Source organism: Triticum urartu, chromosome 2 (genome assembly GCF_003073215.2).
Source record: "Triticum urartu cultivar G1812 chromosome 2, Tu2.1, whole genome shotgun sequence".
NCBI lineage: Eukaryota > Viridiplantae > Streptophyta > Magnoliopsida > Poales > Poaceae > Triticum > Triticum urartu.
The window spans coordinates 665,037,430-665,181,608 of NC_053023.1; the positions used below are offsets into that span (position 1 = coordinate 665,037,430).

General features: G+C 45.4%; 4 protein-coding genes across 4 annotated transcripts; 3 read left to right on the forward strand and 1 right to left on the reverse strand.

Annotated features, from left to right (window-relative positions):
- The first annotated feature begins 43,703 nt into the window (after positions 1-43,703).
- Positions 43,704-44,860, forward strand: LOC125533960. Its single transcript, XM_048697279.1, has 4 exons — positions 43,704-43,918; positions 43,991-44,114; positions 44,234-44,306; positions 44,397-44,860. The coding sequence occupies exons 1-4, from the start codon at positions 43,879-43,881 to the stop codon at positions 44,658-44,660; spliced, it is 501 nt and encodes a 166-aa protein (XP_048553236.1). The 5' UTR covers positions 43,704-43,878; the 3' UTR covers positions 44,661-44,860.
- Positions 44,861-47,283: 2,423 nt separating this feature from the next.
- On the forward strand, positions 47,284-48,872 carry LOC125533961. The gene is made up of 4 exons (XM_048697280.1): positions 47,284-47,443; positions 47,529-47,664; positions 47,775-47,847; positions 48,331-48,872. The coding sequence occupies exons 1-4, from the start codon at positions 47,404-47,406 to the stop codon at positions 48,598-48,600; spliced, it is 519 nt and encodes a 172-aa protein (XP_048553237.1). The 5' UTR covers positions 47,284-47,403; the 3' UTR covers positions 48,601-48,872.
- Positions 48,873-50,257: 1,385 nt separating this feature from the next.
- LOC125533962 (replication factor C subunit 3-like) lies at positions 50,258-60,069 on the reverse strand. Its single transcript, XM_048697281.1, has 9 exons — positions 59,902-60,069; positions 52,833-53,049; positions 52,252-52,331; positions 52,011-52,170; positions 51,751-51,832; positions 51,497-51,626; positions 51,348-51,411; positions 51,184-51,252; positions 50,258-50,375 (listed from the first exon to the last, which is right to left on the reverse strand). Exons 2-9 carry the CDS (start codon positions 52,925-52,927, stop codon positions 50,276-50,278), a joined length of 780 nt encoding a protein of 259 aa, XP_048553238.1. The 5' UTR covers positions 52,928-53,049; positions 59,902-60,069; the 3' UTR covers positions 50,258-50,275.
- A 20,419-nt stretch (positions 60,070-80,488) lies between these two features.
- On the forward strand, positions 80,489-84,285 carry LOC125539569 (growth-regulating factor 3-like). The gene is made up of 4 exons (XM_048703059.1): positions 80,489-80,803; positions 80,920-81,152; positions 82,005-82,368; positions 83,427-84,285. The coding sequence occupies exons 1-4, from the start codon at positions 80,712-80,714 to the stop codon at positions 83,890-83,892; spliced, it is 1,155 nt and encodes a 384-aa protein (XP_048559016.1). The 5' UTR covers positions 80,489-80,711; the 3' UTR covers positions 83,893-84,285.
- Positions 84,286-144,179: the final 59,894 nt, after the last annotated feature.

Consider the following 144,179-nt stretch of genomic DNA (forward strand, 5'->3'; position numbering starts at 1 on the left):
TTCAATAGTATTCGAGGGGCACAAAACCGTCTTGTGCCTAGTGATGAAACGTCTGAGAAACTCAAGGCACACGATTAGTCCGCCAAAGCATTGTCATCAATCACCAAAACACCTTAGGGATAAATATGCCCTTACAGGGTTTGGCAGTGGCTATGTCAACAGAACTCGGTGGCGCCGGATAGAAAGTTTCGGTAGGGCCGAGTTTGACTTTTGGTTTGGAACATATGTGGATGTGAGAAAGTGGTTGAGGGTTTTGGAGCATATCACTAAGCACTTTGAGCAAGCAAGACATTAAGCAACACCTCATCCCTTTTTAATAGTATTGGCTTTTCCTATGGACTCAATGTGATCTTGGATCACTAAAAGTAAAATGTAGAGTCTTGAGCTTTGAGCTTGAGCCAATCCTTCGTCCTTAACATCTTGAAGGGGTTCCACATCCTCTTGTACATGCCACTCCATCTGTTGAACTTGTCTGAAATATACTAGATGAAAACATTAGTCCAACAAGAGATATGTTGACATTAATTACCAAAACCACCCAGGGAGCACTTGTGCTTTCAATCTCCCCCTTTTTGGTAATTGATGACAACATATATCAAAGCTTTAGATAAAGATATGAAGAATAATAAGTAAAGATTTGGAAGGACATGTAACATGCATAGGCTCCCCCTACATGTATGCAATCATGTCAATATGGAATGTAAGAGCATGTGAATGCATAATCATGACAGAGCAGTCAATGTGTTACATGTATCTTGGCTATATGCACCAGAGCAAATGGTGTGAGTATAGGAAATGTACCTTCATGCTCATGAGTCCTTCTTGCAAACAGTATGTACATCAGCAGGAAACCCTCGTGCACATGAGTGTGATGCATATACTTACCTTGTGGTCTTGAGCTGGCTTTGAAAGAGATGAACCTGAGTAAACAAGGTTAGATAACACAGAAACATCTACTAAGCAGAGCAAGAACAGTAAACCACAAGAGTACCAAGACTGGGATGACATGTAGAATATGAGTACTGAATACTCTATTGGATATAGACATGTCCCAAAAAGGTAAAAAATATACAATAAATTCAAAGATTTCCTTCCCTTAGATGTCTTGCTCCCCCTGAATCTTTTATGGGATGCTGGGAGAAGATAGGGAAACAACATCAGAGCAAAACAGATCAAAACATAATCATGTCTTTCCCCTCTTAAAGACATGTGACTTCTCTCCTCTTGAACACCAAGCATCTGGGGCATTTGATGAGATTGCCTCTCCCCCCCCCCCTGTTTGAAGTATTCTCTCCCCTTTTTAAGGATTTAAGCTTTGATGTGATCTCTCTCCCCCCCCCCCTTTGATATCAATTTCCAAGAAGAGATCTTCTGGAGTGTGAGTCAAACTAGGTGTGGTCCTTGAGTCACAGAGCAAAGTAGCATGTAAAATGTGATGCTGGTAGAGGACAAGAATCATAGAGTGGAGCTGGAACAAAAGTGCAGGAACAAGTGGCAAATTGTCTTCTATGCAGTGAAATCGGTGACACCGAGTTGTGTTCTTCGGTTGCACCGAAATGGGTCGGTTGGACCGAAGGTAGCAAACCGGTGTGACCGAGTTCAATACAAAAAAGGAACAATTGTCACCTCAGCTCACTAGACAAATAAGATCTCACAAAGATTTGCAAGGAATTAACTTGAAGCTTTGCAATGAATTGGATGCAGAAAATGCAGAACAAAACAGATAAAAGAAAATCTAGATGAAGTTTTTTTTGATAGAAGAAAGGGAATAAATATGCAAAGGACAAACGCAAAAACTCAGAGAAACACTAGAGAACTTCATCTAGAATTGGGCAGTGACAAAGTCACCTATGTTAGAGTATATTGACTAAGGAGTCAAGTGAGAACACTTGCATCATAAGTCATACTCATTGTTTAAGCTCAAAATGAGGTTACCATTTTTTTCGTTCAAGCATTTGATGTATTCACATCTTGTTGAGCTGCTTTGACCCATATCTTGGGGTAAAGCTTCTGTAAGATGGAATATCATACCTTTGGTGGTGGTGTCGAACTTGATCATGTAGTTGAACTTGTGTGAAGTGCTCGAGGTTGATGTAGCACATCAATGATTAGGAGGACCACTTGGAGTTGAGTTCATCTACCTACATGGGTTAGTTTTGCAAGGAAGAGCACTTGTGTATCCAAAATGACAATCATGAAACTTGGTATAGAATTTTTCAAAGGATATGTGCGAATTTCGTGCTTCCTTGTCTTTAACCACCATGTTGTAGAGACTTGGTGATGTAGAGATTGCTCAAGATGTGAGTGAGTTGCAATCTCATAGATTTAGATTCATCCAAGTACCTACAAGGGTGCAAGTATATCCAAGACATATGATAGCATCATGAAAGAAATATCAAGGATTAGTCAAAGGCTCATGCCTTGCATGTATCCAAATGGAGCTCCTACTGCAAGTTTGAAGCATCAATGATGTTCAATTCACCTCTCAAACGGCAAATGACTTTCCCATCAAGCGGTTTGGTTAATATATCCGCCAATTGCTTATCGGTACGAACATGCTTAAGATCATTGTCCCCTTTAGCAACATGATCTCGAATGAAATGATGACGAACTTCAATATGCTTAGTTCGATAATGTTGCATGGGATTGTGAGCAATCTTAATAGCACTCTCATTGTCACAAAGCAATGGAACATTTTTCACATTGAACCCATAATCTTTAAGAGTTTGGGGCATCCAAAGTAATTAAGCACAACATGAACCGGCGGCAATGTATTCCGCTTCGGCGGTGGATAAGGATACCGAGTTTTATTTCTTGGAGGACCAAGACACAAGAGATCTACCAAGAAATTGACAAGTACTCGAAGTGGACTTTCTATCAACTTTGTCTCCGGCATAGTCTGAATCGGAGTAGCCAACAAGATCAAAAGAAGACCTCTTAGGATACCAAATGCCAAAATTTGGTGTATGTATTAAGTATCTCACTATCCTTTTCACAACCTTAAGATGACATTCTTTGGGGGCCGCTTGGTATTGTGGACACATGCACACACTTAGCATAATATCGGGACGGGAAGCACATAGATATAACAATGAACCAATCATAGAACGGTAAACCTTTTGGTCAACCGATTTGCCATCCTTGGTCAAGTCAAGATGTCCACTAGTAGGCATGGGTGTTTTCATACCTTTGTTGTCTTGCATGTTGAACTTCTTCAATAAGTCATTGGTGTATTTTGTTTGAGAAACAAAGGTGTCTTCCTTAGTTTGCTTGATTTTCAAACCAAGAAAGAACTTGAGTTCACTCATCATAGACATCTCAAACTTCTTTGACATTCTCTTTCCAAACTTTTCACTAAAATGAGGGTTAGTCGAACCAAATATGATATCATCAACATAAATTTGGCACACAAATAATTCACCATTAACCCTTTTAGTAAAAAGAGTAGAATCTATTTTTCCAATCTCAAAGCCTTTCTCAATAAGGAACTTGGTCAAGCATTTATACCATGCTCTAGGAGCTTGTTTAAGACCATAAAGAGCTTTGTGAAGTTTGTAAACATAATTGGGTTTCTTAGGATTGACAAAGCCGGGAGGTTGTTTAACATAAACTTCCTCCTCAATTTCACTATTTAGAAAGGCACTTTTAATGTCCATTTGGTACAAGGTAATATCATGGTGATTAGCATAGGCAAGTAAGATGCGGATGGACTCAAGTCTAGCAACGGGGGAATATGTCTCACCGTAGTCCATACCTTCGACTTGAGTGCAGCCTTGGGCGACGAGACATGCTTTTTTGCGAACGACTTGACCATCTTCGTCTTGCTTGTTGTGAAACACTCATTTGGTACCAATGATGTTGTGGTTGTTGTTGGGCTTCTCGACCAATGTCCACACTTGATTTCTCTCAAAGTTGTGTAGCTCTTCGTGCATGGCATTTATCCAATCTGGATCTTCCAATGCTTCTTCAACCTTCATATTTTCAATGCTAGAGATGAATGAATAATGTTCACAAAAGTTAGCCAAACGAGTTTTAGAGCGAGTGATTCTCTCGGTTTGGATATCATTGTAGATTTGTTCGACGGGATGGTCTCTGGCGACTCTTGCTCGAACTCGTGAGAGCTTTTGCTTGGTTCGGGGTGGAACATCTTCTTCATCCTCTTGTCCTTCTTCTTGGCCTTCTTCATTATTGGCGTTGTAGTTTGATACGTCCATTTTGCATCATGCTTTTATATCAATATTTATTGCATTATGGGCTGTTATTTCATGTTATGTCACAATAATTATGGCTATTCTCTCTTATTTTACAAGTTTTACATAAGGAGGGAGAATGCCGGCAGCTGGAATTCTGGGCTAGAAAAGGAGCAAATATTAGAGACCTATTCTGTGCAACTCCAAAAGTCCTGAAACTCCACGGAACATCTTAAAATAAATAAAGAAAAATCCTCGCCAAAGATGAAGGCTAGGGGGCCCACACCCTGTTCACGAGGGTGGGGGTGCCCCCCCCCCCCGTAGGGCGCGCCCCTACCTCGTGGGCCCCCTGGTGGCTCTCTGACGCCCATCTTCTCCTATATGAAGTCTTTCGATGAGAAAAAAATAGGAAGGAACCTTTCGGGACGAGACTCCGCCGCCACGAGGCGGAACCTTGGGGGAACCAATCTAGAGCTCCGGCAGAGATGTTCTGCCGGGGACACTTCCCTCCGGGAGGGGGAAATCATCACCAACGCTCCTCTCATCGGGAGAGGGCAATCTCCATCAACATCTTCACCAACACCATCTCATCTCCAAACCCTAGTTCATCTCTTATATCCAATTCTTGTCTCCAAGTCCGGGATTGGTGCTAGTAGGTTGCTAGTAGTGTTGATTACTCCTTGTAGTTGATGCTAGTTGGTTTATTTGGTGGAAGATCATATGTTCAGATCCTATATGCATATTATTACCCCTCTGATTATGAACATGAATATGCTTTGTGAGTAGTTACGTTTGTTCCTGAGGACAAGGGAGAAGTCTTGCTATTAGTAGTCATGTGAATTTGGTATTCGTTTGATATTTTGATGAGATGTATGTTGTCTAGCCTCTAGTGGTGTTATGTGAACGTCGACTACATAACACTTCACCATTATTTGGGCCTAGAGGAAGGCATTGGGAAGTAATAAGTAGATGATGGGTTGCTAGAGTGACAGAAGCTTAAACCCTAGTTTATGCGTTGCTTCGTAAGGGGCTGATTTGGATCCACGTGTTTCATGCTATGGTTAGGTTTACCTTAATACTTTTGTTGTAGTTGCGGATCCTTGCAATAGAGGTTAATCATAAGTGGGATGCTTGTTCAAGTAAGAACAGCACCCAAGCACCGGTCCACCCACATATCAAATTATCAAAGTACCGAACGCGAATCATATGAACGTGATGAAAACTAGTTTGACGATATTCCCATGTGTCCTCAGGAGCGCTTTTCCTTATATAAGAGTTTGTTCCGGCTTGTCCTTTGGTACAAAAAGGATTCGGCCACCTTGCTGCACTTTATTTACTTTTGTTACTTGTTGCTCGTTACAATTTACCTTATCACAAAACTATCTGTTACCACTTATTTCAGTACTTGTAGAGAATACCTTGCTGAAAACTGTTGGGGAACGTAGCATAAATTCAAAATTTTCCTACATGTCACCAAGATCTATCTATGGAGTCATCTAGCAACGAGGGAGGAGTGGATCTACATACCCTTGTAGATCGCGCGCGGAAGCGTTCAAGAGAACGGGGTTGATGGAGTTGTACTCGTCGTGATCCAAATCATCGATGATCCTAGCGCCAAACGGACGGCACCTCCGCGTTCAACACACGTACGGAGCAGCGACGTCTCCTCCTTCTTGATCCAGCAAGGGGGAAGGAGAGGTTGATGGAGATCCAGCAGCACGACGGCGTGGTGGTGGAAGTAGCGGGATTCCAACAGGGCTTCGCCAAGCGCTGCGGGAGGAGGGAGATGTGTCATGGGAGGGAGAGGGAGGCGCCAGGGCTTAGGTTGGGCTGCCCTCCCTTCCCCCCACTATATATAGGGCCAAGGGAGAGGGGGGACGCAGCCTTGGCCCTTCCTCCAAGGAAGGGTGCGGCCAGGGAGGAGTCCCACCTCCCCAAGGCACCTCGGAGGTGCCTTCCCCCTTTAGGACTCTTCCTCTCCCTTGATTCTTGGCGCATGGGCCTCTTGGGGCTGGTGCCCTTGGCCCATATAGGCCAAGGCGCACCCCCTACAGCCCATGTGGCCCCCCGGGGCAGGTGGCCCCACCCGGTGGACCCCCGGGACCCTTCCGGTGGTCCGGTACAATACCAGTGACCCCGAAACTTGTCCCGATGGCCAAAATAGCACTTCCTATATATAACTCTTTACCTCTGGACCATTTCGGAACTCCTCGTGACGTCCGGGATCTCATCCGGGACTTCGAACAACTTTCGGGTTACCGCATACTAATATCTCTATAACCCTAGCGTCACCGAACCTTAAGTGTGTAGACCCTACGGGTTCGGGAGACATGCAGACATGACCGAGAAGACTCTCCGGTCAATAACCAACAGCGGGATCTGGATACCCATGTTGGGCTCCCACATGTTCCACGATGATCTCATCGGATGAACCACGATGTCAAGGACTTAATCAATCCCGTATACAATTCCCTTTGTCTAGCGGTACGATACTTGCCCGAGATTCGATCGTCGGTATCCCGATACCTTGTTCAATCTCGTTACCGGCAAGTCTCTTTACTCATTCCGTAACACATCATCCCGTGATAAACTCCTTGATCACATTGTGCACATTATGATGATGTCCTACCGAGTGGGCCCAGAGATACCTCTCCGTTTACACGGAGTGACAAATCCCAGTCTCGATTCATGCCAACCCAACAGACACTTTCGGAGATACCTGTAGTGTACCTTTATAGCCACCCAGTTATGTTGTGACGTTTGGCACACCCAAAGCACTCCTACGGTATCCGGGAGTTGCACAATCTCATGGTCTAAGGAAATGATACTTGACATTAGAAAAGCTTTAGCATACGAACTACATGATCTTGTGCTAGGCTTAGGATTGGGTCTTTGTCCATCACATCATTCTCCTAATGATGTGATCCCGTTATCAATGACATCCAATGTCCATGGTTAGGAAACCGTAACCATCTATTGATTAACGAGCTAGTCAACTAGAGGCTTACTAGGGACATGGTGTTGTCTATGTATCCACACATGTATCTGAGTTTCCTATCAATACAATTCTAGCATGGATAATAAATGATTATCATGAACAAGGAAATATAATAATAATCAATTTATTATTACCTCTAGGGCATATTTCCAACAGTCTCCCACTTGCACTAGAGTCAATAATCCAGTTCACATCGATATGTGATTAACACTCAAGGTCACATCCCCATGTGACTAACACCCAAAGAGTTTACTAGAGTCAATAATCTAGTTCACATTACCATGTGATTAACACTCGATGAGTTCTGGGTTTGATCATGTTATGCTTGTGAGAGATGTTATAGTCAACGGGTCTGAATCTTTCAGATCCGTATGTACTTCGCAAATTTCTATGTCATCTTGTAGATGCAACTACTACGATACATTTGGAGCTATTCCAAATAACTGTTCTACTATACGAATCCAGTTTACTACTCAGAATAATCTGGATTAGTGTCAAAGTTTGCATCGGTGTAACCCTTTACGATGAACTCTTTTACCACCTCCATAATCGAGAAAATTCCTTAGTCCACTAGTTACTAAGGATAACTTTGACCGCTGTCTTGTGATCCATTCTTGGATCACTCTTGTACCCCTTGACTGACTCATGGCAAGGCACATTTCAGGTGCGGTACATAGCATGGCATACCGTATAGAGCCTATGACAAAAGCATAGGGGGCGACCTTCGTCCTTCCTCTTTCTTCTGTCGTGGTCGAGCTTTAAGTCTTAACTTCATACCTTACAACTCAGGCAAGAACTCCTTCTTTGACTGGTCCATCTTGAACACCTTCAAGATCATGTCAAGGTATGTGCTCATTTGAATGTACCATTAAGAATTTTGATCTATCCTTATAGATCTTGATACTCAATGTTCAAGTAGCTTAATCCAGGCTTTCCATTGAAAAATACTTTCCAAATAACCCTATATGCTTTCCAGAAATTCTACGTCATTTCTGATCAACAATATGTCAACAACATATATTCATCAGAAATTCTATAGTGCTCCCACTCACTTCTTTGGAAATACAAGTTTCTCATAAACTTTGTATAAACCCAAAATCTTTGATCATCATCAAAGCATACATTCCAACTCCGAGATGCTTACTCCAGTCCCTAGAAGGATTGCTGGAGCTTTGCATACTTATTAGCATCTTTCAGGATTGACAAAACCTTCCGGTTTGTATCACATACAACCTTTCCTCAAAAACGTCGAGGAAACAATGTTTTGACATCCTATCTGCAAGATTTCATAAATAATGCAGTAATCGCTAATATAATTCCAACAGACTCTTAGCATCGCTACGAGTGAGAAAGTCTCATCGCAGTCAACTCCTTGAACTTGTCGGAAAACATCTTAACGACAAGTCGAGCTTTCTTAATGGTGATACCTACCATCATTGTCCGTCTTCCTTTTAAAATCCATCTGCACCTAACAGCCTTACGACCATCAAGTAGTTCTCCCAAAGTCTACACTTTGTTTTCATATATGGATCCTCTCTCGGATTATATGACCTCGAGCCATTTTGGAATCCAGGCCCACCATCGCTTCTCCATAGCTCGCAGGTTCATTGTTGTCTAGCAACATGACTTCCAAGACAGGATTACGTACCACTCTGAAGTAGTATGCATCCTTGTCATCCCACGAGGTTTGGTAGTGACTTGATCTGAAGTTTCATGATCACTATCATAAGCTTCCACTTCAATTGGTGTAGGTGCCACAAGAACAACTCCCTGTGCTCTGCCACACACTAGTTGAAGAGACGGTTCAATAACCTCATCAAGTCTCCACCATCCTCCCACTCAATTCTTTCGAGAGAAACTTTTCCTCGAGAAAGGACCCGATTCTAGAAACAATCCCTTATTGCTTTCGGATCTGAGACAGGAGGTATACCCAACTATTTTGGGTGTCCTATGAAGATGCATTTATCCTCTTTGGGTTCGAGCTTATCAGCCTGAAACTTTTTCACATAAGCGTCGCAGCCCCAAACTTCTAAGAAATGACAGCTTAGGTTTCTCTAAACCATAGTTCATATGGTGTCATCTCATCGGAATTACGTGGTGCCCTATTTAAAGTGAATGTGGTTGTCTTTAATGCCTAACCCATAAACTATCGTGGTAATTCGATAAGAGACATCATGGTATGCATCATATCCAATAGGGTGCAGTTATGATGTTCGGACACACCATCACACTATGGTGTTCCAGGCTGTATTAGTTGTGAAACAATTTCCACAATGTCTTAATTCTGTGCCAAACTCGTAATTCAGATATTCATCTCTATGATCATATCATAGATATTTTATCCTCTTGTCACGACGATCTTTCAACTTCACCCTGAAATTACTTGAACCTTTCAATAATTCAGACTCGTGATTCATCAAGTAAATATACTCAACATCTACTCAAATCATCTGTGAAGTAAGAACATAACGATATCCACTACATGCCTCAGCACTCATTGGATTGCACACATCAAAATGTATTACTCCCAACAAGTTGCTTCCTAGTTCCATTTTACTGAAAACGAGGCTTTCAGTCATCTTGCCCATGTGGTATGATTTGCATGTCTCAAGTGATTCAAAATCAAGTGAGTCCAAACGGTCCATTTGCATGGAGTTTCTTCATGCATATACACCAATAGACATGGTTCACATGTCTCAAACCTTTCAAAACAAGTGAGTCCAAAGATCCATCAACATGGAGCTTCTTCATGCGCTTTATACCGATATGACTTAAGTGGCAGTGCCACAAGTAGGTGGTACTATCATTACTATCTTATATCTTTTGGCATGAACATGTGTATCACTACGATCGAGATTCAATAAACCATTCATTTTGGGTGCAAGACCATTGCAGGAATTATTCAAATAAACAGAGTAACTATTATTCTCCTTAAATGAATAACTGTATTGCGATAGACATAATCCAATCATGTCTATGTTCAACGCAAACACCAATCTCAATGGTAGAGGGAGCGTGCGATGCTTGATCATATCAACATTGGAAACACTTCCAACACATATCGTCAGCTCACCTTTAGCTAATATCCATTTATTTCATAGCCTTTTGTTTCGAGTTACTAACACTTAGCAACCGAACCGGTATCTAATACCCTGGTACTACCAGGAGTACTAGTAAAGTACACATCAACACAATGTATATCCAATATACTTCTATCGACCTTGCCAGCCTTCTCATCTACCAAGTATCTAGGGTAATTCTGCTCCAGTGGCTGTTCCCCTTATTACAGAAGCACTTAGTCTCGGGTTTGGGTTCAACCTTGGGTTTCTTCACTAGAGCAGCAGCTGAATTGCCGTTTCATGAAGTATCCCTTCTTGCCCTTGCCCTTCTTGAAACTAGTGGTTTCACCAACCATCAACAATTGATGCTCCTTTTTGATTTCTACTTTTGTGGTGTCAAACATCGCGAATATCTCAAGGATCATCATATATGTCCCTGATATATTATAGTTCATCATGAAGCTCTAGCAGCTTGGTGGTAATGACTTCGGAGAACCATCACTATCTCATCTGGAAGATCAACTCCCACTCGATTCAAATGATTGTTGTACTCAGAAAATCTGAGCACAAGCTCAACGATTGAGCTTTTCTCCCTTAGTTTGCAGGCTAAGAAAATCGTCGGAGGTCTTATACCTCTTGACGTGGGCACGAGCCTGAAATCCCGATTTCAGCCCTCGAAACATCTCATATGTTTCGCGACGTTTCAAAACGTCTTCGGTGCCTCAACTCTAAGCCGTTTAACTGAACTGTCACGTAGTTATCAAAATGTGTATGTCAGATGTTCACAACATCCATAGACAACGTTCGAGGTTCAGCACACTGAGCGGTGCATTAAGGACATAAGCCTTCTATGAAGCAATAAGGAAAAACCTCAGTTTAAGGACCTAGTCCGCATAATTACTACTATCAACTTTCAACTAAAATTTCTCTAGGAACATATCTAAATAGTAGAACTGAAGCGCGAGCTACGACATAATTTGCGAAGACCTTTTGACTATGTTCAGGATAATTAAGTTCATCTTATGAACTCCCACTCAGATAGATATCCCTCTAGTCATCTAAGTGATTACATGATCCGAGTCAACTAGGCCGTGTCTGATCATCACGTGAGACGGACTAGTCAACATCGGTGAACATCTTCATGTTGATCGTATCTGCCATACGACTCATGCTCGACCTTTCGGTCTCTTGTGTTCCGAGGCCATGTCTGTACATGCTAGGCTCGTCAAGTCAACCTAAGTGTTTTGGGTGTGTAAATCTGGCTTACACCCGTTGTATGTGAACGTAAGAATCAATCACACCCGATCATCACGTGGTGCTTCGAAACGACGAACTTTCGCAACGGTGCACAGTTAGGGGGAACACTTTCTTGAAATTTTAATGAGGGATCATCTTATTTACTACCGTCGTTCTAAGCAAACAAGATGCATAAACATGATAAACATCACATGCAATCAAATAGTGACATGATATGGCCATCATCACTTTGCTCCTCTTGATCTCCATCTTCGGGGCTCCATGATCATCATCGTCACCGGCATGACACCATGATCTCCATCATCATGATCTCTATCATCGTGTCTTCATGAAGTTGTCCCGTCAACTATTACTTCTACTACTACAGCTAACGGTTAGCAATAAAGTAAAGTAATTACATGACATTTATGTGGACATGCAGGTCATAAATAAATTAAGACAACTCCTATGGCTCCTGCCGGTTGTCATACTCATCGACATGCAAGTCGTGATTCCTATTACAAGAACATGATCAATCTCATACATCACATATATCATTCATCACATCCTTTTGGCCATATCACATCACATAGCATACCCTGCAAAAACAAGTTAGACGTCCTCTAATTGTTGTTTGCATGTTTTACGTGGCTGCTATGGGTTTCTAGCAAGAACGTTTCTTACCTATGCAAAAACCACAACGTGATATGCCAATTGCTATTTACCCTTCATAAGGACCCTTTTCATCGAATCCGATCCGACTAAAGTGGGAGAGATAGACACCCGCTAGCCACCTTATGCAACTAGTGCATGTCAGTCGGTGGAACCAGTCTCACGTAAGAGTACGTGTAAGGTCGGTCCGGGCCGCTTCATCCCACAATACCGCCGAATCAAGATTGGACTAGTAACGGTAAGCATATTGAACAAAATCAACGCCCACAACTACTTTGTGTTCTACTCGTGCATAGAAACTACGCATAGACCTAGCTCATGATGCACTGTTGGGGAACGTATCAATAATTCAAAATTTTCCTACGTGTCACCAAGATCAATCTATGGAGTCATCTAGCAACGAGGGAGGAGTGGATCTACATACCCTTGTAGATCGCGCGCGGAAGCGTTCAAGAGAACGGGGTTGATGGAGTCGTACTCGTCGTGATCCAAATCACCGATGATCCTAGCGCCGAACGGACGGCACCTCCGCGTTCAACACACGTACGGAGCAGCGACGTCTCCTCCTTCTTGATCCAGCAAGGGGGAAGGAGAGGTTGATGGAGATCCAGCAGCACGACGGCGTGGTGGTGGAAGTAGCGGGATTCCAACAGGGCTTCGCCAAGCGCTGCGGGAGGAGGGAGATGTGTCATGGGAGGGAGAGGGAGGCGCCAGGGCTTAGGTTGGGCTGCCCTCCCTTCCCCCCACTATATATAGGGCCAAGGGAGAGGGGGGAGGCGCAGCCTTGGCCCTTCCTCCAAGGAAGGGTGCGGCCAGGGAGGAGTCCCACCTCCCCAAGGCACCTCGGAGGTGCCTTCCCCCTTTAGGACTCTTCCTCTCCCTTGATTCTTGGCGCATGGGCCTCTTGGGGCTGGTGCCCTTGGCCCATATAGGCCAAGGCGCACCCCCTACAGCCCATGTGGCCCCCCGGGGCAGGTGGCCCCACCCGGTGGACCCCCGGGACCCTTCCGGTGGTCCCGGTACAATACCGGTGACCCCGAAACTTGTCCCGATGGCCGAAATAGCACTTCCTATATATAATTCTTTACCTCCGGACCATTCCGGAACTCCTCGTGACGTCTGGGATCTCATCCGGGACTCCGAACAACTTTCGGGTTACCGCATACTAATATCTCTATAACCCTAGCGTCACCGAACCTTAAGTGTGTAGACCCTACGGGTTCGGGAGACATGTAGACATGACCGAGATGACTCTCCGGTCCATAACCAACAGCGGGATCTGGATACCCATGTTGGCTCCCACATGTTCCACGATGATCTCATCGGATGAACCATGATGTCAAGGACTTAATCAATCCCGTATACAATTCCCTTTGTCTAGCGGTACGATACTTGCCCGAGATTCGATCGTCGGTATCCCGATACCTTGTTCAATCTCGTTACCGGCAAGTCTCTTTACTCGTTCCGTAACACATCATCCCGTGATAAACTCCTTGATCACATTGTGCACATTATGATGATGTCCTACCGAGTGGGCCCAGAGATACCTCTCCGTTTACACGGAGTGACAAATCCCAGTCTCGATTCATGCCAACCCAACAGACACTTTCCGAGATACCTGTAGTGTACCTTTATAGCCACCCAGTTACGTTGTGACGTTTGTCACACCCAAAGCACTCCTACGGTATCCGGGAGTTGCACAATCTCATGGTCTAAGGAAATGATACTTGACATTAGAAAAGCTTTAGCATACGAACTACATGATCTTGTGCTAGGCTTAGGATTGGGTCTTTGTCCATCACATCATTCTCCTAATGATGTGATCCTGTTATCAATGACATCCAATGTCCATGGTTAGGAAACCGTAACCATCTATTGATTAACAAGCTAGTCAACTAGAGGCTTACTAGGGACATGGTGTTGTCTATGTATCCACACATGTATCTGAGTTTCCTATCAATACAATTCTAGCATGGATAATAAACGATTATCATGAACAAGGAAATATAATAGTAATCAATTTATTATTGCCTCTAGGGCATATTTCCAACCGCTTATCATTTCCTTCTGCTCCTCGTTGGGTTCGACACTCTTACTTATCGAAAGGACTACGATAGATCCCCTATACTTGTGGGTCATCAAGACTCTTTTCTGGCGCCGTTGCCGGGGAGTGTAGCGCCTTTGGTAGGTGGAATTTGGTAAGGAAAAATTTATATAGTGTGCTGAAATTTACTGTCACTTGTTACTATGGAAAGTAATTCTCTAAGGGGCTTGTTCGGGGTATCTTCACCCCGTCCAGTAGAGCAAAGAGTTGCTCCTCAACCTACTGAACCTATTGAAAATGAAACTCCTTTTGAATTTCCTTCGGGTATGATGGAAAAACTGCTAGCTAATCCTTTTACAAGAGATGGAACAAAACATCCTGATGAGCACCTAATATATGTGGATGAAGTTTGTGGATTGTTTAAGCTTGCAGGTATACCCGATGATGTTGCTAAGAAGAAGGTCTTCCCTTTATCTTTGAAGGGATATGCATTGACATGGTATAGGCTATGTGATGATACGAGATCATGGAACTATAAAAGATTGAAATTGGAATTTCATCAAAAGTATTATCCTATGCATCTTGTTCATCGTGATCGCAATTATATATATAATTTATGGCCTCGTGAAGGAGAAAGCATCGCTCAAGCTTGGGGGAGGCTTAAATCAATGTTATATTCATGCCCCAATCATGGGTTTCCAAGGGAAACAATTATTCAAAATCTTTATGCTCGGCTTTCTGAAAATAATCGCACCATGCTTGATACTTCTTGTGCTGGCTCTTTTATGATGAAGACTATTGAATTCAAATGGAACTTATTGGATAGAATTAAACGCAACTCTGAAGATTGCGACCTCGTCGAAGGTAAGGAGTCAGGTATGACACCTAAGTTTCATTGTGTTAAATCTTTTATGGATACCGATATTTTCCATAAGTTTAGCACTAAATATGGACTTGACTCTGAGATAGTAGCTTCTTTCTGTGAATCTTTTGCTACTTATGTTGATCTCCCTAAAGGGAAGTGGTTTAAATATCATCCTCCCATAGAAGTAAAAGTAGCTGCACCTATTAAAGTTGAAGAAAAGACTATCACTTATAGTGATCCTATTGTTCCTACTTCTTATGTTGAGAAACCACCTTTCCCTGTTAGAATAAAGGATCATGCTAAAGCTTTAACTATTGTTCGTAAAAGCAATATTAGAACTTATACACCTCCTGAGCAAGTTAAAGTAGAACCTAATATTGCTATTGTTAAAGATCTCTTGTCTGAAAATATTGATGGGCATGTTATTCAGTTCAACGGTGAAACTTCTAGAATTGCTAAACCTTGTGCTAAAGATAAACATAGACCTGTGGTAGGCGTGCCTGTTATTTCTGCTAAAATAGGAGATCATTGTTATCATGGCTTATGAGATATGGGTGCTAGTGCTAGTGTTATACCTTATGACTTGTATAAAGAAATCAAGCATGAAATTGCACCTGCTGAGTTAGAAGAAATTGATGTCACAATTAAGCTTGCCAATAGAGATACTATTTCATAGTGGGAATTGTTAGAGATGTTGAAGTCTTGTGTGGGAAAACCAAATATCCCGCTGATTTTCTTGTTCTCAGTTCCCCACAAGATAGCTTTTGTCCCTTCTTGAACACTGTTAATGCTAGGATAGATTGTGAAAAGAATGTTGTTACTATTGGCTTGGATGATATGATTCATGAGTTTAATTTCTCTAAATTTAGTAAACAACATCGTGAGGAAGAATTGCCTAGTAAGGATGAAATTATTGGTCTTGCTTCTATTGCCGTACCTCCTAGTGATCCTTTAGAACTATTTGCTAGACCATGAAAATGATATGTTCATGATTGAAAGAAGGGAAATAGATGAAGTATTCTTTAAACAGGAACCTATTCTGCAACACAATTTGCCTATTGAAATTTTAGGGGATCCTCCTCCACCCAAGGGTGATGCCGTGTTTGAGCTTAAACCGTTGCCTGATAATCTTAAATATGCTTATCTTGATGAAAAGAAGATATATCCTGTTATTATTAGTGCTAACCTTTCAGAGCATGAAGAAGAAAGATTATTGAAAACTCTGAAGAAGCATTGTGCCGCTATTGGATATACTCTTGATGATCTTAAGGGCATTAGTCCCACTCTATGTCAACATAAAATAAATTTGGAAGCAGATGCCAAACCAGTTCGTGATCCTCAACGACATTTGAATCCTAAAATGAAAGAAGTGGTAAGAAAAGAAATATTAAAGCTTCTGGAGGCAGGTATAATTTATCCCGTTGCTGATAGTAACTGGGTAAGTCCTGTCCATTGTGTCCCTAAGAAGGGAGGTATTACTGTTGTTCCTAATGATAAAGATGAATTGATCCCACAAACAATTATCACAGGTTATAGGATGGTAATTGATTTCCGCAAATTAAATAAGGCTACTAAGAAAGATCATTACCCCTTACCTTTTATTGATCAAATGCTAGAAAGATTATGCAAACATACACATTATTGCTTCCTAGATGGTTATTCTGGGTTCTCTCAAATACCTGTGTTGGCTAAAGATCAATCAAAGACTACTTTTACATGCCATTTTGGTACTTTTGCTTATAGACGTATGCCTTTTGGTTTATGTAATGCACTTTCTACCTTTCAAAGATGCATGATGGCTATATTCTCTGACTTTTGTGAAAAGATTTGTGAGGTTTTCATGGATGACTTTTCCGTCTATGGTTCCTCTTTTGATGATTGCTTGAGCAATCTTGATCGAGTTTTGCAGAGATGTGAAGAAACTAATCTTGTCTTGAATTGGGTAAAGTGCCACTTTATGGTTAATGAAGGTATTGTCTTGGGGCACAAAGTTTCTGAAAGAGGTATTGAAGTTGATAAAGCCAAGGTTGATGCTATTGAAAAGATGCCATGTCCCAAGGACATCAAAGGTATAAGAAGTTTCCTTGGTCACGCCGGATTTTATAGGAGGTTCATTAAGGACTTCTCAAAAATTTCTCGGCCTCTGACTAATTTATTGCAAAAAGATATACCATTTGTCTTTGATGATGATTGTGTAGAAGCATTTGAAATACTTAAGAAAGCATTAGTCTCTGCACCTATTGTTCAGCCACCTGATTGGAATTTACCCTTTGAAATTATGTGTGATGCCAGTGATTATGCTGTAGGTGCTGTTCTAGGGCAAAGAGTTGATAAGAAATTAATGTTATTCATTATGCTAGTAAGACTCTAGACAATGCTCAAAGAAATTATGCTACCATTGAAAAAGAACTCTTAGCAGTTGTATTTGCTTGTGATAAGTTCAGACCTTATATTGTTGATTCTAAAGTAACTATTCACACTGATCATGCTGCTATTAAATATCTTATGGAAAAGAAAGATGCTAAACCTAGACTTATTAGATGGGTTCTCTTGCTACAAGAATTTGATTTGCATATCATTGATAGAAAGGGGGTTGAGAACCCCGTTGCAGACAACTTGTCTAGGCTAGAAAATGTTCTTGATGACCCACTACCTATTGATGATACCTTTCCTGATGAACAATTAAATGTTATAAGTACTTCTCGTAGTACTCCTTGGTATGCTGATTATGCTAATTATATTGTTGCTAAAATTATACCACCTAGCTTCACATACCAACAAAAGAAAAAGTTTTTCTATGATTTAAGACATTACTTTTGGGATGACCCACATCTTTATAAAGAAGGATTAGATGGTGTTATTAGACGTTGTGTACCTAAGCATGAACAGGAACAGATCCTACGCAAGTGTCATTCCGAAGCTTATGGAGGACACCATGCGGGAGATAGAACTGCACATAAGGTATTGCAATCCGGTTTTTATTGGCCTACTCTCTTCAAGGATTCCCATAAGTTTGTCTTGTCTTGTGATGAATGTCAAAGAATTGGTAATATTAGTAGACGTCAGGAAATGCCTATGAATTATTCACTTGTTATTGAACCATTTGATGTTTGGGGCTTTGGTTATATGGGACCCTTTCCTGCCTCTAATGGATATACACATATTTTAGTTGCTGTTGATTACGTTACTAAGTGGGTAGAAGCTATTCCAACTAGTAGTGTTGATCATAACACTTCTATTAAGATGCTTAAGGAAGTTATTTTTCCAAGGCTTGGAGTCCCTAGATATTTAATGACTGATGGAGGTTCACATTTTATTCATGGTGCTTTCCGTAAAATGCTTGCTAAATATGATGTTAATCATAGAATTGCATCTCCTTATCACCCACAGTCTAGTGGTCAAGTAGAATTGAGCAATAGAGACCTCAAATTAATTTTGCAAAAGACTTTTAATAGGTCTAGAAAGAATTGGTCCAAGAAACTTGATGATGCATTATGGGCTTATAGAACTGCATACAAAAATCCGATGGGTATATCTCCGTATAAAATGGTATATGGAAAAGCATGTCACTTACCTCTCGAACTAGAACATAAGGCATATTGGGCTATTAAAGAGCTCAACTATGATTTCAAACTTGCCGGTGAGAAGAAGTTATTTGATATTAGCTCACATGACGAATGGAGAACCCAAGCTTATGAAAATGCCAAGTTGTTTAAAGACAAAGTTAAAAGATGGCATGACAAAAGGATACAGAAGCATGCGTTTAACGTAGGTGATTATGTAATGCTATACAACTCTCGTTTAAGATTTTTTGTAGGAAAACTTCTCTCTAAATGGGAAGGCCCCTACGTTATCGAGGAGGTCTATCGTTTCGGTGCCATAAAGATCAACAACTTTAAAGGTACAAATCCAAAGGTGGTAAACGGTCAAAGAATTAAATATTACATCTCAGGTAATCCCATAAATGTTGAAACCAATATTATTGAAACCATAACCCCGGAGGAATACATAAGAGACACTTTCCAGAACGTTTCAGACTCCGAAAAGGAAATAGGTATGTGGCACGGTAAGTAAACTGATACGTCTCCAATGTATCTATAATTTTTGATTGCTCCATGCTATATTATCTACTGTTTTGGACTATATTGGGATTTATTTTCCACTTTTATATTATTTTTGGGACTAACCTATTAACCGGAGGCCCAGCCCAGAATTGCTGTTTTTTGCCTATTTCGGTGTTTCGAAGAAACGGAGTATCAAACGGAGTCCAAACGGAATGAAACCTTCGGGAACGTGATTTTCTCACCGAACGTGATCCAGGAGACTTGGACCCTACTCCAAGGGAGCCAAGAGGCGGTCATGAGGGTGGGGGGCGTGCCCCCCTAGGGCGCGCCCCCTGCCTCGTGGGCCCCTCGGAGCTCCACCGACGTACTCCTTCCTCCTATATATACCTACGTACCCCCAAACGATCAGATACGGAGCCAAAAACCTAATTCCACTGCCGCAACTTTCTGTATCCACGAGATCCCATCTTGGGGCCTGTTCCGGAGCTCCGCCGGAGAGGGCCGTCATCACGGAGGGCTTCTACATCATCATAGCCTCTCCGATGAAGTGTGAGTAGTTTACCTCAGACCTTCGGGTCCATAGTTAGTAGCTAGATGGCTTCTTCTCTCTTTTTGGATCTCAATACAATGTTCTCCCCCTCTCTCGTGGAGATCTATTTGATGTAATCTTCTTTTTGCGGTGTGTTTGTTGAGACCGATGAATTGTGGGTTTATGATCAAGTCTATCTATGAATAATATTTGAATCTTCTCTGAATTCTTTTATGTATGATTGGTTATCTTTGCAAGTCTCTTCGAATTATCCGTTTGGTTTGGCCAACTAGATTGGTAGTTCTTGCCATGGGAGAAGTGCTTAGCTTTGGGTTCGATCTTGCGGTGTCCTTTCCCGATGACAGAAGGGGCAGCAAGGCACGTATTGCATCGTTGCCATCGAGGATAACAAGATGGGGTTTATTTCATATTGCATGAATTTATCTATCTACATCATGTCATCTTGCTTAAGGCATTACTCTGTTTTTAACTTAATACTCTAGATGCATGCTGGATAGCGGTCGATGAGTGGAGTAATAGTAGTAGATGCAGGCAGGAGTTGGTCTACTTGTCTCGGACGTGATGCCTATATACATGATCATACCTAGATATTCTCATAACTATGCTCAGTTCTGTCAATTGCTCAATAGTAATTTGTTCACCCACCGTAGAATACTTATGCTCTTGAGAGAAGCCACTTGTGAAACCTATGGCCCCCGGGTCTATTCTCATCATATCAATATCCATCACTTTAATATTGCTTTGCTTTTTATTTTGCCTTTTACTTTTTACTTTGCATCTCTATATCAAAAATACCAAAAATATTATCTATCATCTCTATCAGATCTCACTCTCGTAAGTGACTGTGAAGGGATTGACAACCCTTAATCGCATTGGTTGCGAGGAGCTATTGCTTTTGTGTAGGTACGAGGGACTTGCGTGTAGCCTCCTACTGAATTGATACCTTGGTTCTCAAAAACTGAGGGAAATACTTACGCTACTCTGCTGTATCATCCTTTCCTCTTCGGGGAAATCCAACGCAAGCTCAAGAGGTAGCAAGAAGAATTTATGGTGCCGTTGCCGGGGATTCTACGCAAAAATTCAACATACCAAGTACCCATCACAATCCCTATCTCCCGCATTACATTAGTTGCCATTTGCCTCTCGTTTTCCTCTCCCCACTTCACCCTTGCCGTTTTATTTGCCCGCTCTCTCCCAATCTCCTTCTCCTTCTCTTTTTCCGTCTGCCTTTTTCTCGCTTGCTTGTGGCTATGTCTGAAATTGGGGAAGTTATCGCCGATATGGGCGATAACAATGTCATAGAAAATTCTGATGCTCCTGCTGAAGAACCCCCTACCTATCATACAAAAAGATTTCGAATCGGTAGTGGTAATATTATTGGAAAAGGAGTTATTCAAGATTTCTTTACTTGTGCCGGTGCTTTGCCCTCTATGGGCGGTTCTATTCTCCATAGAACTAGTAGTCTTGCGGACGCTATTGCCATGCTTATCGTTGAACTTGAAAGGCAATTTATGCATATGCACCCATCTATACAAAGAATTTTCCTAGAATTTTCTAATATCGAACATTCTTCTGTTAAGCGTGCCGCTACTATCTTTTTGGCTCATGAATTCAGATTTATAATAAAAGAAGCCAAAGAAATCTTTGCGCACTATAGGGTGGACGCTGGTCGTCCTCCCATAGAATCTATCCTCTTTGATCAAGAATAAATTATGCGCTTTCAATCTCTTGACTATGTTGCTTTCAGTGAAAACCTTAGAAAAAAGGTGCCTGCCAATATTTCAATTGATAGAATCTCTGAACTTAATGATGACTTGGCTATTCGAAATAACGATCTAGGATGCTCTCTCGAGTTTAGGCTCACAAGGTTTTGTCAAAAGAATGCTTATAATGATGAATTGGTTGTGCAATACGAAGGGCCGAAAGAGGAACCTATACCTTCTAAAATTGATCTTGGGGACTTCTGTCCTATTAAATTTAGCCCTTTTGATTACTTTTCTTGCCTCAAAGGAAACTTGCTGCCGAACGTAGAGAATGTGAAATGATTTTCACCGATCTATCTTATTACTACGACACCACCTAGATCTATCCTCGCTTTTATGCCTAGCTAGGGGCGTTAAACGATAGCGCTTGTTGGGAGGCAACCCAATTTTATTTTTAGTTTTTTGTGTTTTTCTTCTGTTTAGGAATAAATAACCCATCTACCTTCTGTTTGGATGTGGATTTGTGTTTTAATTAGTGATTGTGCCAAGTTAGACCTATTGGATCTTCTTGGATGATAGTTATTTGATCTTGCTGTAATTTCCAGAAGCTTTGTGCTCAGTGCCCGAATTATTAAAAATCACGAAACGTGATAAAATACTGATTCCAATTGATGCTGCTCAATAAACAAATTGTCTAGATCGTCCAATTTTTGTAGATTTGTTGGAGTTCCAGAAGTTTGCGTTAGTTACAGATTACTACAGACTGTTCTGTTTTTGACAGATTCTGTTTTTCGTGTGTTGTTTGCTTATTTTGATGAATCTATGGCTAGTAAAATAGTTTATAATCCATAGAGAAGTTGGAATACAGTAGGTTTAACACCAATATAAATAAATAATGAGTTCATTACAGTACCTTGAAGTGGTCTTTTGTTTTCTTTCTCTAACAGAGCTCACGAGATTTCTATTGAGTTTTGTGTTGTGAAGTTTTCAAGTTTTGGGTGAAATCTTTTGATGGATTATGGAACAAGAAGTGGCAAGAGCCTAAGCTTGGGGATGCCCATGGCACCCCAAGATAATCTAAGGACACCAAAAAGTCAAAGCTTGGGGATGCCCCGGAAGGCATCCCCTCTTTCGTCTACTTCCATCGGTAATTTACTTGGAACTATATTTTTATTCACCACATGATATGTGTTTTGCTTGGAGCGTCTTGTATTATTTGTGTCTTTGTTTGTTAGTGTGCCACAATCATCCTTGCTGTACACACCTTTTGAGAGATCCATACATGAATTTGAATTTGATAGAATACTCTATGTGTTTCACTTATATCTTTTGAGCTATGTATTTTTGCTCTATGTGCTTCACTTATATCTTTTGAGCTTTATAATTTTGCTCTATGTGCTTCACTTAGATCTTTTAGAGCACAGTGGTGGTTTTGTTTTAAAGAAACTATTGATCTCTCATGCTTCACTTAGATTATTTTGAGAGTCTTAATAGCATGGTAATTTGCTTAATAATAATATGCTTGGTATTCAAGATTTGTGAAACTTTCTTTTGAGTGCGTTGAATACTAATAAAAGATCGATGCTTGATAATTGTTTTGAGACATGAAGATGGTGATATTAGAGTCATCCTAGTTGAGTAGTTGTGAATTTGAGAAATTCTTGTGTTAAAGTTTGTGATTCCTGTAGCATGCACGTATGGTGAACCGTTATGTGATGAAGTCGGAGCATGATTTATTTATTGATTGTCTTCCTTATGAGTGGCGGTCGGGGACGAGCGATGGTATTTTCCTACCAATCTATCCCCCTAGGAGCATGCGCGTAATACTTTGCTTTGATAACTTCTAGATTTTTGCAATAAGTATATGAGTTCTTTATGACTAATGTTGAGTCCATGGATTATATGCACTTTTTCCCAACCTTCCACCATTGCTAGCCTCTCTAATACCGCGCACTTTTCGCCGGTATCATACACCCACCATATACCTTCCTCAAAACAGCCACCATACCTACCTATCATGGCATTTCCATAGCCATTCCGAGATATATTGCCATGCAACTTTCCACCATTCCGTTTATTATGACACGCTCCATCATTGTCATATTGCTTAGCATGATCATGTAGTTGACATCGTATGTGTGGCAAAGCCACCGTTCATAATTCTTTCATACATGTCACTCTTGAATCATTGCATATCCCGGTACACCGCCGGAGGCATTCATATAGAGTCATATTTGTTCTAAGTATCGAGTTGTAATTGTTGAGTTGTAAGAAAAATAAAAGTGTGATGATCATCAATTTTTAGAGCATTGTCCCAAGTGAGGAAAGAATGATGGAGACTATGATTCCCCCATAAGTCGGGATGAGACTCCGGACGAAAAAAAAGAGGCCATAAAAAAAGAAAAGGCCCAAATAAAAAAATGAGAGAAAAAGAGAGAAGGGACAATGTTACTATCCTTTTACCACACTTGTGCTTCAAAGTAGCACCATGATCTTCATGATAGAGAGTCTCTCATTTTGTCACTTTCATATACTAGTGGGAATTTTTCATTATAGAACTTGGCTTGTATATTCCAATGATGGGCTTCCTCAAAATTGCCCTAGGTCTTCGTGTGTAACGCCCCGAGACCGATGTGCCAGGTGTCGTCCAGTTATTCGATGTTGTTGCCATGTCATTCACTTGCGTGTTGCATCTTGTCATGTCATCATCCGCATTGCATCATCATGTTTTCAAAACTTGCATCCGTCCGGGTTCCCCCAGTTCCGTCCGTTGTCCATTCTGAGTCCAGACACACTTGCACGCGCCGCGGCATGTCTGCAATATTATTTTATAAGTGGCCGGAAAATGTTCTCGGAGTGGGATGAGAGTTGACGTGTGGTCTTATTATAGTGTAGATAGACCGCCTGTCAAGTTTCTTCGCATTCGGAGGTCGTTTGATGCCCCAACGGATAACTATAGCGGCACTATAGCCGGTCAAACGTCGGACGTTTTCGGTCTCCGGAAACAGATGTCGGGCCCTCTCTCTCTCTTCTCCCCCTCGCAGTCTCGCCACAGCCCACCTAGTCCATCCTCTTTCCCCTCTTCGCTTCCGGAGTTGTCCGATGTGACCGCACGGTCCGAAACCCTCTCTGCACAGTGCATCGAACCCCTCACGTGAGCGTCCGAAAGTTGTCCCGGACCCGACCCGAGGTGTCGCCACCGTTGTGTCCGGATCATCCCCAAACGTCTACAAAACGTCACCATTTTCTTATTTGGACTTCCTAGCTATTTTATTCGCGATCGGAGGGTCCTAATAGCCCCTAACCAAAAATCCAGTGCTTTATATATAGACCTAGGCAGCAACCCTAAAATCTAGGGGGTTTGTCCCATCGCCGCCGCCACTCCACCAAATCCCTCTCGGGATCCATCCCTCCCGATCCAAATCTCCAGCCAACCGAAGCCACTCCTCTTGTCTCCTCCCACCTCGGGTTCTTCCCTGATCCAGATCCACCTCGTTTTCTGCAGCCAACCAACCCGCGCCGCTCGCCGATTTCCTCGTGCCGAGGCCTCCAAGTCACTCCTCGCCGGCAACTAGCAGGAACGTCGCATCCCCCTCCTCTGGATCTTCCCGTGCCTTTTCTTTCCCCTTGTCCCTCGCTCATACCTCTCTCTGTTTCTCTGTAGCAGCAGTCCCCGTCAAGCTCCTGCAGGTCACCGTCGCACCAGCCCATCCCGTCTGACAAGCTTTGGTGCCGCCACCCACCGGACCCGGCCGCCTCGCCTCCAATTCTTCCGTCCTCGGCGAGATCCGACGTGTCCCCGTTGAAGTGGACCTCCAGCGCCTCCTGCCTCCTCATCCTCGCCAGAACCACCCCCGCGCCGCCGCCTCGTCGGAGAGACAACGCCGAGGCCCTCCTCTCCTTCTGATCTAGAGCCGTCCCATGGAGCCGCGCCGCAGCCTCTTCTGTTCGCTGCCTCCTTCAGGTCGCTGCACCCGCACGCCAAGTTCCTGCCGGAGTTCCGTCCGCCACCGTTGCCTGGAACCGAGGTCGGACGACTCGATCCGCCCGTTCGGTCCTCCTCTGCTTCGAACCCCGCCGGCGACCCCGAGCTTCAGAGGACGTGCGCCGCCTCCTTCAGCGCCGCCCATGGCCTCGTCTTCGGCCAGTCCGAGCCGTCCCCAACCTCCACCTCGTCGCTCACGCAGTCGCCTTGCTCCGCCCTCGCTGTCGTCCCGCCGGTGAGCAGCACCAGCAGGTCGTCCTCGCCGCACCTGCTCCCTTCCCTTTTCTCTTCTTTGCTGAAGCTTCCACGCTCTCACACGACCCTCTTTCTCTCGCTGTCCTCTGTTACAGCTCCCGGATCCGCACCTTCCTTCATTCCCTGCACCGCCGCGTCGCCGGAGCAGGAGCTCCATCCGCTGCCGCGCCCTGCATCGACTGAAGCCGCCCCGCGTCTCGCCTCCTCTGTCTGCTTCCTCTGCATCGAGCGAGGCCAGGCAACCGCGCCCTCGTTGACTTCTCGTCGTGAGACTCCAGTTAGCCTCGTCCTGATCTCCAGGCCCACATCTGCCAGCCCGCGTCCAGCCTCCCCACCGAGCCGGCCCATGAGGCCTGGTGAGCTTCAGATGCAGTGCCCTCACCCTGTGCACTCTTGGGCCAGCTAGATTCGGCCCGATGTGGTTTTTTTTCGTCTTTGAATTTGTCTAATTTTCCAGAGATGACAGATTTGCAGAAAAACCCTCATGTTCATGCATTTAATATCTCACAAACCATGCATCGGATTAAAACAACTTATATATGCAAAATGCTTAGAATTCTATCTAGTTTCATTATATGCCACTTTCATGCATGTTTGCAATGTTTAAAATGATGTTTGCATTATTTTGCTCCTATGCCATGTTAAAATGATTTATTTCATAACTAAATAACCGTAACTCCGAATTTAATAAACTTTATATGTAATTGGGGTAGAAAAATGCCTAGTTTAACATGGTGTACTTGCTTTGCATGTTTAATAACTCTAAAATTGTGTTTAGGGCAGAACAGTACCAAACCTAATATATGCATATGAGGAGTTTCTGGACTTGTTGTTTTGTTGTTCCGGCCTCATTTAAACTTGCCTAGATTAGATAGTTTCATCATGTTTCACCTCTTGCCATGCTAACAACATTTAATCTTGTTGGGTACATAAACGAGAGAGAACTAAATAAGTCATGTGGTGTTTTCTTCAATATGCAACTCCGTTGCATAATGAGCTCCACTTAATTTGTAGGTTTGTTTGTGCACTTTGTCATGCCATGCCTCATTAAACTCGACATGCATCATACTTGGTTGTGCATCATGCCATGTCTATGTGGTGGTTGTTCACTATGTTGTGTGCTTCTTTCCGGTGTTTGCTTCTTCGAGTTGGTTCCGGTAACGTCGTGTTGTGAGGATTCATTCGACTACGTCCGTTTGTCTTCTTCATGGACTCGTTCTTCTTCCTTGCGGGATTTCAGGCAAGATGATCATACCCTCGAAATCACTTCTATCTTTGCTTCCTAGATGCTCGCTCTTTTGCTTGCCTATGCTGCGATACCTACCACTTGCTTATCATGCCTCCTATATTGTTGCACCAAGCCTCTAACACACCTTGTCCTAGCAAACCGTTGATTGGCTATGTCACCGCTTTGCTCAGCCCCTCTTACAGCGTTGTTAGTTGCAGGTGAAGATTGAAGTTTTGTTCCTTGTTGGAACATGGAGATCGTTCCTTGTTGGAACATGTTTAATTGTTGGGATATCATAATATATCTTATTTAATTAATGCATCTATATACTTGGTAAAGGGTGGAAGGCTCGGCCTTATGCCTGGTGTTTTGTTCCACTCTTGCCGCCCTAGTTTCCGTCATATCGGTGTTATGTTCCCGGATTTTGCGTTCCTTACGCGGTTGGGCTATTATGGGAACCCCTTGACAGTTCGCCTTAAGTAAAGCTCTTCCAGCAATGCCCAACATTGGTTTTACCATTTGCCACCTAGCCTTTTCCTTTCCCTTGGGAGTCGCGCTCCTGAGGGTCATCATTATTTTACCCCCCCCCCCGGGCCAGTGCTCCTCTGAGTGTTGGTCCAACTTGTCAGCCGCCGGTGGCCACCAGGGGCAACTCTGGGCTGGCCTACCGGAAGTTTAGACAATCCGGTGTGCCCTGAGAAAGAGATATGTGCAGCTCCTATCGGGATTTGTCGGCACATTCGGGCGGTGTTGCTGGTTTAGTTTTACCCTGTCGAAATGTCTTGTAGAACCGGGATACCGAGTCTGATCGGAATGTCTCGGGAGGAGGTCTATTCCTTCGTTGACCGTGAGAGCTTGTGATGGGCTAAGTTGGGACACCCCTGCAGGGATTTGAACTTTCGAAAGCCATGCCCGCGGTTATGGGCAGATGGAATTTGTTAATGTCCGGTTGTAGAAAACCTGAAGTTGACCTTAATTAAAATGCATCAAGAGCGTGTGTAACTATGATGGTCTCTTTCCGGCGGAGTCCGAGAAGTGAACACGGTTGTTGGAGTTATGCTTGACGTAGGTTGCTATAGGATCACTTCTTGATCATACTTTTATCGACTGTGCTTTGCCTTCTCTTCTCGCTCTCATTTGCGTATGTTAGCCACCATATATGCTAGTCGCTTGCTGCAGCTCCACCTCATACTTTTACCTTACCCTTAAGCTTAAATAGTCTTGATCGCGAGGGTGCGAGATTGCTGAGTCCCCGTGGCTCACAGATACTTCCAAACCAGTTTGCAGGTGCCGATGAGTCTGTGCAGATTACGCAACCAAGCTCGGGAGGAGCTCGATGGAGATCTTGTCCTTTGTGTTGTTTCGTTCTAGTTGATCAGTAGTGGAGCTCAGTTGGGGTCGATCGGGGATCTTTGTCGCATTTGGGGTTCTTCTTTTATTTTGTTTCCGTAGTCGGACCTTGTGTGTATCTGGTTGATGTAATGCTTTATTCATGTAATTGTGTGAAGTGGCGATTGTAAGCCAACTATGTATCTTTTCCCCTATTGTATTACATGGGTTGTGTGAAGATTACCTCACTTGCGACATTGCTTTCAATGCGGTTATGCCTCTAAGTCGTGCTTTGACACGTGGGAGATATAGCCGCATCGAGGGCGTTTCAAGTTGGTAATCAGAGCCTTCCCCGGCCTTAGGAGCCCCATTGCTTGATCGTTTTTAGTGGCCGAGTTGTGTCTAGAAAAATGTTTTGAGTCATTTAGGAATTACATATTGGAGAGTTTAGGAATTCTTTTTACTTCCCAGTCTCCTCATCGCTCTGGTAAGGCATCCTGACGTAGAGTTTTGACTATTCTCTTCTCAAATTTCTCTAAAAAAAATTTAGGATCACGCGGGTATCTTGGAATTGTTCCGATGGTTTTGTGACGAGAACATTGTCTTGGTGCCTCCTGTCAGGGTTTTGTGGAGGTGTCCGGGGAGTTGAGCTCCGAGGTGTTGTCGTCATAATTTTATCGTGGCAGTTCTAGAATACCTGAGTTTAGTACGCCGACATCGAAAATCTCTTTTATGCAGTTCGTTGGTGAGATAACCTCGACGCCACCCAGTACTGGGGCGGGAGTTCGGGAGTATCGCCATAACTTGTATAACGGATGCTTTTCGAAGGTTGAGGTAGACGATTTCCGAAGGTTTCTTGGTTATGTGTTGAAGGATGGATACAGCTGGATGTAGGATTTTCTTGATTTGGGTGAGATATTATGCTTCCCCTGTATCCCCAACACCTGATTGCATAACCGAAAAATTTCGGGAGTTCATAAGTGGGAATTCAAGTAGCTCTTAGGATATCTTTCTGACAGATGTATGGTATGAAATTGGGGTTCGACGTCTAGTGGTCCACCTATTCACGGTTGGTTTTACAGTGGTCTCGTTGTGTCTTAAAGAGTCCTTGGCTATGCTGACTCGGGGACGCTTCGTATGTCATGTGCACTGCCTTGTACATGATGGTGCTGTACGGTCGAGCCCGTGTAGGCCCCACCACGAAAACTTCAGACGAAATCTCTATCATATGTTTGTTCCGGCTTATTCTGCAAGCCAATCCTTTGTTTTGTTTTGAGTTGTGGTATTCGAGTTGCTTCAATGTCAAATGTTGATTCCATACCTTCCCGAAGCGGTGTTCTCATACTTCGATGTGAAGACCAATCCTTCTTGATAATCGAGATTGTCATGTCAATCCTTTTCAACCGGTGTGTTTTTTCTCTTCAAACGGATTCGTTCATTTTCAACATCCGCAAGTTTCAATCTCAGCTTTCTCAACGGTGTTCGTTTCATCCATCCCAAGTTGTCTTTATTGTCCCTCCCCCCCCCCCCCCCCTTTTTTTTTTTTAAGGACTCAGATTTCTTAATCGAGTATCCATCTTATTGTTGTGAAGCCTCTCCATTCTTTTCCTTCCTCCGGAGTCCATCATCTCAGGTTTATTCATTCTCAGTTTTCAGCTCTCATTCTCAAAATATTTCCGGTGCATCAGTCAAATATTCTCTAAGCATCTCGTGATCTTTTTGTTCTCTTGTATCAAATTCTCTCTTGTATCTTCGTTCATTTCCTAATTCTTCCCGGTGTTTCGCTATCTTTTCTTCATTCATTTTAAATTCTTACGGTGGTTCGTTCAAGAGTTTCTTCTTCCTTCGTTTATCATATCTATGTATTCGTTGTCCCAAACTCTAACTGTGGTTCGTTGAAGATCTTCCAAGTTTGCGCCATATCTATCTTAATCCTTTTCTACGAGAATAAGTAATATGCCAAATCCGTTGATTGCCATCAATTTAATTGGTGAAGGATAAGCATAACATAATTCTTATTCTTCTTCATTCAAGTGATTAATTCCTTATTCCGGAGGCCCTTCAAATTCTTGATCTCATTTGTTCATCTTTCTTTTCCGGAGTTCCAACCTCTTTCAATTTTATTATCACGGAGATCTCTATCTAAATCATTGCGAGGCTTCAATCTTATTCTTTTCATCAGTCAATTATTTTGGGATCATTCTTTTATTACCGGAGTTCTTCATGAAGGTTCTACATGATGGATCCATCAAGGATTTAATTCCTTCTCGAAGTTTTCATCGAGGTTCATTTCTAGGGAGCTCAAGCATTCTTCATCTTTCTATCCGGAGTGCAATTCTTTCTTCCGTATCTTTGGAGGTGGTATTATGTCATTTTTCATAATTTGAGTTCATGTTTCATGATTTCACATGTTTTCAAGAGTGAGGTATTTAAATCCACCAATCTCTTCATTGGAGTTATCTCGGTTTAGTGTTCACCGAAAGCCTTCCCTAAGGATTGTTGCTATCTATGGTGCTTATAAATGATCCAATTTCTTCATTTATCCTTTCCGGTGCGATATAGTTTCTCGTCTCCTTGTTGATATCAATCCAATTCTTTTTCTGTGAGTGGCAGGTTGTCACCTTATAATTTGAGATGTATTCCATAAGACCATATCAAGCTTATTCTTTTCATTGTTGGTTTTCCAACAACTCCGTTCTAGCATTTGTTGTAAGCGTGCTCCTTCAAGATCTTGTTTCACTTCGTTCATTCCATTCCACTCTTTCTTTTGTTCCGAGGGCATTGTGATGGTGCTATCTTCCACATTTCTTCTTGTTCTTGTCAGGACCTTGTTCTTTCCTTGCTTATACATTTAACCGGAGAGTTGTGCCCTCTGCTCAGTTCTCTTCGCCTTATCAAGCCTTGCATCTCTTTTCAACTAGAGTGCTGTCTAAATTTGTTCTTCCTTATTACTCTTCCCTACCGGAGTGCTTTCAACCTTGTTCTTCCTCGTTCCTCTTTCCCAACGGAGTGCTTTATACTTTGTGTATCTCCGTTGTATTCTTTTCTCGATATGGTTTAACCTTTTCAAGGTTCTTTGGTCTCACTCGTTTGTCAAAGGAGCAACTTATTTTTACCTCCTCTCTTTCTTTTCCGTTGTCCCTCCGGTGCCATTCTAGATCTCGGGACGAGATCCTCTCGTAGTGGTGGAGTGTTGTAACGCCCCAAGACCGATGTGCCAGGTGTCATCCAGTTATTCGATGTTGTTGCCATGTCATTTGCTTGTGTGTTGGATCTTTTCATGTCATCATCTGCATTGCATCATCATGTTTTCAAAGCTTGCATCTGTCCGGGTTCCCCCAGTTCCGTCCGTTGTCCGTTCTGAGTCCAGACACACTTGCACGCGCCGCGGCATGTCCGAAATATTATTTTATAAGTGGCCGGAAAATGTTCTCGGAGTGGGATGAGAGTTGACGTGTGGTCTTATTATAGTGTAGATAGACCGCCTGTCAAGTTTCTTCGCATTCGGAGGTCGTTTGATGCCCCAACGGATAACTATAGCGGCACTATAGCCGGTCAAACGTCGGACGTTTTCGGTCTCCGGAAACAGATGTCGGGCCCTCTCTCTCTCTTCTCCCCCTCGCAGTCTCGCCACAGCCCACCTAGTCCATCCTCTTTCCCCTCTTCGCTTCCGGAGTTGTCCGATGCGACTGCACGGTCCAAAACCCTCTCTGCACAGTGCATCGAACCCCTCACGTGAGCGTCCGAAAGTTGTCCCGGACCCGACCCGAGGTGTCGCCACCGTTGTGTCCGGATCATCCCCAAACATCTACAAAACGTCACCATTTTCTTATTTGGACTTCCTAGCTATTTTATTCGCGATCGTCCGATTGCGATCGGAGGGTCCTAATAGCCCCTAACCAAAAATCTAGTGCTTTATATATAGACCTAGGCAGCAACCCTAAAATCTAGGGGGTTTGTCCCATCGCCGCCGCCACTCCACCAAATCCCTCTCGGGATCCATCCCTCCCGATCCAAATCTAACACACCTTGTCCTAGCAAACCATTGATTGGCTATGTCACCGCTTTGCTCAGCCCCTCTTACAGCGTTGTTAGTTGCAGGTGAAGATTGAAGTTTTGTTCCTTGTTGGAACATGGAGATCGTTCCTTGTTGGAACATGTTTAATTGTTGGGATATCATAATATATCTTATTTAATTAATGCATCTATATACTTGGTAAAGGGTGGAAGGCTCGGCCTTATGCCTGGTGTTTTGTTCCACTCTTGCCGCCCTAGTTTCCGTCATATCGGTGTTATGTTCCTGGATTTTGCGTTCCTTACGCGGTTGGGCTATTATGGGAACCCCTTGACAGTTCGCCTTAAGTAAAGCTCTTCCAGCAATGCCCAACATTGGTTTTACCATTTGCCACCTAGCCTTTTCCTTTCCCTTGGGAGTCGCGCTCCTGAGGGTCATCATTATTTTACCCCCCCCCCCCGGGCCAGTGCTCCTCTGAGTGTTGGTCCAACTTGTCAGCCGCCGGTGGCCACCAGGGGCAACTCTGGGCTGGCCTACCGGAAGTTTAGACAATCTGGTGTGCCCTGAGAAAGAGATATGTGCAGCTCCTATCGGGATTTGTCGGCACATTCCGGCGGTGTTGCTGGTTTAGTTTTACCCTGTCGAAATGTCTTGTAGAACCGGGATACCGAGTCTGATCGGAATGTCTTGGGAGGAGGTCTATTCCTTCGTTGACCGTGAGAGCTTGTGATGGGCTAAGTTGGGACACCCCTGCGGGGATTTGAACTTTTGAAAGCCGTGCCCGCGGTTATGGGCAGATGGAAATTTGTTAATGTCCGGTTGTAGAAAACCTAAAGTTGACCTTAATTAAAATGCATCAAGAGCGTGTGTAACCGTGATGGTCTCTTTCCGGCGGAGTCCGGGAAGTGAACACGGTTGTTGGAGTTATGCTTGACGTAGGTTGCTATAGGATCACTTCTTGATCATACTTTTATCGACCGTGCTTTGCCTTCTCTTCTCGCTCTCATTTGCGTATGTTAGCCACCATATATGCTAGTCGCTTGCTGCAGCTCCACCTCATACTTTTACCTTACCCTTAAGCTTAAATAGTCTTGATCGCGAGGGTGCGAGATTGCTGAGTCCTCGTGGCTCACAGATACTTCCAAACCAGTTTGCAGGTGCCGATGAGTCCGTGCAGATGACGCAACCAAGCTCAGGAGGAGCTCGATGGAGATCTTGTCCTTTGTGTTGTTTCGTTCTAGTTGATCAGTAGTGGAGCTCAGTTGGGGTCGATCGGGGATCTTTGTCGCATTTGGGGTTCTTCTTTTATTTTGGTTCCGTAGTCGGACCTTGTGTGTATCTGGTTGATGTAGTGCTTTATTCATGTAATTGTGTGAAGTGGCGATTGTAAGCCAACTATGTATCTTTTCCCCTATTGTATTACATGGGTTGTGTGAAGATTACCTCACTTGCGACATTGCTTTCAATGCGGTTATGCCTCTAAGTCGTGCTTCGACACGTGGGAGATATAGCCGCATCGAGGGCGTTTCATCGTGAGCAAGCGAGTTGGATGCACACCCACTTAGTTTCTTTTGATTAGCTTTCATATACTTATAGCTCTAGTGCATCCGTTGCATGGCAATCCCTACTCACTCACATTGATATCTATTGATGGGCATCTCCATAGCCCATTGATACGCCTAGTTGATGTGAGACTATCTTCCCCTCCTTTTGTCTTCTCCACAACCACCATTCTCTTCCACATATAAGTGCTATATCCATGGCTCACGCTCATGTATTGCGTTAAGATCGAAAAGGTTTTGAAAATGTTAAAGTATGAAACAATTGCTTGGCTTCTCATCGGGGTTGTGCATGATTTGAATACTTTGTGTGGTGAAGATAGAGCATAGCCAGACTATATGATTTTGTAGGGATAACTTTCTTTGGCCATGTTATTTTGAGAAGACATAATTGCTTTGTTAGTATGCTTGAAGTATTATTATTTTTATGTCAATATGAACTTTTGTCTTGAATCTATCGAATCTGAATATTCGTACAACAATTAAGAAGATTTGCATTGAAATTATGCCAAGTAGAACTCCGCATAAAAAATTCTCTTTTTATCATTTACCTACTCGAGGACGAGCAGGAATTAAGCTTGGGGATGCCTGATACGTCTCCAACGTATCTATAATTTGTGATTGCTCCATACTATATTATCTACTGTTTTGGACTATATTGGGCTTTATTTTCCACTTTTATATTATTTTTGGGACTAACCTATTAACCGGAGGCCCAGCCCAGAATTGCTGTTTTTTGCCTATTTCAGTGTTTCGAAGAAACGGAATATCAAACGGAGTCCAAATGGAATGAAACCTTCGGGAACGTGATTTTCTCACCGAACGTGATCCAGGAGACTTGGACCCTACTCCAAGGGAGCCAAGAGGCGGTCATGAGGGTGGGGGGCGCACCCCCCTAGGGCACGCCCCCTGCCTCGTGGGCCCCTCGGAGCTCCACCGACGTACTCCTTCCTCCTATATATACCTACGTACCCCCAAACGATCAGATACGGAGCCAAAAACCTAATTCCACCGCCGCAACTTTCTGTATCCACGAGATCCCATCTTGGGGCCTGTTCCGGAGCTCCGCCGGAGAGGGCCGTCATCACGGAGGGCTTCTACATCATCATAGCCTCTCCGATGAAGTGTGAGTAGTTTACCTCAGACCTTCGGGTCCATAGTTAGTAGCTAGATGGCTTCTTCTCTCTTTTTGGATCTCAATACAATGTTCTCCCCCTCTCTCGTGGAGATCTATTTGATGTAATCTTCTTTTTATGGTGTGTTTGTTGAGACCGATGAATTGTGGGTTTATGATCAAGTCTATCTATGAATAATATTTGAATCTTCTCTGAATTCTTTTATGTATGATTGGTTATCTTTGCAAGTCTCTTCGAATTATCCGTTTGGTTTGGCCAACTAGATTGGTAGTTCTTGCCATGGGAGAAGTGCTTAGCTCTGGGTTCGATCTTGCGGTGTCCTTTCCCAGTGACAGAAGGGGTAGCAAGGCACGTATTGCATCATTGCCATCGAGGATAACAAGATGGGGTTTATTTCATATTGCATGAATTTATCTCTCTACATCATGTCATCTTGCTTAAGGCGTTACTCTGTTTTTAACTTAATACTCTAGATGCATGCTGGATAACGGTCGATGAGTGGAGTAATAGTAGTAGATGCAGGCAGGAGTCGATCTACTTGTCTCGGACGTGATGCCTATATACATGATCATACCTAGATATTCTCATAACTATGCTCAGTTCTGTCAATTGCTCAATAGTAATTTGTTCACCCACCGCAGAATACTTATGCTCTTGAGAGAAGCCACTAGTGAACCTATGGCCCCCGGGTCTATTCTCATCATATCAATCTCCATCACTTTAATATTGCTTTGCTTTTTATTTTGCCTTTTACTTTTTACTTTGCATCTCTATATCAAAAATACCAAAAATATTATCTATTATCTCTATCAGATCTCACTCTCGTAAGTGACCGTGAAGGGATTGACAACCCCTAATCGCGTTGGTTGCGAGGAGCTATTGCTTTTGTGTAGGTACGAGGGACTTGCGTGTAGCCTCCTACTGGATTGATACTTTGGTTCTCAAAAACTGAGGGAAATACTTACGCTACTCTGCTGCATCATCGTTTCCTCTTCGGGGAAATCCAACGCAAGCTCAAGAGGTAGCATAAACCGACTCCAAAACAATTTTTAAGGCAATATTTCTCCGTCTTGGAATATTTAGAAAAATAGAAAAATAAGTAGCGGTCCGGGAAGGACACGAGGGCCCCACGAGGGTGGTGGGCGCGCCCTACCCCCCTGGGCGCGTCCCCCTACCTCGTGAGCACCTCGTGTGCCCTCCGGACTCCGTTTTCTTGCACGATACTTATTTTGGTCGGTAAAAATTCATTATATATCCTCCCGAAGGTTTTGACTCCCGTATCACACAAATATCCTCTGTTTTTGTTTCGAGCTGTGCTGCTGCAGATTAGATCAACATGTCGTCTCAAGATTCAGAGGAGGATTGCCCAGTTTCTTACCAGCCTTTGGATAAGAACATATTCAAGGACACCTACCCATATATATGGTACCCCGATGAGGAAGATGAATATGAACCAGTTCCCCCTCGTTTCGAGCAAGAAAGCAAAGAGGCATTATGCAAAAGGATAATAAAGCTTGAGATCGAGAATGATGAGTTGAGGATTGATAATTTCTCCCTCAGACGCAAGTTGGAGAAAGAGAAGGGCAAGCCTGCGTCATCGACAACACCTCCACCTTCTTCACCAACAAAGGAGATATAATCACATGGGTATGGGCACCCCCCTTGGCATCCGCCAAGCTTGGGGGAGGTGCCCCGGTATCGTATCACCATCACATCTCCTACCTTTACCGTTTTTCTTAGTTCGATCCTTTTAGTAGTATCTTGATCTAGTAGAATAAAGTTTATGACATGATCTAGTTTTGAGTTTTGCTTTATGATCTCTCTATGTAATCGAGTCTGTGAGCTATATATATATAATAAAGATTAGTGTTGAGTCAAGGGCTTGATTATTTTGCCATGATCCTGGGTGAATAAAAGAAAAGAAGAAAAAGAATAAAAAGAAACAAAGAGTTCATATTGATCTTATTGAAAGTAATGACTTCACATAGAAAGAGTATGATGATTAAAAGTTGTTGGGAGTTGGCAGCCATAGCTTTGGTCATCGTTGCAATTAATAGGAAGTAATAAGGAAAGAGAGGTTTCACATATAGATATATTATCATTGACATCTTTTATGATTGGGAGCACTCATTAAAATATGACATGCTAAAGAGTTGATGTTGGACAAGGAAGACAACATAATGAGTTATGTTTTCTTATATCTGAGATAAAGTATGTTGTCATGGATCCTCTAACGTGTTGAGCTTGCCTTTCCCCCTCATGCTAGCCAAATTCTCAGCACCAAGTAGAGATACTACTTGTGCTTCCAAATACCCTTAAACTAGTTTTGCCATGAGAGTCCACCATATCTACCTATGGATTGAGTAAGATCCTTCAAGTAAGTTGTCATCGGTGCAAAGCAATAAAAATTGCTCTAAATATGTATGATTGATTGGTGTGGGAGAAATAAGCTTTATACGATCTTGTGATGTGGAAGTAATAAAAGCGACGGACTGCATAATAAAGGTTCATATCACAAGGGGCAATATAAAGTGACGTTCTTTCGCATTGAGATTTTATGCATCCAACCATAAAAGCGCATGGCAACCTCTGCTTCCCTCTGCGAAGGGCCTATCTTTTATTATTATCTTCTACCTTGTGCAAGAGTCACGGTGATCTTCACCTTTCCTTTTTTTCATTTTATCCTTTGGCAAGCTCAGCATGTTGGAAAGAACATGATATATATATATCTAATTGGATGTAGGGGAGCATGAATTATTATTGTTGACATTACCCTTGAGGTAAAAGGTTGTGGGAAAAAACTATAAGCTCCTATCTTTCTCTGTGTCCGATTAAAACTCCGTAACCACAAGTATTGCGTGAGTGTTAGCAATTATGAAGGACTAGATGATAGTTGAGTATGCGGACTTGCTTTTTAGCTCTGACATAGACTCTTTCCGATGTTATGATAAATTGCAATTGCTTCAATGACTCAGGTTATAGTTTGTTGGTGCTCAATAAGGTTTCTGATTCATACTTTTGCATTGTGAATAGATCATCACTTGAACATAAGTAATCATATGACAAAATCTATATATGTTGCTGTTATGAGAATAATCATGATGCCTTCATGTCCGTATTTTATTTTTATCGACGCCTCTACCTCTAAACATGAGGACATATTTATTGTTATCGGCTTTTCGCTTCAGGACAATCGAGGTCTAAGCTTGGGGGAGTTGATACGTCCATTTTGCATCATGCTTTTATATCAATATTTATTGCATTATGGGCTGTTATTTCACATTATGTCACAATACTTATGGCTATTCTCTCTTATTTTACAAGGTTTACATAAGGAGGGAGAATGCTGACAGCTGGAATTCTGGGCTGGAAAAGGAGCAAATATTAGAGACCTATTCTGTGCAACTCCAAAACTCCTGAAACTCCACGGAACATCTTAAAATAAATAAAGAAAAATCCTCACCAAAGATGAAGGCCAGGGGGGCCACACCCTGTTCACGAGGGTGGGGGCGCCCCCCCTTAGGGCGCACCCCCTACCTCGTGGGCCCCCTAGTGGCTCTCCGACGCCCATCTTCTCCTATATGAAGTCTTTCCATGAGAAAAAAATAGGAAGGAACCTTTCGGGACGATACTCCGCCTCCACGAGGCGGAACCTTGGCGGAACCAATCTAGAGCTTCGGCAGAGCTGTTCTGCCGGGGACACTTCCCTCCGGGAGGGGGAAATCATCACCAACGCTCCTCTCATCGGGAGAGGGCAATCTCCATCAACATCTTCACCAGCACCATCTCATCTCCAAACCCTAGTTCATCTCTTGTATCCAATTCTTGTCTCCAAGTCCGGGATTGGTGCTAGTAGGTTGCTAGTAGTGTTGATTACTCCTTATAGTTGATGCTAGTTGGTTTATTTGGTGGAAGATCATATGTTCAGATCCTATATGCATATTATTACCCCTCTGATTATGAACATGAATATGCTTTGTGAGTAGTTACGTTTGTTCCTGAGGACAAGGGAGAAGTCTTGCTATTAGTAGTCATGTGAATTTGGTATTCGTTTGATATTTTGATGAGATGTATGTTGTCTAGCCTCTAGTGGTGTTATGTGAACGTCGACTACATAACACTTCACCATTATTTGGGCCTAGAGGAAGGCATTGGGAAGTAATAAGTAGATGATGGGTTGCTACAGTGACAGAAGCTTAAACCCTAGTTTATGCGTTGCTTCGTAAGGGGCTGATTTGGATCCACGTGTTTCATGCTATGGTTAGGTTTACCTTAATACTTTTGTTGTAGTTGCGGATCCTTGCAATAGAGGTTAATCATAAGTGGGATGCTTGTTCAAGTAAGAACAGCACCCAAGCACCGGTCCACCCACATATCAAATTATCAAAGTACCGAACGCGAATCATATGAACGTGATGAAAACTAGTTTGACAATATTCCCATGTGTCCTCGGGAGCGCTTTTCCTTATATAAGAGTTTGTTCCGGCTTGTCCTTTGGTACAAAAAGGATTGGGCCACCTTGCTGCACCTTATTTACTTTTGTTACTTGTTACTCGTTACAATTTACCTTATCACAAAACTATTTGTTACCACTTATTTCAGTACTTGCAGAGAATACCTTGCTGAAAACCGCTTATCATTTCCTTCTGCTCCTCGTTGGGTTTGACACTCTTACTTATCGAAAGGACTACGATAGATCCCCTATACTTGTGGGTCATCATAGTTCTCTTGTCTTGGTGGAGAAGGAGGTTGATGAGGTTCATCTTGGTGTACTTCCTCGTTTTCTTCATCTTGGTGCGTCCCACTTGTGGATGCTTCCGTATTAACTCTTGGTTCACCTTGTCGTGAGGTAGAAGCTTCCACTTGGACGGACGAGGTACTCTCCTTCACCTCCGTTGGATGAATCTTGCCAATAGACAAGTCTTGGATTGCTTCCGAAGGATCTTTATCTCCTACATCAATTGGCAATTGCTCTACTTGCGAGCCGTTAGATTCATCAAACTTCACATCTACCGTCTCTTCAACCTTTCGGGTGAAATTGTTGTAGACACGGTAAGTGTGAGAGTTTGAGCCATAACCAAGTAGGAAACCTTCATGAGATTTAGGAGCAAATTTGGAACGATGATGCTATTCAAGAATGTAACACTTTGAGCCGAGTACTCGAAAGTATCCAACTTGGGGTTTGTTACCGGTGAGAAGCTCGTATGCCGTCTTGCCGAGTAGCTTGTGAAGATACAAGCGATTTGTTGCATGACAAGCTGTCTCAACCGCTTCCGCCCAAAAGTGTTTTGGAGTCTTGTACTCATCAAGCATCGTTCTTGCCATCTCAATAAGAGTCCGGTTCTTCCTCTCAACAACTCCATTTTGTTGAGGTGTGTACGTAGCTGAGAACTCGTGTGAAATACCTTCTTCGTCAAGAAAGGTATCCACATTTGCGTTCTTGAACTCCATTCCATTGTCGCTGCGAACCTTCTTGATCTTCACTTCAAATTGATTTTGGGCCTTCCTAGAGAAGTTCTTGAAGATCTTTTGGACCTGCGATTTATCATCAAGAAAGAGCACCCACGTAAATCTTGAAGAATCATCAACTATAACTAGACCAAATGAGTTACCACCGAGACTCTTGTAGGCATTGGGACCAAAGAGATCCATATGAAGTAGCTCGAGCGGTCTTCTCGTGGTCATAATGTTCTTCACGGGGTGACTTCCTCCAACTTGTTTTCCTGCTTGACAAGCACTACAAAGTCTATCCTTGTCAAATATAACATCTTTTACTCCAAGGATATGATCACCTTTAATAAGCTTATCAAGATTTTGCATGCCCACATGACCTAATCTTCTATGCCACAACCAGCCTTTTGAAGATTTTGCAATTAAGCAAGTTCTAGGTTGAGCCTTTTTAGTGAAGTCAACAATGTAAAGATCACCTCTACAAATACCGGTAAAGACCATTTTATGATTATCTCTACGAAACACTTGGCAATCTACTTCACTGAATAGGACATTGAAACCGAAATCAGCAAGTCTAGATACTGAAAGTAAATTATACCCAAGCGATTCAATGAGCATGACATTTTGTATGGAGCTATCATGTGAGATGGCCACCTTACCAAGGCCAACCACCTTACCCTTTGAGTTATCACCAAAAGTGACGTACTTCCGAGGGCAGTCGTTTTCAGCAAGCTCACGAAACATGTCTTTGTCTCCGGTCATATGATCAGTACATCCACTATCAAGGACCCATTCCTTTCCTCCAGCCATGTAGCCGCGAAGATTAGCCATAAGACCAAAGTGTCTCATCGCATCATCAAGATCATAGTCACTATCATCATCCTCATCATAGTATCCATGTTCAACATCGTCAAGTGATGGATCAATTCCTAGACAGAGTGATTCATTAGATAAATTATCATCACAATAGTCATCTTTATGAAATCTAATGGCTTCGGAGATGATATTACTAATGATTCCAACATCTCCTTTGGCACGCATGAGATCACGAAGCTCAAACAGGCAATCATCAAACTTAGGATCACTAGTAATCAACAGAACTCGGTGGCGCCGGATAGAAAGTTTCGGTAGGGCCGAGTTTGACTTTTGGTTTGGAACATATGTGGATGTGAGAAAGTGGTTGAGGGCTTTGGAGCATATCACTAAGCACTTTGAGCAAGCAAGCCATTAAGCAACACCTCATCCCCTTTTAATAGTATTGGCTTTTCCTATGGACTCAATGTGATCTTGGATCACTAAAAATAAAAATGTAGTCTTGACACTAGTAGAAAAAGGGGCTTTTGTCCCGGTTGGTAAGGCCCTTTAGTCCCGGCTAAAGGGTCGTTACTAATGCCTCTCCCCTTTAGACCGAGATCCTCTAACCACCCCTCATTATTTCAAATCATCTAACTTCCCGAACGGTCACCCATCCTCCCACTCCCCCAGCCTGAGCACGCTTAACTTCCGGGTTCTATTCTCCCTCGTTTCCAAGTCTGCACTTGTTGTTTTCCTGACAATAGTAAGATGTCAATCCTATTAACCTTCGGGAATTTTGCTTGAGCATGAAGTGACACATTTCACTGTTTGAGTTTGAAACTATTGTTTTAAAAAACAATAATTATTTAGTAACACTAATATTTCTTGAATAATTAGTTTGGCCATTGTTTGACCACAGTTTGACCACAATTTGACCACAGTTTGACCATATTTGACCAAAATTCGAAATAACTAAAATAATTATTTAGTAACACTAATATTCTAGAATAATTAGTTTGACCATTGTTTGACCACTGTTTGACCAGATTTGACCACATTTTTTCCAAAAAAATATTGAAAATATTTTTTTTCTGTTACTAGTGGCGCACCTACCAAATGGTGCGCCACTAGTAAGTTTGAAATTTTTTCGATTTTTTCCACTCTAGATCTTAAAAGCCCCGTAACTTTTTTCTGTTAGGTTTTTGAGGATTTTGAAAATGTTTAACCTGTTAAATTTGGATGTAACTTTTCGAGTAGATGATTTTTCATATTAAAAAACTTTTTAATATGAGTTCGTATGCAAAAGTTATGCCCATTTTACAAATTCCAGAGAGATTTTGTAAATAAAGTCGAAATTCATATTTGTAAATTTTCCCAACAACTAGACCACATATCACATGGGAAACTTATTTTATTTTATTTTTTTGACATTTCCATCATTTTCTTTTGTTTTTTCTAAAACTGAAAAGGCGGTCCACGGGGGGAGGGGAGTTTGAAAATGGGACCTTTAGTACCGGTTTGTGCCATGAACCACCACATATCACATGGGAAACTTATTTTATTTTATTTTTTTGACATTTCCATCATTTTCTTTTGTTTTTTCTAAAACTGAAAAGGCGGTCCACGGGGGGAGGGGAGTTTGAAAATGGGACCTTTAGTACCGGTTTGTGCCATGAACCAGTACTAATGCCTCAAAGGCCATTAGTACCGGTTGGTGGCACGAACCGGAACTAAAGGGCCCAGGTGAACCGGGACTAATGCCTTAGCCGCACGAACCGGGATAAATGCACCCATTGGTCCCGGTTCTGGACTGAACCGGGACTAATGGAGTTACTCGGCCTGGACCAAAGCCCCCTTTTCTACTAGTGTGAGCTTTGAGCTTGAGCCAATCCTTCGTCCTTAACATTTTGAAGGGGTTCCACATCCTATTGTCCATGCCACTCCATCTGTTGAATTTGTCTGAAATATACTAGATGAAAAACATTAGTCCAACAAAAGATATGTTGACATTAATTACCAAAACCACCAGGAGCACTTGGCTTTCACACTCGGGAAAAAGACTCTCTAGGGCAGCTGGTCAACACGGCCGGCGGACGAACCCTAGGTACGGGCGGCGCGGCCCCCGGCGGCGGTCATGGAGGCCGACCGCCCCAGGGGCGGCGCGCGGGTGCGGAAGCGGCGGCGGCTAGGGTTTAGAACCCGGAAACTGATACCATGTTAGAAGGGAGAGAGGGATTTGGTGGAATAGTTCGTTGTATTGTTTGAGCCTCGTGGGCACATATATAGGAATACTTTCTACTTGAAGCACGTTACTCAACAGGAGAGAATGGTAACTAACCTACTGTGTGAGCGTGATTCTTCCACGGGAACGGTCCAAAGTTGATTAGGATTATATTACTTTTTGCTCAAAAGAGAAGCTACTAGGTGCACCCTTGGTGCTTGGATTTGGTGTTCACGCGAGGAAAAAGGTAGGAATCGAGAATTCTTTATGTTGCCGGAGGAGCAAGGCAACGCAAGGGAAGGAAGGACTGCCAAATGCTCGGTCGGTGATCACCAATACGCACCCTGGTCTGCTAGCTCTAGGCTGATTCTGACCTTCCCTGCAAGCCACTGCGGCTCGACAGCCCAATCAGCAGCGGCATAAATATGCTTCCTGCCATAGCTTCCTAATTCTCTTCTCTTATCTACTTGTAGTACGTGTTCTTTGCCCTCCACCGCGGCCAGAGAAGGAGGAGCATCGATCCATGGCGCGCTTCTTCGGCCGCCTGTGGGACAGAGCTCAAGGTAACCAATCTTGTAAATTTCTTTCTATTTTCTTGATCCATTCGTGTGGTGTAACGGGTTGGTTGGTCGCAGGCAAGCTGGATGTTGTAAGGATATGTGAGAAGGTGTTCGACGAACTGGCTGTCCTCAACGCCGAGAAGAACGCCAAGCTCCTGGACGTCAAAAATCTCCACGTCGCCACCCTCATGGTTTACAAGTGAGAAGGATACCGCGCTCGTGTTTTAGCATCCATCTCTTTCGCCTCATGCATCCTCTGCTCTCGTTTCCTGATTAACTAACTTTGATCTGATCCATCTCGTTGGGCGTCTCATCCAGCTCCATCAACAAGCAGCTGGTGGGGCCTCACAAGGACCCTCCATGCATGCAGGTCGTCAAGGGAAAAGCGGAGGTCTCTGCTCTCTTCCTACTTCTGAAATTTCTATGTCCATGGCCTTCTGCTCAGCTATGGGAGTGATTTGGTTTTATATATCGACTGCAGGGGTTCCGCGACAAGGGGATAACGCAGCAGGAGTTCCGGGAGCTGATCATGGAGTGGGTGAGGATGGACCTCCGCCTCGTCCTCGCCAACAAGGCCGCGGTGGCCGTCCTGGCGGCGCCGCTGCTCGCCGTCACGGCCAAGAACGCCGGCAGGCAGGTGCCGAGGATGAGGGACGCGGTGGACAAGGTGCCCACGCCGCTGCTCTTCGTCGTCTTCTCCGCCGGGCTCATGCTCCTGCAGGACATCCGGGCAGGCAAGCAGTGAACACCTCAACCGGTCGCCGCGTTGCCTTTTCTGATATATAGATGAGCAATGCGCGATGCGGCGATGTGTTTAAGATGAATGTGCACCTTTATTGGAAAATGTGTATGCATTTCAGGCACCTCGGTGTGAAAATTTGTAGCCAAACAAAGTGGTAAAGGGCTGTACGTATTGGCATTCGATCTTAATATGGTTATTATTTCTCGGCGGCTACACAACTGAATTTGTAGAAGTTCAGTGTCCCTGCGTTTGAAGGGCGGGTGCATAGTACTCCTACTCCTTAATACTTCCTCTGTTTCTTTTCACTCCACATATAAGATTTGTTTGAACTCAAACTTTATAAAGTTTGACCAAATTTATATGAGAATATATCAACATCTACAATATTAAAGTAATACAATATATGAACATTAATTTCACAATGCATCTAATGATATTGATTTCATATTGTGAATGTTAATATTTTTTTCCATAAAATTGATTAAACTTTACGAAGTTAGACAAATGTTACTCCCTCCATCCGGAATTACTTGTCTTGAAAATGGATAAAAATGATGTATCTAGAACTAAAATACGTCTAGATACATCCATTTCTCCGACAAGTATTTCCGGATGGAGGGAGTATATGCAGAGTAAAAAGAAACTAATCTTCATATTGTGAAATGTTAAATACCCTACATCTTGGTGCAGGAATTTATAGTAATAAGTAAAATATATGAGCGTAAAGCTCGTTCACATTCTTGTCATATATGAACGAAAATAGGCTTAGCCGTAAATGGAGGCTGATTGCATGTTATATTGCATCGTGACCTTCTCGCTTTGGAAGAATGATTTGTTTCTAAAAATGTGAATTTTCAATAAAAATCCCTCGATAAAATATATAAAAGAAGTACAAATACTTGATGATGTGGATGCTTAGACGACATTTGAGGTGAGATCGACTATTTATGAGATAAGTATAATTCGTGGGATCAACTATTTATGAGTACATCATAGTATTACATAACAAAGTATGAAGGTTCATAATTGTGATAGCAGCTTAGACAGTGCTTTGCTAACAATTGTAGCATACTTACACTTAGACTATGCCGCAACATAACTCTCATTTGTGCGGTTCCGCATAATCACAAACCACAACCAGAGCCATTCAAGCCATTATACATTGATTACGAGGATCAACAATTAATAAAAAAAGGGTAATGCATTTTGTTTAACCATTTAACAAATTATACAAGGATTCAAAAGAAGATGTGTGCAATGGGCATTACCAACTTCATTTCTTAAGAGCATTCTATTATGTTTTCATGTTATCTTTTTCATAACAATAGGATGAGTTGAAGTGATATACAAATAATGCTGCATAAAATTTGATTGCTTCTCCTATTCTATTAAAAAGGTAAAATAAATTTGCCCCATTGCCAACTTCATTTCTTAATGGCACAACTGATCAGTCGTCTAGGAGCACATTGACTTTTAAAAAGGTAAAATAAGGTTGCCCCATGTGGCTTGTGTTCTAAGGCACAATGGACTTTTTATTCGCTTTACTTCTATGAAGTGTTCTTCACTTGTTTCTATTTATGAGCGAGAAAGTTTCCTCGCGGCTGATCATGTACGTGGTTACTTTTGATCACACACAAGTATCAATATGGCCCGCTTATGTTACCTTGTTTCCGAGTCCTCGTTTTTCATGTGCTCACTTCACCAGCGCTGCAACTTTCGCACACCACCACCTTAGTCTCTCTCGGCTCCTCCATGCCTCCACCTCCACTCACACGACGATGAGGGTGGCAGCCTCGGATCTTAGGTGCCGCGTGAGGCGGAGGCCACCATGGATCTCATGGGCACGAGTTAGATAGTAGCCGTAGTGGATCTCATGGTCACTAGTGACACCACCTCCACTCCCTCTCATGTCTCCACGCCTAGAACGTGTATCTCTTCCAAAAATGGAAAGTGAGATGGAGGGTTGGCCCAACATGGCTTTTTTGGAGTGTCTGATACTAATAGCTAGTCTATCCCCTTCTGTAAGAATCTTTTACATGTTGTGTCAAAGTTAAGTTTGGTTAAAGTATCACTTGTAGTGTGCATAGAGGGGAGGGAGATTTCTTTGCGCCAGAACATATAAGTGTCATCCCTTTTATGTTCAAAATTTAAAATATGAGTCAACAGATGCCAACAATAAGTAGGTACAAGAATAAGGTATTGATATAAACTACAGAGTAGGTATCTCCAAATTCTTATAAGAACCTCTTTTCTTGCGGGTAATACCCACAAGACAACAACAGCGATGAGCTAACCGGTATACAGGGTTCTTTAGTTTTTCACAGGAATGCAACACAGAATTTAAAATATGCACATACTCCCTCCGTTTAGAATTACTTGTCGCAGAAATGGATGTATCTAGACGTATTTTAGTTCTAGATATATCCATTTTCGAGACAAGTAATTCTGAACGGAGGGAGTAGTACTCAGTCGTCTACTACATGTTTTGAATTAAAACTGAAAGAACGGGAAATATATTGGTGAGCCTGGCCCTGGAGGATATGCTGCGTAAAGCTTCTGTGTGCCCGTAGCATAGTCACGAAAAGGTGCGAGGGAGATCTATCGTCCACAATATTAGATTAGCCAAAAGCCAAAACCAGAATCACACACCGCCCGGAGACCTGAGATACTACTTCTGTTCTCTTCTCCCCCCCTTTTCCGAGCCCCCCACCCGTCATCTCTCCAGCCTCCGCCGACGCCCGACGCCATGGGGCAGGCCTGGGCGTCTCTGCAAGAGAAGCTCCAAGGTACTCCCACCCACCCCTACGCCGTCCCTTCGATCCGTCCGCCCCTCTTCCTCTCGGAGCTGAAGCACGAATCGAATTGGCGCAGGGCGGCACTGGAAGGAGAGGCAGGTGCGGAAGATCACCGACAAGGTGTTCGACCGGCTCACCGAGGACACCCAGAAGCCCGAGAAGGACGCCCTCAAGTTCGAGGAGGTCTACATCGCCGTCCTCTGCGTCTACAAGTACGACAGCCGGCCCAATCCCACATGAAATATTTTTTTTTTCAGCGTCTATTTGTTCCTGCGATTCTTCTTAGATGTTCCTGATGCTTCCTGCTGTTTTTGGTCGGCAGTGACATCAACAAGTACTTGCCGGGGCCGCACTACGACCCCCCGTCCAAGGAGAGGCTCAAGGAACTCATGAGAGTAATCACAGTCTCCCCTTCCCCTTATCCAGTTTTTGTGATTTATTTGGTCAACTGGATATCGTGTTCTTCACCTGTGTGTTCTACTTAAGCAAAGTAATCTTGATTTCTGCTTTTCCTTCCCTGAACATGTCAAGAATACTCTTTATATAAGCTTAATTAGCGATTCATGTGCAATCTGTTGTCTATGGTGCGCCCTTATGCTAAAGTTAGTATACATTGTTCACAATTCTGAACTTATCACCCAGATAGCTCTGAATACCATTTTCTTGCCCGCGGAATTTTCCATTGTTTTATGTGCTCTAGTCTACGATGCTGTCATATAGAGTATATTTGTAGGGAATTAGTATTGTTTATAACTGTGAACTAGTCACCTTGATTCCTCCGAGTATCTTTCTTTTCTGTCGACGAAATGTCCTATGTTACAGCTTTGATTTTTATAGACAAACAAGTTACAACTCTGATGGATATCTCAAACACGCAGGAATTTGACATCGACATGAACGGTCTCCTGGACCGCGAGGAGTTCGCGGAGTTCATCCGGAAGCTGACCGCGGAGTCACTCTGCGCGATCAGCCTCAAGCTGATCATCACGCTGGTCGCCGCCCCTGCGCTGGCGCTGGCGACCAAAAGGGCAACCGAGGGCGTCCCCGGCGTCGGCAAGGTAGTGCACAAGGTGCCCAATGCCATATACGCCGCCGCCATCACCATGGCTGCCGTGCTCATCCAGAGATCCGCCGAGGGCGTTGAGTAGAAGCAGCATCATCGGCATTGCGCCGTGAACTGTAGATGCAACCAGGCAACCAGTGGGGTTGTAAATCTTCTGTGATTTGCCGTGTGAAATGTGATGCCCTCTGGGACTTGTATTTTTTCTGTAATATCGTCCAGTTTGTGCTTCTTGGTGTTGCTAGCCTGGTGCCCTGGTTGGATTCAGGGCATGAACAATGGCTGGATTCAGGAAATAAAGACAGTAATGGCTTCTTGACATGATAAATTCAGGTACTGAATAAAGTCGTGGTCCTACTACTCTTGGCGATGCTTTGCTGCTTTGAGATTGCTCTTCTTTTGATGCACGATATATTCCTTTTCTTTCAGTCTCTTAACTTTTTTATCTTTTGATGAGAGGTTCTGTTAACTCCCTTTTCTTTTAGTTTTTTAACTTTTTTTTGACAAACTGTTTCTTAACTCTTTTCTTTTGAGAGGTTCTGTTAACTCTTTCCGGCCATTAAGAGAACACAGTTTCTGCTAAAACAGCTCTTTTGAGAAATATTCTGTTAACACAGTTTTGTAGTGGCGGCTACGCGAGCGCCGCCTGATGGGAAAGGATAGTGAGCCGGCCACTGTGCAGCTCATTAATAATTATTTCTGTTAAAAGATAAAAAATAAAAAATAAAAATTTTGCAGTGGAGAATTTTGTATATGTAAATTAAAAATGGTTCCTAGAAATTTCCATTCATGTTCCTAGAAATAAATGTTCTTATATGCAAAAAAAGGTTCATACCAATTAAAAATGGTTCACCATGAATGGAAAAAAAATTATGCACATATCTTTTGAAAAGTTCGTGTATGTCAGAAAAATGGTTCATGTGTGAATATATTGTTCATGAATTGTTTAAAAATATATTCACATATGCCCCTCCAGATTCTAGAAATACAAAATATGAAGAAGAAAAGAAATAGAAAACCGAAATATTGGAAAATAAATAGAAACGGCAGGATGTGATGTATATTTAGGGAAAGCGCCAAACATATCCTAATACACCCACTCCCCCCCCCCCCCCGGCGGTGCTTCTGTAAACAGTCTTATACAAAACTGAGAAATGTGAGTACTATACAAGAATTATTTCAAAACTTGTAATATGTCAAAATATTATTTCCAAAATTTGAAAATGTTATGCGCGTATTGCTCAGGTAACCTTGCTTGTTGTTTTTCTTTTCTTTTCTGCTAATGCCGAAAACACAGCAATTGAGCCATATGGGAATGAATATATCTTGGTGGAATAACATATGCTTCGCCATTTCTTGGAAGCTAACAATTATTCCTTTCTGTTGCTTTTTTGCCCCTTTTGGAATGACTTACGAAATACAGATGTCTTAACAGGATAGATACTACAGGACGGGGAGGAGATGCCGGTTCCTTGTTGGTGTCACCTTGTTTCCGTTCCTTGCTCAAAATGTTTTTTCCAATGTCATAACAGTGATTAATTGAGTCGTGAATGACTCCCTACTGCACAAAATGCTGCATCCATCATGTGCATTGCCTAAACCTGATAGCAATCAGTTACACTCGAGTTCTAAAACCCTCCCGAAGGTCCCAAGCAGACAGACAGTTCTAGCATAAAAAATTCTCCTCTACGTGCTTTAAGCTAAGGACACATAAGATAAATATAAACTGCCACACCATTTTCGGATCTGAGTGGGTGTTCAAATTAGGCGGCGGCAGCAACCATAGCAGTGCGAGCAGTCGTGAAAGTCGAGATCAATGCTCCAAGCTGCAGTTTGTCATTGCAGGCGAAGGTTAGTCGATACCTGCACAGAAATGATGTCAATAACGTTGCTGACTGTTTGAAGAGGCACTGCCAAAAGAATTATCTGACTTTTGGTCCCAGTACTTCGGGAATATAACAATTCAACAAGTCAAAAGAAAAATATAATCTTAGCTCATTCCTGGGGAATATTTCCGATGATCATTTTAGATCATACTCCCTCCGTCTGGAAATACTTGTCGTCAAAATGAATACAAATGGATGTATCTAGAATTAAAATACATCTAGACACATTCATTCTTCGGACAAGTATTTTCGGACGGAGGGAGTATAAGGAATCCAGTACAGTACAAACCCAAACATTCCAGATAAGCAAAAGGTTTCCTGGGCATAATTGCTTCGTTGAAACTACCACATTTTTCACTTTCTGAAAATCAACATGTTGGACGTGTAGAGAACACACATGCCAAGTTAACCAAATACAAATTATGCTTTGGAGTGTGGCACTGTTTCGGCAACATGATTTGTGTCGCTTGTTGCTTTGCTTACAGTTGACTAAAGTCTAAAGCCTAAAGGAATGACCATGCTCACCAAGCCAGCCTGGCCATACCATTACAGTTACTAAGCTATGGTAAGTACTTCTTGTGTGAACTAAAATGACTACCGGAATAACACAATAAGCATAAACCATATCATCAGAACAAGTCAGGTAATTTAACTTGTGAGAGGTGAGCACACAGTGTTACTATTACAGTTAGGTGTCGTGATGTGAGCAGAATCATCGGCAAAATATATCTAATCGATGACAACTTTGGATAAAATTGAACTTTAAAAGTATAGACACGACATACTCGATATCTGCCAAATCATTAATCAACTTTACTCGTACATTGGATGGCATATTAATTTTGAACACAAACCTGCAAAAAATTAATTGAAATAATTAAAAGGAAGCTTAGTAGGATTTGGAGAATAAGGAAGCTTAGAAGGAACGAAAGGGAGAGGGAGCACTTACATAGTGACCTCCCGTATGATATCAATCAAGGCCAGACCTTTTCTCATCTTTGTATCAGATATATCTGAAAAAGATATGGATACAGATTGCACATTAAGCACACATTTAGATCATGAATTGTGAAAGATGGTAATGGTAATTAGGAGTACATTTGAAGCTGGTTGAAAATGGTTCATTTAGTAACCAACTCGCTATCTGCTCAATATCTTTAGGCATGGGATTTCCCGTGCAAAGGTAAACAGCTTCTTCTGTTATTTGTGAGGATGCCATGTGTGTTGACTGCATACAAAAGGCAATGCATGTCAGTATAAAGCAAAGGTACATCAGGTCATGGAACAAAACAATGGATAAGAATATAGCAGCTTTGAAATATTAAAAAAACTTGAGATTATTCAGACGTAACCTGCAATATATTCAAAGCCTTCCTCATGTCACTGTTACTTAACCGCACAAGGGCTGTCAAGCCACCCTTATCGACATCAAGTCTGCAAGAACAAGCATAAACCTAGTGTTGCCATACTCAAATATATAGAAAAATAAAAATAAAAATTACTGACTTCTAAAGTCCCAACAGAGTACTGAAGTTAAGGATAGAAAACTGAGGAACCTGACAAAAGGTCCAGATTCCAAACATAATCTTACAACAAAAGGGTAAGTTCTTACCCCTCAGATTTTATTACATGTTGAAGACGCTCACTAACATTAGTGCCATCAAGTGGAGCAAATCTAAACCTAGTGCACCTTGATTGTAGTGCTGGAATTATTTTGTTCACATGGTTGCATATCAGTGCAAACCTTGTGCTCCTTGTATACTTCTCAATGACTGCAAGTCGGATCAATGTAAATATTTAATGAAAATAATAATATCATCTGGGTAAAAAAAAGGACGAAAGAATAGAAAAACCTCTTCGCAATGCAAATTGTGCATCCTTGGTCATGGCATCGGCTTCATCCAAAAGGACCAACTTAACAGCAGGCTTTGCTCTACAGTTAACAGCATTGTGAAGAAGTGAAGAACAATACTATAATTGCTTAATACTGCAATAAATCTTCTTTCTTCAACAGTTCATTCAACCATACTAGCAACCCAATGCAGTTAAGGAATCAAGTGTGGGTATCAATAGACGCATGCAAGTAAGCAACTCTAGCACAGGTATTTAATTCAGATTGTAATTGCATACTTACAAGATACTTACAACCATACAACCTCATGTTAATACGCATGCAAGTAAGCAACTCTAGCACAGGTATTTAATTCATATTGTAATTGCATACTTACAACCATACGACCCCATGTTAAAACTAAGGGATCCTTTTCTTAGCAAGCTACTGGAGTTCCACATTAGAACAATGATAGGGCCAATGGAAATCATCTATTAAGCCAAGCACAATACAAGGAACACCAGCCACCCACATGCATCCACACAAAAAAAAGGTAAGAATATTCACAATTTTTTGCAACGAAAAATAGCACTTAGTGTATACCCAAAAGAGAGGCTGTGTGCACTAGCAAAGTCCTGTATCTGCTGCCTTACAACACCAATCCCACGTTCATCTGATGCATTGAGCTCAAGAATCATGTTGCCATACTGTGAGCCATATATCTTCCTCGCGACAGCGAGTATTGTTGATGTTTTCCCAGTGCCAGGTGGACCATAGAGCAACAAATGTGGAAGCCTATTCTCATCTGTAAGCCTATCAACTACAATAAATAAAATGATATAAACTTATTAGATTACCTCACAGATTCAAAGTGCGGAAACAGAATCATGCATTAAAGGTTTTTTTTTTGGCCAAGCTAGTACTAGGTAATAATAAAATGTGTGACAGCTTACAGAGAGCTTGATTTTGGGGCGAAAAAACCCAATCTGACAACAGATACATACAAAATCACTCGAGAAAACCACTCTTCACCCCCAAATCACAGGTCACATTAGCAGTGCGCCATTGTGATAGTGTCTAACCTAACCTCTAAAGCATCAAATAAATCTCAAACAGCACACTGCTATATTAGAGAAGTCCAAAATCCTAACCATATGAAACTGTTGGAATTTTGCTAGTAGGCCTTTGGCCCAAAGCCCAACTAAAATTCTGAAATTCTCTTGGCCCATTCATGCACACATGTGAGTGGAGTGAGTGAGGCTAAAGTTTAGTCTCACCTTGGAAGTTGAGAGAGAGTTGCACCTCCTTATAAGGTGAGCTCTTCTACCACTTGTATGAGCATGAGAAAAGGAGACCTACACGCGCGCTCCTCCTCCTCGCTCGCCTCGCCACGCCTCGCCTCGCGAGCTCGCTCGCCTCGCCTCGCCACGCCACGCCTCATCACGACGCGCCGCGGGTTGCGGGATTGAGCCGAGCCGGGGATAGAGCTATGCACGTTGTCTATATTTTTGCTGCATGGGGAAATTAATGAGTCATTAATTAATAATTAACGAACGCGTTAATTACTGAACCGTTTCCGATTCTTTTGGATCGTGACGACTCGGACGTGGGGTTTACTCCCACGACCTACCCGGCCCGCAATATATAGTCAGGCAGACGTCTACCCTAGCCGCCGCTTTGTATGGTTTCCCATCACCGTTCCAGATCATTGCGCCGCCAAGCTAGTCTTCTCCATCCCTCCTTCCGGCGTGCACCGCGAGAAGGGACAGCAGGCCTCCGGAACCCCGCCTCTCGTGATCCTGTACGGGAGAGGGGCGATCAGGTTTTTGAGGAGCGCACTCGCGCGACTGCTGACAGCGACGACTTCGCGAACGACGACTTCTTCCCCGACCTCGTCAACCTCATCCTCGACGACATGGACGACAACATCAACGCCGGCGGTGCTGCACCCGCTGCACCGTATGTGATTCTATCCTTCCTGTTCGAGATCGTGATAGAATTCATGTTTCTAGTATGTGCCCTAGATGTGATATGTTCATCTGCTATGCTAGTTCGCATGATTAGTTTAATCTCTGCTGCTGTGGTCATGATTTATATTCTGTTTATTCGGATTAAATCTCGTAGTAATTTGCTCATATTTCCAACAATCCAAAAACCTGATTATAGGCAATTTACTCCGAGTGGTTTTGCTGCGCATCTGAAACCGCCTGCCTTTAAGGGGGCGCAATATAAGAGGTGGCGCACGAGAGCAGTCTACTGGTTTCAGACCATGGACTGCTATGATGCCACCAAGGGCAAGCCTGAGGGCGATCTTAATCCAGCACAGCTGGAAGCTTTTGAGAAGATCGATACCCTCTTTAAAGGCGCTCTTCTGAGTGTCCTTGATGACTCCATTGTGGATTCGTATATGTCATTTGACAACGGCAAGGACATGTGGGCTGCGCTCGAGGCCAAGTTTGGTGCCTCGGACGCCGGCAGCGAGTTGTACGTCATGGAGCAATTCTATGACTACAAGATGACTGATGAGCGCCCTGTTGTACAGCAGGCTCATGAGATACAGTCGCTCGCAAAAGAATTTGAGTACTTCAAGTGTGTGTTGCCGGACAAATTTGTTGCCGGAGGCATCATTGCCAAGCTTCCACCTTCGTGGAACAATTTTGCTACTTCCCTGAAACACAAGAGATAGGAGTTTTCCGTTGCGGATCTCATTGGTACTCTTGATGTTAAAGAGAAGGCGAGAGCAAAGGACACATGTGCTCGAGTTGCTGAGGGAGGTTCTAGTGCCCACATGGTACAGAAGAAGAACTCCTAGCCCAACAAGTACAAAAACAATAAGAACAAAACTCAGGGCAAGGCAAGTTTGATACAAAGAACAAGCTATCACATTCTACCAACTTTAAGAAGAATTCTCATAAGAAGGGGAAGGGACTTTGCCATGTCTGCGGTGATCCTAATCACTGGGCTCCAAAGTGTCCTAACCGCTTTGAGGAGCGCGAACATGATAAGAGCGGCAAGTCTGCTAATGTTGTCATCGGTGATACTGATATGAAGGAATCAGGGTACGGTATTTTTCCTACCATCCTTTCAGTATTTCAATCCCCTGATTGGTTAATTGACACCGGTGCCAATGTACATGTTTGTGCTGACGCCTCCATGTTTTCTTCTTACCAGGCAACAGGGACTTCACCCGTGCTGATGGGGAACGGGTCACATGCCATCGTTTGAGGTGTTGGTACGGTCGATCTGAAGTTTACTTCGGGGAAGACTGTGCGTCTGAAGAACGTTCATCATGTGCCGTCCATCAATAAAAATCTCGTTAGCGGTTCCCGTTTATGTCGAGATGGTTTTAAGTTGGTTTTCGAATCCAATAAAGTTGTAATTTCTAAGTGTGGACAATTTGTTGGAAAAGGCTATGAGTGCGGAGGCTTGTTCCGCCTATCTTTGTCAGATATTTGCACTAAAGTTATTAATAATATTTGCCACAATAATGAGTCTGATATTTGGCATTCACGACTCTGTCATATTAACTTTGGTTGCATGACGCGGTTAGCCAATATGAATTTAATTCCGAAAATCTCTACTGTCAAAGGCTCCAAGTGCCAAGTATGTGTGCAAGCTAAGCAACCTCGCAAGTCCCATAAGACTGCAGAGGCAAGAGACTTGGCGCCACTAGAGCTTATACATTCTGATCTTTGTGAGATGAACGGCGTGTTGACAAAAGGTGGAAAGAGATACTTCATGACGTTGATTGATGACTCCACTAGATATTGTTATGTGTATCTTCTGAAATCAAAAGATGAGGCTTTGACTTTCTTTAAAAACTATAAAGCTGAGGCAGAGAACCAACTTGATCGAAAAATTAAACGGCTTAGGTCCGATCGTGGTGGAGAGTATTTTTCCAATGAATTTGATCTGTTTTGTGCGGAACATGGTATAATCCATGAGAGGACGCCTCACTACTCACCCCAGTCAAATGGGGTAGCCGAAAGAAAGAACCAAACTCTAACTGATATGGTTAACACCATGTTAGACACTTCGGGTCTATCCAAGGAATGGTGAGGGAAGGCGCTAATGACTGCGTGTCATGTCCTAAACCGAGTTCCCACAAAGCATAAGACCATGACTCCATTTGAGGAATGGGAAAGGAAAAGGTTGAAACTCTCTTACCTACGTACTTGGGGTTGTTTGGCGAAAGTCAATATACCAATTCCCAAGAAGCGCAAGCTTGGACCAAAAACCGTGGATTGTGTTCTTCTGGGCTATGCTTTTCATAGCATCGGCTATAGATTTTTGATAATAAAATCTGAGGTATCCGACATGCATGTTGGTACGATTATGGAATCAAATGATGCAACTTTCTTTGAGGACATATTTCCTATGAAGGATATGTCGAGTTCATCAAATCAGGAGATACCTACTCCATCTAGTGAGGAATTCACTGTAATTCTTGAACCCACCATTGCGATGGAACACGTTGAGAATCCTGTTGAGGGTAACAATGGAACTCCTTGAGGAGTAAGAGACAGAGGACTGCAAAGTCTTTTGGTGATGATTTCATTGTGTACCTCGTGGATGACACACCCAGGACTATTTCAGAAGCCTATGCATCTCCTGATGCTGACTACTGGAAGGAAGCTGTACGTAGCGAGATGGATTCCATAGCTAACGGTACCTGGGAGATCACTGGCCGTCCATATGGGTGCAAACCTGTAGGATGTAAGTGGGTGTTCAAGAAGAAGCTTAGACCTGATGGTACGATTGAAAAGTACAAGGCACGGCTTGTGGCCAAGGGTTATACCCAGAAAGAAGGTGAAGACTTCTTTGATACTTACTCACTCGTGGCTAGACTGACCATAATTCGGGTGCTACTATCACTGGCTGTCTCACATGGTCTTCTCGTTCATCAAATGGACGTTAAGACGGCTTTCCTTAATGGAGAGTTGAAGGAGGAAATTTACATGGATCAGCCAGATGGTTTTGTAGTACCTGGTCAGGAAGGAAAGGTGTGCAAGTTATTAAAGTCTTTATATGGCCTTAAACAAGCTCCTAAGGAGTGGCATGAGAAGTTCGAAAGAACATTAACTGCTGCCGGCTTTGTAGTAAACGATGGTGACAAGTGCGTGTACTATCGCTATGGTGGGGGCGAAGGAGTTATTCTTTGTCTGTATGTCGACGACATATTGATCTTTGGAACCAAACTTGATTTAATCAAGGAGGTTAAGGATTTCTTATCTCGCTGTTTTGAGATGAAGGATCTAGGAGTAGCTGATGTTATCTTAAACATCAAGCTGTTGAGAGATGAAAATGGTGGGATCACACTACTTCAGTCTCATTATGTGGAAAAGGTCTTGAGTCGTTTTGGGTATAGCGACTGCACGCCTTCTCCAACTCCATATGATGCTAGTGTGTTGCTTCGAAAGAATCGACGGATTGCTAGAGATCAACTGAGGTATTCTCAGATTATTGGCTCGCTTATGTATTTGGCGAGTGCCACGAGGCCTGACATCTCTTTTGCTGTGAGCAAGCTGAGTCGGTTTGTGTCAAAACCGGGAGATGATCATTGGCATGCGCTTGAGAGAGTTATGCGCTATTTGAAAGGCACCGCGAGCTATGGGATTCACTACACCGGGTATCCAAGAGTACTGGAGGGTTATAGTGACTCAAACTGGATATCTGATGCTGATGAGATTAAGGCCACAAGTGGTTATGTTTTTACACTTGGTGGTGGCGCTGTTTCCTGGAAGTCTTGCAAGCAGACCATCTTAACGAGGTCAACTATGGAAGCAGAACTCACAGCATTAGACACTGCCACTATTGAAGCAGAGTGGCTTCGTGAACTCTTGATGGACTTACCTATAGTTGAAAAACCAATACCCCCTAACCTGATGAACTATGATAATCAAACTGTGATCGTCAAGATAAACAGTTCTAAGGACAATATGAAGTCCTCAAGGCATGTGAAGAGGAGACTAAAATCTGTCAGAAAATTGAGAAACTCCGGAGTTATTACGTTGGATTATATCCAAACGTCGAAAAACTTGGCAGATCCCTTCACAAAGAGTCTATCACGTAATGTGATAGAGAATGCATCGATGGAGATGGGTTTGAGACCCACCGCATGAGTTGTCCATAGTGGTAACCCACTCTATATGATAGGAGATCCCGTGAAGTAGAAGTAGGAGACAAGCTGTTGGTCGGCTGGGAGGAGAGTATCCCTATATTAATTATCCCACTCCGTGAAGATGCAATACTCTCCTGATCTGCATGGCAGGTTGATACTTATCTTAATGTGTTCCAAGTGGCTTATTCGGGTAAGCAGAGATGTTGTCCTGCAGAACATCTTCTGAGGAACACACCTATATGAATTTGACTGTCAACGTCGCAGTCTGTGAGAATTGGGTGTTCTCTAATAAATTCATGAAAGGCCCTGGAGTATGACGTATACGCTCCACCCGCGGGGAAGCCTTGCGGCAGCCCAGTATCGGTCAAGAATTTGTGTGAAACTAGTTTCACAAAAAACTTGTAGTTCAAGGCATAGTCCACTATTCAAGTTGTGATCTAGTGTAGCATAAATTTCTAAGTGGAAGTTCAACTTCACAGTCTCCACTAACAACCGATATATAAAACAATGTTTTGGAACTAAATGATGAGATGTGCCAATGAGATTTTATCGGGGATTGTTGGAATTTTGCTAGTAGGCCTTTGGCCCAAAGCCCAACTAAAATTCTGAAATTCTCTTGGTCCATTCATGCACACATGTGAGTGGAGTGAGTGAGGCTAAAGTTTAGTCCCATCTTGAAAGTTGAGAGAGAGTTGCACCTTCTTATAAGGTGAGCTCTTCTACCACTTGTATAAGCATGAGAAGAGGAGACCTACACGCGCGCTCCTCCTCCTCGCTCGCCTCGCCACGTCACGCCTCGTCACGACGCGCCGCGGGTTGCGGGATTGAGCCGAGCCGAGGACAGAGCTATGCACGTTGTCTATATTTTTGCTGCATGGGAAAATTAATGACTTACCCGGCCCGCAATATATAGTCAGGCAGACGTCTACCCTAGCCGCCGCTTCGTATGGTTTCCCATCACCGTTCCAGATCATTGCGCCGCCAAGCTAGTCTTCTCCATCGCTCCTTCCGGCGTGCACCGCGAGAAGGGACAGCAGGCCTCCGGAACTCCGCCTCTCGTGATCCTGTACGGGAGAGGGGCGATCAGGTTTTTGGGGAGCGCACTCGCGCGACTGCTGGCAGCGACGACTTCGCGAACGACGACTTCTTCCCCGACCTCGGCAACCTCATCCTCGACGACATGGGCGACAACATCAACGCCGGCGGTGCTGCATCCGCTGCACCGTATGTGATTCTATCCTTTCTATTCGAGATCGTGTAGAATTCATGTTTCTAGTATGTGCCCTAGATGTGATATGTTCATCTGCTATGCTAGTTCGCATGATTAGTTTAATCTCTGCTGCTGTGGTCATAATTTATATTCTGTTTATTCGGATTAAATCTCGTAGTAATTTGCTCATATTTCCAACAGAAACCACCAAACTTCACCAAATCACTAGCAAAGCCATACTACATAACAACTCTGCCGAATCCATACACCATATTCAACTATCATGTGGTAAAAAGCGTAGAGGAAGTGAAGGCCAGAGCCAACGGGAGAAGGGCACTCACTGGTGTCCACGATGTCGCGGTGGGCGGCGACGTCGGCGAGGGACTAGGGGCGATACTTCTCAACCCATGGCGAAGATTTGACGGCGGCGGAGGAGGAGAGGGTCGCCTTTCCCTTGGTGGCCGGCCGCACGGCGGCGGCGTCGATGTCCATCGGAGCAGCGGCGGTGGTTCACTGGTTCCGACCATGCAACGGCAGGAAAGGAAGAAATCCGAGTTAGGGGAATGGACTTGTCAGTGGTGCGGCCCGCTTGAGGAGGACTACCTCTGGGCTCCAGCCCATTTCCGGCCCCAGACGTTACAGCAGACCCGGGACCTCCTACCTGACAGCTAGTATAGACCTGCCCATCACGAGGCAAAGCGAAATCGCTCGCCACACTCCAGCGCACACCTTCGTCGCTTTCGTGTGTTCTACTACTAGAAAACCGATTGAAAACCAGCAAATGAGAACAAAAATCCCCTTAAAAAAGCACAAGAGAAAAAATAACACTAAAAACAAAAGATAAACGGTGTCGCTAGAGCTGCTAGCATGACCGCAGGATTGGCCGGCCCAAGTCTTGGCTTTTTGCCGCAGCAAGCGGCACATCAGAGCTCTCCAAGAAACACAATACTTTGTGTCAACTGAGCTCAGTCCACGACCCACAATTTGGCCATAACAATCTCGGCAAGGAGGCCGGGACTACGTCTTGCCTATTGCAAGACTGTAGCTCTCCTCGCCTCAAGGAAACCCATTAGTGGGAAGCGCCAATATAGGTATGTTACCTTTTCTAATTTACTTACCTTCATCCGTTATCCATTTTGTCTTCTTTTTCCCTTTCGTTTAAATGCTTGAAATATTCTAAATATATATATTTCAAAAATTAATGTACTTACATTTTAAGAGCGTTTTTCGCACATTTAGAAAAGTTCGTGCAGTGTAGAAAAATGGTTGTAACATTTATAAAATGTTCATCGCGATCAAAAAAATGTTTGTGATATTTCTTATAGATTTTCAAAAATAAGATTGATACATTTAAAAAACAATTGTACAACGTAAAAAAATATTCATGCAATTAAATAAAACCTTACCAGTCACTAAATATCCGTGACAGTTCAAGAATTGTTAAAGCTTTTCAAAAAAATATTTTTGCAAAAACGTTTATAAATTTTAGAAAAATGTTCACATTGTTTTAGGAAAAAAAATTGTACCATTCGAAAAGAAATATTCATAACATTCAGATATATGTTCTGACACATAAAAAATATTATGCTTGTTTTTTAAGAAAATCATGGCATTTATGAAAAATGTTCAATATGTGTTAAGAATTGTCGACAGTACTAAAAAAATGTTCAATATGTGTTCGAATAATATTGGAAATGCATCTGAATTTAAAGGTGTATTCAGAAAATGTTCAATGTGTATCTAAAAAAAATGTCAAACATGTATATAAAAAAATGTTTAACGTGTATTTGAATAAAAATTGACGTGTTTTAAAGGGTGAAAAAAAAAAGGAAAACCAAAAAAATTAAATACCACAATGAATAAAAAGTTGATTAAAACAAAGAGAGAAACACACACACAAAAAAGGAAATGGATAAACGGATAAAGAAACACAAAAGGGCAAAAAACATGCATGATAGATTCTAAACACGGTATTCTATAGAACCATCCCAAAACCGCTATACTGGGCCGACCCACTATGGCGAGCACATAGCCGAGCCGCTTAAGGCGAGACAGAGCTAGCTGTGGCAGTAAGCGAGACATAGCTCCGGCATTCATGGATGCCAATGCGGCAGGTAAGCTACTGGCTGTTGCTCGTCCCCACTCGGAATGGAACGAAATGGAATCAAATGTGATACCCCGAACAACAGCAATTGACGTAAAGGCATTTACAGTGGTGCTATTTTAAGACAACCGCATAGGATAAATACCGAAATGGGGAGAGAGAAACTAGAAAATGGTTTGTCCTGTCTTAATTAAGAGATGCTCTCTTTGTACGATTTCTCTCGCCACACATTTTGGTGTATCTAGTTAGTAGAGACAAGACTAAGTGAAAAGCCATTGCACAGATAGTTTTATTGGCATTGGCATGATTAGGACAAGACTTGACAACTAATGTAAATTGCCCTGAACAACGAACAAACGCCACACTCTATTCCAGGTTCTGGATCCAGAGGCGAAGCGATCCCACGGCACAGTGGTTCACACATCAGTGCCACCCATGAACAGAGGATCTAGATCGTCGTACAAACACGCTTCAGAAATTAAAACGGCCCGCGATTCATTCGACAGTGCACGCAGGGCCATGGATCGGGAGATTAGCCTTTTCTTCCCACGCCCCCCGCAGGCCCGAGCGGGCGAGGCTGTCGGCGCATCGGCGGCAGCAGCCGTCGCACGCACTGGCCGGCGACGTTCCACCCAACCCAACCACCGCGAGCTCGATCGAGGACGAGGACTGGTGTGACAACCAAACTGAACTCTGCCGCCACCTTTCCCACGACCCTCTGCCGGGCCGCTTTGCGTCACGTGAGGCGGCCCCCGCTTCGGGCGCGCGGCCCATGTCGACCGACCGACGTGAAACCAAAGGGGTTGGTTCCGTTCCATGATTCGATGGGCCCTCCGTCGCAATTTCCAACCTGTCGCTCTTCGCCTCACGCAAGCTCGCAGCCATGATCGTTTGAGTGTTGCGTACTTCGAGTGGCACCGATGTTCGCTGCATGCATGTTACTCATCGTTTGCTCTGCTTGCTGTTTGGTTATCAGTGAAGCTAAAACTGAACCAACAGTGGGTGTCGAAGGATTGGTTGTTCCGTTTTTATGAAGGAAAAGGTGTTGAGTTATTGATATTGGCAGCTTTGAGGGTGAGTTCAGGTGCTGTTGGCGGTGGTGGAAGCATGGGTCGTAGCGTAGGAGGGTCTGACAGGTACTACTGCTAGATGTCTTGTCACCCACAAAGCTAGCCATAGCGGGAGTAACATAACGCACCCCAAGACATATATGATTATGTGGCATGGAGTTAATGAGGAGAGAGGTGCTTGTGATAGTAACATAATATGTTACTGTAACATAACGCACTCCAATACAAAATAAGTCTACAACATAATAAATGAAGACATGCATAACACTACATTTATGTTACTATCCACTATGACTAGCCGAAGGGATCTGGCTAGCCAGCTAGTTTGGCCTAGCCGGGCGTCAATCGAGCCAGCCGCCACTCGCCCATATTGGAGTACTACTCATACTGTATCATCACCACAAAAACAAAGCAAAACAAGTCGTCCATCGGTGGCATTGCAGTATGCGGTGGGACGTGCTGGATGGTCTCCCGATTCCCATCACAGGTCGTGCAAGTATACTCGTGGCATCAATTCTGCGCTAGTACTGTGCATATGCATATCAGTAGTAGGCAGTACAGTAGCTCTGAGTAAAATTTAAGCACGTACAGATGCAGCTACTGGCTGTAGCCTGCTCTAACGTGGTGGCACTCCTACGAACGACGTGTACTGTGCAGTAATTACTGCCGTTTGGATTTATTTTTTCTACTACAAACTTGATGCCACTGTGGCATCATTGATGATACAGCTGGGCTCCCGTTTCCTTGTGCCCAGCAGGCGGACATGGCGAGAAAAGTCACCCCTTGTCATTCAATTCTCTGCATATGGGAAGCAGGCAGGCATCTCTGACCATTTGACTCCCTCTATTTCCCGCCCCCCTCTTCCCGGCCCGAGCAAACAGACGGAAGTTTCAGGAGCCCGGGGGTTCACTTTTTTCAAAAGGACAGAGCCCTTCGTGACACCAGTTTGGTTCTTCTTCATGGACGCTCACCGGCAGGTCCACCCGCCAGCGCAGCAACGGAGTCCTAAGTCCTGACCCTGACCGTGTGTGAGGGGGCATGCCTCCTCCGTGCGATCACGTGCCTGCGCTCTTCCCGGCCTCCTCGTCGCCTTCCCCTCCCTGTTTTACCCCAGCGCAGCGGTGCACAGGTGGCGGTGCGTGTTACTGTTACCAACAGTTAGAGCAACTCCAACGGCCGATTCAAACGGACAACGCTTTTGTCCGTTTTTCTCCGTTTGGGTCAGCTGCCCGCCCGGCGTCGGTCCTTTTTTAAATTTGGATCGGCAGTGCGCCCAACGCGTCGATCCATTTCATGATCGCGCGCGCATAGATTATGCCAGCGGCCATGTCGTCGCCCTGGTTTTGGCGCCCCAGCGCGCGGGGAAAAATCGGCCTAGCGCGCGCTGGTTTTGGCGCGCCGCGTCCGGCGCTCGATATTAAGAAGGTGCTCCCTCCACACTCTGTGCGCCGCCCACTCGTCTCGCCCCCACTCACTAGCCTCGCCGCCTCTGCGTCATCATGTCGATGCGTCGCCTGGGCGCTTCGGATTTTCGCGGAGTCCGCGAGCGCCGCTCCGGCGCGTTCTCCTCCGAGATCTGGTTTGGCGAGAAACGCCTCATTCTCGGCACCTTCGACACCGCAGAGGAGGCGGCCCGTGCGCACAACGCGGCGGCGTGGCGCCTCCTGAGGCCTCGTCGGGAGATGAATTTTCCCGACGTGTCAAGCCAGCGGGCGCAGGATCTCGCGCCTCTCCCGCGGCTTTTCACCGACAAGGATCGTCGTGACCACCGGAGGCGACAGCGTCGCCTCGCCATCGCCGAGATGGACGTGGAAACCATGCTGGTGTGGTGCGAACGCTTCCCGCAGGACATAATCGACGAGCGCCAGTTCTACAAGCAAAGGAGGACGGAGAGGGAGGCGAGGAGGACGGAGCGAGCCGCCTATCGGGAGGACAAGCGTGCGCGGAAGCAGGCCGCTCAATTAAAAATGAAGCTAGGAGAAGCGTCCTCCTGGGACTTTCAGGACGAGAAGTATGCTGACGCCTACATTCAAACGTCGGAGAAAGACATTATCGAGTCGGAGTCGGAAAACGACGAGTAGCTGATCTTTTTTTTAACAGTCTATGCTATGAGCTATTTATGTGTCCATATTATCCGACCACCATCGGCGAGATCCTGCGCTGACTGCCGACGAAGTAGTTCATCTTTTCTTTTAACAGTTGATCCTTGGTATTATCGATGTTGAACTGGCCAGCGGCCGACGAAAGAGGCGGGCGAGGGTGCGCTGCTGGATGAGGAAAGGGCAATGTGCCACCGACCAGCGGACCTGAGGAGGGAAGAGGATGTGTGCGCGCGTCCGCACCGATACAAATCCGGCTAAAAAATGGGCCGGGAATAGGTCGTCCGCGGACGAAAAACAAACGCACGTCCGTTTAGATCGGCGCGTTGCCTTGGTCCGCCTTTTGTGCCCCCACTCAAACGACGGCGGAAAATAAAATGGGTCGCCCCCTAAAGTTGCTCTTAGGCCAACTCCACCGCGCGATCCCAAACGGACGTCCGGATTGGCCGGATTTTGTCCCTTTGGGGCGCCGATGGGTTCGCCCGTGTCCGCCTTTGTCAGATGGGTCATGCGTGCGCGCACCGCGCCGCCGCACCCCAAATCGTGTCCGGGGTGGACGTGAATAAAAGAAATATTAAAACTAAAACGAAATAACTAAAAAACTAAATAAACACATTTTAAAAAAACATAAAATATATATAGGGGGCGGCCACAAAACGGCCCAGCTTTCACGGCCACTTAAAAGGCCCATTTTTCATAATTAACATATAAAACAAAATAAAAAAACGCCTCCGCCTCCCGCGCGCTCCTGCCGCCGTCGGTGCCGTGGCCGTGGCCGTCTTCACTAGCCGCCGGTGTCGTCGTCGTCACTGACGAGGTCGACGTAGTCTGACGGCGTCCAGAGGTGGGCCGGAGGTGCGTGGTGGACGGGGGCCGGCTGGACGGCCGGAGGTGCCTGCACCACCTCCTCCCGTGGCGAGGCCTCCTGCTCCGGTGACCGCGGCGGAGTGGGGCACCAGTTCACGCCCACGACGGCGGCCATCTCCGGAGCAGTGCAGGACCAGCCCCACTCCTGGCCCAGCAACTGCTGGAACGCGGCCGGCGGGCCGTCCCTCCTCTCCTCCTCGACGGGGAAGGCGACGTCCCCGACGGCAGAGAGGGCCATGGCCTCCTCCAGGTCGTCCCACTGCCGCTCGTCGTGCGTGTACATGGAGTCGTCCATGACACGCTGCAGGAGACGGGCCTCCTCCTCGTCTGTCATGCGAGGAGGTGGAGGGGGCGACGGAGACGGCGATGGTGTGGGCGTGACGCCGCGGACCCGCCTACGCCCGCGCTCCTGGGCGCGCTCCCGTGGCTGGCGCGGCCCCGTCGAGGTGCCGGCGAAGAAGGAGGCGCGCCTGGTGTCGTGCTCGTCACGAAACCAGGTGTCCCATGGCGGGGAGTCGGGGGCGTACCTGGCGTCATAGTAAAGGTCGTCGGGGAGGAGGCGGCGGCGGCGCTCGATCTCCTCGGCGCGCGCACGGCCGCTCTTCGGGACCGGCGGGATGGGGACCCGGTCGGCGGAGAGGTGCCGGTCATTGGGGACATGGGCGTCGCTCCAGGGGAGCGGCGTCCTTGTCTCCCAATAACGGCGGCAGACCGACGCCCGGACGTAATGCCGGTCGCGCGCGCCGGCGGACGTTGGCGCGATGGAGAAGGCGGGCGGCGCGGGGGCCCGGCGTGGTGGCGATGGCGAGGCGGGCTCCTCCTTCTTCACCGAGCCGCGCGGCAGCGTCCCGACGAGGAGCCGGCCTCGCGGTCGTGCCTGCCTTTGCGGCCGTAGTTTCAGAGGCCCATGGTTGCGGGCGGCCGGCCGGCGAGGTCTAGGCTAGGGTTTTGGGACGTGGTCGCCGCTGTCGGTTTCGAGGAGGCCGCGGGGTGGCGTGGGGCAGTGTGGACGACGACCCGTCCACACTTCCCACTTAAAGAAGGACGGCGACCGCTCGGCGTGCGGAGGACAGATGGGGCCGTCCGCTCATGCGCATTGATATGGGCGGATGGGAGGTAGGTGGCCGCCTACCACGCGGCCCCGACGCGGACGAGCGCGCGTCCGTTTGGTATCCGCCGCGACCCAAACCCGAAGCAAGTTTGCGCTCGAAATGGGTCGGCCCGGACACAAAACGAACAAGATGGGTCCGGGCCGTCGCGCGCTGAGCCGTCTCCTTTATCCGTTTTACCCCAAACAAACGGGGCGGATAGGATAGGGTTGCGCGGTGGAGTTGGCCTTAGTTACCCGACTGCGGCCGGCCGACTGACTGGACGTACGTACAGTACGCCGGCGACCCGCAGCCCCTTGCATTACTGTGACGCGGGCAGGGCCTGGGACCCCGCGTTCATGTAGATCTTCGTTTGGACAGGCCGGCCTCATGAGATGAGATGAGATGATTCAAACACACCCAGCGCCAGGGCAAGTCTTATCTTGCTGGTGTCCCGGGCTTTGTGATTGATTTATACTGTGATCCTCGCACATGGCCGGCACACGGTTTTAAGTGCGCGTACGGCGCAGCTCGCTTGGACGCCACCTCAGGTAGCACGTATGCACGTCGAGAGATACACGAATCATTGCACATCCAGGCCACCCCAAAGTGGTTCGGCAATATACGGAGTGGTTGACTCTGAAAATTACTCCATTCTTCAGGTGGCTGGGGGTGGCAGCAAGCCAACGAGAGGAGGCCTGGTTCGCGACATCTTTTCTTCTGGTTTCTTGAAGCAGGAGCCTGGCAGGAAACGTCGCGTGTGGGGTGGTGAGGGGAGATGAATGGGGGTGACGTCTCGCGTGGTACGCAGCCTTTGGTTTGGCCTACGCTTGTGTCTGAGTTCAAAAGCTTTCTGCTCGTACAGGAGTACCGCGCGTCAGTTTGGTCCGCGCCGGGACATCGCTGGCAGCTGGCTCGGCCGCCGTGCGCGCGCTGCGGTGCCAGCGACGCAGGCAAAGGACCATTGCATGCGAGGCGGCTGCACCTGCTCGCCGATGCAAACTCTTTTGAAGCGACCGAAATTTTCTGAAGCAAGCCTGCAAACTCATAAAGAGCAGTACTAGTATGCACCTGCTCGCCAATGGCCGAACTAACCCTAAACTAACTCTAGCCAAAGAGGTGTTTGGATGGCAGGGTTAAATAAAGCGCGGATACGGCGAGGCGCCTTCACGGGCGATGCGAGAGGGAGGAGGAAAAGGACGAGAAGCTTTCAGAAAATGGAGAGGGATCTGCTACGGGAAAAGCGAGAGAAAAAAATGTGTTTTTTAATGATCCCAAAAAGAACTAACCCAAATAAACACCTCTTGAATGGGTTAGATTTTTTAGATGGATTAGATGCATCTGACCCAAACTAACCCTTCTGTTTGGATACTTTTGAGTTAGTTGAGTACAAACTAACTCAGACTAACTCTAACCCATGGATCCAAACAGGGTCATTACAAGGTTGCAATCCAAAGTATGTTATGTTTTCCCCTTTTGAATACGGGCTGTACGGGTTTGGAGTCCAATGACAGATTGTCGGCGCATGCGCTGCCGCGGCCGTATAGCCTGGGTGGTCACCACGACGGCTGGCCGGCCGGGGACACGCGCACCGGCCTCCACTCCCATCCCCGTACCACGTCCGATACCACCGGACGAAGTAAACCCTGCCCTACCCGGCACCAACTCCAAACACGGCCCGAGATCGGGCCAACCAACTCGACTTTTAGCGCGTCCTCACGTGGGCTCTCGCTCTCGCTCTCGCAGTCGCACCCACCGGCACACCACACCCCGCGCCGCAAAAGACGTCGTCCACCGGTCCACGTATGTACCCGACCTTTGCATTATTGCCATGGGAATGGGAGATTTTCGCTTGGCCTCGCCGCCAACCACCATCCACGTACGTACCCTGGACGCGCCAGCCAGCCGCATGCACGACGCCGCTGCCGGTTGGGCGCTCTCGCGCACAGTGCCGCCGAGGTCGACAGGCCAACGGGCAAGCCATGTCATCGTGCAGTGGCCTCGACGGCGGCCGCGGTCACTTCTTGCCGGGTGCTGGGGCAGAAAAGATCGATACGTGCACATAGGTAGAGCATGCATGAAGTGCTGTGACTTCTTGTGCATGGAGGGCGATCGAAAGTAACTAACCGGAGTCATGGCACTGTGATCCGGTCACCGCGACTTGACTTGTGAACATGTGATGGGGTGACGTTCTTGCTGTTCATCAAGCAACGGTCCATTCTCAAGCTCAACAAGGTCATAGCCATGGGACCCGCGGAGTAGTGCTCTCGCTATGTGAAGTGTAAACGTGGGTCCTGCCTCTGGGGGAAACAGCTGGCGAGATCGATAAAAGGGTAAAATTATGTTGTTCCGTGTACCGCAACAGTGCAGGGATTTAACGGGCCAACTGCCCGTGGAAACTTGTGCCCCCCCTTCCCCCGCGACAAGTCAACAAAGTGGGTTCGATGCCACAAACGATGTACTGGAGCTTTCAGAGCTCATGTAGTGAGAAAGGGAACACCCACAATGTTGTCAATGGAGGAGGAAATGGAACTGTTGTACGAGAGATGTGGATGACTGGATGTATTGATGATGTTGCTGTGTGCAACCAACGACTTGGTGTCTTGGTGACAAGACATATTCGGGAATTAGGATGGCGTCCTCGCATTGCATGTGGACATGCAAAGTACGGTCTATACAAGATCATGGTACTACGTGACCAAACCTAGCTCAAAATTTCAAATTCAGACCCCGATCAGAGCAGGAGTGAAGAACACTTTGAGCATAAAGTTGACTCATTGATTACATCACTTATCAACATGTACAGCTAAGATTGGGTGATGGAGGGGAAGCGGCATGCCTCCTGGCCGCCCATCACGTGCACCAGCTGTGCAGCAAAGCCGAACCGGAGCCAGCCGGACACCTACGCAGCGGCAGGGACAGTCGCTCATCCCATGATGCTCGCCGCGTACAGGTGCCCTCATCCGGCGGTGAGGTGGCCTACGGATGGCCCATCGCCACCACATTCCTGTGCTCCTTCCTATCCCAAAACCACGAGCTATCCCTCCCCGCTGTTCACTTATCCTGTTGCGGTGCAACGTAGATGCAGATATTTTGCTGATGAGCGAAAAGTTATTCGTTCCAGCAGCCCCCCGTCCCCATTCATTCATGGCTTCATGCATGCATCCATCCATGCAAGGCAGGCACGCGGTTCGTTTCTTCAGGCTTTGCCTGTGTTTGTTTGCCATGTAGTATCTCTGCCGCGCCCAAGACATCTGCGTTTCAGCTCTGCTCTGTCTAGATTGTCTCGCTCTTCGCACTGAAAAAAATCCACATCGGCATTCTGTTCTGTCGCGTATGTAGCAACAACATTGAAGAAAATGTGGAGGAAGCAGGGCAAGATGGCCAGAACGGACCCATGCGGCGTGGGCGGTAGAGGGACCCTGTTCCTACACATGTTCATTCCTGGAACGCAAAGCATGGAACCACATCAAAGCAGATGAAAAGCGGAGGAGCTTAGCTTTAACCCTTTGCATCAGCCGTAAGGCAACGGAAAGTTGCATTGTGTCAGGCAGGCGCAACCTGCCGTCTCCGTCTCCGTGGGCTTTTTTCTTGTGTACGTACGCCTCTGCGAGCCTGCGCTGCGCGCGAGGAGATCTTGGAGCTTGTGTGTGATTGTGAAAGAAGCATCCACATCCGCCTCTTTTGGGTGAAGTTGTGCTCACTCCACGCACGATGATGAGATGGCTCTGCAAGCCTGGCGGCACGTGAAGCAGCTATGTACTCAGCTTCATATGTAGATCCCGCTACGACGCTTTGTTTAGAACTGCACCAACTGACAGCTCCACCGTTTAATATAAATATGTATCCGGTCTGCGATTTAGAATCGTCCGGATCAGTGTCAAAACTTGCATCAACGTAACCTTTTACGATGAGCTCTTTGTCACCTCCATATACGAGAAACATATCCTTAGTCCTTTTCAGATATTTCAGAATGTTCTTGACCGCTGTCCAGTGATCCACTCCTGGATTACTTTGGTACCTCCCTGCTAAGCTTATGGCAAGGCACACATCAGGTCTGGTACACAGCATTGCATACATGATAGAGCCTATGGCTGAAGCATAGGGAACATCTTTCATTTTCTCTCTATCTTCTGCAATGGTCGGACATTGAGTCTGACTCAACTTCACACCTTGTAACACAGGCAAGAACCCTTTCTTTGCTTTATGCATTTTGAACTTTTTCAAAATCTTGTCAAGGTATGTGCTTTGTGAAAGTCCAATTAAGCGTTTTGATCTATCTCTATAGATCTTTATGCCTAATATGTAAGCAGCTTCACCGAGGTCTTTCATTGAAAAACTCTTATTCAAGTATCCCTTTATGCTATCCAGAAATTCTATATCATTTCCAATCAGTAATATGTCATCCACATATAATATCAGAAATGCTACAGAGCTCCCGCTCACTTTCTTGTAAATACAGGCTTCTCCGAAAGTCTGTATAAAACCAAATGCTTTGATCACACTATCAAAACGTTTATTCCAACTCCGAGAGGCTTGCACCAGTCCATAAATGGATCGCTGGAGCTTGCACACTTTGTTAGCTCCCTTTGGATCGACAAAACCTTCCGGTTGCATCATATACAACTCTTCTTCCAGAAATCCATTCAGGAATGCAGTTTTGACATCCATCTGCCAAATTTCATAATCATAAAATGCGGCAATTGCTAACATGATTCGGACAGACTTAAGCATCGCTACGGGTGAGAAGGTCTCATCGTAGTCAATCCCTTGAACTTCCCGAAAACCTTTTGCGACAAGTCGAGCTTTGTAGACAGTAATATTACCGTCAGCGTCAGTCTTCTTCTTGAAGATCCATTTATTCTCAATTGCTTGCCGATCATCGGGCAAGTCAACCAAAGTCCATACTTTGTTCTCATACATGGATCCCATCTCAGATTTCATGGCTTCAAGCCATTTTGCGGAATCTGGGCTCACCATCGCTTCTTCATAGTTCGTAGGTTCATCATGATCTAGTAGCATGACTTCCAGAACAGGATTACCGTACCACTCTGGCGCGGATCTTACTCTGGTTGATCTACGAGGTTCAGTAGTATCTTGATCTGAAGTTTCATGATCATCATCATTAGCTTCCTCACTAACTGGTGTAGGTGTCACTGAAACAGTTTTCTGTGATGTACTACTTTCCAATAAGGGAGCAGGTACAGTTACCTCGTCAAGTTCTACTTTCCTCCCACTCACTTCTTTCGAGAGAAACTCCTTCTCCAGAAAGTTTCCGAATTTAGCAACAAAAGTCTTGCCTTCGGATCTGTGATAGAAGGTGTATCCAATAGTTTCCTTTGGATATCCTATGAAGACACATTTCTCCGATTTGGGTTCGAGCTTATCAGGTTGAAGCTTTTTCACATAAGCATCGCAGCCCCAAACTTTCAGAAACGACAACTTTGGTTTCTTGCCAAACCACAGTTCATAAGGCGTCGTCTCAACGGATTTTGATGGTGCCCTATTTAACGTGAATGCGGCCGTCTCTAGAGCGTATCCCCAAAACGATAGCGGTAAATCAGTAAGAGACATCATAGATCGCACCATATCTAGTAAAGTACGATTACGACGTTCGGACACACCATTACGCTGTGGTGTTCCGGGTGGCGTGAGTTGCGAAACTATTCCATAATTTTCAAATGTACACCAAACTCGTAACTCAAATATTCTCCTCCACGATCAGATCATAGAAACTTTATTTTCTTGTTACGATGATTTTCAACTTCACTCTGAAATTCTTTGAACTTTTCAAATGTTTCAGGACTTATGTTTCATTAAGTAGATATACCCATATCTGCTTAAGTCATCTGTGAAGGTGAGAAAATAATGATATCCGCCACGAGCCTCAATATTCATCGGACCACATACATCTGTATGTATAATTTCCAACAAATCTATTGCTCTCTCCATAGTATCGGAGAACGGTGTTTTAGTCATCTTGCCCATGAGGCACGGTTCGCAAGTACCAAGTGATTCATAATCAAGTGGTTCCAAAAGTCCATCAGTATGGAGTTTCTTGATGCGCTTTACACCAATATGACATAAACGGCAGTGCCACAAATAAGTTGCACCATCATTATCAACTCTGCATCTTTTGGCTTCAACATTATGAATATGTGTATCACTACTATCGAGATTCAATAAGAATAGACCACTCTTCAAGGGTGCATGACCATAAAAGATATTACTCATATAAATAGAACAACCATTATTCTCTGATTTAAATGAATAACCGTCTCGCATTAACCAAGATTCAGATATAATGTTCATGCTCAACGCTGGCACCAAATAACTTAGGTCTAATACTAATCCCGAAGGTAGATGTAGAGGTAGCGTGTCGACCGCGATCACATCGACTTTGGAACCATTTCCCACACGCATCGTCACCTCAGTCCTTAGTCAATCTTCGCTTAATCCGTAGTCCTTGTTTCGAGTTGCAAATATTAGCAACAGAACCAGTATCAAATACCCAGGTGCTACTGCGAGCATTAGTAAGGTACACATCAATAACATGTATATCACATATACCTTTGTTCCCCTTGCCATCCTTCTTATCCGCCAAATACTTGGGGCAGTTCCGCTTCCAGTGACTAGTCAGCTTGCAGTAGAAGCACTCAGTTTCAGGCTTAGGTCCAGACTTGGGTTTCTTCTCTTGAGCAGCAACTTGCTTGCGTTCTTCTTGAAGTTCCCCTTCTTCTTCCCTTTGCCCTTTTTCTTGAAACTAGTGGTCTTGTTGACCATCAACACTTGATGCTCCTTCTTTGATTTCTACCTCCGCGGCTTTCTGCATTGCGAAGAGCTCGGTAATAGTCTTATTCATCCCTTGCATATTATAGTTCATCACGAAGCTCTGTAGCTTGGTGGCAGTGATTGGAGAATTCTGTCAATGACGCAATCATCGAAGATTAACTCCCAATTGAATCAAGTGATTATTATACCCAGACATTTTGAGTATATGCTCACTGACAGAACTGTTCTCCTCCATCTTGCAGCTATAGAACTATTGGAGACTTCATATCTCTCAATCCGGGCATTTGCTTGAAATATTAAATTCAACTCATGGAACATCTCATATGCTCCATGACGTTCAAAACGTGTTGAAGTCCCGATTCTAAGCCGTAAAGCATGGCACACTGAACTATCGAGTAGTCATCAGCTTTGCTCTGCCAGATGTTCATAACATCTGGTGTTGCTCCAGCAGCAGGCCTGGCACACAGCGGTGCTTTCAGGACGTAATTCTTCTGTGCAGCAATGAGGATAAATCCTCAAGTTACGGACCCAGTCTGTTAATTGCTACCATCATCTTTCAACCTTGTTTTCAAGGAACGCATTAAAATTCAAACGGAACAACAGCACGAGCCATCTATCTACAATCAAACATAAACAAGCAAATACTATCAGGTACTAAGTTTCATGATAAATTTAAGTTCAATAATCAATATTAAAGAACTCCCACTTAGATAGACATCCTCTATCCTCTAAGTGATCACAGTGATCCAAATTCAACTAAACCCATGTTCCGATCATCACGTGAGGATGGAGTAGTTTCATTGGTGAACATCACTATGTTGATCATATCTACTATATGATTCACGCTCGACCATTCGGTCTCCGTGTTCCGAGGCCATATCTGTATATGCTTGGCTCGTCAAGTATAACCTGAGTATTCCGCGTGTGCAACTGATTTGCACCCGTTGTATTTGAACATAGAGCCTATCACACCCGATCATCACGTGGTGTCTCAGCACGAAGAACTTTCGCAACGGTGCATACTCAGGGAGAACACTTCATGATAATTAGTGAGAGATCATCTTATAATGCTACCGTCAATCAAAGCAAGATAAGATGCATAAAAAGATAAACATCACATGCAATCAATATAAGTGATATGATATGGCCATCATCATCTTGTGCTTGTGATCTCCATATTTGAAGCATCGTCGTGATCACCATCGTCACCGGCGCGACACCTTGATCTCCATCGTAGCATCGTTGTCGTCTCGCCAATCTTATGCTTCCACGACTATCGCTACCGCTTAGTGATAAAGTAAAGCATTACAGCGCGATTGCATTGCATACAATAAAGCGACAACCATATGGCTCCTGCCAGTTGCCGATAACTCGGTTACAAAACATGATCATCTCATACAATAATAATTTAGTAATCATGTCTTGACCATATCACATCACAACATGCCCTGCAAAAACAAGTTAGACGTCCTCTACTTTGTTGTTGCAAGTTTTACGTGGCTGCTACGGGCTTAAGCAAGAACCAATCTCACCTACGCATCAAAACCACAACGATAGTTTGTCAAGTTGATGCCATTTTAACCTTCGCAAGGACCGGGCGTAGCCACACTCGATTCAACTAAAGTTGGAGAAACAGTCACCCGCGAGCCACCTCTGTGCAAAGCACGTCGGGAGAACCGGTCTCGCGTAAGCGTACGCGTAATGTTGGTCCGGGCCGCTTCATCCAACAATACCGCCGAACCAAAGTATGACATGCTGGTAGGCAGTATGACTTATATCGCCCACAACTCGCTTGTGTTCTACTCGTACAAATAATATCAAACCATAAAACCTAGGCTCGGATGCCACTATTGGGTTTCGTAGTAATTTCAATAGTTTTCCTACGCACACGCAAGATCATGGTGATGCATAGCAACAAGAGAGGAGAGTGTTGTCTACATACCCTCGTAGACCGCAACGAAAGTGTTGACGCAACGTAGAGGAAGTAGTCGTACGTCTTCCTGATCCGACCGATCCAAGCACCGTTACTCCGGCACCTCCGAGTTCTTAGCACACATACAGCTCGATGACGCTCCCCGGGCTCCGATCCAGCAAAGCTTCGGGGATGAGTTCTGTCAGCACAACGGCGTGGTGACGATGATGATGTTCTACCGACGCAGGGCTTCGCCTAAGCACTACAACGATATGATCGAGGTGGAATATGGTGGCAGGGGGCACCGCACACGGCTAAGGAACGATCACGTGGATCAACTTGTGTGTCTAGGGGTGCCCCCTGCCCCCGTATATAAAGGATCCAAGGGGGGGGTGCGGCCGGCCCTATGGAGGCGCGCAGGAGGTGGGAGTAGGACTCCCCTCCCCTTTTCCTTGTCCAACTAGGAGAGGTGGAGGGAGAATAGGAAAGGGGGGCGCCGCCCCTCCCTCCTTGTCCAATTCGGACTAGGGGGAGAGGGGGTGCGCGGCCTGCCCTGGCAGCCCCTTCCTCTTCTCCACATTAGGCCCATGAGGCCCATTAACCCCCCGGGGGGTTCCGGTAACCCCCCGGTGCTCCGGTTTTATCCGATACTAATCCGGAACGCTTCCGGTGTCCGAATATAGTCATCCAATATATCCATCTTTATGTCTCGACCATTTCGAGACTCCTCGTCATGTCCATGATCACATCCGGGACTCCGAACTAACTTTAGTACATCAAAATGCATAAACTCATAATAACTGTCATCGTAACGTTAAGCGTGCGGACCCTACGGTTCGAGAACAATGTAGACATGACTGAGACATATCTCCGGTCAATAACCAATAGCGGGACCTGGATGCCCATATTGGCTCCTACATATTCTACGAAGATCTTTATCGGTCGGACCGCATAACATCATACGTTGTTCCCTTTGTCATCGGCATGTTACTTGCCCGAGATTCGATCGTCGGTATCCAATACCTAGTTCAATCTCGTTACCGGCAAGTCTCTTTACTCGTTGTGTAATACATCATCTCGCAACTAACTCATTAGTCGCAATGCTTGCAAGGCTTATGTGATGTGCATTACCGAGAGGGCCCAGAGATACCTCTCCGACAATCGGAGTGACAAATCCTAATCTCGAAATACGCCAACCCAACATCTACCTTTGGAGACACCTGTAGAGCTCCTTTATAATCACCCATTTACGTTGTGACGTTTGGTAGCACACAAAGTGTTCCTCCGGCAAACGGGAGTTGCATAATCTCATAGTCATAGGAACATGTATAAGTCATGAAGAAAGCAATAGCAACATACTAAACGATCGGGTGCTAAGCTAATGGAATGGGTCATGTCAATCAGATCATTCACCTAATGATGTGATCCCGTTAATCAAATAACAACTCTTTGTTCATGGTTAGGAAACATAACCATCTTTGATTAACGAGCTAGTCAAGTAGAGGCATACTAGTGACACCAAGTTTGTCTATGTATTCACACATGTATTATGTTTCCGGTTAATACAATTCTAGCATGAATAATAAACATTTATCATGATATAAGGAAATAAATAATAACTTTATTATTGCCTCTAGGGCATATTTCCTTCAGAAGGCGGCGGAGGCAGCGGGCGGAGGGAGCCCGAGCGGCACCGGGCATGGGGCGGCGACGAGCGCGGCACAGTAGCGCGCGAGCGGACGGCGGTTGCGGTGGCGTGTGTGGGGGCGCGGCGGCAGCTACGGAAGCGGGCGAGGAGGGGAAATGCAGCGGAGCAGGCGGGGGCAGGGTAGCAGGCAGAGCGCGCGCGCGGGGACCTGCCGAAGCGCGGGCGAACGGAAGGTGGCCGGGGCACGCGGGGCTAGCGCGGCCCTGCCGCAGGCGGGCAGGGGCGAGTGCGCGGGGAGGCGGCTGTAGGGGAGGCGCCGGCCGCGGCGAGCAGCAACGCGGCAGGCATCAGCGCACGGGGACAGCGGGCGCGCAAGAGAGACAAAGAGGAGGGGGCGGAGGTTGTGGCCTCGCCGGGGTCGTAGGGTCTGGGGCAATGGGGCGTGAGGAGGAGATGGAGACAACGGCGACGTGGTGACGAGGTGCAGGCCGACGAGGAGGAGGAGGCAGGTCGGCGAGGTCGCGACGTCTTGGGTGTCGGGGGAGAGGAGGCGCCGACGAGGTGGTCCTAGGCGGCGGCGGCGTGGTCCGAGCCCCCCTTTTTCCGATCCAGATCGGGATCGATGGGAGGTGGAGGAGAGACGTGGGGGAGTGGAAGGGGCGAGTGGGGCGGTGAGGGGTTAGGGTTTCCGTCGGGGTGGGATAAGGGGAGTGAGGGGTGGCGAGCTGGGCCGGCCTGGTGGACGGAGCCGACTGGGCCAAGAGGCCCAATGGGAAAAAAGCGGGGGGGGGTGGCCTTTGCCTTTTTATTTGTTTTCCTTTTTATTTCTTTTCTGTTTTATTAGCTTCATCAATTTATTTTAGTTTTGTAAAATATATTATCAATACCTAAATTAGTTATTATGAATTACACCATGGCCACAAAAGTTTAAACCCCAAATAAATTAGTTTAAAATTCTATAAAGTATAAAAGGTATTTAACTAAATGTTTTTCATGCTATTTTATTTATTCAAGAGCATTTAATTATTTCATAAAAATGTGGTCTCTCCACCCTAATTACCTATGCAATATTTGGTTCACTCCAAACATTTTAGTTTTAATATTTGAAAAAATTTATTGTTTGCTTGATTTTGAATTTGAATTTGAATCGGTTTCAAACTAACACGAGATGACCTTTCGGTGATCCGACGACTACTGGGTACCTCCCGAAACTCTTCCGATGTCCAAATATTATCGTCCTATATATCGATCTTTATCTTCGGACTATTCCGGAGCTCCTCGTCATGTCTGTGATCTCATCCGGGACTCCGAACAACATTCGTTCACCAAATCACATGACTCGTATAATACTATATCGTCAACGAACGTTAAGCGTGCGGATCCTACGGGTTCAAGAACTATGTAGACATGACCGAGACACCTCTCCGGTCAATAACCAGTAGCGAAACCTAGATGCCCATATTGATTCCCACATATTCTATGAAGATCTTTATCGGTCGAACCATTATGACAACATACGTGATTCCCTTTGTCTGTCGGTTTGTTACTTGCCCGAGATTCCATCGTCGGTATCTCCATACCTAGTTCAATCTCATTACTGGCAAGTCTCTTTACTCATTCCGTAATGCAACATCTCGTAACTAACTCCTTAGTCATTTTGCTTGCAAGCTCATTGTGATGTTTATTGCTGAGAGGGCCCAGAGATACCTCTCCGATACACGGAGTGACAAATCCTAATCTCGATCCATGCCAACTCAATAGACACCTTCGGAGATACCTGTAGAGCATCTTTATGATCACCCAGTTACGTTGCGATGTTTGATAGCACACAAGGTATTCCTCCGGTATTTGGGAGTTGCATGATCTCATAGTCGAAGGAATATGTATTTGACATTAAGAAAGCAATAGCAATAAACTGAACGATGATATGCTAAGCTAACGGATAGGTCGTGTCCATCACATCATTCTCCTAATGATGTGATCTCGTCATCAAGTGACAACTCATGTCTATGGTTAGAAAACCTTAACCATTTTTGATCAACGAGCTAGTCTAGTAGAGACTCACTAGGGACACGATATTTGTTTATGTATCCACATGTATTTAAGTTTCCGGTCAATACAACTCTAGCATGAATAATAAACCTTTATCATGATTAAGGAAATATAATAATAACTATTTTATTATTACCTCTAGGGCTCTAGGGCATATTTCCATCACGTAACATGGTCATCTCCGACAACTCCCGACTCAGCTTAGACCGACTCGTCGAGAAGATTAAATTGAAGGCTAGACAATCGGCCTTAGCAGGCACAAGTAGGTTTATAAATTTTCTTTTGGAAGCGAGCACATCCTCGATCGACGTAGGCGCTCGTGGTGCCTTAAGAGCAACTCTAGTAGATCTGCTAAAATCTCACCGCCCCTTATAATTCCGGGCGTTTTACAGGTTTTGCACATTTTCGGGCCCGAGCAGATCTGCTAAAAATGGCTTGCCCGTAAAAGAATATAGAGGGATCTCGTTAAAATCCTCCTCCACTGCTATATTTTCCGGATAGCGGTTAAAGTGCATCTGGAGTTCCCATCCTCCATATTTGGCGGTGCTCTTTGGTCGCACACCAAGAGGTGTCGCGAGACGAGGGACGAGCTCCTTGCCGAGCAGCGCGCGGTGGTGGCCGGAGAAGAAGGCGTCGACGAGCGTCTCGCCGCCGCCAAGGAAGAGCATGCGTACACCAATGCTCTCCGGAGGTCGGAGGAGGAGCTCTACCTCGGCGGCAAGCCATGAGCCGCCCACCCCTAGGTTTAGATTAGTTTGATCTATGTTTTTATGTTTAAATGTACGATGAACTCCCGTGATGAACTTTTGTGGCACGAACATCGTTTTAAATTTACAGTGTCGTTTTTTAGTTAATCTATTCTGTCGTGATGTGCGATCACTGCACGGGTCGAGCCACACAACACTAGTATCCATCGTTTACGGCTAGGACTACTGGGGTCTCTAATCACATTTGCTTCCCTAGTTTTCGTCTCTCTCGGTGTCAGTGTCTGCCCAGTAGAGTGCTTTCGTTGTTGGTGTTCTTTCCGATCTCAAAGCATTTCACTACTCCATCGAAGATTCGCTCTGCCCCTACCGTACTTCAGCTTGGTGGTTTCCACCGCGTGTCCAGGTTTGACAGTGCAAATTCGTTTTAGAGGATCCCTCAAACGAACTTGACGGTACAGATTTTTAGCTAGAGTTGCTCTAAGCTGGAACCCTGCCGTGTCGGCCTCACCCCCACACGGCGCTGCCGCTGCTGCGCCTATCACCACTTCACCAGGGCTCCTAGTCCTATATATCCATCCCGCTGCCCCCCTTCTCGTCGTCGTCTCACTCTCACCAGGCAGCAGATCGAGCCCTGCCCTGCGCAGCGAGGGAAAGAGACACACACAGCACAGCGCCACCAGGCAAGTAGGAGTAAAAGGCAAAAGCACGGCACATTAAAAGGGGAGGCCGGACCGGACCGGACCGGAGCCAAGCAGCAGCCGCAGCCGCAGCCGCAGCAGAGGAGAGAGAGAGAGAGAGAGAGAGCGGCATATATGGCGATGCCCTTTGCCTCCCTGTCGCCGGCAGCCGACCACCACCGCTCCTCCCCCATCTTCCCCTTCTGCCGCTCCTCCCCTCTCTACTCGTAAGCCCGCCGGCCAGCTCCCTCTTTTCTTTCTTTGTATCAACTTCTATCTGTAGCTCGAGGTGTTAGCTAATGCGGTGACCGGCTCCGGCGTGTTTGTGTGTGTGTGTGTGCAGGGCAGGGGAGGAGGCGGCGCAGCAGCAGCAGCAGCAGCAGCACGCGATGAGCGGCGCGAGGTGGGCGGCGGCGAGGCCGGCGACCTTCACGGCGGCGCAGTACGAGGAGCTGGAGCAGCAGGCGCTCATCTACAAGTACCTCGTCGCCGGCGTGCCCGTCCCGCCGGATCTCCTCCTCCCCATCCGCCGGGGCTTCGACTCCCTCGCCTCGCGCTTCTACCACCACCACGCCCGTACGTGCCCCCCCATAGATTCCTCCTCCTCCTCCTACCACCTTCTATCTACACGCTTTTGCATTCCCCCGTGCGATTTGCTCGGCTTGTTTATTGGGATCGAGAGATTTCAGGTGTACTCGACCTCCTAGCTCGTCTCTTTGTTAATTGCTCCGGTCATTTGTTAATCCTCCCCCGGATTTGGTCGCGCAAAGGTCTCATTATTCTAATCCAAGAAGCCCCGTGCCCTGTTCAAGATTTGCTCCTACCACCTACTCCTACTACCATCTAGCATCTCCTGTCTTCTTGGTGGGTCTTTTAATTTATTTGGATTCAAGAAGCCTCATCCTCATGTGGGTTTGATTTGATTAGATGGCACTAGGCTTGCTTGGCCCAGGCTAAGAACGAAGCGAAAAGTAGAGGAGGTGGGTTGGGTTAGTAGTTTATTGGTGCTTCCTTGTCATGGGGGTTATTCCTGTCTGGTTGTTGGGAGCCTTACCCACGCATTCACTCGCTCACTGCCGTGGCTGGTCCTGCCACGGGCGATTTCAGCGATCCACCCTCACATGGACTCCCGAGAAAAAAGATCAATAATCAAGCGCTGCACTGTAGATCGCGCGCACTTCCTCCTTTCCCCGGAAATAATTTCACATATACCTCGTTCCTTCCGGCGGGGTAAATGAATGATTGGTTGGATGGGCAGATAGATCCAGGACGGCCGACCGCGACGGCTCTCGTGCTGCACGCCGTCTCCGTCCGGCCGGCGGCGCGATTTGATCTTGCGTCCGGATGAGCACCGACACAGACGTACGTGCAGATGTATGGAGCATCGTCGCATCATTGTTGACCTGGGTTTTCTTAATTTGCTTGCAGTTGGGTACGGGTCCTACTTCGGGAAGAAGCTGGATCCGGAGCCGGGGCGGTGCCGGCGGACGGACGGCAAGAAGTGGCGGTGCTCCAAGGAGGCCGCCCAGGACTCCAAGTACTGCGAGCGCCACATGCACCGCGGCCGCAACCGTTCAAGAAAGCCTGTGGAAACGCAGCTCGTCTCCCACTCCCAGCAGCTGCAGCAGCACGGCCCCGCCGCCGCGTTCCACGGCCACTCGCCGTACCCGGCGATCGCCACTGGCGCCGGCGCGCCCGGCTCCTTCGCCCTGGGGTCTACTGCTCAGCTGCACATGGATAATGCTGCTGCGCCTTACGCGACCGCTGGCGCCGCCGGGAACAAAGATTTCAGGTGATCTCCATTAACCTTCTCTGCATGCTCTGCCGTCGTGCTGATCACCTGCCGTTTTTATCTTCTGCATGCTCTGCTGCCGTGCCGATTAGTTTTTCTTTACCTAGTGGTTGGTGTCAGGGCCGATAACATGTGGTGTTCCCATTTTTGTGCTTGATTGCATCAGTAGACAGGCAGAGCCTGTGTTGATCAGACTAGCACTAGTGCTCTTCTGACACCGTTAGTAGCATGATCTGTGCTCGCTTAGGTAATTGCTTTGCAGTATCTGGCCATGCTTTGTGGGGCAGATTTTAGCCTGAGAAGATTGCGAAACAGAGTGGTGCTCTGCTCTGATGCAAGTTCAGAGCAGAGCGTTCTTCTAAACTAGATTCACACGCATACTCTGCGTGCAACAGATGAAACTGTATCTGCGTTTTATGTTCAGACCTAGCCCCTGCTGCTTGCTGCTTATCTTTTATTCTGCTGACCCATGTTTGTTTTCCATGTTTGGGGCTGGGCTAGAAAATAATGTCAGTTCTGCTGCAGCAAAACTTACCAGTTCCTGCCTTTCCCTACACCTGAAACCATCTGAAAAGGCTAGCATGATTATGGAAGCCCATGACCTTTTGCCCATCCATCCATCCATCCTCGAGCTTTTATTTCTGGGGTTTGCTTCATCAGAACTTTGTGATGAGTTACCAGCAGTGTCCCTTTACCGAAGCCCTGTCATTGTAGTAGTAGGGTTACCTACCTGCGGGGCAGCCAACACATGCATGATGCTGCGTTGCTGCCAATCATGTTTGCTTAGATGTCTGGCTTCCTACTTTTGTTTTTCTCCTGTCAGGAGCTCCTGCTTTAAAAATGTGCAGCAACAATTGCTCGTATAGTAGCATGTCCCTTTTGTTTTGTCTAGTAGCCAAGAAATGGGTTCCACGTTTAGAGATAACGTGAAGCCTACTGTATACATATCCTAGATCATTGCTGTCCAATAAGTTTCAGCAATAGAACTTCAGTACAGTGAGGAGATGTTTGCATTTGTTATTAATCACTATGCTGCAAATCTGACTCGTGCAATTCAGGTATTCTGCCTATGGGTTTAGGACTTCGGCGATGGAGGAGCACAACCAGTTCATCAGTGCGGCCATGGACACCGCCATGGACAACTACTCATGGCGCCTGCTGCCGGCCCAGAACTCGTCCTTCTCACTCTCGAGCTACCCCATGCTGAGCACCCTGAGCGACCTGGACCAGAGCGCGATCTGCTCGCTGGCCAAGACGGAGAGGGAGCCGCTGTCCTTCTTCGGCGTGGGCGGCGGCTTCGACGACGACGAGTCGGCGGTGAAGCAGGAGAACCAGACGCTGCGGCCCTTCTTCGACGAGTGGCCCAAGGACAGGGACTCGTGGCCGGAGCTGCAGGACCATGACTCCAACCACAACAATGAGGCCTTCTCGGCCACCAAGCTGTCCATCTCCATCCCGGTGACCAGCTCCGATTTCTCCACCACCGCCGGCTCCCGCTCGCCCCACGGTATATACTCCCGGTGAAGGTGAACGGCGTTGGCCGGCCTGATCTCTGCTGATTTGCCGAAGCTCTCTGGTAGTCTGGTCCACGACGGACGTCCTCAAATCATCACAGATGAGTGAACCGAACCGACGACCCGGTCGAATGTGTCTGTGAGCTGACCGCCGCTTTGTTTGCTTGCTTGCTCATTTTGTATGGATGCTGCCTTAACTATCATCGTCGTGCAGCACGAACAAAACACTACTTCGTTAATTTTCTTTCTTCAATTTCACAACGTTTTGCTTGATATCCTGGGTTTTGATTTGCCGTGTGTCGGCCGGAACTGTACGAAGTTTTCTATAGCCTCGATGGTCGTGCACGACATCGTTGACTTTTCCCTTACACATGTTTTTGAAATAATCTTCAGTTTTGCTATATCTCAGGTGCGTGGAAATTTTATTCGCAAAGTCACATATTCTAGTCCATCCCGATCTCGCAGGAGAAGATGGACCTCGCCGGAGAAAACCATGGCCCCACCATCTATCTTAGTGGGAAGCCAGGGTCTCACTAGGGCGGATTCACTACCCGTTATCTATCTTAGGGGTGGGGGTGCAGGGGATCTATCGAAGATTTTCTCCGGTGGTGCAGGGCTTAGAGGGGTGGCCGGGGCGGCGAGGGAAGGTTCTGAGGGGAGGGGGGGGGGGAAAAAGGGGGGGGGGAAAAAAAAAAAAAAAAAAAGGGGGGGGGGGGGGGCTGAGGGGGAGGAGGAACTGAAGATGGGGACGGAGAAGATGGACAGTCTGCGGCATGATGGAGGCCAAAGTCAGGAAATAAAATGACTGATGAAAACGTTATTTCGGGCACCTGATAAATAGACGGTCCAGTAATCTTCCCTTTTTGGCTCCCAATGTAGTGTCAATTCTTTGCGTAAATCTGCGAACTAATTATAGATGCGCTGCCTTCTTTTACTTGATGTGTTAATACTTGTTCCTTGGGTCACATGGCTGGGTAGAGCTCAGAGGTGTTTTTGCTTTGAGGTGGGGCGGCGGCAAGCCCCGATCCGGGCATAGCTTCCGGCGCAATCCTCCGACGAGCATCCTCCTCCTTTTGATGATGGGCAAGTTACGGGAGCATTCGGGGCATAGATGGCCATTCCTCTTTCCCCTTTTCGACTTGCTTTGGCGTGTTGAGATGAGACGCAAGGGGGCACGGTTCGCCTCCCCTGGTCAAGAATCAAGATGCATGGGCACCGATGATTTGCTTGAGGAGGAGGAGAAAGTGCGATGACGCGAGATGCTGGATCTGCCCGCGCAAAGGCCAAGCTTCCGGAGTTGGTGGAGGAACAGGCTGTAAACCCTTGAGCGTGGGGCCGTGGCTGCACTTCCGTCCGTGTTGCCGCTCTGGGAAGCAGGCGGCGCGGCGGTACCGTCCTGGTGCAGGGTACCTGAAGAGGTGCCTACTATACGTCAGTGGTGTGCCGGCAATTCTCTCGTGTGGTTTGGCACGCAGATGGATCGGGTTTCAGGGTGGGTGTGCTCTCTTTTCTTTGCTTCTGGTGTAGGACGAGTGGACGGGACGACGGGACGAGGGTGCATCATGCGACGGAAAGCGAAGGCTTATCCGTCCATGGGCAGTGGACGGATCATGGACGGGGACGGGGGACGTGCGCGCGTGTCTAGACCGGTCGGTGGGCATGGCCGTGCGTCGTACGTGCGTGGTGCAACCGGTTTCGCAACACCCGGCAGGGCCGACGACGGGCATGTGCGCCCAGGCGAGTGCGCGCCGCGATCACGCAAACTCCTTCTCTTTGGTTTTCACTAGTTTTCCTTGTTTTCTCAGTTTCTTTTCCCTTTTTGTAAATACACCTTATTTTTCATACACATTGTACTTTTTTGTGTACATCCGAATTTTCATTTTTTTTCTATTTATTAAATTTCTAAAAATGCATGATTATAATTTCTCAAATATATGTTTTAATTTCTTGTACAAATTTTACATTTTTTGTATACACCTAAACTATTTTTATATGTGTTTATTATTTTTAAATAGATGATTAGCGTGTTTGGAAATACTTGTTTTTTGAAAAAAAATCAAATATGTGTTAACCATTTTCAAATACATGCTGAAACTATTTTTTACTATGAAAACATTTTTATGCATTGGATAATTAGTCTACCAAAGGTGTTAAAAACTTTTGTTGAAATGAGTGAACTTTTATCAAAATGTAACGTACACTTTTTTGAATTTTACGAAACATTTAGTTGGGTTACACAAACATTTTTCTACATTGTATAACATTTCGAAAAAATGTCAGGAATATTTTTTTCTATTTATAAAATTGTAAAAACGCTTTGATATTATGATCTGCCCGCGCAAAGGCAGAGCTTCCTTCCTTCCTCGCGCGTGGGTCCATGGCTGCACTTGCGTCTTGCTGCGTGCTGGCCTCGGAAGCACGCTATGCAGCCGGCGCTACCCGGTGCGGTGCTCCCCTACAGTTCCAAGTCCGTCATGTCCTGGCACAGTGCAGGGTAGCAGCTACGTCAGTAATGTACTCCCTCCGTTTTAAATTACTTGTTATGGTTTTAGTTCAAATTTAAATTAAAACCACGACGAGTAATTTAAAATGGAGAGAGTAGTACTAGCAGTATCTCGTGTTTGGTTGTTTGGCACGAAAATGGCAGGCAAAGGCACGGATGGATGAGGATTCAGGCGGGGGTCATTCTTTGTTTCTGGTCCAGGGACAAGGGGACGGGGCTAGGGTAGGGTGCATCTGCATCCTGCGACGGAAAACCAAGGCTTGCATGGTGCTACGGCTCGTCAGCTCGCATCGCATCCGATAGCTTGGGGTTGGGCTTGCTTATCCATCCATGGGTACGTAGTAGAGATGGAACCGGGTGGATGGATCATGGACGGGGACGGGGCACGTACGCGCGGTACCAACCGGCGGGCGGCGCCATGTGTCCGGACTCCAGACCGGTTGGTGGGCGCGGCCGTACGTGTGTGGTGCAGCGGTTTCGCAACTCCTGGCAGGGACCGACGACGGGCATGTGCGCCCACCCGAGTGCGCGCCGCGATCATGCAAACTCTAAGGTGTGTTTGGTTGCAGTTTGGAACCAGGGACGAAGCTAGAAAAAAAATGTTTAATAGGATCGTGTCTATGATAGTGGGGTCATCTTCTGCAAATAGACAGTGATTGGTACTAAGTCAGTGAAGAATTTCTTAATTTCATTGAGGTCAATTGACCCCAATGCTTACAAGGGAGCTACGTCCCTGTTTGGAACAGTACCTGTATTATATGTCCATCTTAACCCAGCCTGATTGCTGAAATACAGCCTCAAATGCAGCAGATGCAACTTGTTTGGTTGCCTGCATCGCATCGAGAGGCGCCTACCCTCTGCTATTTGGTTGTTTACATTTGTGCTTAAGATGTGAGCAGATGCAAACTTCAGCTCTTTGGTTGCAAACAGCATTTGTGTTCTGCTCACCCCATTCAAATGTGGTGGCCTTACCACCACACATGATCAGCACAAACAGCAACATCACAACAGCAAGATCAAACAAAGCAAGCAATGTAATGACAGCAAACTTAACACAACAAACTACTTAACTAGATAGCATAGTCTAGATTAAGAGCAAGGGCATCCTCCTTCCCTGCTGTGCCAGGGTGCTGCACCTGGCCAAAATATGAACATGTTCCCAACACAAGTCTCGCCACACACCCTAAAATTTCTCCACTAACACCTGACTTAACTTAATTACATAGCCTGCTCGATGCCACCAAGGCAGTTGTGTCTGCTGCAACGGTACTTGCACATCACCGACGAGTCGTGGTTGTAGATCTGAACCTTCAGTCCGAGTCCGGAGATGCGCACAACGACGAGGTCGCCGGGGACGATCTTGTGGCAGCGGCAGAAGTAGTTCCACCCCCGGCCAAGCACCATCTGGCCCTCGAAGTTCTGGACCTGCACCCAGAACACGCACCTCTTGTTGGCTGAGAGCCTGACCACGCGCGGGAGTCGCTTGATGACTAGCCAGGTGTTCATCACCTCCACGAACTTGGGAGGGACGACGAGCATGGCGAGGTCCTCGTTGTCCTTGATCTGTGCGTAGAATCTCATCGGCTCCCTGGCCCCCTCCTCGTGGCCCTGCCTCAGAGATCGTCCCCTCGAACGAGGCACACTCATGAAGGCGATCCTGCCAGGAAGGTCCACTGTCCTAAGCCACCTGTTCGTGGGGATGAGATCCTCGGCGCTCTCAGCTCCGGCCACGACCTGAACTCCTCCACCCGCCACATCCCAGTCAGTCTTCAGTATCTTGTCAGGCAACATGACAAGTATTAGTATCAAACAAAGCAAGCAAGCAAGCAAGCAAGCAAGCAAATGCCACTGATCAGTGGACTTGCCCAACAGCAAGTGCCACTGATAAGTGGACTTGCCCAACAGCAAGTGCCACTGATCAGTGGACTTGCCCAACAGCAAGTGCCACTGTTCAGTGGCATGTGCTCATGGCCAAATGGCAATGATCAGTGGCACTTGGTATTGGGCAAGAGCACTAATCTACTTGCTATAGTGCAAATGGCACTGATCAATGACACTGATCAGTGACTTGCCCAATAGCAAGTGCCATTGGTAAGTGCCATTTTGCCCAACAGCAAGTGTCATTGATAAGTGGCATTTGCCTAGGACCCTTGTTGTTGGGCAAGTCACTGATCAGTGGCGTCTTCTTTGCTGCAACTGGCACTGATCACTGCACTATCCTAAACAAGGAAATATCTAAAAATAGCAACAACAAGTGCCAATAGCACCCATGTGCAGCCATGCAGATTTGGGACCATTGTACTACATGCACGTATAACATCCACTCATGGCACAAACCCTAGCTTCAACATGCAACATGAAAGAAGGACATGATCCTAACATGAGCATGCCATCAGTCAACATGATTCTAGCATTCATCACTCAACATGAACATGATTCTAGCATGAACACAGCTACTAGCATGTAGCACAAATCTAGCATGTAGTAGCACTCGCACTAGCATGAACATGATAGCATTAACATGAATCTAGCATGTAACACAGCTACTAGCATTCTAGCATGAACACAAGCAGTAGCACACACACTGTACAAAACAAGAACAGATCAGTCCGATTGGATTCGATTGGGATCGCATCCAATCGGATCTGCTAGAATCCTATCAATCCTAGCACATGCCTAAAAAATTAGCCGCTAATTACATCTAGGAGCAAGATTGTTGGGGATTTGACTCACCGGAGCACGCGCAGCCGCGGCGAACCGAGGCCGGGGTGAAAATCCCGGCGGAAACGATAGAGGTGGCGGAGCAGAGGACGAGCCTACCCCGGCGACGGCCTGCGGCATCGGCCCCGTGCTGAACGCCACGCCGGAGGTCGAGAAGGACGGCGCCCCGCCGACAGGAGAAAACCCTCGGACAGGGGTCAAGAAAACCCCCGAGGCCAATGGTGTCCCAACAAGGGGTGGCTCCGTTGACGGTGCCGGCGCCGAGCCCAGGACCACCAGGTCCGGAATCGGCGGCGGAGCAGGAGCGGTCGGCACCACATCGGCCGGCACCGGCGCTCGTGGAGGCCGGCAGCAGATGGGGGACTGCGCCCGCAGCGCCGAGGCCAGGTCACGGCCCGAGTTCTGCAGCCCGGCCAGCCAGCGCTCCTGGATGCTGGAGACGCGCTGGTCGACCGGGATCAGAGGGCGGCGCGGTGGTGGGCGTGGCGGAGCCATCAGAGCAGAGGAGAGGAGAGGGAGGGGCGGTGAGGGAGAGAGGGAGCGGTGGGAACAGTGCGCCTGGGCGGTGACAGGAGAGTGGGGGACGAGTAATAAGACGTCGCCTCCGTCTCCCGCGCTGCCCGAGGCATGCAACTGCCCCACAAGCGCGGCCGCACCTGGCCAGGCTCGCGAGAAACTGCCGATTTGGCAGTTTTCGCCGGGCCAGGCTGCGGGCTGCTTTGAGGTTCGTGCGGGCCTCAAACCGCATGCAGCCCAGCCAACCAAACAGGCCACACACATCCCGCGCGGGCCTGGTTGGGCTGCATGCGGGCAACCAAAGACGCCCTTGTACTCTCTCGCGGTTGAGTCAGGACGCCGTAGTAATCCTTGCTCCGGTCCCCAGATGGGTCGGACGGAGCGTGCTATCCAACCATGTGTCAATGTTCCTTCTATAGATCACTGCAAGCGCTACACAACGCTGAATGCTACTATTCTAGTGAATGGGGCGCGCCCAGGGCGCGCCGCCTAAAGGGTGACTAGGCGGTGCCAGGTAGGACAACGCTCATCCAGCAGCCCTTTTTGGCTAGCTTTACAATCGAGAGCACATTTCATTAAAAAAGACTGTTGCTTCAGTTCAGTACCATTGCCAGATTGGCGCGCTTCAGTTCAGTACCATTGCCAGATTGGCGCATTTCACCTGATCAGTACTACAAATTCTATCTCTCTACAAAAACACTATAGTGATGCTGCGAGCTTGTCGCACTGCGCCGGCACAAAGGCCAGCATGTCCTGTCGAGGTCATAGATGACTTCTGTGTTCTGCTGCTAGTAGTTGTGGATGACGGTTTGGTCCCCGCCATCATGTCTAGCACCAGGCACATGACCTACACGCCGTTGTCCTCCAACACGTAGTACCCCAAGGCAGCTCCCAATCGCTGCCGTCCAGGTGGAGCGTTAGCGATAGCACCAGCACGGGCGCGCCCCCCTGTCCCCTGCCGCTGCCAGTTCAAAGCAGAGGTCCAGCTCAGTTCAAGAGATAGTAGGTTGTACCTCCTCTTTGATAGTTGAGGAGGCTCGGAGCTCTAGTATTACCTGCATTACATGCCTACTCATAAATTTAAAACCCGTTTGGTTAAAACCTCATATAACTTTCAGAATAAAACATGGCAAAGCAGAGTTTTGATAATAAAAGCATGCAACGAACCAGGATTTTTGATAAATAAAATCAAGAGGCCATGTTATGCTCCAACAAGCTATACTGCAATAGTCAGTTCTATCATCAAACTGATTACATAATAGATGATACATTGTTCAGGCATGTTCAGGAGATAAGCTTAAGATTTAAAACTGAAAATACATAAAAATCAACTGCCATATACATCCCCATAACTAAAGTAAGCACAAAATGAGAAAGTTATAGTTTTTTTTAACATATTGCTTCTAGGTCTGTAGCACACTATACATTAAACTACACATGCCCCCTAAGCAATTTCAGATCTCCTTTCAAACTACAAAGTTCATCTAGAACTGTGATAACACATAACAATGAATAATCCATATAGGCAAAAACACCCAGAGTCTATCCAAGAAGACCGCCTTGACAGTGCAGATATATCAAACAGATCAGTCTAAATTTTAAGCACTAACAAATTCAGTTTTTGCTGCTCCCTAGAAACGGGAAAGCGATTTGCAGTCTCATACCTCTTTTCTGAGGTTGTCGCCGACGCCTCCTTCATCCCTGAGATCCTCCTTCGGAGCTCCACTCGCTTCAAGCTCTGTAAACAACACACACGCCACACCACAGAGAAAACACCAAATCAAGCGGTTAGCAATCCATCACTGCCATATAGGCATCGAATCCGATCCGATAGGCGCAACGAAAGATTCAAAACCTACTCATTGTTTCGTCGTCGTCGAGGAAGGCATCCTGAGTCGGCTCTGGCACACGAGCGGATCCTGAAGAAACTCCTAAAAAAACAGATCATCGTCATGTGGACCAAAAATCAGACGAAGATTTTACCTAGATCGGGCGCGACTAGTCACCTTCTGACAATCTGCAGTAAGCAAAATGGAAGCGAGGTGAGCAAACCGTCAAACCGATGGCAGGCACAATAAACATGCATGTCAATGAAGCAGTATTCTCAAATGATGTACTTACCTTTAATTATCTGTTGCAGGATAGAAAGTTGAAGCGATACTCGACTCCCTTTGATGTCAGGCTGGATAGAGCTCTGAAGAACTACTCTGGTTGTGTCGATAGAGCTCTGAAGAACTACTCTGGATAGTTACTGCTGGCTAAGTTTAAGAGTTAAAATAGTGTTTTGGTTGTGTCGATAGGCTCTGTTTCTACTCTTTGTAGGAAGAATGATTTGTAGATTTGGAGTCTACTCCAACTGAATTTTGTGTACATTGAAATGGAGATGCACCAGTAATTTTGTGTACATTGAAATGGAGAATTAGGCTTGGATTCCCATTACTCTTATCCTACCTCGGCAATTTCGGGTTAGGATAAAATCATGGGTTTTCCCAAAATAAAATAAAACATCCTAGTAAGAAAGTAACATAAGAATCAAAGCCTATCAGAGAATTAGGCACTTCTGTTGGCATGACAACAATCAGATAGAACAAAACCTACAGTCCTCAATTTTTATTCCATCTGTAAAAGATGAACAATAAACTTAATCTATAAAACTCGTCTCGAGACTGCCATACTTTACCCAGGAGCCAGGAAAGCTAGAGTGCATATCACACATACATTCAGGCAAGCAAATAACTTCGATTGAATCCAATCCTTTGCATATATGGCATAAAGGCATCTAGAGAAGAAAAATACTTGATGATGTCAGTCTACCTTGCCAAGCTCATCAAATCCATCCAGCTGATTAAGAAGCTCCATCCGCATCCGCGGGAAGTCATCACTGGTTCCCTCACTAAATTTTCTCCCACCAATTTCATTGATTTCATCCATAAAGATAATGCATGGCCAGAAATAACAACTTTAAAAAATGAAACAAAATTTATGAGCAGCATAAATAAACAAAATGGTGATATAAGTTGAAAGATCTCATAAATGCATTTGTACTTATACTGAGATCAATTTGATTTCTTCTTCTCGGGCAAAGTTGGTATTGAGATCTAAAGTTTAAAATCCTTCAAAGCTCTAAATCATATGAGTTGATTAGCACTGGTGTTGTGCGAATTACCAAGTAAGATCATTGTCCCGAGAATTGTTGTGACAACATTAGTCCTTAAGCAGTAAAGTTGTGTTCATGCAAATAAAAATGAAAACCAAGGAGACCTTTCCAAGGACAAAAGATAACTCACCTTCAAATCCTTGGCAAAGCATAGCCTTAGTTCTTGAACTGAGCTCTTCTTGCAGATGATCTGCAGTGAGCCCCAAAAGAATGTTTGATAGTATCAATAGTATGAATGACATCACTGAGTGCACATTTTTTACCGTTGGAGATCAAGATATCCCCGATCGCCAGTATTCCCTGCAATTCAAATTCAAATTATAAAACTGTAAAAGAGACAATTTTCTATGACATAGTTTAGTAGGAGTCAAATTCATCCACACTACAACTCAAGTGGTTTTATGTTTGTTTTCTTCATCTAGAAACCAAGCTAATTTGAATAACAAAGTTTTAGGTGTATAGCCAACAAAAGAAACCAACAATTCCTACAAGAAAAGACAGTAATAAGCTATGCGTAATGAGTTAATGGCCATATGCTTACTGTAACATTATATCTGATGTAGAGATCACGGGCAGTAGTGAAGTACTGTAATTCTTCCTGTACAGCAGGGGTCGAGCATGTTCCATGCCTATGTACAAATTAAACAAATGGCATAGATTTAGCAATGGAAATGAGACAATGTTTGTGCACATGGATAACAATTAGCAAGTCTTTCTTATGACAATAATCTAATTCATTAGGTAAATGGATTGAAGAAATTTCCACACTAAAGGATCCATGAACAACCGATTGAGCAGCACATATCAATGCCATTATGCAAAACAACATGCAAAGGAACAACAGAAAAGGTTAATGACAATTCCAACCAAGGAGTAATTCTAGAGTCCAATCCATAGTTCTCACACTATACCTCATCATCGTACACATAGAAATTCGACATGATCGACCTGAACTATCTCAACACCATCCCAAATTCGATATAGATAGTTTGAGATTTCTCAACAGCAACTTTGAATTTTCCATACATGTTCACTGGCAATCGTCATCCTCCTCCTCCTCGAAGAAGAAGAGATTTCACACCCTATCTATCCTGGAGAGAAATTTAATCTGCAGAGATTCAGATTAGATTTGGTATTAGATCCAAAAGACATCCACGCTACTTCATGGATAGCGGGAAGACCGAAAGGGAGAAGGCCAACACAGAGACCCTCTATGCAAGAAACTTGTAGCTTCATAGGTAGCCTGAGCAATGGCTGAAATCATGCAGAACACCCAACAAACATATCACTTAGCACAAAACCAATAGCTCTATTACTACACCAGAAGGTTCATATAAGTACAGTTCTTGTGAAAATTAAAAGACATGCTTCAAGAACACCTAATTGGCAGCATTAAGCTTCTACGATATCTGCACAAACCAATTCTCTCACACGTGAGCTGCAGCTTAATTAAATAGATTCAGAAGAAACACGAGTACATATATCAGTGCATAAACCACTCTTCTCAAAGCTCAGCTGGTCTAAGTTCTGATATCTTCATTCTTCATATCCTCCAAAAAAATGCTTTGATGTGCAGAAACCAGACCACTTCAAGTTCTAGTGAATAATACAATTGTCACTGAAATAGCATAAGCACTTGCATTCCTATGTACTTTAGATAATGTGTTGGGTGGATAAACTGGTGTATTGCAAAGGAACACATGACAGAAAAATCGAATAACATACATCAAAGACAATATTTTACCATCTCAAATTAACTACTGCAACTATTTGATTTTGTTAATCACAAAAAAATCAACTTTCTCGTTTCCATCCTTTGTGATTCCTTTTGTCGTCTTATATAGATTGTTTTCAGCACACATTCTTCATTTAAGCGCTATCCTGTTAATTCTTTCATTATTCACATAAAAAAATTCAGGTAGGATATTATTTTGTTTGTATAAATATGTTACTATTATTATTTTACTTGACAAAAAAGACAACTCTGCCTCCAAAGGTTTGCTTTACATCTTCAGGCCAGATAGGTATGTGGCACTATACGACGAATTCAGTTATAATTCAACCAAATGGAGGACAAGCGTCCGAATTGCCGAGCATCAAAACCAAAATGAAAAAAAAGAACCAGGAATTTCAGCAATTACTAACCTTCTTTAACCAATCCTAGCAAGACTGGCAGGTACTCTTCCAACGCCTGCAGGATATTACCAGTGCTAGATCCTTCACAAACCAGTGACAGAGAAAAAACAAACTCAGTGTCAGTTCAGAGACCAACATCTTGCACATCCTACAGATTTCTCTATTTTCTGTGTCGTACATGATTGCACGATGATTGAACTTAACAAATCGTGTTACATCTCTAATGCAGTCAGCGGCCATGCATCATATGCCTTCAATAGTTACAGAAAAAGAGGCGTACGGAAGATAAGAAAGGAAAGAGACGCAGTCACCTATACTCGATCTCCAGACAGATCGTCTCTCTCTGTCGCTGTGCATGAGGGACGAGGACGACGGCGGCGACAGCACGGACTGGTTGGCCTCCTGGTGCGTCTCTCCGGCGCATCAGCCTAGCAGATTTCCTGTTTATCCTCCTACTTGCATTGTTCAAAACTGAACCTGCCTCACTTGTTAAATGATTTCAAATTAAACACTGTCTTAAAAAACGACCATGCTATTTATATCTTTAATGCCATTGATAATAGAATCCAAATTTCCATTCATGATTTTTTTAGCAGACAACGAGGCCAATAGATTGATATGAGTTTTCTGGCAACCAAGGTGGAGTTTTTTTTTTCTAATGTGTATCATGCATACAAAAGTAATATAATAGAACAAAGGAAATTCTGATGTTGTTATTAATCTGTTATCACCGTAACGCGAAAATATAAACATATATAACCTCCAGGTCCTTCCTCTGAAACCATCTTCTCTTGAGCATAAATCCTGCTCCCATAGATCATCGTTTGGACTGTAGTCAGCTCTGCAACGCAAGAATATATCAAATAGGTTAACAGAGTACGAACCATCAAGTTAGGGAGTTACCTAAAGAAGCGCAGCTACTCATGCTCGTCTAATGAATATTTACTTGTACCCACATCGACTTGTCTAACTCCCGGTAATAGGAAATCTAGGAATTTTTGTACTTAGGAGAATAGATTAGCTTGCTGAGGTAGAACAGAAGCACTACTTAAAAAAGCATAGGATAGTAGAGTTCAAATGCCATAGTACCAATTTCGTGAGCACAACACCACAACATTTGCAGGCAGGCAGGCAGCCACTCAAGTTCATTTGTAACCTAAATTAATCGCCATCAATCTGAGAACTGAACTGCTAGTTCCATCTATATCATTAGCGTAAACCAAATGACAAGGACGAATCTACCAGAAATACAGGACCACGTGAAGCAATCATCCTACCCCAATTCAACAACAAGCAAATCGTATCATATGGGAGGCGAGCACAACCGACCACGCAAGCGAGTTGAACCCAACGCACCTCAAGCCCGTGTGGCTCAGATCCAATCCTACGCCTACCAAATCGAGACGGTGGGGCGGGGTGGGGTGGCTGAAGGAACGGAACAAGGGAGCTCACCTGGGCAGGGTGGATGATGAAATTCACCAGCTTGGACTGGGCGTCGGTCTGGCCGGGCCTCTCGACCTAGATGACGCCCTTGAGGGGCATGTAGCCGTCGCTGACGCCGAGGAGGATAGGGTCCTCGGCAGAGGGAGATCAGGAGGGCCCTCGCCCGCAGCCGCGTGGGTGGGAAGGGAGGCGCGGTGGGGCGCGTCCCGCGCGCCGATGGCTCCCCAAATTCGGCGAAGCTGATAAACGAGCAGAGGAGGCGGCGGCTGCATTGGCGTGCGGAAGGAGAGAAGGTCGCGTGCAGGGAGGGTGTCGGTGGCTCGCGTCTATTCTTTTTATCGCTTCGTTCGTACAGTAAAAGCTGGCACAGTAAAAGTAGACAGATGGGCATCGCGAGGAAGCGCCGTTGATGCGCACCTTATTGTTTTGGATGTGCTTGAATCGCTACAGAACTAGTGCGAGTGACCCAGTGTGCTAGTACTACAGGACGAGTACATCTCTTATCTCTAGTGTTGTTAGTTAGAAAAAATTCTCATTTGATTTGCTTAACAACGCTTGGCTCAAGCATGTAGTAGCACGCTTTATCCTCGCTCCTCCTTCACCTCCTCCGTTTGTGTTGGCAGCCCCTGCCCACCTCAATACAAAAGAATTCCATTTTAAATTTCAAACACAAAATCAAGTACTGTAATACTATTGCAACATCGAATCAAACACGAATGATGGAGAAAATGCGACAAAAAAAAAGCATCACCAAGAGAGAAGTCTATTTTTAGTCCCTCAACTCTTCGACCTGTCTGGCTTTGGTTCCTCAACTTGAAACCAGACTAGTTGCACCCTAACATCCTATGTGGCGTGGACATTTTGTCGAGCAATTGGCGTGCAGTTTCTGCCGCTGCCAGTAAACGCCTCAGCCACCACCAACATCATTGCGTCGGTTAAGTCCACATGGCGAGACACTGACCCCATCGTTGTGGTCGTCGTCATCATGCGACGGAAAGCGAAGGCTTGCATGGTACTACACCTCGTCACCTCGCATCGCATCGGCTCGGCATCGGCATCGGTTGGGGCTTATCCGTCCATGGATCATGGACGGGGACCAGGGACGTACGCGCGGTACCTACCGGCGGAATGCGTGCGTCCACACCGATCGGTGGGCACGGCCGTGAGTCGTACGTGCCGTGCGTGCGTGGTGCAAGCGGTTTCGCAACGCCCGGCAGGGCCGACAACGGGCATGTGCGCCTAGGCGAGTGCGTGCCGCGATCACGCAAACCCTTCTTCCCGCGATCGAGTTTGGTCGTAGGAGGCCTGGGCGTCCGGTTAGACCGAACTGATCGGTTCGGTGACTCGGTCTATTTTAAATTTCGGTTTCTCGATTTTCCTGACCGAACGGTCCTACAAGAAATCAACAACCGAGCGTTCGGGTCACTGATAATACGGTTCGGTCTTAGGTTACAACCGAACAGATCCGAAATTGGTGGGAAGTAAGAAATCGGGTGGGCAAAATAACATGAATGGCAGAACACGAATCAAACGAAACATCATACAGAGGATGTGGGGGGTTCCGGGAATGGTAAGAGCGAAAAAATGCCGCAGGATATCGCTAGAACCGGGACGCCGACTGTGAAGAAGTGATTGCCGCGACCGAGTCGGAGCTCGATGGAAGTCGTCGGCCACCGCCGCGCGGGAGTCATGAGCGCCTCCAGCCGCCGCCGCGTAGGACCCATGGGCACAGCCGGCCACCGTGCACCGCTATGTTTGCTCGAGGTGAGAAAATGGAGGCGGCGGCGCAGTGCGTGCCTGTATTTGGATAAGGTTGCTTTTTTTTAGGTGCACTAGGGACTATTAGAACTCAATGACGTTTGGAATACAAATAATGTCTGGTAAGCACCCTAGCCACATGTGGCGACCTACTGGCAGTGATACAGCTGCCTTAACTAAATCATGAGCTTCAAAATTACATTCTCTATGCTCAAACTTGAAACAAACATCCCTGAAGTCGCTGCTCCGATGCTTAATTTCAGTGACCACCATTGCGTAAACAGTGGCTGCTCCCTTGTTGATACTCGTCCCCACCTCAAGGCAATATGAAGCAATAACCAGGCTTTGGATGTGTAGGTCTTTAGCTAACGCCAAGGATTCATTAACCGCATGTGCCTCCAATGATGCAGCATCCACAAGACCATCATAGACTGTAACAGAAGCACCAAGATACTGTCCGGTATGATCTCTACATACAACCCCCGCTGCACCTCAATCACCTTGGCGGGACAGGCCGCCGTCTGTATTTAACTTCGCAGCTGTGCCTGCTGGTGGAATCCACCTCCGAGCACGCCGTGCCGGTTGTGCTATCGGTTCATGCGGTTTTCTAGCAGAAGCAATTTCCAGGTCTTGAAGATACCTATTGATGAAACACCACGTAGAAATCGGGCTTTGGAACTCATTGTCATGTATGGCCCTCCGTCGAGCCCACCAAATTGCCCACAAGGTCATCAAAATCCGTGCAAGATCCTGCTGTGTTGTCGACTCGAATAACCAGAAAAGCCATAACCGAGCATCGTCGGTGTTGTTTGATATTACGTGCTCCAGGAGCTCCTCATCTCCTAACGCCCATGTACACCTTGCCATGCGGCAGTTGATTAGAGAGTGACGCCATGTATCATCCGACGCCCCGCAAATTGAGCATGCATCAGTCGTGGACATATTCCTTGAGCATCGAACGGATCCAATAGGAGTGAAGTATGAGCTAGCCTCCAAACAAAGACTCGAACCTTTGACGGAATTTTTACTTTCCACAGCTCGGTCCATGACTTCTTTTCAGCTGCTATGTTGGACTGGCCAGAACGGCGCTCAAGCCAGTCTTCACGCTGTGTTTTTACTGCAGCGATCATCCTATACGCTGACCTGACTGAGAATACTCCCCGCTTATCATAATGCCATGCCCAGAAATCTTCCTGGATGTACAACATCCACATCAGGAGCTATCAAGTGTTCCTCAAGCCGCTGCCTATCCCACGTTCTGGTAATGGGATCAATTAGTTCAGATACATGTACAGGTGGATTTTCAGACCTCGGACAGATTGGCCTGAGTTTGTAGTCCCTAGGTATCCAGTTTTCCTGCCAAATATTTGTCCCATTACCATTGCCAATCCTCTTGATTAGCCCTAAAGCAAGCACTTCCCGTCCCTCGAGGATCGAGCGCCACACCTGAGACGGAGCCGAGCCCAAAGTAGCTTCCAGTAAATGACAGTTTGGGTAATACCTCGCTTTAAGGATTCGAGCACTAAGTGAATCTGGCTCCTGCATTAGCCTCCATGCCTGACGGGCTAGTAGCGCCAAGTTAAACAACTCTATGTCGCGAAATCCCATGCCTCCCATATACTTGGGCATCGACATAGTCTTCCACGACACCCACGCAGTTTTCCTTTGCCCATCCTTACAGCCCCACCAAAACCTTCGAATAAGTCCATTAATATGTTCACATAAGCCCCGAGGCAACTTGAAGCATGCCATTGAGTAAGTAGGTATTGATTGTGCAACAGATTTAATCAGTACTTCCTTTCCGTCAGCAGAGAGACATTTCTCCATCTATCCCTGAACACGTTTCCAAATTCTATCCTTCAAATATTTGAAGCACCCTTCTTTAGATCTACCCACATCCGAAGGCAAACCCAGGTACTTTTCTGACAAAGATTCATTCTGCACTTCTAGTATATTTTTAATGCTTGCCCGATTAGTCTCAGTAACACCTTTACTAAAAAATATAGAAGATTTATCCACATTGATCCTCTGGCCGGACGCGTCACAGTATTGCTGCAATAGATCCTTCACTTTGGTGGCACTGTCACTCGTGGCCTCAAAAAATAATAAGCTGTCGTCTGCGAAGAGTAGGTGATTAACTGCAGGTGCATCAACAGCCACTGAGACACCCCGGACACCTTCCCCTTGTGCCTTCAACATGCATGATAGTCCCTCGGCAGCAAGTAAGAAAAGGTACGGTGATATTGGGTTGCCCTGCCGAATTCCCCTGGTAGGCATAAACGCATCCAAACTTTCACCATTAAAAAGGACAGAAAAGGAGACCGAAGACACGCATCTCATAACCGTATTCGTAAACCTAGGGCCGATCCCAAGTTTTAACATCACCGCCTTCAAATAAGGCCACTCTAGTCTGTCATACGCCTTCATCATATCAAGCTTCAAAGCACAAAAACGATTACCCTTTACTCTTCTGGTTTTCATATAGTGTAGGCACTCATAGGCTGTGATAAAATTATCAGTGATAAGTCAACCGGGAACAAACGCCGACTGCTCTTCGGAGATGACATCGGGGAGGATAAGTTTCAGCCTGTTAGCTAAGACCTTTGAGGCGATCTTGTAGATCACATTACAAAGACTTATTGGCCGAAATTGCCCTAAAACTTTTGGACTAGCAATCTTTGGAATCATTACGATGAACGTTTTGTTTATCTCCTCCGGGGAATCCTCTCCTTCAAGCACTCTAATGGTCATTCGTGTTACTTCATCACCGCAAAGGTCCCAGTGCCTTTGAAAAAAATGTGCCGGAAAACCGTCTGGACCAGGTGCTTTTGTTGGGAACATCTGAAAAAGAGCCTCTTTGACCTCCTCTCTGCTATAGTCTGCATTCAGGCGGGAATTCATCAAACCATCTACCCGAACTGGTATGTGTGACAACACCTCTTCCATGCCAATCGTCCCTTCTGATGTGTATAAATTAGCATAAAACTCATTTGCCATGTCAGCTAACTCTCTCGGATCCGAACAAGCAGACCCATCTTGACGATCTAGCTGGGATATTTTATTCTTGGCCCTCTTAGCACTAGCTTTCCGTTGAAAGAACTGAGTATTATTGTCGCCTTCCGACAACCATGTCACTCGTGATCGTTGCCTAGCCATTATCTCCTCTCTGTAACATAGTTCAACCATGCGATCCTCAATACGCTTCTCCTCTGGTCCAGGCCCCACCCGCGTTGGGTCAACTCGTATTGTGGTTAGCTGCATGCGAAGCATGCGCAATTCCTGACGGACCGAGCCAAAAGTGCCCCGTCCCCAGTTGGACAAAGACTTAGCCACTGAATTTAACTTGTCTGCCAAACCAGTTACGGACTCAGCCACCCCTTCAGATCGCCATGCATCCTCTATCACTCTTTGGAATCTAGTATCTGTCTCCCATGTACACTCGTAGCGGAATGGACGTTTGACCGCAATTCTCAGGTTATTTACTTCCAGCTCATTTATAAGAAGAATCGGGCTGTGATCACTCTTGGCTGCTGTTAGATGCTCCACACTTGCAAAAGGAAAGAGGCTTGACCAGCTCGGACTGGCCAGAGCCCTATCTAGACGAACTCTGCAATACTGACCTCTAGCAACACGTTTCTCCCACGTCCAGTCCAGTCCTTTGTAGCCTAGATCATACAGGCCACAGACGTCAACAGCATCCCTGAATCCTGCGATCTGGGAGCTATCTCGAGGGTTAGGCCCCATCTATTCTTCCGGCCTTAGGACCTCATTGAAGTCTCCAATACACACCCATGGCAGTGTGCTTTCCCCTCTTAATCTCTTCATGGTATCCCATGTTTTATATCTCAAACTACGGTTCGCCTCCCCATAGAAGCAAGTAGTGAGGCGCCACTAATCCTTCCCTGGTTCTGAAATCCATGAATCAATGTGATACTGTGAATAATTTTTTATTTCAAGATTGATAACATCTTTTGAAAAAATACAAAGACCACCACTTCGTCCCAAGCTCGGAACGGCAAACCTATTATTAAAACCTAAAGAAACCGCCAATCCCTCCACTTGGTTTTTCGCTAGTTGAGTTTCAACGATGCAAAGAACCGACGGCGCACATGACTCCACAAGATCGCGGAGCTCTCGAACCGTCGCGGGGTCGCCAATCCCACGACAGTTCCAACACAAAGTCCTCATTAGACTCGGCGGCCCTCCTCAAAGGAGGCCGCCTCATAGGATTGATCCATGTCTTGTACTTCCTCACTCCCGTCTTGCCTCCTTCTCTGTACTACCGGGTCCTTCCCCGGGGTGCTTGTCGAGGGGTCCAAGGAACTTGGAGTCGACCCCTCAATCAAAAGAACTGTGCCAGCCACCTTACCAACCAGATTCGGGATGGGCTGGCCCCTAATGTTAACTGTACCATCAGCCGAAACTAAATGTTTCCGGGCATTGTTGTTTCCAGACGGCACCTCAAAAAATCGGCAAGTGTAAACCTTTGTTGTGGGTTCCCCTTTGCTGCCTCCAGGATCTCCAGTGCTCCCGGCTCCTCTTCCTCTCCCATCTGAACCCCCTCGACCAAACCTTCCTCCACTTTCTCCTCTCCCCCCATTCTGCCTCGCCCTCCTCCATTACTTCCTCCCCGATTGCCCATGGAGCTGTCATTTATTGGTTCCGGGGCCCATAGCAACCAGTCACCCCATTCGAACGAGATTGGGTCGTGTACACCGTCACCACATTCTTTAGCTAGGTGACCCATTAATCCACATACGAAGCAAAAGTCCGGCAACTTTTCATAATAGACCCCATACTTCACTCTCTCCTTCAGTGTTATTAGCACAAAACGGACAAGTGGTTTATTAACATCCAGAAAGACTCGAGCCCGGAGTGTACTCGATGGATTGATACGCCCTTCATTGACCACCACCGTTGAAAGGATCGATATAGTTGACTAGAGGGGGGTGAATAGGCAACTAACAATTTTTAGCTTTTCTTTAACAATTTAAACTTTGCATCAAAGTAGGTTGTCTAGATATGCAACTAAGTGAGCAACCTATATGATGCAACAGCGATAGGAACACAAGCAAGCAAGAGATACAACATAAATAAGCTTGCACAAGTAAAGGCACGAAATAACCAAGAGTGGAGCCGGTGGAGGCGAGGATGTGTTGCCGAAGTTCCTACCCTTTGAGGGGAAGTATGTCTCCGTTGGAGCGGTGTGGAGGCACAATGCTCCCCAAGAAGCCACTAGGGCCACCGTATTCTCCTCACGCCCTCACACAATGCGAGATGCTGTGAATCCACTATTGGTGCCCTTGGAGGCGGCGACCGAACCTTTACAAACAAGGTTGGGGCAATCTCCACAACTTAATTGGAGGCTCCCAACAACACCACGAAGCTTCACCACAATGGACTATGGCTTCACGGTGACCTCAACCGTCTAGGGTGCTCAAACACCCAAGAGTAACAAGATCCGCAAGGGATTAGTGGGGGGAATCAAATTTCTCTTGGTGGAAGTGTAGATCGGGGCCTTCTCAACCACTCCCGAGCAAATCAACAAGTTTGATTGGCTAGGGAGTGAGATCGGGCGAAAATGGAGCTTGGAGCAACAATGGAGCTTAGGGTTGGAAGAGGTGGTCAACTAGAGGTAGGAGACGACCCTTTTATAGTGGTGGGCGCAATCCAACCGTTATCCACTTAACCAGCCCGCGACGCATGGTACTACCGCTCTGGAGGCACAGTACTACCGCAAGGCCACGCGGTACTATCATGGGCCACCACAGTACTACCGCGGCAGCAGCGGGGGCTAGAGTAGGCCTGACAGGGGGCAGTACTACAGCGAGCGCGGTACTACCGCTCCCCCTTGCGGTACTACCGCAAGGCAGGAAAGCCCTAGCCAGGGAAGGGCGCGGATGAATAAAATTACGTCCGTGCCTACTTTCGCTGGAAAACAAACGGTGCAAAAATCCGACACGGTACTACCGCTGGGGAGCGGTACTACCGCGTGGCTGCTGGATCAGGCCGCGCACGGTACTACCGCGCACGGGGCGCGGTACTACCGCAGAGGCGCGGATGTAAAAAATTACATCCGCCCCTACTACCGCAACACAGAGGTACTTGGCCTGGGGGCCACAGTAGTACTGCTCCATGAAGGAAATATGCCCTAGAGGCAATAATAAAGTTACTATTTATTTTCTTATATCATGATAAATGTTTATTACTCATGCTAGAATTGTATTAACCGGAATCATAATACATGTGTGAATACATAGACAAATAGAGTGTCACTAGTATGCCTCTACTTGACTAGCTCATAAATCAAAGATGGTTATGTTTCCTAACCATGAACACAGAGTTGTTATTTGATTAACGAGGTCACATCATTAGTTGAATGATCTGATTGACATGACCCATTCCATTAGCTTAGCACCTGATCGTTTAGTATGTTGCTATTGCTTTCTTCATGACTTATACATGTTCCTATGACTATGAGATTATGCAACTCCCGTTTGCCGGAGGAACACTTTGTGTGCTACCAAACGTCACAACGTAAATGGGTGATTATAAAGGAGCTCTACAGGTGTCTCCAAAGGTAGATGTTGGGTTGGCGTATTTTGAGATTAGGATTTGTCACTCCGATTGTCGGAGAGGTATCTTTGGGCCCTCTCGGTAATGCACATCACATAAGCCTTGCAAGCATTGCAACTAATAAGTTAGTTGCAAGATGATGTATTACGGAATGAGTAAAGAGACTTGCCGGTAACGAGATTGAACTAGTTATTGGATACCGACGATCGAATCTCGGGCAAGTAACATACCGATGACAAAGGGAACAACGTATGTTGTTATGAGATCTTCGTAGAATATGTAGGAGCCAATATGGGCATCCAGGTCCCGCTATTGGTTATTGACCGGAGATTTGTCTCAGTCATGTCTACATTGTTCTCGAACCGTAGGGTCCGCACGCTTAACGTTACGATGACAGTTATTAGGAGTTTATGCATTTTTGATGTACCGAAGTTAGTTTGGAGTCCCGGATCTGATCACGGACATGACGAGGAGTCTCGAAATGGTCGAGACATAAAGATTGATATATTGGACGGCTATATTCGGACACCGGAAGTGTTCCGGGTGATTTCGAAGAAAACCGGAGAGCCGGAGGGTTACCGGAACCCCCCGGGAGAAGTAATGGGCCATATGGGCCTTAGTGGAGAAAGAGAGGGGCTGCCAGAGGTGGGCCGCGCGCCTCCTCCCCCCTGGTCCGAATTGGACTAGGAGAAGGGGGTGGCGCCCCCCCTTTCCCTCTCCCTCTCCACCTCTTTCCCCCTCCTAGTAGGAGTCCTACTCCTACTAGGAGGAGGACTCCTCCTGGCGCGCCTATAGGGGCCGGCCGGCCTCCTCCCCTTGCTCCTTTATATACGGGGGCAGGGGGGCACCCCTAGACACACAATTGATCCTCGTGATCGTTCCTTAGCCGTGTGCGGTGCCCCCCTCCACCATATTCCACCTCGGTCATATCGTTGCAGTGCTTAGGCGAAGCCCTGCGTCGGTAGAACATCATCATCGTCACCACGCCGTTGTGCTGACGGAACTCATCCCCGAAGCTTTGCTGGATCGGAGCCCGGGGAGCGTCATCGAGCTGTACGTGTGCTAAGAACTCGGAGGTGCCGGAGTAACGGTGCTTGGATCGGTCGGATCGGGAAGACGTACGACTACTTCCTCTACGTTGCGTCAACGCTTCCGTTGCGGTCTACGAGGGTACGTAGACAACACTCTCCCCTCTCGTTTTGCATCACCATTTTTTTTTTTTTTTTTTTTTTTTTTTTTTTTTTTTTTTTGGCTTTTTTTTTTTTTTTTTTTTTTTTTTTTTTTTTTTTCTTTTTTTTTTTTTTTTTTTTTTTTTTTTTTTTTTGTTTTGTTTTTTTTTTTTTTTTTTTTTTTTTTTTTTTTTTTTTTTTTTTTTTTTTTTTTTTTTTTTTTTTTTTTTTTTTTTTTTTTTATGTTTTTTTTTTTTTTTATTTTTTTTTTTTTTTTTTGTTTTTTCTTTTTTTTTTTTTTTTTTTTTTTTTTTTTTTTTTTTTTTTTTTTTTTTTTTTTTTTTTTTTTTTTTTTTTTTTTTTTTTTTTTTTTTTTTTTTTTTTTTTTTTTTTTTTTTTTTTTTTTTTTTTTTTTTTTTTTTTTTTTTTTTTTTTTTTTTTTTTTTTTTTTTTTTTTTTTTTTTTTTTTTTTTTTTTTTTTTTTTTTTTTTTTTTTTTTTTTTTTTTTTTTTTTTTTTTTTTTTTTTTTTTTTTCTTTTTTTTTTTTTTTTTTTTTTTGTTTTTTTTTTTTTTTTTTTTTTTTTTTTTTTTTTTTTTTTTTTTTTTTTTTTTTTTTTTTTTTTTTTTTTTTTTTTTTTTTTTTTTTTTTTTTTTTTTTTTTTTTTTTTTTTTTTTTGTGGGGTAGATTGACAACACTCTCCTCTCGTTGCTATGCATCACCATGATCTTGCGTGTGCGTAAGAATTTTGAAATTACTACGTTCCCCAACAGTGGCATCCGAGCCTAGGTTTTATGGTTTGATGTATATGCACGAGTAGAACACAAGTGAGTTGTGGGCGATATAAGTCATACTGCCTACCAGCATGTCATACTTTGGTTCGGCGGTATTGTTGGATGAAGCGGCCCGGACCAACATTACGCGTACGCTTACGCGAGACCGGTTCTCCCGACGTGCTTTGCACATAGGTGGCTTGCGGGTGACTGTTTCTCCAACTTTAGTTGAACGAGTGTGGCTACGCCCGGTCCTTGCGAAGGTTAAAACAGCATCAACTTGACAAACTATCGTTGTGGTTTTGATGCGTAGGTAAGATTGGTTCTTGCTTAAGCCCGTAGCAGCCACGTAAAACTTGCAACAACAAAGTAGAGGACGTCTAACTTGTTTTTTGCAGGGCATGTTGTGATGTGATATGGTCAAGACATGATGCTAAATTTTATTGTATGAGATGATCATGTTTTGTAACCGAGTTATCGGCAACTGGCAGGAGCCATATGGTTGTCGCTTTATTGTATGCAATGCAATCGCTGTAATGCTTTACTTTATCACTAAGCGGTAGCGATAGTCGTGGAAGCATAAGATTGGCGAGACGACAACGATGCTACGATGGAGATCAAGGTGTCGCGCCGGTGACGATGGTGATCATGACGGTGCTTCGGAGATGGAGATCACAAGCACAAGATGATGATGGCCATATCATATCACTTATATTGATTGCATGTGATGTTTATCTTTTATGCATCTTATCTTGCTTTGATTGACGGTAGCATTATAAGATGATCTCTCACTAAATTATCAAGAAGTGTTCTCCCTGAGTATGCACCGTTGCGAAAGTTCTTCGTGCTGAGACACCACGTGATGATCGGGTGTGATAGGCTCTACGTTCAAATACAACGGGTGCAAAACAGTTGCACACGCGGAATACTCAGGTTATACTTGACGAGCCAAGCATATACAGATATGGCCTCGGAACACGGAGACCGAAAGGTCGAGCGTGAATCATATAGTAGATATGATCAACATAATGATGTTCACCAATGAAACTAATCCATCTCACGTGATGATCGGACATGGTTTAGTTGATTTGGATCACGTATCACTTAGAGGATTAGAGGGATGTCTATCTAAGTGGGAGTTCTTAAGTAATATGATTAATTGAACTAAATTTATCATGAACTTAGTACCTGATAGTATCTTGCTTGTTTATGGTTGATTGTAGATAGATGCCGTGCTGTTGTTCCGTTGAATTTTAATGCGTTCCTTGATAAAGCAAAGTTGAAAGATGATGGTAGCAATTACACGGACTGGGTCCGTAACTTGAGGATTATCCTCATTGCTGCACAGAAGAATTACGTCCTGGAAGCACCGCTGGGTGCCAGGCCTGCTGCTGGAGCAACACCAGATGTTATGAACGTCTGGCAGAGCAAAGCTGATGACTACTCGATAGTTCAGTGTGCCATGCTTTACGGCTTAGAATCGGGACTTCAACGACGTTTTGAACGTCATGGAGCATATGAGATGTTCCAGGAGTTGAATTTAATATTTCAAGCAAATGCCCGGATTGAGAGATATGAAGTCTCCAATAAGTTCTATAGCTGCAAGATGGAGGAGAACAGTTCTGTCAGTGAGCATATACTCAAAATGTCTGGGTATAATAATCACTTGATTCAATTGGGAGTTAATCTTCCAGATGATTGCGTCATTGACAGAATTCTTCAATCACTGCCACCAAGCTACAAGAGCTTCGTGATGAACTATAATATGCAAGGGATGAATAAGACTATTCCCGAGCTCTTCGCAATGCTGAAAGCTGCGGAGGTAGAAATCAAAAAGGAGCATCAAGTGTTGATGGTCAACAGGACCACTAGTTACAAGAAAAAGGGCAAAGGGAAGAAGAAGGGGCACTTCAAAAAGAACGGCAAGCAAGTTGCTGCTCAGGAGAAGAAACCCAAACCTGGACCTAAGCTTGAAACTGAGTGCTTCTACTGCAAGCAAGACTGGTCACTGGAAGCGGAACTGCCCCAAGTATTTGGCGGATAAGAAGGATGGCAAGGTGAACAAAGGTATATGTGATATACATGTTATTGATGTGTACCTTACAAATGCTCGCAGTAGCACCTGGGTATTTGATACTGGTTCTGTTGCTAATATTTGCAACTCGAAACAGGGACTACGGATTAAGCGAAGATTGGCTAAGGACGAGGTGACGATGCGCGTGGGAAAATGGTTCCAAAGTCGATGTGATCGCGGTCGGCACGCTACCTCTACATCTACCTTCGGGATTAATATTAGACCTAAATAATTGTTATTTGGTGCCAGCGTTGAGCATGAACATTATATCTGGATCTTGTTTGATGCGAGACGGTTATTCATTTAAATCAGAGAATAATGGTTGTTCTATTTATATGAGTAATATCTTTTATGGTCATGCACCCTTGAAGAGTGGTCTATTTATTGAATCTCGATAGTAGTGATACACATATTCATAATGTTGAAGCCAAAAGGCAGAGTTGATAATGATAGTGCAACTTATTTGTGGCACTGCCGTTTAGGTCATATCGGTGTAAAGCGCATGAAGAAACTCCATACTGATGGACTTTTGGAACCACTTGATTATGAATCACTTGGTACTTGCGAACCGTGCCTCATGGGCAAGATGACTAAAACACCGTTCTCCGGTACTATGGAGAGAGCAACAGATTTGTTGGAAATCATACATACAGATGTATGTGGTCCGATGAATATTGAGGCTCGTGGCGGATATCGTTATTTTCTCACCTTCACAGATGACTTAAGCAGATATGGGTATATCTACTTAATGAAACATAAGTCTGAAACATTTAAAAAGTTCAAAGAATTTCAGAGTGAAGTTGAAAATCATCGTAACAAGAAAATAAAGTTTCTACGATCTGATCGTGGAGGAGAATATTTGAGTTACGAGTTTGGTGTACATTTGAAAAATTGTGGAATAGTTTCGCAACTCACGCCACCCGGAACACCACAGCGTAATGGTGTGTCCGAACGTCGTAATCGTACTTTACTAGATATGGTGCGATCTATGATGTCTCTTACTGATTTACCGCTATCGTTTTGGGGTTATGCTTTAGAGACGGCCGCATTCACGTTAAAATAGGGCACCATCAAAATCCGTTGAGACGACGCCTATGAACTGTGGTTTGGCAAGAAACCAAAGTTGTCATTTCTGAAAGTTTGGGGCTGCGATGCTTATGTGAAAAAGCTTCAACCTGATAAGCTCGAACCCAAATCGGAGAATGTGTCTTCATAGGATACCCAAAAGGAAACTTTGGATACACCTTCTATCACAGATCCGAAGGACAAGACTTTTGTTGCTAAATTCGGAAACTTTCTAGAGAAGGAGTTTCTCTCGAAAGAAGTGAGGGAGGAAAGTAGAACTTGATGAGGTAACTGTACCTGCTGCCTTATTGGAAAGTAGTACATCACAGGAAACCTGTTTCTGTGACACCTACACCAATTAGTGAGGAAGCTAATGATAATGATCATGAAACTTCAGATCAAGATACCGAACCTCGTAGATCAACCAGAGTAAGATCCGCACCAGAGTGGTACGGTAATCCTGTTCTGGAAGTCATGCTACTAGATCATGATGAACCTACGAACTATGAAGAAGCGATGGTGAGCCCAGATTCCGCAAAATGGCTTGAAGCCATGAAATCTGAGATGGGATCCATGTATGAGAACAAAGTGTGGACTTTGGTTGACTTGCCCGATGATCGGCAAGCAATTGAGAATAAATGGATCTTCAAGAAGAAGACTGACGCTGACGGTAATATTACTGTCTACAAAGCTCGACTTGTCGCAAAAGGTTTTCGACAAGTTCAAGGGATTGACTACGATGAGACCTTCTCACCCGTAGCGATGCTCAAGTCTGTCCGAATCATGTTAGCAATTGCCGCATTTTATGATTATGAAATTTGGCAGATGGATGTCAAAACTGCATTCCTGAATGGATTTCTGGAAGAAGAGTTGTATATGATGCAACCAGAAGGTTTTGTCGATCCAAAGGGAGCTAACAAAGTGTGCAAGCTCCAGCGATCCATTTATGGACTGGTGCAAGCCTCTCGGAGTTGGAATAAACGCTTTGATAGTGTGATCAAAGCATTTGGTTTTATACAGACTTTTGGAGAAGCCTGTATTTACAAGAAAGTGAGTGGGAGATCTGTAGCATTTCTGATATTATATGTGGATGACATATTACTGATTGGAAATGATATAGAATTTCTGGATAGCATAAAGGGATACTTGAATAAGAGTTTTTCAATGAAAGACCTCGGTGAAGCTGCTTACATATTAGGCATAAAGATCTATAGAGATAGATCAAGACGCTTAATTGGACTTTCACAAAGCACATACCTTGACAAGTTTTGAAGAAGTTCAAAATGGATCAAGCAAAGAAAGGGTTCTTGCCTGTGTTACAAGGTGTGAAGTTGAGTCAGACTCAATGCCCGACCACTGCAGAAGATAGAGAGAAAATGAAAGATGTTCCCTATGCTTCAGCCATAGGCTCTATCATGTATGCAATGCTGTGTACCAGACCTGATGTGTGCCTTGCTATAATTTAGCAGGGAGGTACCAAAGTAATCCAGGAGTGGATCACTGGACAGCGGTCAAGAACATCCTGAAGTACCTGAAAAGGACTAAGGATATGTTTCTCGTATATGGAGGTGACAAAGAGCTCATCGTAAATGGTTACGTTGATGCAAGCTTTGACACTGATCCGGACGATTCTAAATCGCAAACCGATACGTGTTTACATTAAAACGGTGGAGCTGTCAGTTGGTGCAGTTCTAAACAAAGCGTCGTGGCGGGATCTACATGTGAAGCGGAGTACATAGCTGCTTCGGAAGCAAGCAAAAGAGGAGTCTGGATGAAGGAGTTCATATCCGATCTAGGTGTCATACCTAGTGCATCGGGTCCAATGAAAATCTTTTGTGACAATACTGGTGCAATTGCCTTGGCAAAGGAATCCAGATTTCACAAGAGAACCAAGCACATCAAGAGACGCTTCAATTCCATCCGGGATCTAGTCCAGGTGGGAGACATAGAGATTTGCAAGATACATACGGATCTGAATGTTGCAGACCCGTTGACTAAGCCTCTTCCACGAGCAAAACATGATCAGCACCAAGGCTCCATGGGTGTTAGAATCATTACTGTGTAATCTAGATTATTGACTCTAGTGCAAGTGGGAGACTGAAGGAAATATGCCCTAGAGGCAATAATAAAGTTATTATTTATTTCCTTATATCATGATAAATGTTTATTATTCATGCTAGAATTGTATTAACCGGAAACATAATACATGTGTGAATACATAGACAAACAAAGTGTCACTAGTATACCTCTACTTGACTAGCTCGTTAATCGAAGATGGTTATGTTCCTAACCATGAACAATGAGTTGTTATTTGATTAACGAGGTCACATCATTAGTTGAATGATCTGATTGACATGACCCATTCCATTAGCTTAGCACCCGATCGTTTAGTATGTTGCTATTGCTTTCTTCATGACTTATACATGTTCCTATGACTATGAAATTATGCAACTCCCGTTTGCCGGAGGAACACTTTGTGTGCTACCAAACATCACAACTGGGTGAACTGGGGATTATAAAGGAGCTCTACAGGTGTCTCCAAAGGTAGATGTTGGGTTGGCGTATTTCGAGATTAGAATTTGTCACTCCGATTGTCGGAGAGGTATCTCTGGTCCCTCTCGGTAATGCACATCACATAAGCCTTGCAAGCATTGCAACTAATGAGTTAGTTGCGAGATGATGTATTACGGAACAAGTAAAGAGACTTGCCGGTAACGAGATTGAACTAGGTATTGGATACCGACGATCGAATCTCGGGCAAGTAACATACCGATGACAAAGGGAACAACGTATGTTGTTATGCGGTCTGACCGATAAAGATCTTCGTAGAATATGTAGGAGCCAATATGGGCATCCAGGTCCCGCTATTGGTTATTGACCGGAGATTTGTCTCAGTCATGTCTACATTGTTCTCGAACCGTAGGGTCCGCACGCTTAACGTTACGATGACAGTTATTATGAGTTTATGCATTTTTTGATGTACCGAAGTTAGCTCGGAGTCCCGGATGTGATCACGGACATGACGAGGAGTCTCGAAATGGTCGAGACATAAAGATTGATATATTGGACGGCTATATTCGGACACCGGAAGTGTTCCGGGTGATTTCGAAGAAAACCGGAGAGCCGGAGGGTTATCGGAACCCCCCCGGGAGAAGTAATGGGCCATATGGGCCTTAGTGGAGAAAGAGAGGGGCTGCCAGAGGTGGGCTGCGCGCCTCCTCCCCCCTGGTGCGAATTGGACTAGGAGAAGGGGGCGGCGCCCCCCCTTTCCCTCTCCCTCTCCACCTCTTTCCCCCTCCTAGTAGGAGTCCTAGTAGGAGTCCTACTCCTACTAGGAGGAGGACTCCTCCTGGCGCGCCTATAGGGGCCGGCCGGCCTCCTCCCCTTGCTCCTTTATATACGGGGGCAGGGGGGCACCCCTAGACACACAATTGATCCTCGTGATCGTTCCTTAGCCGTGTGCGGTGCCCCCCTCCACCATATTCCACCTCGGTCATATCGTTGCAGTGCTTAGGCGAATCCCTGCGTCGGTAGAACATCATCATCGTCACCACGCCGTTGTGCTGACGGAACTCATCCCCGAAGCTTTGCTGGATCGGAGCCCGGGGAGCGTCATCGAGCTGTACGTGTGCTAAGAACTCGGAGGTGCCGGAGTAACGGTGCTTGGATCGGTCGGATCGGGAAGACTACGACTACTTCCTCTACATTGCGTCAACGCTTCCGTTGCGGTCTACGAGGGTACGTAGACAACACTCTCCCCTCTCGTTGCTATGCATCACCATGATCTTGCGTGTGCGTAGGAAATTTTTTGAAATTACTGCGTTCCCCAACACTCCAGAGGAGCGGTACTACCGTGGGCTCCCGTGGTACTACCGCGCCTTAGGCACAGTACTACCACAGGTGCCTGCGGTACTACCGCTCCAAGGAGCAGTACTACCGCAAGCACAGCAACAGCAGTCCAGACAATCGCAAAGAGGATAAACGGGGGATGCTCCAAAGTGCAAGGGAAAGGTGGAGACAAGGAAGGGAACGTGTACGTGATGATTCCACCCAAACCTTTCCGACGCGGACCCCCTCTTAATAGTACGGCTTTCCTACGACTCAAATCCACCAAAAAGAAACGTAGAGAAACGCCGTCTTCAATGGTCTTCGAGGGGCACCACACCGTCTTGTGCCTAGTGAAGAAATGTCTGAGAAACTCAAGGCACACGATTAGTCCGCAAAAGCATTTTCATCAATCACCAAAACACCTTAGGGGTAAATATGCCCTTACAATCTCCCCCCTTTTGGTGGATTGATGACAATACGGGATTTGCGCAAAAGGGTAATAAACTAGAGCATAGGCAAACCCCTCCTCTCTAAAATATAGACGGGCTCCCCCTAGATGTGTGCAATCTAGATGGATGCTTTGGACTGCACAGCACACAACTAGGATCAACACTCCCCCTATGTTTTAGAGACATGGCATATCTAGCAATGATAAGGCTAATCAACTAATCAAGAGCATAAAACATGGGTAGCACAATATACATAAGCTCGCTAAGATAGGATAAAGTGCATATGTCTTACACCATATGAAGGATAAGTCTCAAACCAAACCAAAGCAAATGAAACGAGGTTCAAACGAGACAGCAAACACACCAAACACAATGACACACGATCCAAATCCCTACACTCTCTCCCCCTTTGGCATCAAGACGCCAAAAAGGCAGAGAGGACACCTACACACTCGGGGTGGCTCAAGCGGAGAAATCATCCCAGTGCTCCTCGTCAGACTCGGCGGCAGGGATGTCCTCCTCGATGTCCTCGTCAGAATCAGTCCACTTGAAGCCCTGCTTCGACATCCACTCGGCCTCTGGAGTGATGTTCCTCTCTGACCCGCTGGATTGTGCCTCACCAAAGACCCTCAGGATGTGCAAGTCACGGCGGCGAGCCTCCTTGGAGGCAACATGAGTCCTGTACTGCCCCTTAGCTTGCATGCAGAAGAGAGACTTCATCTTGTCCTTCAGCTTCTTGGCCCACGAGGGCTCAGAGGAACTCTAGGAAGACCTAGCAGCACGGTCCTCAGCAACATTCTCTGCTCCAGTCTCCTCCTCACCAACAGCCCTCCTAGCAGCAGACGCCTCAGCACGAGTAGTAGTGTTGGCCCAGTTGGGCTTGACACGAAGACTGTTGGGATCATGCCTAATCCAGTCTGGTGCAAGGAACTCATCCCCAGGGAACAACTTCTCCCAAGTCTTGGAGATCAGCAGAAACATGTATGGCCCGTAGATAGGCACCTTGCGATTGAACACCGCAAACCAAAGCTCATGCCACATGATGTGTGAGACATCAAGAGGCTGAGTCTGAGACACCCGGGCCTCCTCGCACATGAGCATCATATCCATCATATATGCATGAACCTTATCCTTGTCGCCAATGCACGGGAATAGAGAGTTGCGGAAGATGCGATACATGATATCCAGAAAGGAGTTCAGCACCCAAGCTGACTTGCCATTGGTGAGCACCTTCTCAACATAGTACTGCTGGAGCCTGTTCTTGTTAGCAGACTCAAGATTGGCATGGGGATGAACACCAACAGGAGTGTTGAGTCCGTCATCTTGAACATGCAACAGATCCATGAACTCCTTCCAGGTAGCAGTCAACTAACGGCCGTTGGTCATCCACGTCATCCGCCGCTCCTCCCCAGGGTGAAAGTACACAAAGGCAAAGAACTGACAAACAAGCTCAGGGTCAAAGTCCAGATGGAAGGAGATCACATGCTCAATACCATACTGCTCCACCAAGTCCAGAGCCTCTCCAAAGTACTCACGAAACTTTTCCTTCCTCATGTGATGCATGTCAATCCACTTGACCTCCATGTAGGTATTCTTCTTGTTCTTGATGACATCCAGATACGTGAGAGTCTGCTCCTTGGTCCAGAACAACTCACAGCCTCTGATGGTAGCACGAGGATTCACATATGGGTTCATCTGCCTGAGACGGACGTACTCAGAAAGGGGTACCTCGTCCATGCTCTTAGCGGGTTCCTTGTTCTTTCTAGCGGTGGTCTTGACATGATGCTTGGGGGCATTGGAGCCCTCTGGTGCTTCACCTTGATTGCGCGAACGCTTGGATCTAGTGTCGTGACTGGGATTGGAACGGCGAGAGCCACCACCTGAGACACAAAGCGCAAAACACACACGACAAGCAAGAAGGATCAATGCGAAGACCTCGGCAAAGCAAAAGAAACACTTAGGAAGCATACATGCTAAATGCCATGAGAAAGATTTGATCCCACGGTAGTACTGCCAGGTGCTGCGGTACTAAAAATCTGGGAAGTCACGGTAGTACCGTGCGAAGTCACGGTAGTACCGGGTCTGGGAGCGGTAGTAGGGTCTTAGTGCCGCAGCTAGTGCGGTAGTACCGCACCTAACGGGCGGTAGTACCGCAAGAGCGGTAGTTCCGCGCACGAGGCGCGGTAGTACCGCACCGCGTCAGATCCGAACCTAGTTCAAATCTAAGAAAAACCGCGAAACCTCGGCGGTACTACGGTTGATCAAATCTATCACAGGACAACATATCAAGTATAATTCCTATGCAACCCGACTCTCCTACATCCTACTCTTGCACAGATTTGGCCTAAAATCTCAAGAACAACATGCATCTCCCCAAAAACCTAGAAGCTAAAGAACAACCAAGAAAGAGAGGGATTTGGGGAAAACCTTGTTCCATGGCAAGAGTAAGTGGTGGGGAACGATCCCACCGGTCGGAATCCGAGGAGAGTGGCCGGAGAAGGAGATCCGGTGAGGACCTCCGGCGCTGTTCGTGAGCGAGAGAGAGAGAGACGTGGGGAGAGAGATAAGTGAATGGGTATGGGGAGTTGGAACTCCCCTGCCCGAGAGATAACCCCCACACTCACTCGCGGCGCGATAGTACCGTGTATCATCGCGGTAGTACCGCTCGACGGAAGTACCGCACATGAGCGGTAGTACTGCTCTCCTGGGCAGCAGTAAAAAATTACTGCCGCGCAGGCGCAGTAGTACCGTGCCCTCTCAACGCGGTAGTACCGTGGCTAGCCGCGGTAGTACCATGAACTCAGGAAGTTGCACGTTTCAAGCACACGAAAACGAGGTCTTTGCACGAAAACTTTGAGGCAACACGACATCACAAGAACACGCGACACACGAAGACAGAAAGGCAAACGATAACACGAAAACAACCACGAGACACCACCTCTCCAAAGAGAGGGCGGTGGCCGGAGCCACCCATGTTTGAGTTAATTGGTATGGCACCGCGAATAATTATCCTTGGGCCCATGACCAAAACTCGTCTTTGAAGCACAAGTACCATAAAAAATGGCTAATGTGAAAGAGTTGATCGATTTATGCATAATGGGGGGAGGGAGAGTTCATTGAGAGAACAACACTCCGCCTATGTCCATGCCTACACCTAAACAAGACAACAAGTTGAGTATGGTGGGGTGTGCAAGGGTTCAAGCAACATTGCTCGAATCAATGATATTTAGCTCATGCCTTAACTCGCGAAATTTTGCTTCATCCAAAGGCTTCATGAAGATATCTGCAAGGTTATCATGAGTGTTGACGTAGTTGAGCTCGATCTCCCCTCGCCTAATTTGATCCCGGATGAAATGATACCGAATCTCAATATGCTTCGTCTTGAAGTGTTGCACCGGGTTGAGAGAAATCTTGATGGCACTTTCATTGTCACACCAAAGAGGCACTTTGTCCCAAATGACACCATAATCCTTTAAAGTTTGCCTCATCCATAAGAGTTGTGCACAACAACTACCGGCCGCTACATACTCCGCTTCGGTGGACGAGAGAGACACACAACTTTGCTTTTTGGAAGACCAACTTACCAAAGAGCAACCAAGGAATTGGCACCCTCCGGAAGTGGACTTCCTATCCACTTTGTCTCCCGCCCAATCGGAATCCGAATAACCTACAAGCTTGAAGTTTGCTCCTCTTGGGTACCATAAGCCAAAGTTTGGGGTATGAGCCAAATATCAAAAGATTCGCTTGACCGCCACAAAGTGGCTTTCCTTAGGTGCGGCTTGAAACCGTGCACAAATTCCCACACTCAACATGATATCCGGTCTAGATGCACAAAGGTAAAGCAAGGATCCAATCATGGAGCGATATACCTTTTGATCCACCGCTTTACCATTGGGATCAATGTCAAGTTGGCACTTGGTAGGCATTGGAGTGGAAGCCGGCTTGACATCGCTTAGCTTGAATCTCTTGAGCATGTCTTGAGTGTATTTGGCTTGGTTGATGAAGGTACCTTCTCTTCTTTTCTTCACTTCGAAACCTAGAAAGAACTTCAACTCTCCCATGGAAGACATCTTGAACTTTGAGGTCATTAGTGCGGCAAATTCATCATTGAAAGCTTTGTTAGGGGAACCAAAGATATGTTGGAAATATGCCCTAGAGGCAATAATAAATTGGTTATTATTATATTTCCTTGTTCATCATAATCGTTTATTATCCATGCTAGAATTGTATTGATAGGAAACTCAGATACATGTGTGGATACATAGACAACACCATGTCTCTAGTAAGCCTCTAGTTAACTAGCTCGTTGATCAATAGATGGTTACGGTTTCCTGACCATGGATATTGGATGTCGTTGATAACGGGATCACATCATTAGGAGAATGATGTGATGGACAAGACCCAATCCTAAGCCTAGCACAAAGATCGTGTAGTTCGTATGCTAAAGCTTTTCTAAATGTCAAGTATCATTTCCTTAGACCATGAGATTGTGCAACTCCCGGATACCATAGGAATGCTTTGGGTGTGCCAAACGTCACAACGTAACTGGGTGGCTATAAAGGTGCACTACGGGTATCTCCGAAAGTGTCTATTAGGTTGGCACGAATCGAGACTGGGATTTGTCACTCCGTGTGACGGAGAGGTATCTCTGGGCCCACTCGGTAGGACATCATCATAATGTGCACAATGTGACCAGGGAGTTGATCACGGGATGATGTGTTACGGAACGAGTAAAGAGACTTGCCGGTAAAGAGATTGAACAAGGTATCGGATACCAACGATCGAATCTCGGGCAAGTACAATACCGCTGGACAAAGGGAATTGAATACGGGATTGATTGAATCCTCGACATCATGGTTCATCCGATGAGATCATCGTGTAACATGTGGGAGCCAACATGGGTATCCAGATCCCGCTGTTGGTTATTGACCGGAGAGTCATCTCGGTCATGTCTGCATGTCTCCCGAACCCGTAGGGTCTACACACTTAAGGTTCGGTGACGCTAGGGTTGTAGAGATATTAGTATGCGGTAACCCGAAAGTTGTTTGGAGTCCTGGATGAGATCCCGGACGTCACGAGGAGTTCCGGAATGGTCCGGAGGTAAAGATTTATATATGGGAAGTCCTATTTTGGCCACCGGAAAATGTTCGGGATTTTTCGGTATTGTACTGGGAAGGTTCTAGAAGGTTCTGGAGTGGGGCCCACCTGCATGGGGGGGACCCACATGAACGTGGGTAGTGGGGGCAAGGCCCCACACCCCTGGTCAAGGCACACCAAGATCCCCCCTTAGAAGGAATAAGATCATATCCCGAAGGGATAAGATCAAGATCCCTAAAAAGGGGGATAACAATCGGTGGGGAAGGGAAATGATGGGATTTCATTCCCCCACCTTTGCCAACGCCCCAATGGACTTGGAGGGCAAGAAACCAGCCCCTCCACTCCTATATATAGTGGGGAGGCACATGGGAGCCGCACCCTAGCCCCTGGCACCTCCCTCTCCCCTCGTAACACCTCTCCCTCTCGCTGAGCTTGGCGAAGCCCTGCCGAGATCCCCGCCGCTTCCACCACCACGCCGTCGTGCTGCTGGATCTCCATCAACCTCTCCTCCCCCCTTGCTGGATCAAGAAGGAGGAGACGTCTCTCCCAACCGTACGTGTGTTGAACGCGGAGGTGCCGTCCGTTCGGCGCTAGGATCATCGGTGATTTGGATCACGACGAGTACGACTCCATCAACCCCGTTCACTTGAACGCTTCCGCTCGCAATCTACAAGGGTATGTAGATGCACTCCTCTATCTCGTTGCTAGATGACTCCATAGATTGATCTTGGTGATGCGTAGAAAATTTTAAAATTCTGCTACGTTCCCCAACAGTGGTATCAGAGCCAGGTCTATGCGTAGTATCTATGCACGAGTAGAACACAAAGTAGTTGTGGGCCTCGATTTTGTCAATTTACTTGCCGTTACTAGTCTTATCTTGATTCGGCGGCATCGTGGGATGAAGCGGCCCGGACTGACCTTACACGTACACTTACGTGAGACAGGTTCCACCGACTGACATGCACTAGTTGCATAAGGTGGCTAGCGGGTGTCTGTCTCTCCCACTTTAGTCAGATCGGATTTGATGAAAAGGGTCCTTATGAAGGGTAAATAGAAATTGGCATATCACGTTGTGGTTTTGGCGTAGGTAAGAAACGTTCTTGCTAAGAAACCTATAACAGCCACGTAAAAATTTGCAACAACAATTAGAGGACGTCTAACTTGTTTTTGCAGCATATGCCGTGTGATGTAATATGGCCAAAAGGACGTGATGAATGATATATGTGATGTATGAGATTGATCATGTTCTTGTAATAGGAATCACGACTTGCATGTCGATGAGTATGACAACCGGCAGGAGCCATAGGAGTTGTCTTAATTTATTTGTGACCTGCGTGTCAACTTAAATGTCATGTAATTACTTTACTTTATTGCTAAACCGTTAGCCATAGTAGTAGAAGTAATAGATGACGAGACAACTTCATGAAGACACGATGATGGAGATCATGATGATGGAGATCATGGTGTCATGCCGGTGACGATGATGATCATGGCGCTCCGAAGATGGAGATCAAGAGGAGCAAAATGATATTGTCCATATCATGTCACTATTTGATTGCATGTGATGTTTATCATGTTTTACATCTTATTTGCTTAGAACGACGGTAGCTAAAATAAGATGATCCCTCGCAATAATTTCAAGAAAAGTGTTCCCCCTAACTGTGCACCGTTGCGAAGGTTCGTTGTTTCGAAGCACCACGTGATGATCGGGTGTGATAGATTCTAACGTTCGAATACAACGGGTGTAAGCCAGATTTACACACGCAATACACTTAGGTTGACTTGACGAGCCTAGCATGTACAGACATGGCCTCGGAACGCGGAAGACCGAAAGGTCGAACATGAGTCGTATAGAAGATACGATGAACATGAAGATGTTCACCGATGATGACTAGTCCGTCTCACGTGATGATCGGACATGGCCTAGTTGACTCGGATCATGTATCACTTAGATGACACTAGTAGAAAAAGGGTCAAACGTGAAGCACATTAGTGCCGGTTTGTATTTGAGCCGGCACTAATGTATACATTAGTGCCGGTTCCAACGGCTAGCCGGGCCACTTTCATTAGTACCGGTTCGTGGTGAACCTTTAGCACCGGTTTGTGCCACGAACCGGTACTAATGAGAGTGGTGGCAGGATGTTGTCAGACTGGAGCCCCTCCAGCCCCTTTAGTACCGGTTCTTGGCACGAACCGGTACTAAAGGTCGTCCTACATAAACCCTTCGTCCACTCGAGCTCGCTCTGTTCTTCCCCTTTCCCCTCTCCTCTCTGTTCTTCCCCTCTTCCTCTCGAGCTCATCACACATTTTGCCCAAAATTTGTCAAGATTTGAAGGCCCCCATCCATTCAAATGATCACAAAGGTTAGCAACTTTGTCCTTTCATCTCTCATTGCTAGATTAGCTCTTGCAATGCTTTATATAGTGATTAATTTGTGAGTTTAGTAATTTGGGAGGATATATATATATATATGCTAGTATTTGATTTATATGCAATTTGAGGTCAAAAATAACACTTAGTTTGCATATGTAGGTGTGGTTTACTTAGTGCCTTCTAAATCTCCATCGTAGCCACCGTCGATCGCCCGCACCGTCCCGTCGCCGGCACCACCTTGTGGTGAGCCTCTTGTTCATGAAATTTTATATAAAAATTGATGTTTGTGTGATTTGGATATATAGTTACTCGTATAATTATCTTACCCGTACGTTGTTTGTTATACATATAGTGCCATGGTTTTGATATCCGTCCCCGTCGGCCCTCGTCCTTGTTATGATTCGGATGTGGTATGTATATTCTCTTTTAAAACTAGTTGCATTTCGTGTTTATGACAAATTATGCCCATCAAGTTGACATAGAAATTTTTTCTAGGAGGTATGTGAACCGGAAATTCCAACCGACCCTATTGCCGAGAGGTTAAATTTAGTTGAAAGAGAAAACGAGTACTTGAAAGAAAAATTGAAAAGAATTGAGGGGGAGAAGATGGAATTGGAGTTGCATGTTGCCGATGTCGTCGATGATCACAAGATCAAGATGGAGAAAATGTGCTTGAAGATTAGAAAGATTAGAAAACATGCCATCGATAGTGAGGCTTGGTATCATTATGTTGTTGGATCCATTGTTACTTTAGTTGCGATCTTGATCGTATTTGTTGTTGCATTTAAATGCTTTAGCTAGAGAGTTATTTGTTTGTTGCATTTAAGTGTTGTATGAACTTTATGTATGAACTTGTATTAATTTGGTCTATTCGGTGTTGTGTAATGAAGATGAGCTGGCAATGGATGTACCATGACCGATGCTCTCCCCAGTTCATTGAGGGCGTGCATACTTTTCTGCTTGCGGCTGAGGCAAACAAGCGGGCGGATGGTTTTATGCCTTGTCCATGTGCTCGCTGTAAGAATGGTCACAATTACTCTACGTCAAGAACCATTCACGTCCACCTGTTTAAGTCTGGTTTCATGCCCCATTATAATGTTTGGACCAAGCACGGAGAAAGAGGGGTTATGATGGAAGACAATGAAGAAGAAGAGGACGATGACAGCTATCCTGGCCATGGGTTCCCTGAATACGATGATACAACAATGGGGGAAGAAGCTGAGCCGGTAATGCGGGAAGAAGCTGAGCCGGCAATGCGGGAAGAAGCTGAAGAAGAGGCATCAGATGAGCCCGTTGATGATCTAGGTCGGGCCATTGCCGATGCAAAGAGAAACTGCGCAAGTGATTTGGAGAAGAAGAAGTTGCAGCGCATGTTAGAGGATCACAAAAAATTGTTGTACCCGAATTGCGTAGGTGACAAGAAAAAGCTGGGCACCACACTGGAATTGCTGCAATGGAAGGCAGAGAATGGTGTATCTGACAAGGGATTTGGAAAGTTGCTGGTAATGATAAAGGATATGCTTCCAAAGGACAACGAATTGCCCGAGAGTACGTACGAAGCAAAGAAGGCTGTCTGCCCTCTAGGGTTAGAGGTGCAGAAGATACATGCATGCCCTAATGATTGCATCCTCTACCGCGGTGAGTACGAGGATTTGAACGCTTGCCCGGTATGTGGTGCATTGCGCTATAAGATCAGCCGCGATGACCCTGGTGATGTCGAGGGCCGGCGCCCCAGGAAGAAGATTCCTGCCAAGGTGATGTGGTATGCTCCTATAATACCATGGTTGAAACGTTTGTTCCAAAACAAAGAGCATGCCAAGGCGATGCGATGGCACAGAGAAGACCGTAAGAAAGACAGAAAGTTGAGAGTACCCGCTGACGGGTCACAGTGGAGAAAAATCGAAAGAAAGTACGGGAAGGAGTTTGCAGATGACGCAAGGAGCATATGGTTTGGTCTAAGCGCAGATGGCATTAATCCTTTTGGGGAGCAGAGCAGCAACCATAGCACCTGGCCTGTGACTCTATGTTTGTATAACCTTCCTCCTTGGTTGTGCATGAAGCGGAAGTTCATTATGATGCCAGTGCTTATCCAAGTCCCTAAGCAACCCGGCAACGACATTGATGTGTACCTAAGGCCATTAGTTGAAGAACTCTTACAACTGTGGAATGGAACAGGTGTACGTGCGTGGGATGAGCACATGGGGGAAGAATTTGACCTAAAGGCATTGCTGTTCGTGACCATCAATGATTGGCCTGCTCTCAGTAACCTTTCAGGACAGACAAACAAGGGATACCGCGCATGCACGCACTGTTTGGACGATACCGACAGTATATATTTGGCTAATAAGAATGTGTACCTGGGACATCGTCGATTTCTTCCGAGCAGGCATCCCGTAAGAAAGAAAGGCAAGCATTTCAAAGGTGAGGCGGATCACCGGACGAAGCCTCGCCACTGTACTGGTGCTGATGTACATGATATGGTCAAGGATTTGAAGGTGGTCTTTGGAAAGGGTCCTGGTGGACAACCTGTTCCGAATGACGCTGACGGACGCGCACCCATGTGGAAGAAGAAATCTATATTTTGGGACCTGCCCTATTGGAAAGACCTTGAGGTCCGCTCCGCAATCGACGTGATGCACGTGACGAAGAATCTTTGTGTGACCCTGCTTGGCTTCTTGGGCGTGTATGGGAAGACAAAAGATACACCTGAGGCACGGGAGGACCAGCAACGTATGCACGGAAAAGACGGCATACATCAGGGTCATGCAAGCTACGCTCTTACCAAAGAAGAGAAGGAAATCTTCTTTGAATGCCTGCTCAGTATTAAGGTACCGTCTGGCTTCTCGTCGAATATAAAGGGAATAATAAACATGGCAGAGAAAAAGTTCCAGAACCTAAAGTCTCATGACTGCCACGTGATTATGACGCAACTGCTTCCGGTTGCATTGAGGGGGCTTCTACCGGAAAACGTTCGATTAGCCATTGTGAAGCTATGTGCATTTCTCAATGCAATCTCTCAGAAGGTAATCGATCCAGAAATCATACCAAGGTTACAAAATGATTTGGTGCAATGTCTTGTCAGTTTCGAGTTGGTGTTCCCACCATCCTTCTTCAACATCATGACGCACGTCCTAGTTCACCTATGCGAAGAGATTAACGTTTTGGGTCCTGTATTTCTACACAATATGTTCCCCTTTGAGAGGTTCATGGGAGTCTTAAAGAAATATGTTCATAACCGTGCTAGGCCAGAAGGAAGCATCTCCAAGGGCCGTCAAAATGAGGAGGTCATTGAGTTTTGTATTGACTTTATTCCTGACCTTAAGCCGATTGGTGTTCTTGAATCGCGGCATAAGGGCAGATTGGATGGAAAAGGCACGCTAGGAGGGGAACAAATAATATGTATGGACGGACATTCTCTCACTGAAGCACACTACACAGTTCTACAGAATTCCGCCTTGGTGGCTCCGTATATGGATGAACACAAGAATTTTCTACGCTCCAAACACTCGGAGCGGTCTGATGACTGGATTACACGTGAACAAACCAGGAGTTTCGCCAGCTGGTTGCAAGCACGTACCATGCATGACACCTCTATTGAAGATGACCTGTACTTGCTGTCCCAGTTACCATCTTCGAATATAATGACTTTCAAAGGGTACGAGATAAATGGTAATACATTTTACACGATCGCCCAAGATAAGAAGAGCACCAACCAAAACAGTGGTGTCCGCTTTGATGCAGAAACCAAGACGGGAAAGGAAACATATTATGGTTATATATAGGACATATGGGAACTTGACTATCGACGTGGTTTGAAGGTCCCTTTGTTTCGGTGCAAATGGGTCAATATGACACGAGGCGGGGTAACGGAAGACCCGCAGTACGGAATGACAACAGTGGATCTCAACAATCTTGCGTATGCAGACGAACCATTCGTCCTAGCCAATGATGTGGCACAGGTTTTCTATGTGAAGGACATGTCTACCAAGCCAAGAAAAAGAAAAGATAAGGAAGCGAATGCATCGTACGATGAGCCAAAGCGGCACATAGTTCTTTCTGGGAAGAGAAACATCGTGGGAGTGGATGACAAGACAGACAAGTCAGAAGATTATGAAAATTTTGATGAAATTGCTCCATTCACAGTGAATATTGACACGAGCATCCCGTTAAATGATGAAGATTTTCCATGGTTACGGTGCAAAGGGACACACGCGAAGAAAAAGTTTCACACCCAAAGATCTGGGATGTGATCGGCTTCACTAGCTATCATCACTTTCTTCTGTGTTTCACACCCAGAAGGGAATCTCTGTAATAGTTAGGGTAGTTAATTATGTGTTTTGGCATTTGAAACGCGAAGAAATTTTATGTGCAAACAAATTCTTTCATGCCTTTACTGATTTTTAAAGTTAAGTTATTCACAAACTAGTGATTCACACTAATTTCAAATAATTCAAAATTTAAACTATTCAAATTTGAAAACTACGGGCACTAACAGAAAGTTTACAATTTTTTGTACCTAAAGCAAAAATATTCACAAAGAAACTCTAAATACAAAAAAACAACTCAAAATAAATAAAGCAAAAAAAAAAAGCCCGCCTACTAGGCTAGAGCGGCCTGCATACGACTAGAAACCCAACCCGTTGTTGGGCCAGGATGCAGGCCCGCAAAGGCCCAGTAGGCCCACGGGGCAGCATAGCACAGGTAGGCCCAGAAGGCCTGCATTTGAGAGGAGCTCGAAGGAGCAGCCGCGGCTGGATTTATAAACCAGTGCGGCTGCCCTTCGCTAGGCGAGGTGGGACTAAACTTTGCGCCCCTCGCCTAGCAGCGCACCCCCCTTTAGTACCGGTTCGTGGCACCAACCGGTACTAAAGGGGGGCCTTTAGTACCGGTTGGAGCCACCAACCGGTACTAAAGGGGGTCGCTTCCCGCCGCTTGGCCTGGCCAAAACAGGCCTTTAGTACCGGTTGGTGGCACCAACCGGTACTAAAGGTGTCCCCTATATAAGAAACACTTCGAAAATTTTCAGTTTCTCATCTCCCACTTCTCTCTGCCGCCGCCCCGTCCCGCGCCGTCGCCGCCCCTGTCGCGCCGTCCCCGTCGACTCCGCGACGCCCCCGTCCTCGTCGCGTCGTCCCCGTTGACTCCGCGGCGCCCCCGTTGCCGGCCTGTCGCCGCACCGGCCCGTCGCCGTCCCGGTCGCCGCACCGGCCCATCGCCGATCCCCTCGCTTCGCCATCGCCTTTGGATCGACCTCGCCTCGCCGTCGCCTCGACCTTGCCCGCGCGCGTTGTGAGCCCCTCCCCCGGCCCCTCTCCTCCCTCCAATCGATCAAAGCCACACCGGTGTCGGCACCGACCATAGCGCACACACACGCGCGCGCACACACACACACTACATGCACACACACACACACACTACACACACACACTACATGCGCACACACACACAATTTTTCTGTTTTTAGCTTTTAGTTTTTTCTATTTTTCTGTTTTTCATACAAAGTTTTAGATGAATTAATTAATTAGATTAGATTAATGTCAAATAGTATATAGAAATGTTAGTTATAATATATATAATGTCAAATGTTATAGAAATGTTAGTTATATAGAAATGTTAGAAATTTTGGAAATGTTAGTTTTAGCTAGCTAGATGAATTAGATTAATTTCAAATTGTTAGACGATGATCGATGTTTTTTTAGTTTCTTATATTTTTAGTTATAAAATTTAGAATTTGCATATATGAAATCATCACAATCCATCATTTAAAAAATGTTACTTTACTTTTGCGGCATATAGTATTTTCTTGTCGACGATGCCCGGCCCGCATCCTCGCCGTCGACACGTCCGCGACGACGTCCAGCTGACCCATGTCCGGGACTGGGCTCCGCCGGGCTGGCACTGGGAGGTGCTGCCTGGAGGGGCGCGCCGCTTGATGAGGAACCCGGCCCCGGGTCCCGTCGTCGACCCTGATCTCGTTTGGTGGCGTTCGCGTGGGCCAGTTTCGGTGCGGAGGGAGCCGGCCCCGCCGGAGGTGGTACGTCGTCGTGTCAGGGAGGAGGACGAGCACGTCCATCGCTACATGGTTGCGTTAGAGGGCGGCAGGTTCTCCAATACCTGGCAGTTTCTTCAGGGATCTCACTTCAGCTATGATCCTGTGAGGGTTCCTTCTCTTTGGGTGTCCACCGCCCGCGCCACACTTCAGCTATGAGCCAGTGATGTACTATTCAATATTATATATTATTCAAGACGATGTATTCGAGATTAAATCTATTATTCGAGACGATGTATTCGAGATTATATCTATTATTCGAGACGATGTATTCGAGATTATATCTATTATTCGAGATTATACTAAATTGTTTTATATTTCTTTTGGCATAGTTAAATAAAAGCTATGGCAGACAATACCGACAGAGAGAGAGAACAGACCATGTTCGATATCATACGCGGGCCAGATGATGATCAGAATGAAGAAGATTTTGACGGCTCCGAATTTCTAAACAACACCGGAGAGGGTGATATGATATTCGATCGCGACGACCGAGAAGATGAAGTCATGAACTACGACGAAGAACATGTTGATCCTGAAACAACAAACACCGGCGAGGTATATATATTTATATAAGCAGGAATCTGGTGATCATCGCATGTTTTAAATGAGTTGAAGATATATTAACGAATCGATCTTTCTTCTTTCAGCCATCCGGATCGAGCAAATCTTCAGGCAAAAGGACGAAACGAGGCCCGAACAAAAAGTTGAAGGAGGGCGTAAAGTACAATATCGAGGCATTCAAACCTAATGGCGAACCATTAGCGCCTAAGAAGATTGCGGACAAGTTCGTTCGTTAGTGCGGAGTTCTTGTGAAGGACCAACTCCCGATCTCCCTTCAAGAATGGAGAAAGCCAGCAAAGCCACGTCCAAATGTTACTTTTGTCGACGAGAATAAAAAAAACTGCTTTGGGATACTCTCATGGAACATTTCACCCTACCAGATCATTTCATAGAAGCAGATGTGCAGAAAATCAAGGACACTTCTTTTAGGAAGATGGCGGTTGCATTCAAGAACCACAAGAGAACGACGTGGGAGAAGTACGTCAAGGGAGGAAGGAAGAGTCCAGTATTCGAGGGGATACTAGAGAATCAAAGTGCTCATTGGGACGATTTCGTGAAATTCAAGGATTCAGAATTAGCTAAGGAACGGTCGAGAATAAACAAGAAGAATGCCGAAAAAAGGATAAGTTCCATAAGCTGGGGCTAGGTGGCTACGCGGTGGCAATGCCTAAGTGGGATAAGTCTGAGATAGAGATGGAGGATGCAAGTGTCACTCCGGTTACTAAGAGCTGGCCCCCAGGTGCAGGACTTAGTTCTATGCGCATGGGGGGGAGTTGGACCCGAAGACAGGCAATGTTTCGACGAAGGCATGTCTGAACGGAGCCGACGATGCGATACTTGTTGCAATAGAAGAGGCTCGATCGGGGGTGTTCCAGCCCAACAGAGAGAACGACGAGCTTACGCGTGCCCTGGGAAATCCTGAACACCCGGGAAGAACACGAGGCAAGGGCGCTATTCCGTGGTATGAGGGGTTTTCGGACTGGAACGCCGACTACAGAACCCGTGCGAGAAAGAAGATTGCATAGGAGAAGAAGAGGAAGATGGAGGAGGAGCAGAGAAAGCGGGACTATGAATGCCTTCAAGGCCTAGAAGCAAGTCAAGCGGAATTGGCAGTTAAATTCCAGCGGCAGCAGGAGCAGATCGACTCACTTAGCCAGCAAAGGGGGTCTCAGCAGCTGCAGCAGCTAGCGGATGATCCAGCATTGGATAGCACCGCCCCATCCATGCCGAGAAGCAGCGTTGGTTCCGCCCCGGGCGACGCAGTGCTGGATAGATACCCCGTGGATGACATCACGGAGAAAACTAACTGCGAGCTACACTTCAAAATGAAGAACATATCCATGAAGGTGGCAGACACCGTTGCTTTTTCAAATTCCCCCGAGGCAACCTTCCATTGCAACCCGATTCCAGCGGGCTATGCTCGTGTCTTGGTTGATGAGGTGGTGGACCCATATTCGGAGCTACAGCTTGACATTCCTGGAGGTGACGATGAGCACACATTGGGAGAGGCCATACATCATGTCATCCTATGGAGAAAGGATTGCATCATCTTTCGAAGGCCACCGACACCGCGTCACCCGACTCCTCGTCGAAGTCCGCCACCGAGTCAGCAGACTCCCGCTCCAAGTCCACCAACGCGTGAGGCCACTCCTCCTCCTCCAAGTCCGGCAAAGTGTCAGGCCACTCCTCCTCCAAGTCCGACACAGCGTCACACGTCCACTCCTCCTCCAAGTCCGGCACAACCTCAGGCCACTCCTCCTCCAAGTCCGGCACAGCTTCAGGCCACTCCTCCTCGTCCAACTCAGCCCCGTCAGCCGTCTCCGCCGCCTCAGCAATCGCAGAAGAGACACCCCGCAGCTATGGTGCGTAGCGGTACCAGTCGAGGTCATAGTACAGGAAGTACAGGCGGAGGCAAGCGATATAAATATGGTCCAAACCTCACTACTCCTCTTCCTGTGAGGGCTTACGACAGGACCGAGGAGCAAACCAATGCCATAGTGCGGGCAGAAGTTGATGCCCATTTTGGACCGAAACCGCCACCGCCGCCAAGGGAGAAAGTGCCTGTGGAAGTAGTTGACCACTTCATTCGTATGGCTCAACCACCAGCTCCTAAGCCTGTTGACACAGACTATGAGCGCCACATCAGGAAGTTACATCGACAACGTCTACAGAAGGAGGCGAGCTCGAGCTCGAGCAAACAACAAGCAGCTGTCAAAAAATGCGGGAAAACCGTTGCCCAGCTGGGAGAACAGGCGGCGCAATCGATCCCCCCGCTTGTTGTGCCGCCAACAACACGTGACAGTACGCGCGCCCAATATTATTGTGGCCAAACAGTTTACGTTCCCGAGGTGGGCGATGTGGTAATAACCCAGGAGCATATAATGCAGGCTGAAGAACTCAAGATCACTGTTGGACAACTCCTCGAGATCGAGGACATGCCTGTGATTACAGAGGAGGAAATAAAATGGAAATATGTCCGGGGCCAACCTTTGGTCAAGCCAGAAGATGTCAAGAAGCTCCCAACGAGAATGTATGAATTGCATCAATGGTACATGGACATTATCAAGAGATCCGATCGAGAGTCCATCATGGTGTATGTCAAGAAGGATCATTACTACCATGAGAAAGCTATGGCCGTTGAGTATTCTGAACTGTTTCAGTTATAAAATCAAGACGCACTCGACAAATCTATCGTCAGTTGCTATTGTCTGTAAGTGATTTCTTACTGTAATTTAAGTCTCAAGCTAGCTGTAGTGATCCTTTTGATCAATCATTACCTATAATTATCCTCAATATATTCTTTTCTGTGGTATTATGCAGGATGAAGATGTATGAAATGAGAAAAGGTGGACGCTATGGCATTGGGTTCATTGACCCAAACACCGTTAATGAATACACATGGAAAATAAACAAGTATCATGAAAAGCAGGTAGAGGACAGCATGCTAGAGTTCTTGAAGCGCCTCAAATACAATGAAGATATACTACTTCCTTACAACTTCCAGTGAGTCACACTTTCTTGTACTACAAATTCTCTGTTTTTGCCTACTAGCTAGCTACATGTTTTTGCTTACATATGCCCGCTTAATTAAGACATGCAAACGTGTGTGCATGCAGATTTCACTGGATCTTGTGTATCATTAAAGTTGACGCCGGAACAGTTGAAATACTGGACTCGCTACTCAAAGCAAATAGTGACTATAACATCTTGTTTGGGATAGTCAACAGGTAATTTCAATCATTATTAACTATATATCTCGGCCTATTTAGTTCGTCATTTCATGATATGAACTATTTAATAACCCCTTTATTCATTTTCTTTGTCGGCGGGCAGGGCTTGGGCAAGGTTCATCAGCGTCACGGAAGGCGAATGGAAACGACAGCTGAAATGCTTTCGACCCAAGGTAAGTAATTAAGTAGTACTAGCTAGCTAGCTAGCTAGCTGCCATCTCTTTAATTATCATGCTTGATTAATTATTATCTGATCAAATTAAATTCCATTCCCGTAATACAGGCCCTGAAGCAGGGGCAGGGGACTGATCTGTGTGCATTCTGCGTTTGTGAGAACATTCGCATGATGGCGTCTGAAAGGAGTAGATCTCAAAGACAGGAATGGGTACGCTTGTCAGAACACTATTCACAGTTTTTACACCATTATCGATATCTAGTCACACAACTAATACACATGCATATTGATCTCCTTAACAGTTCAAAGAGGTGCGGGACAAGCTCCTAGAAACGGAGCGCGTAGAAGCACTTCAAGAGGAAATAGCGGGATTTTTGCTCGACCATGTCATAAATCCGAAGGGAGAATACTATTACCCGCTACCGCCCCCATCGACCAGGTCATGAACCACTTCCAATTGTCATCGTGCTCCGAAGGCACCAATTAGGCTAATGCCACTGGCTCCGAAGGCAACATGCATATGTAGGAGAAATTGTATATAGCTATACATGTGTCTATGTGTAAATTAATATGGTGGTTTGTGAGACATTGATGATATATATATGATTGGTTCTACTAGAAATTCTATTTATATATATATATATGCATAACGTGTACAATGTGTAGTACCATAAAATACCAGCAAACGAAAAAGAATTAGAATGGAAAACACAAAATTAAATGAAAAAGAAATCATAAAACCAAAAACCCCCCAAACATTTTAGTACCGGTTGGTGTTACCAACCGGTACTAAAGGGCTCCCGGCCCCCGGAGCTGGCTCGTGCCACGTGGTTTCCCTTTAGCACCGGTTCGTGCTGAACCGGTACTAAAGGGGGGGGGGGCTTTAGTGCCCAAACTTTAGTGCCGGTTCCTAAACCGGCACTAAAGGGCCTTACGAACCGGTGCTATTGCCCGGTTCTGCACTAGTGTGACTAGAGGGATGTCTATCTAAGTGGGAGTTCATTAAATAATCAGATGAACTTAATTATCATGAACATAGTCAAAAGGACTTTCAAATTATGTCGTAGCTTACGCTTTAGTTCTACTGTTTTATATATGTTCCTAGAGAAAATTTAGTTGAAAGTTGATAGTAGCAATTATGCGGACTGGGTCCGTAAACAGAGGATTGTCCTCATTGCTGCGCAGAAGGATTATGTCCTTAATGCACCGCTCAGTGAGCTGACCCTCGAACGTCGGTTGTGGATGTTGCGAACATCTCACATACACGTTTTGATGACTACATGATAGTTCAGTGCGTAATGCTAAATGGTTTAGAATTGAGGCACCAAAGACGTTTTTGAAACATCGCAGAACATATGAGATGTTCCAAGGACTGAAATTGGGATTTCAGGCTAGTGCCCACGTCAAGAGGTATGAGACCTTTGACAAGTTTCTTAAGCCTGCACACTAAGAAGAAAAGCTCAATCGTTGAGCATGTGCTCAGATTGTATGAGTACTACAATCGCTTGAATCGAGTGGGAGTTGATCTTCTAGATGAGATAGTGATGGTTCTCCAAAGTCACTGCCACCAAGCTACTAGAGCTTCGTGATGAACTATAACATATCAGGGATAGATATGATGATCCTTGAGCTATTCGCAACACCGCGAAAGTAGAAATCAAATAGGAGCATCAATTGTTGATGGTTAGTAAAACCACTAGTTTCAAGAAGGGCAAGGGCAAGAAAGGGATACTTCATGAAACGACAAATCAGTTGCTGCTCTAGTGAAGAAACCCAAAGTTGAACCCAAGCCCGAGACTAAGTGCTTCTGTAATAAGGGGAACGGTCACTGAATCAGAACCACCCTAGATACTTGGTAGATGAGAAGGCTGGCAAGGTTGAAAATTATGTATTGGACATACATTATATTAAATGTGTACTTTACTAGTACTCCTAGTAGCAGCAGGGTATTAGATACCGGTTCGGTTGCTAAGTGTTGGTAACTCGAAATGAAGGCTACGGAATAAATAGAGACTAGTCAAAGGTGAGACGATGATATGTGTTGGAAGTGTTTCCAAGGTTGATGTGATCAAGCATCGCACGCTCCGTTTACCATCGAGATTGGTGTTAAACCTAAATAATTGTTATTTGGTGTTTGCGTTGAGCATAGACATGATTGGATTATGTTTATCGCAATACGGTTATGTTGGGTTTCGTAGTAATTTCAAAAAATTTCCTACGCACACACAAGATCATGGTGATGCATAGCAACGAGAGGGGAGAGTGTTGTCTACGTACCCTCGTAGACCGCAACGGAAGCGTTGACGCAACGTAGAGGAAGTAGTCGTACGTCTTCCGATCCGACCGATCCAAGCACCGTTACTCCGGCACCTCTGAGTTCTTAGCACACGTACAGCTCGATGACGCTCCCGGGCTCCGATCCAGCAAAGCTTCATGGATGAGTTTCGTCAGCACAACGGCGTGGTGACGATGATGATGTTCTATCGACGCAGGGCTTCACCTAAGCACTACAACGATATGACCGAGGTGGAATATGGTGGAAGGGGGCACCGCACACGGCTAAGGAACGATCACGAAGATCAACTTATGTGTTCTAGGGTTCCCCCTGCCTCCGTATATAAAGGATCCAAGGGGGGGGGGTGCGGCCGGCCTAGAGGAGGCGCGCAGGAGGAGTCCTACTCCTACCGGGAGTAGGACTCCCCTCCCGTTCCTTGTCCAACTAGGAGAGGTGGAGGGAGAGAAGGAAAGGGGGGGCACCGCCCCTTCCTCCTTGTCCAATTCGGACTAGGGGGAGAGGGGGCGCGCGGCCTGCCCTGGCAGCCCCCTCCTCTTCTCCACATTAGGCCCATAAGGCCCATTAACCCCCCGGGGGGTTCCGGTAATCCCCCGGTGCTCCGGTTTTATCCGAAACTTCCCCGGAACCCTTCCGGTGTCCGAATATAGTCGTCCAATATATCAATCTTTATGTCTCGACCATTTCGAGACTCCTCGTCATGTCCGTGATCACATCCGGGACTCCGAACTAACTTCGGTACATCAAAATGCATAAACTCATAATAACTGTCATCGTAACGTTAAGCGTGCGGACCCTACGGTTCGAGAACAATGTAGACATGACTGAGACAAATCTCCGGTCAATAACCAATAGCGGGACCTGGATGCCCATATTGGCTCCTACATATTCTACGAAGATCTTTATCGGTCAGACCGCATAACAACATACGTTGTTCCCTTTGTCATCGGTATGTTACTTGCCCGAGATTCGATCGTCGGTATCCAATACCTAGTTCAATCTCGTTACCGGCAAGTCTCTTTACTTGTTTCGTAATACGTCATCTCACAACTAACTTATTAGTTGTAATGCTTGCAAGGCTTATGTGATGTGCATTACCGAGAGGGCCCAGAGATACCTCTCCGACAATCGGAGTGACAAATCCTAATCTCGAAATACGCCAACCCAACATCTACCTTTGGAGACACCTGTAGAGCACCTTTATAATCACCCATTTACGTTGTGACATTTGGTTGCACACAAAGTATTCCTCCGGCAAACGGGAGTTGCATAATCTCATAGTCATAGGAACATGTATAAGTCATGAAGAAAGCAATAGCAACATACTAAACGATCGGGTGCTAAGCTAATGGAATGGGTCATGTCAATCAGATCATTCACCTAATGATGTGATCCCATTAATCAAATAACAACTCTTTGTTCATGGTTAGGAAACATAACCATCTTTGATTAATGAGCTAGTCAAGTAGAGGCATACTAGTGACACTTTGTTTGTCTATGTATTCACACATGTATTATGTTTCCGGTTAATACAATTCTAGCATGAATAATAAACATTTATCATGATATAAGGAAATAAATAATAACTTTATTATTGCCTCTAGGGAATATTTCCTTCAGTCTCCCACTTGCACTAGAGTTAATAATCTAGATTACACAGTAATGATTCTAACACCCATGGAGCCTTGGTGCTGATCATGTTTTGCTCATGGAAGAGGCTTAGTCAACAGGTCTGCTACATTCAGATCCGTATGTATCTTGCAAATCTCTATGTCTCCCACCTGGACTAGATCTCGGATGGAATTGAAGCGTCTCTTGATGTGCTTGGTTCTTTTATGAAATCTGGATTCCTTTGCCAAGGCAATTGCACCAGTATTGTCACAAAAGATTTTCATTGGACCCGATGCATTAGGTATGACACCTAGATCGGATATGAACTCCTTCATCCAGACTCCTTCATTTGCTGCTTCTGAAGCAGCTATGTACTCCGCTTGACATGTAGATCCCGCTATGACGCTTTGTTTAGAACTGCACCAACTGACAGCTCCACCGTTTAATGTAAACACGTATCCGGTTTGCGATTTAGAATCGTCCGGATCAGTGTCAAAGCTTGCATCAACGTAACCGTTTACAATGAGCTCTTTGTCACCTCCATATACGAGAAACATATCCTTTGTCCTTTTCAGGTACTTCAGGATGTTCTTGACCGCTATCCAGTGATCCACTCCTGGATTACTTTGGTACCTCCCTGCTAAACTTATAGCAAGGCACACATCAGGTCTGGTACACAGCATTGCATACATGATAGAGCCTATGGCTGAAGCATAGGGAACATCTTTCATTTTCTCTCTATCTTCTGCAGTGGTCGGGCATTGAGTCTGACTCAACTTCACACCTTGTAACATAGGCAAGAACCCTTTCTTTGCTTGATCCATTTTGAACTTCTTCAAAATCTTGTCAAGGTATGTGCTTTGTGAAAGTCCAATTAAGCGTCTTGATCTATCTCTATAGATCTTTATGCCTAATATGTAAGCAGCTTCACTGAGGTCCTTCATTGAAAAACTCTTATTCAAGTATCCTTTTATGCTATCCAGAAATTCTATATCATTTCCAATCAGTAATATCTCATCCACATATAATATCATAAATGCTATAGAGCTCCCACTCACTTTCTTGTAAATACAGGCTTCTCCGAAAGTCTGTATAAAACCAAATGCTTTGATCACACTATCAAAGCGTTTATTCCAACTCCGAGAGGCTTGCACTAGTCCATAAATAGATCGCTGGAGCTTGCACAGTTTGTTAGCTCCCTTTGGATCGATAAAACCTTCCGGTTGCATCATATACAACTCTTCTTCCAGAAATCCATTCAGGAATGCAGTTTTAACATCCATCTGCCAAATTTCATAATCATAAAATGCGGCAACTGCTAACATGATTCGGACAGACTTAAGCATCGCTACGGGTGAGAAAGTCTCATCGTAGTCAATCCCTTGAACCTGTCAAAAACCTTTTGCGACAAGTCGAGCTTTGTAGACAGTAATATTACCGTCAGCGTCAGTGTTCTTCTTGAAGATCCATTTATTCTCAATTGCTTACCGATCATTGGGAAAGTCAACCAAAGTCCATACTTTGTTCTCATACATGGATCCCATCTCAGTGATGGCTTCAAGCCATTTTGCGGAATCTGGGCTCACCATCGCTTGTTCATAGTTCGTAGGTTCATCATGATCTAGTAGCATGACTTCCAGAATAGGATTACCGTACCACTCTGGCGCGGATCTCACTCTGGTTGATCTACGAGGTTCAGTAGTATCTTGATCTAAAGTTTCATGATCATCATCATTAGCTTCCTCACTAACTGGTGTAGGTGTCACTGAAACATTTTTCTGTGATGTACTACATTCCAATAATGGAGCAGGTACAGTTACCTCGTCAAGTTCTACTTTCCTCCCACTCACTTCTTTCGAGAGAAACTCCTTCTCCAGAAAGTTTCCGAATTTAGCAACAAAAGTCTTGCCTTCGGATCTGTGATAGAAGGTATATCCAATAGTTTCCTTTGGATATCCTATGAAGACACATTTCTCCGATTTGGGTTCGAGCTTATCAGGTTGAAGCTTTTTCACATCAGCATCGCAGCCCCAAACTTTCAGAAACGACAACTTTGGTTTCTTGCCAAACCATAGTTCATAAGGCGTCGTCTCAACGGATTTTGATGGTGCCCTATTTAACGTGAATGTGGCCGTCTCTAGAGCGTATCCCCAAAACGATAGCGGTAAATCAATAAGAGACATCATAGATCGCACCATATCTAGTAAAGTACGATTACGACGTTCGGACACACATTTACGCTGTGGTGTTCCGGGTGGCGTGAGTTGCTAAACTATTCCACAATTTTTCAAATGTACACCAAACTCGTAACTCAAATATTCTCCTCCACGATCAGATCGTAGAAACTTTATTTTCTTGTTACGATGATTTTCAACTTCACTCTGAAATTCTTTGAACTTTTCAAATGTTTCAGACTTATGTTTCATTAAGTAGATATACCCATATCTGCTTAAGTCATCTGTGAAGGTGAGAAAATAACGATATCCGCCACGAGCCTCAATATTCATCGGACCACATACATCTGTATGTATGATTTCCAACAAATCTGTTGCTCTCTCCATAGTACCGGAGAACGGTGTTTTAGTCATCTTGCCCATGAGGCACGGTTCGCAAGTACCAAGTGATTCGTAATCAAGTGGTTCCAAAAGTCCATCAGTATGGAGTTTCTTCATGCGCTTTACACCGATATGACCTAAACGGCAGTGCCACAAATAAGTTGCACCATCATTATCAACTCTGCATCTTTTGGTTTCAACATTAGGAATATGTGTATCACTACTATCGAGATTCAATAAGAATAGACCACTCTTCAAGGGTGCATGACCATAAAAGATATTACTCATATAAATAGAACAACCATTATTCTCTGATTTAAATGAATAACCGTCTCGCATTAAACAAGATCCAGATATAATGTTCATGCTCAATGCTGGCACCAAATAACAATTATTTAGGTCTAATACTAATCCCGAAGGTAGATGTAGAGGTAGCGTGCCGACCGCGATCACATCGACTTTGGAACCGTTTCCCACGCGCATCGTCACCTCGTCCTTAGCCAATCTTCGCTTAATCCGTAGTCCCTGTTTCGAGTTAAAAATATTAGCAACAGAACCAGTATCAAATACCCAGGTGCTACTGCGAGCATTAGTAAGGTACACATCAATAACATGTATATCACATATACCTTTGTTCACCTTGCCATCCTTTTTATTCGCCAAATACTTGGGGCAGTTCCGCTTCCAGTGACCAGTCTGCTTGCAGTAGAAGCACGCAGTTTCAGGCTTAGGTCCAGACTTAGGTTTCTTCTCTTGAGCAGCAACTTGCTTGCCGTTCTTCTTGAAGTTCCCCTTCTTCTTCCCTTTGCCCTTTTTCTTGAAACTAGTGGTCTTGTTGACCATCAACACTTGATGCTCCTTCTTGATTTCTACCTCCGCAGCTTTCAGCATTGCGAAGAGCTCGGGAATAGTCTTATTCATCCCTTGCATATTGTAGTTCATCACGAAGCTCTTGTAGCTTGGTGGCAGTGATTGGAGAATTCTGTCAATGACGCAATCGTCTGGAAGATTAACTCCCAATTGAATCAAGTGATTATTATACCCAGACATTTTGAGTATATGCTCACTGATAGAACTGTTCTCCTCCATCTTGCAGCTATAGAACTTATTGGAGACATCATATCTCTCAATCCGGGCATTTGCTTGATATATTAACTTCAACTCCTGGAACATCTCATATGCTCCATGACGTTCAAAACGTCGTTGAAGTCCTGATTCTAAGCCGTAAAGCATGGCACACTGAACTATCGAGTAGTCATCAGCTTTGCTCTGCCAGACGTTCATAACATCTGGTGTTGCTCCAGCAGCAGGCCTGGCACCCAGTGGTGCTTCCAGGACGTAATTCTTCTATGCAGCAATGAGGATAATCCTCAAGTTACGGACCCAGTCCGTGTAATTGCTACCATCATCTTTCAACTTTGCTTTCTCAAGGAACGCATTAATATTCAACGGAACAACAGCACGAGCCATCTATCTACAATCAAACATAAACAAGCAAGATACTATCAGGTACTAAGTTTCATGATAAATTTAGGTTCAACTAATTTACTTAAAAGAACTCCCACTTAGATAGACATCCCTCTAATCTTCTAAGTGATTACGTGATCCAAATCAACTAAACCATGTCCGATCATCACGTGAGATGGAGTAGTTTCATTGGTGAACATCACTTATGTTGATCATATCTACTATATGATTCACGCTCGACCTTTCGGTCTCCGTGTTCCGAGGCCATATCTGTATATGCTTGGCTCGTCAAGTATAACCTGAGTATTCTGCGTGTGCAACTGTTTTGCACCCGTTGTATTTGAACGTAGAGCCTATCACACCCGATCATCACGTGGTGTCTCAGCACGAAGAACTTTCGCAATGATGCATACTCAGGGAGAACACTTCTTGATAATTTTAGTGAGAGATCATCTTATAATGCTACCGTCAATCAAAGCAAGATAAGATGCATAAAAGATAAACCTCACATGCAATCAATTTAAGTGATATGATATGGCCATCATCATCTTGTGCCTGTGATCTCCATCTCCGAAGCACCGTCATGATCACCATCGTCACCGGCGCGACACCTTGATCTCCATCGTAGCATCATTGTCGTCTCGCCAATCTTATGCTTCCACGACTATCGCTACCGCTTAGTGATAAAGTAAAGTATTACAGCGCGATTGCATTGCATACAATAAAGCGACAACCATATGGCTCCTGCCAGTTGCCGATAACTCGGTTACAAAACATGATCATCTCATACAATCAAATTTAGCATCATGTCTTGACCATATCACATCACAACATGCCCTGCAAAAACAAGTTAGACGTCCTCTACTTTGTTGTTGCAAGTTTTACGTGGCTGCTACGGGCTTAAGCAAGAACCAATCTCACCTACGCATCAAAACCACTACGATAGTTTGTCAAGTTGGTGTTGTTTTAACCTTCGCAAGGACCGAGCGTAGCCACACTTGGTTCAACTAAAGTTGGAGAAACTATCACCCGCAAGCCACCTCTGTGCAAAGCACGTTGGGAGAACCGGTCTCGCGTAAGCGTACGCGTAATGTTGGTCCGGGCCGCTTCGTCCAACAATACCGCCGAAGCAAAGTATGACATGCTGGTAAGCAGTATGACTTATATCGCCCACAACTCACTTGTGTTCTACTCGTGCATATAACATCAACATATAAAACCTAGGCTCGGATGCCACTGTTGGGTTTCGTAGTAATTTCAAAAAATTTCCTACGCACACGCAAGATCATGGTGATGCATAGCAACGAGAGGGGAGAGTGTTGTCTACGTACCCTCGTAGACCGCAACGGAAGCGTTGACGCAACGTAGAGGAAGTAGTGGTACGTCTTCCGATCCGACCGATCCATGCACCGTTACTCCGGCACCTCCGAGTTCTTAGCACACGTACAGCTCGATGACGCTCCCCGGGCTTCGATCCAGCAAAGCTTCGGGGATGAGTTTCGTCAGCACAACGGCGTGGTGATGATGATGATGTTCTACCGACGCAGGGCTTCACCTAAGCACTACAACGATATGACCGAGGTGGAATATGGTGGAAGGGGGCACCGCACATGGCTAAGGAATGATCACGAAGATCAACTTATGTGTTCTAGGGTGCCCCCTGCCTCCGTATATAAAGGATCCAAGGGGGGGGGTGGGAGTAGGACTCCCCTCCCGTTCCTTGTCCAACTAGGAGAGGTGGAGGGAGAGAAGGAAAGGGGGGGCGCCGCCCCTCCCTCCTTGTCCAATTCGGACTAGGGGGAGAGGGGGCGCGCGGCCTGCCCTGGCAGCCCCTTCCTCTTCTCCACATTAGGCCCATAAGGCCCATTAACCCCCCGGGGGGTTCCGGTAACCCCCCAGTGCTCCGGTTTTATCCGAAACTTCCCCGGAACCCTTCCGGTGTCCGAATATAGTCGTCCAATATATCAATCTTTATGTCTCGACCATTTCAAGACTCCTCGTCATGTCCGTGATCACATCCGGGACTCCGAACTAACTTCGGTACATCAAAATGCATAAACTCATAATAACTGTCATCGTAACGTTAAGCGTGCGGACCCTACGGTTCGAGAACAATGTAGACATGACTGAGACAAATCTCCGGTCAATAACCAATAGCGGGACCTGGATGCCCATATTGGCTCCTACATATTCTACGAAGATCTTTATCGGTCAGACCGCATAACAACATACGTTGTACCCTTTGTCATCGGTATGTTACTTGCCCGAGATTCGATCGTCGGTATCCAATACCTAGTTCAATCTCGTTACCGGCAAGTCTCTTTACTCGTTCCGTAATACATCATCTCACAACTAACTTATTAGTTGTAATGCTTGCAAGGCTTACGTGATGTGCATTACCGAGAGGGCCCAGAGATACCTCTCCGACAATCGGAGTGACAAATCCTAATCTCGAAATACGCCAACCCAACATCTACCTTTGGAGACACCTGTAGAGCACCTTTATAATCACCCATTTACGTTGTGATGTTTGGTTGCACACAAAGTATTCCTCTGGCAAACGGGAGTTGCATAATCTCATAGTCATAGGAACATGTATAAGTCATGAAGAAAGCAATAGCAACATACTAAACGATCGGGTGCTAAGCTAATGGAATGGGTCATGTCAATCAGATCATTCACCTGATGATGTGATCCCATTAATCAAATAAGAACTCTTTGTTCATGGTTAGGAAACATAACCATCTTTGATTAATGAGCAAGTCAAGTAGAGGCATACTAGTGACACTTTGTTTGTCTATGTATTCACACATGTATTATGTTTCCGGTTAATACAATTCTAGCATGAATAATAAACATTCGTCATGATATAAGGAAATAAATAATAACTTTATTATTGCCTCCAGGGCATATTTCCTTCAGGTTATTCATTTAAGGAGAATAATGGTTACTCTGTTTATTTGAATAATACCTTCAATGGTCTTGCACCTAAAATGAATGGTTTATCGAATCCCGATCGTAGTGATACACATGTTCATGCCAAAAGATATAAGATAGTATTGATAGTACCACATACTTGTGGCACTGCAATTTTAGTCACAATGGTATAAAATGCATGAAGAAGCTCCATGTTGATGGATCTTTGGACTCGCTTGATTTTGAATCACTTGAGACATGCAAATCATACCACATGAGCAAGATGACTGAAAGGCCTCGTTTTCAGTAAGATGGAACTAGAAAGCAACTTGTTGGAAGTAATACATTTTGATGTGTGCAGTCCAATGAGTGCTGAGGCATGTAGTGGATATCGTTATGTTCTTACTTCACAGATGATTTGAGTAGATGTTGAGTATATTTACTTGATGAATCACGAGTCTGAATTATTGAAAGGTTCAAGTAATTTCAGGGTGAAGTTGAAAGATCGTCGTGACAAGAGGATAAAATATCTATGATATGATCATAGAGATGAATATCTGAATTACGAGTTTGGCACAGAATTAAGACATTGTGGAAATTGTTTCACAACTAATACAGCCTGGAACACCATAGTGTGATGGTGTGTCCGAACATCATAACTGCACCCTATTCGATATGATGCATACCATGATGTCTCTTATCGAATTACCACGATAATTTATGGGTTAGGCATTAGAGACAACCACATTCACTTTAAATAGGGCACCACGTAATTTCGATGAGATGACACCGTATGAACTATGGTTTAGAGAAACCTAAGCTGTCATTTCTTAAAAGTTTGGGGCTGCAACGCTTATGTGAAAAAGTTTCAGGCTGATAAGCTCGAACCCAAAGCGGATAAATGCATGTTCATAGAGTACCCAAAACAGTTGGGTATACCTCCTGTCTCAGATCCGAAAGTAATAGGGATTGTTTCTAGAATCGGGTCCTTTCTCGAGGAAAAGTTTATCTCGAAAGAATTGAGTGGGAGGATGGTGGAGACTTGATGAGGTTATTGAACCGTCACTTCAACCAGTGTATAGCAGGGCACAGGGAGTTGTTCCTGTGGCACCTACACCAATTGAAGTGGAAGCTTATGATAGTGATCATGAAACTTCGGATCAAGTCACTACCAAACCTCGTAGGACGACAAGGATGCGTACTACTTCATAATGGTATGTAATCCTGTCTTGGAAGTCATGTTGCTAGACAACAATGAACCTACGAGCTATGGAGAAGCGATGGTGGGCCCGGATTCCGAAAATTGGCTCGAGGCCATAAAATCCGAGAGAGGATCCATGTATGAAAACAAAGTGTAGACTTTGGAAGAACTGCTTGATGGTCATAAGGCTGTTGGGTACATATGGATTTTAAAAGAAACACGGACAATGGTGGTAAGTATCACCATTAAGAAAGCTCGACTTGTCGTTAAGATGTTTTCCGATAAGTTCAAGGAGTTGACTACGATGAGACTTTCTCACTCGTAGTGAAGCTAAGAGTCTGTTGGAATTATGTTAGCAGTTACTGCATTGTTTATGAAATCTTGCAGATACGATGTTAAAATATTGTTTCCTTGACGATTTTCTTGAGGAAAGGTTGTATGTGATACAACCAGAAGATTTTGTCAGTCCTGAAAAATGCTAACAAGTATGCAAAGCTCCAGCAATCCTTCTAAGGACTGGAGTAAGCATCTCGGAGTTGGAATGTACGCTTTGATGAGATGATCAAAGCTTCTGGGTTTATACAAAGTTTATGAGAAACT

Excerpts from the sequence above, each read along its gene's own strand:
- LOC125533960 (XM_048697279.1), top strand. The coding sequence starts at position 43,879 with ATGGCGCGCTTCTTCGGCCGCCTGTGGGACAGAGCTCAAG. Across the intron at positions 44,115-44,233 it reads GCCACCCTCATGGTTTACAA|CTCCATCAACAAGCAGCTGG; the intron begins GTGAGAAGGATA and ends CGTCTCATCCAG. Across the intron at positions 44,307-44,396 it reads TCGTCAAGGGAAAAGCGGAG|GGGTTCCGCGACAAGGGGAT; the intron begins GTCTCTGCTCTC and ends TATCGACTGCAG.
- LOC125533961 (XM_048697280.1), top strand. The coding sequence starts at position 47,404 with ATGGGGCAGGCCTGGGCGTCTCTGCAAGAGAAGCTCCAAG. Across the intron at positions 47,444-47,528 it reads TCTGCAAGAGAAGCTCCAAG|GGCGGCACTGGAAGGAGAGG; the intron begins GTACTCCCACCC and ends GAATTGGCGCAG. Across the intron at positions 47,665-47,774 it reads GCCGTCCTCTGCGTCTACAA|TGACATCAACAAGTACTTGC; the intron begins GTACGACAGCCG and ends TTTGGTCGGCAG.
- LOC125533962 (XM_048697281.1), bottom strand. The coding sequence starts at position 52,927 with ATGATTCTTGAGCTCAATGCATCAGATGAACGTGGGATTGGTGTTGTA. Across the intron at positions 51,627-51,750 it reads AGGCTTTGAATATATTGCAG|TCAACACACATGGCATCCTC; the intron begins GTTACGTCTGAA and ends TTTTGTATGCAG. Across the intron at positions 50,376-51,183 it reads AATGATTTGGCAGATATCGA|GTATCGACTAACCTTCGCCT; the intron begins GTATGTCGTGTC and ends ATTTCTGTGCAG.
- LOC125539569 (XM_048703059.1), top strand. The coding sequence starts at position 80,712 with ATGGCGATGCCCTTTGCCTCCCTGTCGCCGGCAGCCGACCACCACCGC. Across the intron at positions 80,804-80,919 it reads CGCTCCTCCCCTCTCTACTC|GGCAGGGGAGGAGGCGGCGC; the intron begins GTAAGCCCGCCG and ends GTGTGTGTGCAG. Across the intron at positions 82,369-83,426 it reads GCCGGGAACAAAGATTTCAG|GTATTCTGCCTATGGGTTTA; the intron begins GTGATCTCCATT and ends CGTGCAATTCAG.